A 144,179-nucleotide genomic window follows, 5' to 3' on the forward strand; every position below is an offset into this window, starting at 1 on the left:
GTTATACAAGTGAGAGGTGAAAAATAAAAATAAAAATAAAACTTAAGAACAAAAAACGTGTTAGAACTGTGAATAATGCTGAGTGTAAATTTAAAATAAAATAAAATAAAAATGAATTAAAAATAAAACGTCTAAGGACTTTAAGTTAATTTAGTAAAACGAATCTAAGATCCAGCTTATGTGGGGATTCATTGTTTACATAATAAACTCTTGGCTAGAAATAAAGCCAACTATAGAGAGGTGTAGTGATAACTAAGTGTTTAAGTGTGATATTCTGAGTTTTTAAATTTAACTTAGAAAAAATTAGTTACTAAAAAGTCACCTTACGGTGCTCCACAGTGGAGGGATGTGTTACTACCAATTTATTGAGTGAAACCATTGAAGTGATTGGGTGTGAGTAGAGGTTAAAATCTTGATTATAATTATTATATCACATTGATTATGAAGAATCATACATGTTCAAGGTAAGATATGTTGAAAATGTTATCTCTCAGATATTGTATTGTTGTTTGATCCCTATATTAATTTTTTATTTTTTTATTTTTTATATTTTGTTATTCCAGATAGACATGATAGTTGTTGTTATCATTAAGTCCATGAGGTTTGACACTATTCAATAGATGTATCCATCTGCACTCCATTTTAAGTAGTATTTGCTCTAGGTTACCTCCTCTAATGCCTAGAGTCGCTTTTTGTAATACTGAAAATTTAAGCAAGGAATCATTGCTATCATGTTTGTGATAAAAGTGCCTAGCTACACTTGTTATTTGTTTGTTTTTCTCCATGTCCTTATAAGCGTTTTTAATATTCCTGCTATGTTCCAATATCCTTGTCCTCACAGCTTACATGGACACTGAAGGACATATATAACACCTGTCGTGGTGCAGGAGAAGTGGTCAGCTAGTATATGCTTATTATCATATTTGTCTACAATGTCCTTGATTTTCAGTACCTTGGAACATGTACTGCATGTCCCACATGGGAACATGCCTTTTGATTGACTTGCTCTTTTAGGCATGTGGATATAGTGACTTTTAACCAGTGTGTCTTTTAGGTTTTTAGGTCTTTTATATCCTATTGAAACTTTGTCCCCGATCTGTGTTGCTAGTAGGGGATCATTCTTTAAGATATGCCAATGATCATTTATTATCGTTGTTATCTGTTTTATTTGGGGGTTGTAAGTCGTAATCAGTCTTGGTTTATTGTCCTGTTTTTTCTGACGTGGTTGTAAAAGCCTTTGTCTGTTTTGCTGTAATGCCTCAGTTTTAGCTTTTTTTATGGACCTTTTACTATAGCCTCTTTCTTGTAGCCTGTTACACCTGCATAACCGAGCTTATCCCTTGATGCAATATTATGTGCACAATCATACTGAACTTAATTAATATCAGTCAGAGTTGCTAAGTTAACGCAATAATCAAGTGTTGGTGATACAATATAGAGACTGCCATATAGGTAAGCCTCCAGACCTCCCAGTCTCCACAGAAATTTTATTACAAGTGTATACATTGGTATTAGCTCACTGTATACTGGTTATATAACTGGACATCGATGTTCACAGTGCCTTAAAGCCTATTTATCTATAAAAACCATTAAGTTTAAGTATAATAGGTATACCATATATAAATACCCACTTGGGAAAATCTCTAGGACTGGCCAGATATTAGGCCACACAGTCCTTAGATAGATAAATACACAGATACACCTATAATATAAACTCGGTCTTAAAACTGGTTTACCTAGTACTCTATATCAGTGATATCATACAAGCTAAGTATCATATAATCAACAGAGAGTGTGCTTTTAACTCTCTCCAGGGTAGCATACACGCACAATTTATGCTGTCTTTTTTATAAATAAAACTAATAAAGGTTATATTTTAATTTAATGACACAAATTCTTTCTCAACCACAAGTTCCAGTAATCTACCGAATTAATTACTACAATCCATTGTTCACAGTGCAACATAAGCATTTCTTTAAGACTATCAGGTTTATTTAGCCTGTATAGTCTATTCTTGTTAATTGAGTATTTCATATGCTTATGCACTGCTCCTTAAGGCCTAGATTTAGAGTTCGGCGGTAGCCGTCAAAACCAGCGTTAGAGGCTCCTAACGCTGGTTTTGGGCGCCCGCTGGTATTTGGAGTCAGTGATTAAAGGGTCTAACGCTCACTTTTCAGCCGCGACTTTTCCATACCGCAGATCCCCCTACGCCATTTGCGTAGCCTATCTTTTCAATGGGATCTTTCTAACGCTGGTATTTAGAGTCGTTTCTGCAGTGAGCGTTAGAGCTCTAACGACAAGATTCCAGCCGCCTGAAAATAGCAGGAGTTAAGAGCTTTCTGGCTAACGCCGGTTTATAAAGCTCTTAACTACTGTACCCTAAAGTACACTAACACCCATAAACTACCTATGTACCCCTAAACCGAGGTCCCCCCACATCGCCGCCACTCGATTAAAATGTTTAACCCCTAATCTGCCGACCGCCACCTACGTTATACTTATGTACCCCTAATCTGCTGCCCCTAACACCGCCGACCCCTGTATTATATCTATTAACCCCTAACTTGCCCCCCACAACGTCGCCGCAAGCTACTTAAAATAATTAACCCCTAATCTTCCGACCGCAACTCGCCGCCACCTACGTTATCCCTATGTACCCCTAATCTGCTACCCCTAACATCGCCGACCCCTATGTTATATTTATTAACCCCTAATCTGCCCCCCACAACGTCGCCGACACCTACCTACACTTATTAACCCCTAATCTGCCGAGCGGACCTGAGCGCTACTATAATAAAGTTATTAACCCCTAATCCGCCTCACTAACCCTATCATAAATAGTATTAACCCCTAATCTGCCCTCCCTAACATCGCCGACACCTACCTTCAATTATTAACCCCTAATCTGCCGACCGGAGCTCACCGCTATTCTAATAAATGTATTAACCCCTAAAGCTAAGTCTAACCCTAACACTAACACCCCCCTAAGTTAAATATAATTTTTATCTAACGAAATAAATTAACTCTTATTAAATAAATAATTCCTATTTAAAGCTAAATACTTACCTGTAAAATACATCCTAATATAGCTACAATATAAATTATAATTATATTATAGCTATTTTAGGATTAATATTTATTTTACAGGCAACTTTGTAATTATTTTAACCAGGTACAATAGCTATTAAATAGTTAAGAACTATTTAATAGTTACCTAGTTAAAATAATTACAAATTTACCTGTAAAATAAATCCTAACCTAAGATATAATTAAACCTAACACTACCCTATCAATAAAATAATTAAATAAACTACCTACAATTACCTACAATTAACCTAACACTACACTATCAATAAATTAATTAAACACAATTGCTACAAATAAATAAAATTAAATAAACTATCTAAAGTACAAAAAATAAAAAAGAACTAAGTTACAGAAAATAATAAAATATTTACAAACATAAGAAAAATATTACAACAATTTTAAACTAATTACACCTACTCTAAGCCCCCTAATAAAATAACAAAGCCCCCCAAAATAAAAAATTCCCTACCCTATTCTAAAATACAAATATTACAAGCTCTTTTACCTTACCAGCCCTGAACAGGGCCCTTTGCGGGGCATGCCCCAAGAATTTCAGCTCTTTTGCCTGTAAAAAAAAACATACAATACCCCCCCCCCAACATTACAACCCACCACCCACATACCCCTAATCTAACCCAAACCCCCCTTAAATAAACCTAACACTACCCCCCTGATGATCTTCCTACCTTGTCTTCACCATGCCAGGTTCACCGATCCGTCCTGGCTCCAAGATCTTCATCCAACCCAAGCGGGGGCTAGACATCCACTGAAGAAGTCCAGAAGAGGGTCCAAAGTCTTCCTCCTATCCGGCAAGAAGAGGACATCCGGACCGGCAAACATCTTCTCCAAGCGGCATCTTCTATCTTCTTCCATCCGATGACGACCGGCTCCATCTTGAAGACCTCCAGCGCGGATCCATCCTCTTCTTCCGACGACTAGACGACGAATGACGGTTCCTTTAAGGGACGTCATCCAAGATGGCGTCCCTCGAATTCCGATTGGCTGATAGGATTCTATCAGCCAATCGGAATTAAGGTAGGAATTTTCTGATTGGCTGATGGAATCAGCCAATCAGAATATAGTTCAATCCGATTGGCTGATCCAATCAGCCAATCAGATTGAGCTCGCATTCTATTGGCTGTTCCGATCAGCCAATAGAATGCGAGCTCAATCTGATTGGCTGATTGGATCAGCCAATCGGATTGAACTATATTCTGATTGGCTGATTCCATCAGCCAATCAGAAAATTCCTACCTTAATTCCGATTGGCTGATAGAATCCTATCAGCCAATCGGAATTCGAGGGACGCCATCTTGGATGACGTCCCTTAAAGGAACCGTCATTCGTCGTCTAGTCGTCGGAAGAAGAGGATGGATCCGCGCTGGAGGTCTTCAAGATGGAGCCGGTCGTCATCGGATGGAAGAAGATAGAAGATGCCGCTTGGAGAAGATGTTTGCCGGTCCGGATGTCCTCTTCTTGCCGGATAGGAGGAAGACTTTGGACCCTCTTCTGGACTTCTTCAGTGGATGTCTAGCCCCCGCTTGGGTTGGATGAAGATCTTGGAGCCAGGACGGATCGGTGAACCTGGCATGGTGAAGACAAGGTAGGAAGATCATCAGGGGGGTAGTGTTAGGTTTATTTAAGGGGGGTTTGGGTTAGATTAGGGGTATGTGGGTGGTGGGTTGTAATGTTGGGGGGGGGGTATTGTATGTTTTTTTTTACAGGCAAAAGAGCTGAAATTCTTGGGGCATGCCCCGCAAAGGGCCCTGTTCAGGGCTGGTAAGGTAAAAGAGCTTGTAATATTTGTATTTTAGAATAGGGTAGGGAATTTTTTATTTTGGGGGGCTTTGTTATTTTATTAGGGGGCTTAGAGTAGGTGTAATTAGTTTAAAATTGTTGTAATATTTTTCTTATGTTTGTAAATATTTTATTATTTTCTGTAACTTAGTTCTTTTTTATTTTTTGTACTTTAGATAGTTTATTTAATTTTATTTATTTGTAGCAATTGTGTTTAATTAATTTATTGATAGTGTAGTGTTAGGTTAATTGTAGGTAATTGTAGGTAGTTTATTTAATTATTTTATTGATAGGGTAGTGTTAGGTTTAATTATATCTTAGGTTAGGATTTATTTTACAGGTAAATTTGTAATTATTTTAACTAGGTAACTATTAAATAGTTCTTAACTATTTAATAGCTATTGTACCTGGTTAAAATAATTACAAAGTTGCCTGTAAAATAAATATTAATCCTAAAATAGCTATAATATAATTATAATTTATATTGTAGCTATATTAGGATGTATTTTACAGGTAAGTATTTAGCTTTAAATAGGAATTATTTATTTAATAAGAGTTAATTTATTTCGTTAGATAAAAATTATATTTAACTTAGGGGGGTGTTAGTGTTAGGGTTAGACTTAGCTTTAGGGGTTAATACATTTATTAGAATAGCGGTGAGCTCCGGTCGGCAGATTAGGGGTTAATAATTGAATGTAGGTGTCGGCGATGTTAGGGAGGGCAGATTAGGGGTTAATACTATTTATGATAGGGTTAGTGAGGCGGATTAGGGGTTAATAACTTTATTATAGTAGCGCTCAGGTCCGCTCGGCAGATTAGGGGTTAATAAGTGTAGGTAGGTGTCGGCGACGTTGTGGGGGGCAGATTAGGGGTTAATAAATATAACATAGGGGTCGGCGATGTTAGGGCAGCAGATTAGGGGTACATAGGGATAACGTAGGTGGCGGCGGTTTACGGAGCGGCAGATTAGGGGTTAAAAGTGTAATGCAGGGGTCAGCGATAGCGGGGGCGGCAGATTAGGGGTTAATAAGTGTAAGGTTAGGGGTGTTTAGACTCGGGGTACATGTTAGAGTGTTAGGTGCAGACGTAGGAAGTGTTTCCCCATAGGAAACAATGGGGCTGCGTTAGGAGCTGAACGCTGCTTTTTTGCAGGTGTTAGGTTTTTTTTCAGCTCAAACAGCCCCATTGTTTCCTATGGGAGAATCGTGCACGAGCACGTTTTTGATGCCGGCCGCGTCCGTAAGCAACTCTGGTATCGAGAGTTGCATTTGCGGTAAAAATGCTCTACGCTCCTTTTTTGGAGCCTAACGCAGCATTTGTTTGAACTCTCGATACCAGAGTTAAATTTATGGTGCGGCCAGAAAAAAACCCGCGGAGCGTTAACAGCCCTTTTACCGCCGAACTCTAAATCTAGGCCTAAGTGTTTAGGCATAACTCTCACAATTGCATTATTTCAAGCAAAAATTAAAGATACGAAACAAAACACTTAGGCAGACAATTCAAGTATAAAAAATAGGTTCAAAATCTTTTCCTACATAATTGTACTTTTACCTAGTGTGAATACTAGGTTTTTTAAAGAACCTTTTACTGAGAACTACCACAATGAGTCTACAAAATGATTTATTACTAAGACAACAAAAAAGATTGCAAGATCTAAACTCAATTTTTAATACATCAAATGAACCACCTCAAAATGTAGGGGAGGATCAGATCAATGATCTACTTTGCCAGTCACATAAGACATTATACAAACACACAAAGAGATGGTGGAACTTACACTTTTTTCAAAAGTACTTACAAGACAAAATGATCCCTAGAGGATTACGTATCAAAATGTTCCCTGGGTTTGATCTTAAAAAACAAGAACACATAGAAAGATGGGAAAAGGCTTTGACAACCTGCTCATTCACATTAATGCAGATATTAATCGAAGCAGACGAAGATGAAATAACTTCTTTAGAAACAGAAATAAAAACTTACAATGACAATCTAAAGAACTTTGAAAACTTAGAAAAATTCACTAATTTATATACTCAATATCAATCAGAGTTGGATAAACTTGAAAATGAACTCATTCAAACAAAAAAACAGAAATATCAAAGAGACCAGACTGACTATTTAAATAAAAGGGTGTATAAGTGGCAGAAAAGGTACAACACCCGCTCACGAAATAATAATCAGTATCAAAATTCAACACAGCAGCATGACAGTGAAACTGATATTTCAGACTCAGATACTTCCATAGAAAGCATTAACAGTGAAATGAGTATCCAACCCAGAGTATATACCAGGTTACAAACACAGGCCTTAACACCTAATGACCCATCAGCTCCCTCTACATCTACTAGTGCGTCCTCTTTTTTAGGCATAACAACGGGCAGGCAGCGCACTATACCGGGCAGCAATCAGGTGCAAGAATCGAGGCCCAACAAGCGCAAGCCAGCAACCATTCCTCAAAGAGAGACAAGAAGGAGACAGCCAAGCCCATTCTCCAAGATCAGGATGGGAACTTAAAAATTGTGAATCTAACTAGCCATGCTCTAGACCAAACCCACATCTCTGTTCTGTCCAAAGGTCTTAGTTTTTGTCCAACAAACAAACTAAATAAATTTGAAGTTGTCAAAGATATAAATCTGTACACTAGAAAGCTACTTTTGAAAAAACTATATGCCAAGAAAGAACTCGGAGATGATTGGACTATGACAGATCAACTAGCCTTACAAGATCTACAAGACTTGCTCAATGATAACTCAGATAACACATCCCCAGAAACTGACTGGAGACAAAAAATCAGAAATAAATCTAAATATGTTCCTCCCAGCCATTTATCACCTCAGATCCAAGTATTCAATGAAATTGTATGCGAAAAAATAGAAAAACTACCTGATTTCAAAATAAGATCTAATCTTACCAAACAAGAACAAAAAGCATTAAAAGAAATCCACACATGGCATGATACCATCATTAAGCCATCTGATAAGGGGGGCAACATAGTCCTATGGGACAAGAATATGTACATTGAGGAAGCTACTAAACAACTTGACAACAAACATTGCTATAAGAAATTATTCGGCAATCCCACAGCTATGTACAGTGAAAAGTACTGTAAAATCATAGACAAGGCATATAAGGATAAAATTATCAACAGTACGGAAAAACAATTCTTATCACAGCAACACCCTACCACAGCCACATTCTATATGATTCCAAAGATACATAAGGACATCCAGAAACCTCCAGGCCGGCCTATAGTGTCAGGCAACGGAAGTCTAACTGAAAAACCGAGTCAATACATAGACCAACGACTCAGAGAATATCTATACACACTACCATCGTATGTTAAGGACACTATGGAGGTGCTGCAAAAACTGGATAACATGACACTATCCCCTAACTCGTTCATTATAACGGCAGATGTGGAATCATTGTATACCAACATAAAACACCATCTGGGTGAACAGGCAATTTCTTACTATTTGAGTACAAATGTGAATGATAATCAAGATCATAATCAATTCATCAAAGACCTATTACATTTTGTACTTCATCATAACTATTTTACATTTAAAGATCGTTTCTATTTACAAACACAGGGTACCGCAATGGGTACTGCCTGTGCACCCACGTACGCAAATTTGTTCTTAGGTTGGTGGGAGAACTTAACGGTATTCACTGGAGACAATGATAGATTTGTGCAGTACATTCCTTGTTGGATTCGGTATATAGATGATATACTGTTCATCTGGGAAGGCCCCGAACCAATACTATGTGAGTTCATGGAAGTCTTGAACAACAATATATTGAACATCAAACTCACATACGAGTATAGTCAGCAATCAGTTAACTTCTTAGATCTACAAATACAAGTAGACCAAGAAGGAAGGGTGAGCACAAACATATACAGAAAACAAACAGCAACCAATACCCTACTGTATCATACCAGTGCCCATGCCCCCTGTACTCTCAAGGCCATCCCTAAAGGGGAATTCACAAGGCTGAGGAGGAATTGTTCTGATTTGAGTACATTCAGGCAAGAAGCCTCTAAATTATCTAACAGGCTACAAGAAAGAGGCTATAGTAAAAGGTCCATAAAAAAAGCTAAAACTGAGGCATTACAGCAAAACAGACAAAGGCTTTTACAACCACGTCAGAAAAAACAGGACAATAAACCAAGACTGATTACGACTTACAACCCCCAAATAAAACAGATAACAACGATAATAAATGATCATTGGCATATCTTAAAGAATGATCCCCTACTAGCAACACAGATCGGGGACAAAGTTTCAATAGGATATAAAAGACCTAAAAACCTAAAAGACACACTGGTTAAAAGTCACTATATCCACATGCCTAAAAGAGCAAGTCAATCAAAAGGCATGTTCCCATGTGGGACATGCAGTACATGTTCCAAGGTACTGAAAATCAAGGACATTGTAGACAAATATGATAATAAGCATATACTAGCTGACCACTTCTCCTGCACCACAACAGGTGTTATATATGTCCTTCAGTGTCCATGTAAGCTGTTCTATGTCGGAATGACGACACGACAGGTGAGGACAAGGATATTGGAACATAGCAGGAATATTAAAAACGCTTATAAGGACATGGAGAAAAACAAACAAATAACAAGTGTAGCTAGGCACTTTTATCACAAACATGATAGCAATGATTCCTTGCTTAAATTTTCAGTATTACAAAAAGCGACTCTAGGCATTAGAGGAGGTAACCTAGAGCAAATACTACTTAAAATGGAGTGCAGATGGATACATCTATTGAATAGTGTCAAACCTCATGGACTTAATGATAACAACAACTATCATGTCTATCTGGAATAACAAAATATAAAAAATAAAAAAATAAAAAATTAATATAGGGATCAAACAACAATACAATATCTGAGAGATAACATTTTCAACATATCTTACCTTGAACATGTATGATTCTTCATAATCAATGTGATATAATAATTATAATCAAGATTTTAACCTCTACTCACACCCAATCACTTCAATGGTTTCACTCAATAAATTGGTAGTAACACATCCCTCCACTGTGGAGCACCGTAAGGTGACTTTTTAGTAACTAATTTTTTCTAAGTTAAATTTAAAAACTCAGAATATCACACTTAAACACTTAGTTATCACTACACCTCTCTATAGTTGGCTTTATTTCTAGCCAAGAGTTTATTATGTAAACAATGAATCCCCACATAAGCTGGATCTTAGATTCGTTTTACTAAATTAACTTAAAGTCCTTAGACGTTTTATTTTTAATTCATTTTTATTTTATTTTATTTTAAATTTACACTCAGCATTATTCACAGTTCTAACACGTTTTTTGTTCTTAAGTTTTATTTTTATTTTTATTTTTCACCTCTCACTTGTATAACATAGTAGTACTTAACAAAAGTACTACGAACATTTCAAATCTTGATAACTATCTAGAAACACATACATTAATTGTGAAACATCCTAACAAACAGTTCCGCTTTTTCACTATGATAAACTATAAGAACATAGACCTAAATAAAGATAAATGTAATTCAAGACAAAGTGAACAAGGCAGCGTTAAACACTGTTGTATTCACTTTCCAAAATAATATACTGTTTTTGTTATCCAGTAACCATGGCGGTTACACATCGTCTCCATAGCAACCTCCGTGACAGAACTAACTCTATGATTGACACAAGCTCCACTAATAGGAACAGGAATCCCTGACCAATTAGACATCTGAGGCGGGACATTAGAATACTATATACTTCCGGAAGTGTGCCGGCCCGGGTAACCCCTCTGAGGATGCGTTAGTGAAACGCTGCGTCAGGGGTCCTCGCTATTTTTTAACTGCCTCTCTTGTTGTAATAATTAGAACAAATATCTTAGCTTAAAAAAAACTTTTCTTAATTAGTACTTGGTAACCTGTGGCTTTTCACAGGCTTAAGCTGCAGCTATTACTATTTATCCCAGTATATAAAAATGGGTAACCGCTGCACTTGCATAACATAATACGATAACGAGTGGGTAATACAATATCTGGGGGATTGAGTTCTAAAGATAATTTTGTCTATACAATATCGTACACTACCATAGAAGGAAAACAACTGACAGGGGTCATCACTAAGTTAATACAAATTTAGACACATAGTGTCATACTATTAAAAGCTGTAATTTAGTAACGCTGTAATACTACTGTAGTCAAAATTGAGTGACAGAAAAAACAAGTCTGTTTTTCACAGGCTTAAGCAGCTGCTATTACTATGTACCATAGCGTTTAAAAAAATGGTTAACCGCTGCACCTGCATAACCGAGCTTATCCCTTGATGCAATATTATGTGCACAATCATACTGAACTTAATTAATATCAGTCAGAGTTGCTAAGTTAACGCAATAATCAAGTGTTGGTGATACAATATAGAGACTGCCATATAGGTAAGCCTCCAGACCTCCCAGTCTCCACAGAAATTTTATTACAAGTGTATACATTGGTATTAGCTCACTGTATACTGGTTATATAACTGGACATCGATGTTCACAGTGCCTTAAAGCCTATTTATCTATAAAAACCATTAAGTTTAAGTATAATAGGTATACCATATATAAATACCCACTTGGGAAAATCTCTAGGACTGGCCAGATATTAGGCCACACAGTCCTTAGATAGATAAATACACAGATACACCTATAATATAAACTCGGTCTTAAAACTGGTTTACCTAGTACTCTATATCAGTGATATCATACAAGCTAAGTATCATATAATCAACAGAGAGTGTGCTTTTAACTCTCTCCAGGGTAGCATACACGCACAATTTATGCTGTCTTTTTTATAAATAAAACTAATAAAGGTTATATTTTAATTTAATGACACAAATTCTTTCTCAACCACAAGTTCCAGTAATCTACCGAATTAATTACTACAATCCATTGTTCACAGTGCAACATAAGCATTTCTTTAAGACTATCAGGTTTATTTAGCCTGTATAGTCTATTCTTGTTAATTGAGTATTTCATATGCTTATGCACTGCTCCTTAAGTGTTTAGGCATAACTCTCACAATTGCATTATTTCAAGCAAAAATTAAAGATACGAAACAAAACACTTAGGCAGACAATTCAAGTATAAAAAATAGGTTCAAAATCTTTTCCTACAGCAACTAGTAAGTCTGACACACTCAGTACCCCTCTCTAGATTCAGAGAGGAGTTATGTGCAACAACAGATCTTTTAAGCACTTTAATAGGGAATCAGTTTTGTGAAGAGAAACAAACACACTCAATAAACTATGCTTTTTTTTCTTTTTCAGTCACAACTGTTTCTATATTAACCTATGGGATTATAATATAAATTTCAGATACATCTATTAATATATTTAAAACCTTTGAAAATATAACTAACATGAATAGTTTGATATTTAAACTGTGTGAATGTATTAGAGTGCATAATACACAATCATAGACAAATTAGCTATTTAATTCCCTACCGCACTCTTTTGCCAGCACTTAACGATCCCTCCACTTAGTCTGATTCCCTCCTGTCCTAATGAGTCACTGAATCACTGATTCCAAGATGAGTTACAGGCAGCTCTTCCAGTTCCAGGTAAAATCACAAGCTTTTACTGAGTGAGTCACACACAGCACAGATGCAGCTCAGGATTAGTATAAACTGTAGTGTGTGCTGTGTGTGACTCAAATGTCATTTTCAGTAAAAATCCAATAAAAACAGATATCCATTTAACATTAAAAAAGGTTCAAAATAACCATACACATTACTTTATATAAAACTTTCTTCACTGTCGGCATTTAACATTGCACAAGCATTTCTGGTGAAATGCTTGTGCAATACCACCAACCGCTTACTGTGGACGATCGGTTGCTAGCAGGGGCTGCCAATCATCCGCTGCTTAATAAATGGACCCTAAAGACTCATACAAGCTCTTTGCTGAGTGAGACACACACAGATCATATTACAAGTTATGAGCTGAGCTGATTTGAAAGCTGTATCATAAGCTCCTCCTTTATTTACAAGGCAGTGTCTTTTACACAGTACAGGCCATGAATTGAATCAGAATCACTTTTATCATTTGATTCACTCAAATCGCTGCAGTGAGTCGAGTCAGTGACTCACTAGCCAAGCCTACCGCCGAATATCAAGCATGTTTCCTACTAAGATGAGCACACTCGTGTACCTCCTCGGAACACCAGGGAATGGCTAGTGTGTCCTGGGCCCCCTGCACCTACACAGTACCATGCTGGGAGCCACCGTTTCACCAGGGAATGTAGTCCTGCTTCCCTGGCATCAGGTAAGAGGCAGGGAGAGGGGAATAAAATAAAATAAAAACCCACAAAACTGCCCCTATCCCACAAATTCACATACACACACTCCATTAAACACACTGCATCTACTACACTCACACACACACTGCATCCACTACACATACTGTATCCAGTATCACACTGTATACACTACACACACACTGCGTCAACTACACACACTGCATCCACTACACACACTGTATCCTCTACACACACTGTATCCACTACACACACTGTATCCACTACACACACACTGCATCCACTACACACACTGTATCCACTACACACACTGTATCCACTACACACACACACTGCATCCACTACACACACTGTATCCACTACACACACACTGCATCCACTACACACACTGTATCCACTAAACACACTGTATCCACTACACACACACTGCATCCACTACACCCACTGCATCCACTACACACACACTGCATCCACTACACACACTGTATCCACTACACACACACTGCATCCACTACACACACTGTATCCACTACAGACACTGTATCCACTACACACACACTGCATTCACTACACACACTGCATCCACTACACACACTGTATCCACTACACACACTGCATCCACTACACACATTGGGGCTAATTTATCAAGTGTCTGGTGGACATAATCCGCTGCAGTGTATCATGTCCGCCAGACAGCATACGCTGTCGGCATTTATCATTGCACAAGCAGTTCTGGTGAACTGCTTGTGCAATGCCGCCCCCTGCAGATTTGCGGCCACTAGCAGGGGGTGTCACTCAACCCTATTTTATGAGATTGGGAGGATTGATGTCCGCCACCTCAGAGGAGGCATACGAGTTAAGTAGCAGCGGTCTTAAGACCGCTGAATCTTAACTCGTGTTTCCGGCAAGCCTGAAGGCTCCCACAGAAACAGAGGTATACGGCCCCATTCGGTCAAGATAAATCGGCCCCATTGCATCCACTTCATACACACCGACTACACATACACACTGCATCCACTACACACACACTGCATCCACTACATACACACTGCCTCAACTACACACACATACTGTATCCAATACACACACACACAGCATCCACTACACACACACACACTGTATCCACTACATACACACACACACAGCATCCACTACACACACACACACACACTGAATCCACTACACAAACACTGCATCCACTACATACACACACTCACTGCATCCACTACATACACACTGCCTCCACTACACACACACACACACAAACTGTATCCACTACATACACACACACACAGCATCCACTACACACACACACACACACACTGCATCCACTACACACACACACTGCATCCACTACACACACTGTATCCACTACACACACACTGCATCCACTACACACACTGTATCCACTACAGACACTGTATCCACTACACACACACTGCATCCACTACACACACTGCATCCACTACACACACTGTATCCACTACACACACTGCATCCACTACACACATTGGGGCTAATTTATCAAGTGTCTGGTGGACATAATCCGCTGCAGTGTATCATGTCCGCCAGACAGCATACGCTGTCGGCATTTATCATTGCACAAGCAGTTCTGGTGAACTGCTTGTGCAATGCCGCCCCCTGCAGATTTGCGGCCACTAGCAGGGGGTGTCACTCAACCCTATTTTATGAGATTGGGAGGATTGATGTCCGCCACCTCAGAGGAGGCATACGAGTTAAGTAGCAGTGGTCTTAAGACCGCTGCTTCTTAACTCGTGTTTCCGGCAAGCCTGAAGGATCCCACAGAAACAGAGGTATACGGCCCCATTCGGTCAAGATAAATCGGCCCCATTGCATCCACTTCATACACACCGACTACACATACACACTGCATCCACTACACACACACTGCATCCACTACATACACACTGCCTCAACTACACACACACACTGTATCCAATACACACACACACAGCATCCACTACACACACACACACACACACACACTGTATCCACTACATACACACACACACAGCATCCACTACACACACACACACACACACACTGAATCCACTACACAAACACTGCATCCACTACATACACACACTCACTGCATCCACTACATACACACTGCCTCCACTACACACACACACACAAACTGTATCCACTACATACACACACACACAGCATCCACTACACACACACACACACTGCATCCACTACACACACACACTGCATCCACTACACACACACTGCATCCACTACATACACACACTCACTGCATCCACTACATACACACTGCTTCCACTACACACACCCACACTGCATCCACTACACCCACACACACACAAACTGTATCCACTACATACACACACACACACAGCATCCACTACCCTCACAAACTCTGCATCCACTACGCCCTCACACTGCATTCACTACCCCACAAACTCTGCATCCACTGCCCCCACAAACTCTGCATCCACTACACACACACACACAATATCCACCACGCACTGCATACATTACACAGACACTCTATCCACTACACACAATGCATCTACTACACACACACACACACATACACTCCGTCCACTACACACACTGCATCCACTACACACACACTGCATCCACTACATACAAACTGCCTCAACTACACACACACACTGTATCCAATACACACACACACAGCATCCACTACACACACACACACACACACACTGTATCCACTACATACACACACACACAGCATCCACTACACACACATACACACACTGCATCCACTACACAAACACTGCATCCACTAAATACACACACACAGCATCCACTACACACACACACACACACACTGCATCCACTACACACATACACTGCATCCACTACACACACACTGCATTCACTACATACACACACTCACTGCATCCACTACATACACACTGCTTCAACTACACACACCCACACTGCATCCACTACACCCACACACACGCAAACTGTATCCACTACATACACACACACACACAGCATCCACTATCCTCACAAACTCTGCATCCACTACGCCCTCACACTGCATTCACTACCCCACAAACTCTGCATCCACTGCCCCCACAAACTCTGCATCCACTACACACACACACACAATATCCACCACGCACTGCATACATTACACAGACACTCTATCCACTACACACAATGCATCTACTATACACACACACACATACACTCCGTCCACTACACACACTGCATCCACTACACACACACTGCATCTACTACACACACACTTCATCCACTACACACACTGCATTCACTACAAACACACACACACACACTTCATCCACTACACGCACTGCATCCACTACACACACACACACACACACACTCTATCCACTACACACACTGCATCCACTACACACACACACACTTCATCCACTACACACACTGCATCCACTGCACACACACACTGCATCCACTACACACACACACACAAACACTTCATCCACTACACACACTGCATCCACTACAAACACACACACACAGTGTCAAACACTGCATCTACTACCCCCACGCACTGTAGTTAAAAATGAAAAAAAGTAATTTTCAATTTGTATTCTGTTTTCAGCCAAGGGCATCCTGCATTTTCAGTTTCGGTCCAGAATTTTAATTTCGGTGCATCCCTAAAAAAAAATAGATTGGAATAAGGGACAGTTTATATTGCCACATTATACATGGAGACAATATGAAACTTTCAGTAATGGTTTCAGCTATATTTAGCTGATGAGCACAACGTATGATTATATTTAGAGTAATAGACGTAAGAAAAAAAAAAAGAGTATTTGTTTATTCATAATGGAAATATACCAAAGATGTTTGAATGCGAGTTAAGGAGATTTTAAAATAAACACATGAGCGTAGCTGCATGCATACATATAACACCGGTGTGTTGTACTTGTTGATGTTAAATAAACAACAATTTATACAAAATATAAGATTCAAACCTTGGTGGTAGCTGGCCATATGTTTAAAATATTTCCAACACTATATCTATATTGATCCCTTGAAGATGATATTAGGAATAAAATATTGTACACTCACTCGTTTTAATACAGGAAGCATGCCAGAAGTTACGGCATTAAGGATGGATGTTCCCTACGAGACAATATACTGGGAAATAGTGAGGTTAGTCCTTATATCTACAGATACACTGGTTATACACATTTATTAGTTAACACTATTCGAATGAAACAGACTAGGAATACTGTCATGATAAATGCAACATGTGTGAAATTGAAGAATGTTAACTTAGGGCAATGCCATACAAAAGGCCCTTTTAAGGGCTATTGGTAGTTTATTGTAGGCTAGGGGGCTTTTTATTTTACCTAAAGGGCTGTCAGATTAGGTGTAACCAATTGACAATTTATGTTTTTGTAATTAATTGAAGATGTTTGATCATTGGCTGTGCTCTAAAGGGGAACGGATTTGTATATGCTATTTTAATGAGCTTATTCACAATAACCTAGATTAAGAGTTTTGTGTTGCAACTTTTAATGCTGAAAAAATGGGAATTTACAGCATAAAAACAGTAACACCGTTATTGGGAGTTGTGTCGTTATCTCTATACCGCAAGCATTTAAGCCTGTAATGCAACGTCAATCCCACACTCAAAAAATGTCATTTTTGCGTCGGATTTCCATAGCACTGGTATTACAGGTTGTGCGGTGAGGCTAAAATGCTTGCATTACAGCCTACACCAACACGATCCATACTGCCATCTGAGAGCAGTAGTTATGAGTTTTGCGACACAGAAAAGTTTCACAAAACTCATAACTGTTACAAAGTGTTACAAAGTACACTAACACCCATAAACTACCAATTAACCCCTAAACTTCCACCCTCCCACATCGCAAACACTATATTAAACCTATTAACCCCTAATCTGTCACCCACCCACATCGCCAACACTATTCAAATATATTAACCCCTATTCACCTGCATCCTAACATCGCCGCCACTATAAAAAAGTTATTAACCCCTATTACGGCGCTCCCCTACTTTGCCACCACTAACTAAAGTTATTAACCCCTAAACCTCTGACCTCCCACATCTCTTCCACTAAATAAGCCTATTAACCACTAAACTCCCGGCCCCCCACATCGCAAAACACTAAATTAAACTATCAACCCCTAAACCTAACACCCGCCTAACTTTTAATTAAAATTACAATATAACTATCTAATCAGCCAATAGGATTTCAGTAGCTCTCATCCTATTGGCTGTTTTGAACAGCAAATAGGGTTTTTAATTTGGGGGGTTGGTTGGGTGGTGAGTTTTACTGTTGGGGGGACTTTGTATATTTTCTAGGTAAAAGAGCTGTTTAACTTAGGGCAATGCCATACAAAAGGCCCTTTTAAGGGCTATTAGTAGTTTATTGTAGGCTAGGGCGTGTTTTTATTTTTGGGGGGCTTTTTATTTTATCTAAAGGGCTATCAGATTAGGTGTAATTGTTTTTATTTTTGATAATTTCGTTTATTTTTTGTAATCTTATTGTTTTTTTATTTTTCATGATTTTAGTGTTAATTATTTTTGGGAAACTTACGGCTAGATTTAGAGTTCTGCGGCCAAAGGGGTGCGTTAGCTACGCGTGCTTTTTTTCCCCCGCACCTTTTAAATACCGCTGGTATTTAGAGTTCACAGAATGGCTGCGTTAGGCTCCAAAAAAGAGAGCGTAGAGCATATTTACCGCCACTGCAACTCTCGATACCAGCGCTGCTTACGGACGCGGCCGGCTTCAAAAACGTGCTTGTGCACGATTCCCCCATAGAAAACAATGGGGCAGTTTGAGCTGAAAAAAACCCTAACATCTGCAAAAAAGCAGCGTTAAGCTCCTAACGCAGCCCCATTGTTTCCTATGGGGAAACACTTCCTAAGTCTGCACCTAACACCCTAACATGTACCCCGAGTCTAAACATCCCTAACCTTACACTTATTAACCCCTAATCTGCCGCCCCCGCTATCGCTGACCCCTGCATATTATTATTAACCCCTAATCTGCCGCTCCGTACACCGCCGCAACCTACATTATAGCTATGTACCCCTAATCTGCTGCCCCTAAAACCGCCGACCCCTATAATATTATATTTATTAACCCCTAATCTGCCGCCCCCGCTATCGCTGACCCCTGCATATTATTATTAACCCCTAATCTGCCGCTCCGTACACCGCCGCAACCTACATTATACCTATGTACCCCTAATCTGCTGCCCCTAACACCGCCGACCCCTATATTATATTTATTAACCCCTAATCTGCCGCCCCCAATGTCGCCTCCACCTACCTACAATAATTAACCCCTAATATGCCGACCGGATCTCACCGCTACTCTAATAAATGTATTAACCCCTAAAGCTAAGTCTAACCCTAACACTAACACCCCCCTAAGTTAAATATAATTTAAATCTAACTAAATAAATTAACTCTTATTAAATAAATTATTCCTGTTTAAAGCTAAATACTTACCTGTAAAATAAACCCTAATATAGCTACAATATAAATTATAATTATATTGTAGCTATTTTAGGATTAATATTTATTTTACAGGCAACTTTGTAATTATTTTAACCAGGTACAATAGCTATTAAATAGTTAATAACTATTTAATAGCTACCTAGTTAAAATAATTACAAAATTACCTGTAAAATAAATCCTAACCTATGTTACAATTAAACCTAACACTACACGATCAATAAATTAATTAAATAAAATACCTACAATTATCTACAATTAAACCTAACACTACACTATCAATAAATTAATTAAATACAATATCTACAAATAAATACAATGAAATAAACTAACTAAAGTACAAAAAATAAAAAAGAACTAAGTTACAAAAAATAAAAAAATATTTACAAACATTAGAAAAATATTACAACAATTTTAAACTAATTACACCTACTCTAAGCCCCCTAATAAAATAACAAAGACCCCCAAAATAAAAAAATGCCCTACCCTATTCTAAAATTAAAATAGAAAAGCTCTTTTACCTTACCAGCCCTGAAAAGGGCCCCTTGCGGGGCATGCCCCAAAGAATTCAGCTCTTTTGCCTGTAAAAAAAACCCATACAATCCCCCCCCCAACATTACAACCCACCACCCACATACCCCAATCTAACCCAAACCCCCCTTAACACTAAGCCCCTGAAGATCTCCCTACCTTGTCTTCACCACGCCGGGTTCACCGATCGATCCAGAAGAGCCTCCGATGTCTTGATCCAAGCCCAAGCGGGGGGCTGAAGATGTCCATGATCCGGCTGAAGTCTTCATCCAAGCGGAAGCTGAAGAGGTCCATGATCCGACTGAAGTCTTCTATCAAGCGGCATCTTCAATCTTCTTTCTTCCGGATCCATGTAGTTCATCCCGCCCGACGTGGAACATCCATCTTCACTGACGACTTCCCGATGAATGACGGTTCCTTTAAGGGACGTCATCCAAGATGGCGTCCCTCGAATTCCGATTGGTTGATAGGATTCTATCAGCCAATCGGAATTAAGGTAGGAAAATTCTGATTGGCTGATGGAATCAGCCAATCAGATTCAAGTTCAATCCGATTGGCTGATCCGATCAGCCAATCAGATTGAGCTTGCATTCTATTGGCTCAATGCTGATTGAGGGTGAAACGCGCGTAGCGTGAAGAGCATGCTTCTGTGAAGTTTGGAGGCGTGGGACGCTAACTTTGGATGATTTTGGCCTGCCTGTCGGGGCACAAGTTTGGAGTGGATTGCATAGCGGCAATTTCTGGAGATGGAGGGGCAGCTCTAACCGCATATCCTGGAGAGGATTACCCACATTGCATACCCTGGAGAGGATTATCTATATTGCGGTGTAGGCTGTTCAGCCTTGAAATACCCGGTCTCATCTGTTTTTGCTCTGTTTATACAAGAGACGCTGTGCTGGATTTCCATACTTTTGTTACAGGCTTGTATATGCTTTATTTACATGCAATGCTTTCACACTTGCTACCTCGACTTATGGACAATTCTACATAAGCTCTTGCAATATACTTTTCACTATTGACTGTGCTCACTAATATTTTTGGCTGGCTGTGCTTTAGATCATGCTAAGACATCTGCTTATTTTTGTTGATATTTCTCTAAACCTAGAGACTTTGCACTAATATATGTTACTGCTTTGCCATTTAAGCTAGACTTTTGTCTAGGTTGCATTCTAACTGGTTATCTGTGAACACAATGTGCAGTTATTTGTGCTTATAACAATTTTTCTGCTTAGATTCTCAGCGCTGAGTTAATGTTATATTACCCATATATACCGGTGTATTATGTATGGCCATTATCTCCCTAGTTTTTTAGGATTACTCATTACCGTGGTGAATTAACCTATATTGTATTTGAGTATTTGATTCAATGTTTGTTTATTTCTGAATAAATTGTATTTCTTTGATTCAGATCCAGTGGCTCATTGTGGCTTTTTTACACAGCTTCTCAACTATTTATTAGAGGTGTATTAATAGTTTGGTACTGGATTAACCCACCTTTATTATTTCTTATTTATATAATACTATTTTTGTGGGTTCTGTGCACTGGTTTACCTGCCCGTATACTAATGTGTCAGGTAATCCATAACTATACACTTAATATCCTCTTTTGAGCGGGTACTTCTATATCATCAGCTATTAAATAGTTATTAACTATTTAATAGCTATTGTACCTGGTTAAAATAATTACAAAGTTGCCTGTAAAATAAATATTAATCCTAAAATAGCTACAATATAATTATAATTTATATTGTAGCTATATTAGGGTTTATTTTACAGGTAAGTATTTAGCTTTAAATAGGAATAATTTATTTAATAAGAGTTAATTTATTTCGTTAGATTTAAATTATATTTAACTTAGGGGGGTGTTAGTGTTAGGGTTAGACTTAGCTTTAGGGGTTAATACATTTATTAGAGTAGCGGTGAGATCCGGTCGGCAGATTAGGGGTTAATTATTGTAGGTAGGTGGAGGCGACATTGGGGGCGGCAGATTAGGGGTTAATAAATATAATATAGGGGTCGGCGGTGTTAGGGCCAGCAGATTAGGGGTACATAGGGATAATGTAGGTTGCGGCGGTGTACGGAGCGGAAGATTAGGGGTTAATAATAATATGCAGGGGTCAGCGATAGCGGGGGCGGCAGATTAGGGGTTAATAAATATAATATAGGGGTCGGCGGTGTTAGGGGCAGTGGATTAGGGGTACATAGGGATAACGTAGGTGGCGGCGGTGTGCGGTCGGCAGATTAGGGGTTAAAATATTTTAATAGAGTGGCAGCGATGTGGGGGGTCTCGGTTTAGGGGTACATAGGTAGTTTATGGGTGTTAGTGTACTTTAGAGCACAGTAGTTAAGAGCTTTATGAACCAGCGTTAGCCCAGAAAGCTCTTAACTACTGACTTTTTTCTGCGGCTGGAGTCTTGTCGTTAGATTTCTAACGCTCACTTCAGCCGAGACTCTAAATACCAGTGTTAGAAAGATCCCATTGAAAAGATAGGATACGCAAATGGCGCAGGGGGATCTGTGGTATGGAAAAGTTGCGGCTGGAAAGTGAGCGTTAGACCCTTTCCAGACTGACTCCAAATACCAGCGGGCGGCCAAAACCAGCGTTAGGAGCCTCTAACGCTGGTTTTGATGGCTACCGCCAACTCTAAATCTAGCCGATTGATTTTTAAAAAATTTCGTTGGATTTGTTTTTTTTTTAGTTGTAATTTAGATTTAAATTTTTTTTTTTAAATTTGTAATTTAGATATTTTAATTGATAGTATTTTTTATTTTATTAGATTAGTTATGTTAGATTAATTTATAGTTTAATGTTAGGTTTATATTTATTTCACAGGTAAGTTTTTATTTATTTAAATATAGTTATATTGTAATTTTAATTTAAACCTAGGGGGTTGTTAGGTTTAGGGGTTAATAGTTAAATTTAGTGTTTTGTGATGTGGGGGGCTGGCAGTTTAGGGGTTAATAGGTTTATTTTGTGGCGGAGATGTGGGAGGCCAGAGGTTTAGGGGTTATTAATTTTATTATAGTGGTCGGCAATGTCGGGGAGCGACAGATTAGGGGTTAATAGCTTTTATTAGTGTTGGCAATGTTGGGGATGGCAGATTAGGGGTTAATAACTTTATTTATATGTCACGATGTTGCGGGTGGCGGATTAGTGGTGTTTAGACTTGGGGTTAATGTTAGGGTGTTAGGTTTAAACGTAACTTTTTCCCCCCTATAGACATCAATGGGGTTGCATTACGGAAGTTTTTCATTCTGCGATCGCAGATGTTAGGTTTTTTTTCTAACACTCTCTCTCCATTGATGTCTATGGGGGAAAGCTTACACAAGCAAGCCGCCCTTGGATTTTGTGCGTTATGGAGCTTAACCCCACCATATCACATGCACAAGGAGGCTTTTAAGTAACTCGTAATGGCAGCGTTATGGAGGGTGAAAGAAACCAACTTTTGTTTCCTGTATAGCGCAAAACTCATAATCTAGGGGCTCCATGTACTAAGCCGTCAATTCATCCGTCATTTTAGTCGCGGCTAAACTCGCCGTTACTCGCCGCGGGCGAAATGGTGTCCGCTGTAGCTATGTACTAATAATCCCACAACAAATAGACACCTCTAGCCCGCCGCGAGCAGTGGCGGAATATTGATAAATTTGACGCCTCGCTCGCCGCGAATAAGCTGATGTACTTAACTTTCAGTTCAATTGTCTGGCCAATTGTTAACACGTGACATGTAAGGTGTCATGAACGTCATAGTAGAAGCGGGAATAGAATTTTGCTCCTATAAATGGACAAGTTTTCTAAACAACTTTATTATTGTTCCAAAATTTTTGGAGAGTAATTACAGAGCGCTCGTTTTTGAGATCTTTATTTACTATTTCGATATGGCTTCATCTGGATCTGAAACCGCTTCAAAATCCAAGAATCCTCACTTTTCTCATCAGCAAAACGTCGTTTTGATTGATATGATTATTGACTCTTATGATTATTTGTTTGGATGTCGTGTCAAACAGACAAATTTTTCTAGAAGGAAGCAGATCTGGCAAAGGATCAGCGACGCTGTTAGTGCCCAGGGTCCAGGAAAAAAGGATGTCGATCAGCTGAAGAAGCGTTACAACGACATTAAACGCTTCGCCAAAGCTAAATTGGCCAGAGAGAAAAATTCGGCACGTGCTACCGGAGGTGGACCAGCATATGTGGCAGACCTCAATGACTATGAGCAGAAGCTTGTTCAGCGTCTGGGACCGGAGATCATCACTGGCATAACGGATGATTGTGACAGTGATTTAAGAGGTAAATGTACAACATAGTTGACGTAAATGTTCTTTTTAAAGTTATGATAGGTTATTGTCTCCAATATATATTTCTTTAAAATAACATTATCTGACTTCTTACGCTTCAGTATCCTATATGCCATCTAGGCCCCAAATACTGTAATCATTTATGTCGCATATATGTATAAGGGATTGTACAAGCCATTTAGGCCCCAAATACTGTAATAATTTATCTCGCATATATGTATAAGGGATTGTACAAGCCATTTAGGCCCGAAATACTGTAATAATTTATCTCGCATATATGTATAAGGGATTGTACAAGCCATTTAGGCCCCAAATACTGTAATCATTTATGTCTCATATATGTATAAGGGATTGTACAATAATAGTATTGTTATACTGCCTTTTTTTTAATGGTCTAACGGAACTAAAGATTTGTAGATTATTACTATAGTGATCCCTAAAGATAACACCCATGTGTTTATTTTCAAACCAGTATTGCATAGAAACCTTAAAGAGATAATGACAATAGAAATAATGTAATTTGAAACTATTAAAATAATATTGTATGTCCGACATTAATCATGAGACTAACCCCAGATCACATGCCTTCTTAAATTTCTGATCTATTGACTTCCATGTTGCGTTATTTCACTATAGAATATTATTGTTAGCATCTTTCAAAATTGTTCTCCGCTTTATAAACATACATTTTTCAGATATAGCTATGCACATAGTTGACGCAGTCACATGAACCATCTATGTGCATCAACCAATGATCATTTACTGTGCCTGTATAGATTTGCTTTTCCTCAAAGTATAAAAATCCAATGAATGCAAAAACATAATACATTTAAATATTTTTAAAAATGCATTTTCTTATGCAATTTGTAAAGGTAATTATTTTTTTTCATGTCCCTTTAAAGGGCCACTAAACCCAAAATCTTTTATTAATGATTCGGATAGAGAATTGAAATTTAAACAACATATTACTTCAATTTTCTAGATATTCTTAGTTGAAGAAAAATAAATACACATGTTGAGCCAATCACACGAGGCTTCTTTGTGCATCAATCAAATGCTTTTCAACAAAGAATATCTATAGAATAAAACAAATTAGATAATATAAGTAAATTATAAAGATGTTTATAACTGCATTCTCTTTCCAAATCATAAAAAAAGGTGGTTGGCATGTCCCTTTAATGATTGAGCCTGCATTCACTGCTGTAATTATTATTATTAACAGTTTTAACTTTCAGTTTCAAATATAAATAAAAATAAACCTAATTTTTTTTTTATTTTTTTTTTTTTTTAAGCAATGCCAACAACAGCAGAGCCTGTGAGGAGTAACGAGGTGCCCACTTGTTCTACTTCTTCTTCTGCGGTTTCGAGACCACCCGGTGCAGCTGTTTCAAGACCTTCGGACAGTTTTACACATGGACAATTTATACGCTCATCATCTAATGTTACACACACAACTTCCTCGGCGGACACACTTCCGGATCTAAGGACCAGCACTCCACAAACTGGTGTTGGTAGAGCAACTGGTAAGTACTTTACAAATGAATAATTTCAATGTTGTGTGTTTTATCTCTTTTATCTCTCAATTTTTTTTTTGTAATTTTTTTTTTAAATGTCAAATGTCATTATTGACATATTCTATTTCGAGATCTTGTACATATTTTTTTAAATGAGGATTCTTGTAGAGCATGCATGCTATTTTAATCAACTTTCAAATTTTTTTAAAATTTATCATTATTTTCTTTTTGAGAATTGATCATAGTATTACATAAGAAAGCTGATAGAAATTCCATGCAATATATCTTATTCTCAAAAAGATTATTTTTGCTTCAGTGTCCAGTTAATTGCAAAATACATTTCCATTAATAATTTCGAATATATCGTTACATTGACAAAAAAGCATTTTATTTATTTATTTTTATGTTATTTATTTTTTTATAGGTGATTTGGGACGTCTTTTCCAGAGATTGACTGGACATTCATCTCCATTATTTGATGGTATGTATCACATATGTATATATATATGTAATATAACTTAAATTGGTGTATGACGGTTGTATCTGCTCTCTCCTTCTATTCTATTTCTGCAAGTGTTTTTATAACATTTTATTTTTATTTACTAACAATTTGTTATGTCTTGATCTAGAAGAAGAAAACTCATCAAGGGAGATCACTATCAATCTCATGCCGATGGTGGAAAATCCCATTCAAGATGAACCACCAGGAGGGCATGATGGAAGTGAGACTCCGGATATTCTTGAAGATTTGGGAGATGCGCAACCGGATGAAATTCACACACCAGAAAACATTGAGGAACCTGTTGAAACACAGGCACCACCAATTGAACTGCAAACAGGTGGTGTAAATATTGACAATACACCGGCAGAAGGACAATTTGGCGATGTTGCATTGAGGGAAATGTTGACACTGGCAAGGCAATACAGAGAGGACCACAGAGAAATGCTGAATATTATTAACACTAATATTGAACGCTGGGCTGCTCTGTCAGAAAAAAATGTGGAAATCGAAAGGCAAAGGAATGAGATAGAGATGCAGAAATTACATCTGCAAAGAGAGATGTTCCAGTGGCAGAGGCAGATGGATGAAGAGAAAAACCATCAAATTAACAGAGCTTTGAGCATCAGCGAAAGGACATTACAATCTCTGTTGGCTATTGTCAGTGAAAGGGAGGCGACAACAGACCCAAAGAGGCAACGTCTGGAGTGAACATTTTTTATTATCTAGTCACTGTTAATTTTTTTACTCTGTATATTGTGTACAAAGTTATTGTTTGTGTATTTTTAAGGGACACTGTACTCAAATTTTTTCTTTTGTGATTCAGATAGACCATGCAAATTTGATCATAGGAGTACATTTGAAAGTTGCTTAAAATTGCATGCTCTATCTGAATCACAAAAGATAAAATTTGGATACAGTGTCCCTTTAAGTTTAAAATGTTAGTCACTGTTAATTTTTTTACTCTGTATATTGTGTACAAAGTTATTGTTTGTGTATTTTTAAGGGACACTGTACTCAAATTTTTTCTTTTGTGATTCAGATAGAGCATGCAAATTTGATCATAGGAGTACATTTGAAAGTTGCTTAAAATTGCATGCTCGATCTGAATCACAAAAGATAAAATTTGGATACAGTGTCCCTTTAAGTTTAAAATGTTAGTCACTGTTAATTTTTTTACTCTGTATATTGTGTACAAAGTTATTGTTTGTGTATTTTTAAGGGACACTGTACTCAAATTTTTTCTTTTGTGATTCAGATAGAGCATGCAAATTTGATCATAGGAGTACATTTGAAAGTTGCTTAAAATTGCATGCTCGATCTGAATCACAAAAGATAAAATTTGGATACAGTGTCCCTTTAAGTTTAAAATGTTATTATTTAATAAAGACAAATTTTTTTAAGGCCAAAAAAAAAGTTTATTTACATAAATTCAAACTCACTTTTGATTCTTCAACACAAAACTTTTTCTCAGTTATTAATCATGACAAAACAAAAAATGAAATCAAATTACATATTTACGGTATAAAAAATCTACTTGCTCCATTAACATTGCCAAAGTTGCCCTAATTTTAGAAATTTTTTGTTTGACATGATCTTCTAGACAACTCTGAGTACTTTTGTCTGCAGTCTCAATAGTTGATGTTGAAGATAAATCTGTAGAAAAATAAATGAAAAGCAAAATTTAATTCAATTGTCATATACATATTCAATGTATGATAGGGTTTTTCATCACAAATATTACCTCCTGATGTGCTGTTATCTACGTTATCTACTATATTAGCTTCTACACTTATGTCCACTCCTTTAAAGCTTTCATCTGAGCCAACTCCTATTTGAAATATACAATATATGTATTAGTTAAAACTTGTATTTTCTTAGATTTAAGATTACTGAGTATGAAACATACCTTTATCTACCATCATTGTTGGTAAAACTTCTATCCTTGGTTGAGTATCATCTGAAGTTAATGCTTCAAATATTGTCACACTATCTGGATTTTGAAATTCTTCCATTTCCATACTAGTTTCCATTTCTTCCATGGTAATATCTATGAACGAAATTACAAAGATAGAAAACTATTAAATCAAAAACCTTGTATATATTATTTAAAACAATAATAATAATAATCATTACAAGTGACATAGAAACCAATTTCTAAGTTTCATGATTCAGATAGTGCATGCAATTTAAATAAACTTTATATTTTACTTCATTCATTTTGTATCTTTATTTGAAAAGCAAGAATCTAAGTTTAGATGCCAGCCCATTTTTGGTGAACCAACTGTGTTGTACTTGATAATTGGACAGAACCAATCAAAGAGTGCTGTCCATGGTGCTCAACCAAAAATTGGCTGGCTCCTTAGCTTAGATGCCCTCTTTTTCAAATAAAAATAGAAAGTAAATGAGGAAAAAAATGATAATAGAAGTAAATTAGCAACTTGATTAATATTGCATGCTAAAACTTTTTAAGCCAAAACCTAAAATATATGATTTAAAATTTAAATAATAAGTCATTACCTGTCTGTGTCTCTTTATGACAAATTGCATATGGATTTGGAGATAATTCGATATCCAATAGTGTTATTGGCAAAGGTGGAGAAAGAGCTTCACTTCTGGGTGTTTGCACCAACATTGACCTTAAGTAGCGTGGTGGGTGTGCACACTTCATTCTCCTACTTCTCATATCTATAAACATATATATAAGAAAAAAATTTAATAAAAAAAATTGAAATAATTATGCTGCATGCTTACTTTTCTAACATGTTTCAATGTTATATAGTAATATATTTATATTTTATTCTACTATCTCAGTTCTGCATGTTTCAATGTTATATACTAATATAGTTATATTTTACTCTACTAACTCATTTTTGTATGCTAAGTTTTCTAACCTTTTAAGTGTATATAGTTATATAGTTAAATTTTAATCTACTAACTCAGTTCTGCATGCTAACTTTTGTAACTTTTTGCAATTGTATATACTAATATAGTCAAAGTAACAGTCAGGAAATATTATTTTCCTGGATTCGTCAATGATGACGCAGTTCAAAAATAAACCCTTTTTTTATATTATTAAAAATTATTTCATATATAATTTTGAAACTTACATGTCCTTATCAATCTTCGAATCGATTTATAGTACTTCGGTTCTCTTCTCTTCAAATCACTATATTTTCTAAGACACTGTCGTCTTGTTCTTTTAATTTTTGAAATACGATGCATTCTTCTCAGCATCTCGTATATAATTTTGTCTCGGCATTCCTGTCTCACTCCCCTCACACCACCAATCCGTTTAGGGAAATATTTATCCATGGCATAAACTAATATCACCAATTCTCCAGCACCAAAAGGTTCAGGACGCGACATGTTTGACGATGACGTGATTAATCGTTATGTCAATCATTAGCGCATTGATCCAGATATGTATCCCCGAAAAATAGAGAAAAATATAATGTATATGTAGATTAATGTATTTTATGAAGGTTTGTAAATATCGATGTTTATAGTTATTACAAATGATATTTGTTTCATATACATTTTCTTTGTTTCAGATGTGTTGATATGTATTAAAATTTACTTTGTTTTACAATTGTTATTTTGTTTCTAAACATTTTCTTTGTTTCAGATGTGTATGTATTAACATTTATACTTTGGTTTACAATAGTTATTGTTTCTAAACATTTTTTTATTTGTTTCAGATGTGTTTTTATGTATTAAAATTTAATTTGGTTTACAATTTTTATTTTGTTTCTAAACATTTAATTTTTTTAAGATGTGTTTATATGTATTAAAATGTTGTTTGGTTTACAATTGTTATTTTGTTTCTAAACATTTTCTTTGTTTCATATGTGTTTATATGTATTAGAATTTATTTTGGTTTACAATTGTTATTTGGTTTCTAAACATTTCCTTTTTTTTCAGATGTGTTTATATGTATAACAAGTTACTTTGGTTTACAATTGTTAATATATAATGTTTAAAGATTATAATTTTGTAATAAAATAATTTATTTTGCCATTATTTTCTATATGCCACTATTCTTTTAACAAATCTTGAATGCAAAAATATATTATAAAGGTTAAGAAAATAAGTGCTAAGAGTAAGCCCTTAAGGTATTTATTTGAATATGGGAAAACCTAGTAGCTGTTAAAAATAGAGGTTAGAATAAAACAAATAAAATTAGCAAGTCTTTTTTAACTCAAAAATCCAATCTGATAACATAAAGCACTGTTGAATATACTGTCGCTTGTTACAGCTACAATTCAATGACACAATACAATGAATTAGCATCAGCTATGGAGGGATTACATTACAATAATCACATATGTAAAAGAGTGAGAGCAGCTGTAGACACTAGTGTGATGTCACAAAGACAATGTATTACCTATAATATATTGTCTGTAATAACTTTGATCATAAACTTTATTTATTTGAAACCTTTGATAATTGAAGAGCAACAACTGTTATGTATTTAACTGTTTATCATGAGTGATTTTTAATAACCTTAACTCTTAAAAAAAAATGGAGACAAGTTAATAAAGAAAGTTTTTTATTGATCAACTGAAACTTTAATCCTCAAACACAAAATATTGTTCTGAAACCATGTCCCTTGTTGCATTTCCACGCCTATTAGCTTGTTCGACACATATTTCTTCTGGTAAATCATCAGTATCTATTGGATCTTCATCTTCTAATGGACAGCCTCTTTTAATTGCAATATTGTGCAGTATGCAGCAAACCAATATAATTTTGGCAACTTTCTCTGGTGCATACTGCATAGCACCACCAGAACGATCAAGACATCGAAACCGCATTTTCAAAAGACCGAAAGTCCTCTCAATAATCCCCCTGGTAGATCGGTGAGCTTCATTGAAACGTACTTGACTTCTGGTCTGTGGGTTGTTATAGGGAGTCAACAGCCATTCTGTACATGAGTACCCTCCATCTCCTAATAGAAGATATAATAAATATAAATATTAATATAAGAATAATTATAAAGATTCCGAACTATACAATACAATTAAACTATACAGATTACAGTCGACAAATTGGGCGCAATTTTGGTACATTGAAATGAGAGACATATTAGACGCCAGTTATGCTTACCTAGAAGCCATCCGTCAGGCATATTTCCCTCCTCGAACTTCCGGTATAACCCAGTCTGCCTTAAAATGTAAGAATCATGACAGGATCCAGGAAAGTTAGAACGGACACTGATAATCCTCATGTGGGGGTCACAGACCATCTGGACATTCAAGGAATGGAAATGCTTTCGATTCCTATAGATCTCCTCACGAGCTTGAAGTGGTCTTACAGCAACATGGGTACAGTCTATGGCACCTAGGACATTGGGCATCCCAGCCATCCTATAGAAATTTGACTTGATAGATTGCCATTCTTCAGGGGTAGATGGCAAACAAACATATCGATGAAAAATAACCATCATAGCCCCTATTACTTTGGATAAGTGGCGTGAAAAAGCAGATTGACTCATTCCAATAATGACGCTAGAAACTGCCTGAAAGGAGCCTGTTGCAAAAAAATGCAATGCCGCTAATAGTTTGAGAAGTCCCGGAATAGCTTGTGAACGAGCAGTCATCGGCTCCAAATGATCTTCAATCTCTCGATACAGGTGTAATATCGATTCACGATCAAGCCGGAATCTTTGTATGATCTCTCGGTCAGAAAGGCCGTGCAAACCAACCCGTGGAAGGAATACACGGGGGACTCGAACTCTCCTTCTTCTAACCAATCGATTAGCTACATTTCCAGTATTCTGTCTTCTAGCCCGGATTCGCATCAAACGGAGAATAAACAAAAACAGAATTCTCTCCATAGCTGCTGAAATGAACAATGTAAGTACAATGCTGATATTACTGCCTTTTATATATGTCTAGACTGGCGTCTAGAGTGACTTTCCTATTGTTTTGTACCTTGCCCGCCACCTAAAAGGTGGCGAGGCAAAAATAACGAGGTGGGAGCGGAAATTGACGCGAGCGGACAAATAGATTTTTTAGTACATTCGTTTTTGGCGAGTTGGTGGTCAAATGTGTCTAATTACAGTAAAAAATGGAGAGGTAGCGAGGTATGGCGGATAAGTACGCTCGCAATTTTAAAGATGCGAGTTTTTACATAATTGACGGCTTTGTACATATCAGTTTGCGAGTTTGGGCGCGAGATTTGTTGCGGGTAGCTCGCTGACTGCTTAGTACATGGAGCCCTAGGTGTTTGTTTGGCTGCGTCTGAGAAGGGGGTGAAGGTCCCGAAGCATCACATTAAACTTTTGGAGTGATTTTCAAATCCAGTAACTGCAATTAACATTTCAGAAGGTTTGTGGGAGTGCACTACTAATTGAATTTCTATATATATAGCCATGCTCTCTGATCTTCAGGTACTTGCACACTTGAGGATTTTGCTCAAACCAGAACTTTTATTTTCAGATTGCAATATGAACCCAAGAAAAGGAGCGCTATAGATTTAACTTGAGTGGTGTTAGTGCTCAATAGCGCTAATCTTTTTGCACTCCATTAAATCTAGGTCATAATCACTAAAATTGGGCAAGTGACATCTCTTTTGAAAGTATCAAGAGGTTATCATTTTGTTACACATTTTGAAAAGTTACATTAAACATATTTAAATATTATAGAGCAACACAGTTGCTGCAAACATGTAAAGATCTTGTTTAGTATTGTGCATGGTAATCCCAAAAACACTGCACTGCTTCTGCCACAGGGTGTGAGAATACCTGCCCTCCAAGATGTTTGCACTTAATATGAGGATGCAGAGCTTCACCAATCTGCACCTTTAATGGGTTAAACAGGAGAATGGCTATGAAGAGAGCAGCAGACACATAAGAAACTATTATTTTAATGTCCCTTTAAATGTTAGCATTAATGATGTCTTAATATTTTATCAGTTCATTAGTTTTATTGTGATTAAAATCTATTATAATTTAGATTATTATTAGTGATATTAAAGTGAGTTTAGTAGCACATGAGATCATGCATGTTTATTAATATTTATTCAAATGAACATAATTTGCTGCTGAAGGTTAATTTTTAGCATTAAACCATTATGTTCATAATGACATCATAAAAAGGTTATTTTTATATCCTTGTAACTAGGGAGAATTGTAAACAAGACAACCTTGTCATGCACAATATCTTTTTAAAACAATGCTCACACAATATATTGTTTTTAAAATAGAGATACACTGGGACCGCTGTATCCATGGGGGATAGGTTTCAAGCCTTCCAGTGGATGCCTGGAAATGCAAATGGTTGCAAACACTATATAATGTACATGCTGTGCATACCTATGATACAGTTTAATTTATAAATCAGGCACAATAAGACATTAATAACAATAACTAATAATAAAACAGAACAATTTTAATTATAAATGTATGGACCGCTCTCAACTGTGGATAAGTAAAACCGGCATAACTGAAAAAATGGATAGGGGGATTTTACTGTGCTGGATATAAGCACTATTCACTATTCATAAGCAATATATATATACAGTAAATAGGAACCGGATCCAACGGACGGTCTGAATACCATTGAAAAAGGCTTGTGGTAGAGCCGAAACGTCTGGTTTCTCTTTGTCATATTAAATCGGATTGCTGATAAAATTCCTGTGTGCCGGCTGTTCTTGGATCTTGTTGCCCAAAGGAGACCGTCCGTTGGATCCGGTTCCTATTTACTGTATGTATGTTTGGGCTGAGCACCAGGTGGCTGTGAAGATAAAGTGTGTGCCGTATCCTCCTGCTGATATATATATATATATATATATATATATATATATATATATATATATATATATAAATAGTATATATATATATATATATATATACAGTATATATATATATATATATATATATATATATATATATATATATATATATATATATTAAACAGAACATTTTCTCCTGAGTAATGAACAATGTTATTTCAAGTATTTCTTAATGTACCTTCGTCTTGGCTTAGTGCACCTTTGGGTTAAGGTTCCAGAGAAAGCCAGAACAAGCTTTTGTTGTATGCCCATAGAAGTATAAAAGAAAGGGAGTTAATATGGCCACGCTATCTGACCCCAGGTACTAGAGCAGTTGAGGCCTCTGCTTAAGAGATATCTTTTTATTTTCAAATTGCAATATGAGCCCAAGAATAAGAGCGCTATTGATTTTGCTTGAGTGATGTTAGGGCTCAATAGCTCTAATATTTTTGCACTCCACTTATAATCTAGTCAATAATCACTAAAATTGGGCAAGTAATATCTCTTTTAAAAGGATCAATAGGTTAACTTTTTTTACACGGTTTAAAAGTTACATGAAATATATTTTAAATAATATAGAGCAACACATTTGTTGCAAAAATGTAAAGATCTTGCTTTGTATTGCACATGCTAACCCCAAAAACACCTTGGCTAACAAAATATGATAAAAGGCACTAACAACTATCCCTACAGCCCAGTGCAGAATATACTACTCCTCCCTAGTAGTATCTATACAACAAGAATATCAAAAAAGGAATTGAACAGGCGCTACAAAAAGCTAGGGAATGGAGGGGAATACAATGTATCAATAATCTAAAATAACGGAATAATACACCAAAATAGGTTAAAAGATAACAAGAAATCCTTTTATTATAGCCACAGTATTCTCTCTCGTATCACAATCACTACACTGCCCTGCTTCTGCCACAGGGTGTAAGAATACCTACCCTCCAATATGATGTGGAGCTTCACAAGACTGCACCTTTAAGGGGTTAAAAAGGAGAATGGCTATGAAGAGAGCTGCAGACACAGGAAGGAAAACAATAAAATTGTGATTAGTAACCATGCTCTTGTAGCTGTGCCCATTATTTTAATGTTCCTTTAACTGTCAGCTCTAATGATATTATTATTTCATTAGTTATGACCATAAAATTGTTTTGCTCAGTATTTTATTTTGATTGAAATCTATTATAATTTAGATTATTATTAGTGACATTGAAGTGAGTTCAGTAGCCCATGAGATCATGCTTGTTTATTAATATGTATTCTAATGAACATCATTTACTGCTGAAGGTTAATTTTAAGAATTAAACCATTATGTCCATTATGGAATATATCATAAAAAGGTTATTTTTATATCCTTGTAACTAGGGAGAATTGTAAACAAGTCATTTATTGATATATAATAAAGAGAACAATATGTTAAGACAATGGGCTCCCTGAATGAAGCAGCATAACCTGCATCTGAAGTCCTCTGGGGTGGCAAAGAGAAATCCCCCCAAACTCGCTCGCTCGATGTGATTGACAGGTCCTTCTCTCATGCGGTTGGTCGCACGAGAGAAGGGGCAGGCATTACAAACTCATCGGAGTGTGTAATGATGCATACGGGCCAGCAAACGAACAGATCTGCTGCCCATATACAGTGAAGGCGTGCGGACAACTTCTCAAGTTGAGAAGCTTGTCTGCACGCTGCTTAATACATGAGGCGATGTCATTTATTACATACAATTGATGCCAAAGTTATGAGAATAATGTAAAAACAAAATAAATGGTTATTGCTGAATATGGATTGAGCAAGCTTATAAAGGAGGAATGTTACAAAGCAGGGATATTAAACTTTACTTAAAAAAAGATAAGTACACATTACTACAGCAAGGTTTTAAATGCATAAACAAAAGCTTTTTCCCCCCAAAAAAAGAAATGCTAAAAGTTCAAATCAATACATTTTAGCAACATTTTCTGTTAGGAAAAACATTTTTCTAGAGCTGTGTACGAAGTAGTTTCACAGTGTGATTGGCGCTTTCTCATCCGCCATCATTTTGCTTCCACCCTTTTTCTTCACTCTCCTTATCCTTGTGTTTTCTTAAAGGACCAGTAAATACATCAGATTTAGATAATGAACAAATGCGTGATAAAAAGACATTGCAATAACACTTGGGGGTAGATTTATCTATAGTTGAGAGGACATGATTCGCTGTAGTGAATCATGTCCACTTGACCTCGCTAAAGCATACACTGTTGACATTTACCATTGCACAAGCATTTCTAGTTAAATGCTTGTGCAATGTCACCCCCTGCTCAATCGCGGTCGCTAGCAGGGGATGTCATGATTTCAGTCCACCACCTAAAAGTTGGCAGAGAAGTAAAGGAGCAGCAGTCTTACGACTGCTTCTTAACTTCCGTTTCAGGTGAGCCAGAACCAATGGGCAAAGAATGCAGTATCCACTGCATAATAAGTCTACCACTTAGGGGCATATTTAAGAAGGTGAGAGCGGACATGATCCGATATTGCGGATTATGTCCGCCGCACATCGATAAATGCTGACAGCATACGCTCTCTGTATTTATCATTGCACCAGCAGTTCTGGTGAAGTGCTGGTGCAATACCGCCCCCTGCAGATTCGTGGGCAATTGGCCGCTAGCAGGGGGTGTCAATCAACCCGATCATATTGGATCAGGTTGATTTTCAGCGATGCCTGTCCGCCGCCTCAGAGCAAGTGGACAGGCTATGGAGCAAGCCTGAAGGCTCGTCAGAAACACAGGGCATCAAGCTCCATATGGAGCTTGATAAATAGGCCCCAAAGTCTAAACTTCAAAGAAATAATAGATATTTTTCAGACAAATTTCAGTAATGTCCATGAGGCCTGTTTATCAAGCCTTCAACCACAAATACGCTGGAATTCCGCAGTGTAATTGTGGCGAGCCTGATTCGCCCTATTTATCAAAGCCTACAGACCGGCAAAAGTTGAAATCTGTGACGTAACATACGATCCGCCGGTCTCAGTCCGACACAGATGCTTACGTCATTAAAGATGTTCTGAATACAAATTTGGCACTATCTGACAACTTTGGCAAGTTATCAAATTTCTAACAGGTACGCTTGCCACTATTCCGGCCTTGTGTACTTGGTTTTCAATCCACCCCCCTGGAGGCCGCGGATGCCATAGGAATCAATGGGAGTCTGAAAGCAGTGAAAGCTTATGTTCGAAAAATGTTAACATGGACTAAATAATAGATAGATTACATGTGTGGTATTGCAGGATAGTGAATGTACAATGGTATATGTCCGGTTTGTGTGCAGATGATGAAATGTCTGGGTGGCAATGAGACCACTACACGTAGTACATCCCAGACATTGGTATGATCCTCGGATATTCGCTCTTGCTGTTGTCATTTAGCTCCGCTTAAGATCAGTTTTAACCAGCATGTCCCGTAAGTTGGTCCCCCATCTATAGGCCACCATAGGTACAAGGTTCTATGCAAAAGGAAAATTTAGGATCTGATTTTACCACAGGTCAGTGTGCCCTCAAATCTTTCCTGTATCAGTGGTGTTGGGCGCAAAGGTAGTGGCCATGATCAATTTCTTCCCTTCAGAAGTCTGACTTTTATTCTCAATAAGCACTTCTTGGGTAAGTGATGAAACCTCTTCTAGGGTGGTGTTCACTACTTGTGGTCTGTATCGTCTCTGTAGGATTTTTTCTTTGACTCCTTGCAACTGGGAGACCCCTGTGGCAGTATTTGTTTGAGTTGTTTTTCATCATTCTAATCATCTGTGATTTCATTATACCTTTGATGAGTGCTGGAGGGTGACAACTATCTGCCCCAAGTATGTAATTTATGTCTGTGGGTTTGCTATATAATGTGGTACCCAGTATTTGATCTTGAATAAAAATATTAAGATCCAAAAAATTAATTTCCTTAATATTTGAAGAGATTTTGAGCCTGACTGTGGTATCCATGTTGTTTAATGTGTTGAACCATTCTAGTAGCTTATGCTGACCCCCACACCAAACCAAGAAAACATCATCAATATATCTTGCATAGAAGATAATCGATGAGTGGTCTTTATTCCAGAGGTGCTCATTCTCAAATTGAGACATAAAAATGTTAGCATAGGTAGGGCCATGTTCGACCCCATCACTGTGCCCACCACATGAAAATAGAATTTTTATTCAAATCGAAAGTATTTTTTGCGCAAACAGAATTCCATAAGGGTCAGCATAAATTCAACTGGTGGTCCATTATAGTGAGTCCCCAATGTGAGATGCTCCTTTACTGCCAACAGTCCAGTAGTGTTGGGAATGATAGTATACAGAATGTTAACGTCCAGAGTGGCTACAATGTCCCCAGTCTCTATCCTGACTCCCTTTAGTTGTCTGATAAGGTCATTAGTGTCAGAGATGTAGGATCTGATATTTCTCACAGTGGGTTGTAACAGTATGTCTATATATTGTGCTACAGGCTGTGCCAGTGATTGCACCATTGAAACAATGGGGCATCCCGGGGGATTATTAAGTGTCTTGTGAATTTTCAGTATAGTATATAACATTGGGATCCTGGGATATTGTGTCAGGCAGAATTTATAAATCTGTTCTATAATGTGACCCTGTTCAAACCCGAATCTCATGATACTGTCGAGTTCCTTGTTGATAGATGTAGTGGGGTCAGTAGGTAATTCCCTGTATGTGCTACTGTCAGCAAGTTGCTGCATGATGTCATTTCTATAGTCAGTATAATTGAGTAAAACAATCGCTCCTCCCTTGTCAGCTGTTCTAATGACTATAGATTTGTCATCCTGCAGAGACTTGATGGCCTCCTTCTCAGTCCTATCAAGATTGTGTTTCCAGGCCTTGTTGCCTCTCAAAATCAAGGTCCTGTGTAACTAATCTGATGAAGGTCTTAGTAATGGGTCTTTCTAATGGGACTGCTATTTTGAGGCTCAAAAGTGCTAGGTTTCTTGGACTTGCAGTCAAGGGGTTGCTGATCAGTACAAGTATCAGAATACTGAAAAAAATCTTTGATTTTCATAATTCTATTCAATTTATAGATATCAAGCTTAAGATACAGTTCAGAGGTGTTATTACTAGGTACAAATGACAGCCCTCTGTTCAAAACCTGTCGCTCGGCTGAGGTTAAGATATGTGTACTAAGATTGAATACTATTTGCTCTGCCTGCCTCGTTGGGAGGGTCTGTATCTGCTTCCGCGCCCTCCTGATATGTGTTCTATTGTGCCTCCTCCTCTGGATCTCGTGGTTACGTCTAAAAAATGACTAGGGGTGGATTGTCCTCTATGTGTGAGCCGGAAGCCTTGTGATGCTTGTATTGTAAAGTCAGGAGTAGAGGATTGAGGGGTCATGAAGAGATTTTTCTCCATATCAAATGATTCTGCCCTACTGGTGTCTACCGTATTAAGGAGCACCCTCCTAGTTCTATGCTGCCTCCTACTGCAACCTTCCTGAGTATTAGTAAGCCACCTATAAACCTTTCCCTGTGCATAGTCAGAATTGACTGCTTCTAATTTCATGTTTTTGAATATAATGAGGTCACTTTTATATTTTTCTATCTGTTGGTTTAATTTTAATAACCAATTTTCTTGTTGGTCACTTATCAGGGTATTATTATGTGTTTGTTCGAAAGTTTGAATTTCAATCCTAACCTTAGATATAATAGTTGTAACCTCCTCCACCACTAATAATACAAGGTCTAGAGAGCATTTATTTAAGATATGACACCATTTATTCCTTAACTCAGGGCTTTCCCTACCTATGGTGGGTATGTTCTTTAGTCTAAAGCCCCTTGGTATATGGCTAATCCTAAATATTCAGCCAAATAGCTCCCATGCAATGATAAATCAATTTCCAGTGTTTTAAGTTTTAACAAAGTGTAGTACAGATTCACAGGGGTCTCACCAATTGTTCTGCTGATAGGATCAAAGAGGATTCTGGCAGTGTCATCACGTGTATAGGAAACAGTCCCAATCTGGGCTTCCTTGGCTTGTAAGTCTGGATCCTCAAAATTGCTTGATTCAGCCACCATTTGTACTGTTTGCTCAATAGGTATATTAGTCTCAGGATCCATGTTATTAGATTGTAGACACTCAGTGTACTGTGTATTTTAGAGAAACTTTATTTTTGAGGTTTGTGTTTTAATATTTTTTTTTTTGGGGGGGGGGGCAGTTTTAAATGTTTGTGTTAAAAAAACCTTTTGTATTTTGGTAGCGAATGCAAGTTAAAGTTATTTCAAATAAAAATATGTAAAATGTTTTCTGCTGGTGATTTAATTTATCCACTCTTTAGTAATATTAGCTAACCTTATAGCCACATTATTAAATGACAACTTAACTTAGTCAATATTTGAAGCAGTTTTGGCCCAATACACATTTTAAATAATTTTGAATAGGGTCATTATTCTAATGTGCTGCTTAGTTGGTTCTACGTTCCTCTTGAGAAGAAGCTAATTACAACAAAATGTGTAGAAGTTAAACTAAATGTATCTGTTTCTTATTTTCTTCATCTTTTTAGTGAGAGAGTTCTGTTCTTTTAGGTTTCCCCTTGAGGCTCCAAAATTACAGTAAGCTTATATAAATGTTCCCATAATGCTCCAGGTCTAATGAACTTTTTAATTTAAGCAGCCAACGTGTCAACTGTCTTTTTTTATATTTTTAATGAGCAAAACATTCTATTCTATTATTGCTCTTAATGTGGATAACACTTAATGTAAGTAAAACAGTATTTCATTTCAAACAATAATTGCGCATAAACCGTACAAAAAAAAAAAGAAGTTAGAAAATGCCTATTATTGTCTTCAATGGTGCCACTGTCAGTTCTTCTTATTATTATGACAAACGAGACTGTGTTTAATAACCACCAAGTCCCCTTTGAAAAAATTAACACAGACACTTGAATCATTGTGTTTCTCCTAGATAGAATGATAAAGCATTCAATCCATTAGTTTTTATTGAAGCAAATGATTAAACTTACAAATGAGTAATGTGGCAAGCAAGGAGAAGCTTGTGATTCATTTTCATTGACATAAATTGAGATACCTGAGAATCAGCTAAGTGGTTTACCAACTGTTAAGTATGACGATAATGCTTCTATTAATGCCATATTTTAAAGTTAAATATTAATCACTTTTAACGCTTACAATATTTACTTTATCAAAGGAAAAAGTGATTCATTTCAAACAAATACATCATTGATAAATTATTAAAACAATTCAGAATATATAAACCCAATGACAATATTTCACAGATCAATGGATGTAATCTTAAGCTTGATAAAAAGTAAAAATTAGTGGCATCTAATATGTTAAAAAAAATTGTCTCCTCTAAACCTTCTATGAAATAATAACTTGTTTTCCAGGATTAACAATCTTCAATTGTACTAGTCCTAATAGACAATAGGATACAAACCAATTAGTGTAACCGGCAGTCATGTGAAATGATCAGTATTTATTAAAGATATAAAAAAATAGAAGGCTGCTTAAAACACAGTACTGCCAGCAGCATAATAGCAATAATTCTAGAAGAGTGGATTTTTCATATGGCTGTTTCCTGCAGCGCTACCTTCACAAACAAAATTAAAGAATCTTAGGATAGCAAGCTCAAATTACAATGCTGCCATATAAACAAGAGCATTCTTAGACACAGTCACACAAGTTAACCCTTTCCTACTGGTCTTATTTGTCTACATCAGAACAAAGTTACGATGTAAACAAATAAGTAAAAATTAAAATCACGGCGATCATTCATGCGATCACAGGAATTCAATGATGGGATTTTGTCAGGGGGGAGTGCCTATGACGTTAGGCACCCCATCCAGCCCGCGATCCTATTCAGGAAGCGCCTTTGGCTTCAGTACAGCCAAACAGCTAGGAAGTTCCATGCTATTCTAGCGGCGCTAAAGCCCAGCTCAGTTAGGATGGCATGGAACGTCCTAACAGCGGGAAGGGGTTAGAGGGACACTCAAGTCAAAATAAAATTTTATTATTCAGATAGTTTATTCAATTTTAAACAACTTTCTAATTTTCTTCCATGAACAGAATCTGCACAGTCTTTTTATATTTACAATTGTTGAGTCACCAGCTCCTACTGAGCATGTGCAACAATTCACAGAATATACGTATATGCAGTTGTGATTGGCTGATGGCTGTCACATGATACAGAAAGAGTAGAAAACGATATAACTTTAAAATATGTAAGAAAAATATCTACTACTCATTTGAAATTGAGACTAACTGCTATTGCATTGTCTTGTTAGCATGCATTTGTTGATTATGCAAATCTACCGTATTTACTGGTCCTTTAAAGGGACACTGTACCCAATTTTTTTCTTTTGTGATTCAGATAGAGCATGACATTTTAAGCACCTTTCTAATTTACTCCTATTTTCAAATGTTCTTCATTCTCTTGGTATCTTTATTTGAAATGCAAGAAAGTAAGTTTAGATGCCGGCCCATTTTTGGTGATCAACCTGGGTTGTTCTTGCTAATTGGTGGATAAACTCATCCACCAATAAAAAAAGTGGTGTCCAGAGATCTGAATAAAAAAAAAGGTTAGATGTCTTCTTTTTAAAATAAAGATAGCAAGAGAACGAAGAAAAATTTATAATAGGAATAAATTAGAAAGTGGCTTAAAATTGCATGCTCTATCTGAATCATGAAAGAAAAAAATTCAGTATCCCTTTAAGGTAGCAGAAGTTAGCAGTGCAAAACAATTGTGTAACAGCTTGGTGACATGCACCTTTGCTAGACTGCCTTTGAATCTTCTTTATTTCAATTAGTTTAAGCTGCTGATCTGCTTTACGGTCAACTGATTCTAAAAAACAGGACACACAGGCTATAAACTAGGGGGTCGATCCTATAAAAATCGTCGCCCGCAAAAGCTGGCGACGCCAATATTTGCGCGGGTTTGGTATCCTATATACGGCGTAACCTAGAAGTTACGCGTGTATATTTCTGCCGTCGCCCGTAGTTTTTTGGGCCATAGGCAGGTATACCAAACCCGCGCAGTTTGGTATCCAATATACAGCGTAAGGACTTACGTGGCGAAAATGGAGAAATCTTACTCCATTTTCACCTCGCCACAAAAAGCAGCCGTAAGAAGCCTTACGCTGACTATTGGAGCCCCATAACTCTCTAAACTAGCTGCTAAATAAACCTAACACCTAACGCATGCACAATGTCTATCTACCTGTCAACCGCGATCCCCCGCTGCAATCCCTAATAAAGTATTTAACCCCTAAACCGCCGCCATCTACATAAACTAACCCCCTACTGTGAGCCCCTAAAACCGCCGCCATCTACCTGATCTATCCCCTAATCTGACCCCTTACACCGCCGCCAGCTATATTAATATTATTAACCCCTAATCTAATATCCATAAAGTAATAAACTCTATTACCAGCCCTTAAAAGGGCCTTTTGCGGGGCTTTGCCCCAAAGTTAACAGCTCTTTTGCCCTATAACCTGCCCTCCCTACACCGCCGCACCTATATTAATGGTATTAACCCCTAATATAAGCCCCTTACACCGCCACCATCTATATTAAAATTATTAACCCCTAATTTAATCTACCTACCCCGCCGCCAGCTATATTATCTATATTAACCCTAAGTATATTATAGTTAATATAGTTATTACATTATATATATTAACTATTAGCCCTAATTATATTAGGGTTAATATAGTTAATATAGTTACTATAGTATTTATATTAACTATATTAACTCTATCTAACCCTAACACCCCTAACTAAATTCTTATTAAATAAATCTAATTTATATTATAAACTAAAATATTCCTATTTAAATCTAAATACTTACCTATAAAATAAACCCTAAGATAGCTACAATATAATTAATAATTACATTGTAGCTATGTTAGGTTTATAGTTATTTTACAGGTAAATTGTTAATTATTTTAACTAGGTATAATAGCTATTAAATAGTTATTACCTATTTAATAGCTACCTAGTTAAAATACTTACCCAATTACCTGTAAAATAAATCCTAACCTAAGTTACAAATACACCTACACTATCAATAAATTAAATAAACTACAAATATCTATCTAAAAATACAATTAAATAAACTAAACTAAATTACAAAAAACAAACACTAAATTACAAAAAATAAAAAAAAGATTACAAGATTTTTAAGCTAATTACACCTATTCTAAGCCCCCTAATAAAATAATAAACCCCCAAAATAAAAAAATTTCCTACCCTATTCTAAATTAAAAATAGTTCAAAGCTCTTTTACCTTACCAGCCCTTAAAAGGGCCTTTTGTGGGGGCATGCCCCAAAGAAAACTGCTCTTTTGCCTGAAAAAAAAACACAATACCACCCCCCAACATTACAACCCACCACCCACATACCCCTAATCTAACCCAAACCCCCCTTAAATAAACCTAACACTACCCCCCTGAAGATCTCCCTACCTTGTATTCACCCCGCCGGGCAGAACTCATCATCCAAACCAATCAGCCAATCGGATTGAACTAGAATCCTATCAGCCAATCGGAATTCGACGGACGCCATCTCGGATGACGTCATTTAAAGGTACCTCATTCGTCGTTCAGTCGTCGGCCGGGATGGATGCTCCGCGTTGGAGGAGCGAAGAATGAAGATTGAAGATGCCGCTTGATGGAAGATGCTGCCCGATGGAAGAAGACTTTGCTGCCGCTTGGAGAAAGACATCGCAGGATGGAAGAAGACTTTGCTGCCGCTTGGAGAAAGACATCGCCCGGATCGGATGAGGAGTTCTGCCCGGCGGGGCGAATACAAGGTAGGGAGATCTTCAGGGGGTAGTGTTAGGTTTATTTAAGGGGGGTTTGGGTTGGATTAGGGATATGTGGGTGGTGGGTTGTAATGTTGGGGGGTGGTATTGTGTTTTTTTTTCAGGCAAAAGAGCAGTTTTCTTTGGGGCATGCCCCCACAAAAGGCCCTTTTAAGGGCTGGTAAGATAAAAGAGCTTTGAACTATTTTTAATTTAGAATAGGGTAGGGAATTTTTTTTATTTTGGGGGTTTATTATTTTATTAGGGGGCTTAGAATAGGTGTAATTAGCTTAAAAATCTTGTAATCTTTTTTTATTTTTTGTAATTTAGTGTTTTGTTTTTTTTTGTAATTTAGTTTAGTTTATTTAATTGTATTTTTAGATAGATATTTGTAGTTTATTTAATTTATTGATAGTGTAGGTGTATTTGTAACTTAGGTTAGGATTTATTTTACAGGTAATTGGGTAATTATTTTAACTAGGTAGCTATTAAATAGGTAATAACTATTTAATAGCTATTATACCTAGTTAAAATAATTAACAATTTACCTGTAAAATAAATATAAACCCTAACATAGCTACAGTGTAATTATTAATTATATTGTAGCTATCTTAGGGTTTATTTTATAGGTAAGTATTTAGATTTAAATAGGAATATTTTAATTAATAATATTAATATTAGATTTATTTTAATAAGAGTTTAGTTAGGATGTTAGAGTTAGATAGGGTTATTATACTTAATATATATATATATATATAATATAATAACGATATTAACTATATTAACCCTAATATAATTAGGGTTAATATAGTTAATATAGCTGGTGGCGGTGTAGGGGGATTAGATTAGGGGTTAAAACATTTATTATAGGTGGCCGCGGTGTAGGGGGATGTAGATTGTAGGCAAAAGAGCAGTTTACTTTGTGACAAAGCCCCGCCAAAAGCCCTTTTAAGGGCTGGCAAAAGAGCTGAATTCTTTGGGGCATGCCCCGCAAAAAAGCCCTTTTAAGGGCTGGCAAAAGAGCTGTTACTTTGGGGCAATGCCACGCAAAAAGCCCTTTTCAGGGCTATTTGTAGGGTTAGACTTAGGTTTAGTGGTAGGGATAGTTTAGTATTTTAGGGGTTAAATAATTTAATATAGATGGCGGCGGGGTAGGGGGATTAGGTTAGGGGTTAATAATTTTAAAATAGATAGCGGCGGGGTAGGGGCTCACTTTAGGGGGTAGGTAAGATAGATGGCGGCAGTGTTAGGAGCTCACTTTAGGGGGTTATAGATTTAATATAGCTGGCGGCGGTTTAGGGGTTAATAACTTTATTAGGTAGCAGCGGGCTCCGGGAGCGGCGGTTTTAGGGGTTAATATTTTATTGTTAGGATAGTGAGGGGGGATAGTGGATAGAGGTGGGATAGGAATTAGACGTGTCGGGCTATGTTAGGGAGGCGTGTTAGACAGTGCGGGTGATTTAGACTTTAGTCAGGTTTTGTAGGCGCCGGCAGTTTATAACGTGCCGTAAGTCACTGGCGACACCAGAAATTTGAACTTGCGCAGATTTCTGGACATCGCTGGTTTATCTGACTTACGGCACGTTAGCATCTGACGGCGCCGTATATGGGATAGCTCGAGTTGCAAGCTGAAACTGTGGGCGACGCGGGTTCCCTCGCTTGCGCCGCAAACTACGATCTATATCGGATTGCGCCCTGTGGCTGCAGGGCATAGCTCTAGTTAGAGTCTCTGGTACATCATCTGATTGGCTGTCCTGTCCACCTGATTCAAACTATAAAAAGGCTTACTTAAGGGGGACAATGGTAAGGTATCAAGCACCTGAGGGGGTGAAGAAACAAAAAGTTTAGAAAAGCTACCGGTTAGAATGTGTAATTTCTCTCTGCAATATATTAAATACATTGCAGAAAAAACAGGTTCACTGTCCCTTTGCTTGGATAAACTTAGTTCATAAAATTTTAGAAAATTAAAGAATAATAAAGAGATGGCCAGATATATCCTTTTCTCTGTCTAGATTCTTTTTACAGAGACGTATTGTTTTAATTATGCTCAAATAAAGGCAAGGGGTTAAATGTTATGGGAGATGGGAAAAAGATTTAATAAGCTAAAAAATACAAGGTTGATTTTTAGTTGCTGATTTATCAATATCATTAAAACCAATTATTTCATTTTTACTTCTTTCACTTCTAAGCTATTTCTCACCCTAATTTCTAGTATACAAAAAACAACTGTTCTATTTACATGGTAAATGCCAATCGCATGCAATTATTTTTTAAATCTGAGCTTTAAGTGGCAAACAACTCAAAAAAGCTCTTTGATGGAGAAAGCAGCTAATAGATTGTACATTGCAACTTTACCTAAAAGTAGCCCTTTGCCACTAACATTTTTAGGAAATAAATGACAAATATATACTCAGTTGTTAAGGTATTTATCTTAACCCCTTAACGACCGACGACGTATGCCATACGTCCTCAAAAAAAAAGCACTTAACGACCGAGGACGTATGGCATACGTCGTCGGTTTAACAGAGCACTGGAAGCGATCGGAATCGCTTCCAGCTGCTCTAACAGTATTGCAGGCTTGCCTTGAGGTCTAGGCATCCTGCAATACTGTTCCCGAGTGCCGGGACCGGATTGATCACTCCCCCACGAGTGATCACTTCCGGTTTCGCTCCACGTGGAGCCCGGCAGTGTTTCAGAGCATCGGAAGCGATCGGACACGCTTCCGATGCTCTGATTGTGTGCTAAGTGCCTCGGTGGGTCGAGGCACTTAGTTAGTTATAAAATAAAAGTAATAATAAATAAAAAAAAAAACGTATATTAAAAAAAAAGCCCTAAATAGCCCCCTCCCCCTTCACTAGGCATCCAAGATGGCGATGCCCAGTGCATCATGGGGCCTCTGGGGGTGTCCCTAGCCTGCCTCATCATAGGGGCAAGCTAGGGTCACCCAATCTGAGCCTCCCACCCTAAAAAAAAAATAATAATAAAATACCCCATTTGTCTGATCATGTCAATATTTGTAAATATTGACTATGATCAGTGTGGATCTCCCTCCCTCTCCTCACTTGCCATTTTGTTGGAGAGAGAGAGAGACCTGTATTTAGCAGAGAGAGAGATTTATTTCTTTTATTTGTTAAAAAATATAGAACCAAAGGCTCTTTTCAGAGCCATTAACCCCTAGCTTGCCAGTGATCACTATATATCACTGGCAGTAACATAGGTGCACTTTTTTTTTGCTGCATTTTGCTGTCTGTGCATTTTTTTAGGGGTTAATTTTGTTGTTATAATTTTTTAAAAACCCAAAGGCTCTTTTCAGAAACATTTAGTTAATTTAATTTTCAGAGCCATTAACCCCTAGCTTGCCAGTGATCACTATATATCACTGGCAGTAGCATAGGTGCACTTTTTTTTTGCTGCATTTTGCTGTCTGTGCATTTTTTTAGGGGTTAATTTTGTTGTTGTAATTTTTTAAAAACCCAAAGGCTCTTTTCAGAAACATTTAGTTAATTTAATTTAATTTTCAGAGCCATTAACCCCTAGCTTGCCAGTGATCGCTATAAATCACTGGCAGTTGCATAGCTGTACTTTTTTGCTGTCTGTGCATTTTTTTTAGGGGTTAATTTTGTTGTTGTAATTTTTTAAAAACCCAAAGGCTCTTTTCAGAAACATTTAGTTAATTTAATTTAATTTTCAGAGCCATTAACCCCTAGCTTGCCAGTGATCGCTATAAATCACTGGCAGTTGCATAGCTGTACTTTTTTGCTGTCTGTGCATTTTTTTAGGGGTTAATTTTGTTGTTGTAATTTTTTAAAAACCCAAAGGCTCTTTTCAGAAACATTTAGTTAATTTAATTTAATTTTCAGAGCCATTAACCCCTAGCTTGCCAGTGATCGCTATAAATCACTGGCAGTAGCATAGCTGTACTTTTTTGCTAGTTAATTTAGTTAATTAATTTAGTTAATTTAATTTAATTTTCAGAGCCATTAACCCCTAGCTTGCCAGTGATCGCTATAAATCACTGGCAGTTGCATAGCTGTACTTTTTTGCTGTCTGTTCATTTTTTTAGGGGTTAATTTTGTTGTTGTAATTTTTTAAAAACCCAAAGGCTCTTTTCAGAAACATTTAGTTAATTTAATTTAATTTTCAGAGCCATTAACCTCTAGCTTGCCAGTGATCGCTATAAATCACTGGCAGTAGCATAGCTGTACATTTTTGCTAGTTAATTTAGTTAATTAATTTAGTTAATTTAATTTTTTTTAGTAATTGTTTTCTGTGACAGATACAAAAATGTCACAGAAAAGATATAGTGCTGAGGAGGCGTATGCCATCCTTGCGTCAGAGTCAGATGCCTCTATTTCTGACTCAGACCCCAATTTTGACCCTGCCATGTGCTCAGATACATCACTAGATGCAGTCTCAACTGATAGTGATGTATCTGTGGCTGCTAGCCCCCCTGCCAGCCCCCCTGCTAGCCCCCCTGCCAGAAGGAGGCGTGTTGCTGCCATTGCTGCTGAAGAGTGGGTAACGCCTCATCTCCAGAGGCCAGATATCCCACCCTTCACAGCAAATGCTGGCATAAATATAGATGTGGCAGGTTTTAGCCCCCAGCAGTTTCTGGAAGTGTTTCTGGGTGATGATATATTGGGGAACATTGTCGCCCAAACTAATTTATATGCCCATCAGTTCCGTGCTGCAAAGCCTGGAACATATTTGGCAAAGCAGCAATGGGCCCCCATCAATGTGCCAGAATTCAAAAAATTCTGGGCATTGACTATGCTGATGGGCATCATAAAGAAACCCTCCATTCGCTCCTACTGGAGTACTAGCCCCATCTGCTCTACCCCCATTTTCTCCCAGACTATGTCGAGGAAGAGGTATGAAATGATTCTGCATTTCATGCACTTCAGCGACAACAGCCTGTGCCCCCCTAGGGAGCATCCCCAATTTGACAGGCTGTATAAAATCCGCCCCCTGATAACCCACTTTTCTGCCAGGTTTGCAGAGGCTTATACACCTGGAAGGAATATATGCGTTGATGAATCCCTAATGAAGTATAAGGGAAGGCTGGGATTCAAGCAGTATATTCCTTCCAAACGCTCCAGATATGGGGTAAAGGTGTATAAGCTCTGTGACAGCGAGACTGGGTATACTCAGGCCTTCCGGGTGTATGAGGGAAAGGATAGCCACCTTGACCCTCCAGGTTGCCCAGAACATATGGGAACCACTGGCAAGATTGTCTGGGACCTGATATTACCCCTAATGAACAAAGGGTATCACTTGTACTTAGACAATTTTTATACAAGTGTCCTTTTGTTCAAGCTACTGTATTGCTTTGATACAGTAGCTTGCGGTACAATTAAAAAGAACCGCGCAGGTTTCCCAGGACAGCTTGTACGCACCCGGCTACGAAGGGGGGAGACCTCAGCTCTGCGCCAAGAGGAGCTGTTGGCACTGAAGTACAGAGACAAGAAGGATGTATACCTTCTTACCACCATCCACACAGAGAGGACGGTGGCGGTTTCTGTACGTGGCAGAGCTGAGATCATAAGGAAGCCAGTGTGCATCAAGTCTTATAACCGGCATATGGGTGGGGTTGATCTGGCTGATCAGCTGCTGCAGCCCTACCTAATTATGCGGAAGGCAAGGGCCTGGTACAAAAAGGTTGCAATTTACCTAATGCAGATTGCAACCCACAACGCTTTTTTGTTGTTCAAAAAAGCAAACCCCAGAGTTAAAAAGACTTTTTTACAGTTTCAGCTCCAGATTATTACGGGGATTTTGTACCATGATGCACCTGCTCCCCGGGCGGTGATGGGAGAGAGCAGAGTTGGGGCTACCCATTTTATTTTTAAAATCCCCCCTACTGCCACAAAGCAGAAACCACAAAAAAAATGCAGAGTCTGTACCAAGAGGGGGAAGAGAAGGGACACCATATATTACTGTCCTGATTGCCCTGGACAGCCTGCACTCTGCATTGGGGACTGCTTCAAGCGGTACCATACAATGGTCAATTTTTAAAAAAATAAATACATTTGCTGTTACATATATATATATATATATTTTGGTTATGTTTACAGTTAGATGTTTTTTTGTTTTTTTTACTTTTACTGTGCCAGATTTTTACATTTCACTACTCTATTTTTTTCTAAAATTGGGCCTGTTTTTTTTTAACCAAAACCCCTGTCAAACCTATGCATGGGGGACATAGGTGTTCTCAGGGTGCCTTGCAGAAAACAACCTGAAGTATATTTTTGTAATAACTTACAACAGTCTCTCCTAAATTATAGTCAAAAAGCAATGTGTCTGTAAAAATGAAAATTGAAAAATTACCACCATACACTTTTTCCAATTTTTTGGGCTAAAACGGTTGCTTCAAAGGCATCAAAGCACACCATATACAATACCTTGGGGTGTCAACATTTAAAAAATATACACTTTGAATGCAATAAATAAAAGTGGGGTATGCGATAGTTCCCAAACTAAAGATAGGCCTATCAGAAGAAATACTCTCATTTTTAATAACTAAAATCACAAGTCATAAAATTGTAACATAACCTTCCCAAAATCCTGGCAAACCTATGCATGGGGGGCATAGGTGTACTCAGGGTGCCTTGCAGAAAACAACCTGAAGTATTCTTTTGCAATAACTTACAACAATCTCTCCTAAATCATAGTCAAAAAGCAATGTGTCTGTAAAAATGAAAATTGAAAAATTACCACCATATACTTTCTCCAATTTTTTGGGCTAAAACGGTTGCTTCAAAGGCATCAAAGCACACCATATACAATACCTTGGGGTGTCAACATTTAAAAAATATACACTTTGAATGCAATAAATAAAAGTGGGGTATGCGATAGGCCCCAAACTAAAGATAGGCCTATCAGAAGAAATACTCTCATTTTTAATAACTAAAATCACAAGTCATAAAATTGTAACATAACCTTCCCAAAATCCTGGCAAACCTATGCATGGGGGGCATAGGTGTACTCAGGGTGCCTTGCAGAAAACAACCTGAAGTAATTCTTTTGCAATAACTTACAACAATCTCTCCTAAATCATAGTCAAAAAGCAATGTGTCTGTAAAAATGAAAATTGAAAAATTACCACCATATACTTTCTCCAATTTTTTGGGCTAAAACGGTTGCTTCAAAGGCATCAAAGCACACCATATACAATACCTTGGGGTGTCAACATTTAAAACATATACACTTTGAATGCAATAAATAAAAGTGGGGTATGTGATAGGCCCCAAACTAAAGATAGGCCTATCAGAAGAAATACTCTCATTTTTAATAACTAAAATCATGTAACATAACCTTCCCAAAATCCTGGCAAACCTATGCATGGGGGGCATAGGTGTACTCAGGGTGCCTTGCAGAAAACAACCTGAAGTATTCTTTTGCAATAACTTACAACAGTCTCTCCTAAATCATAGTAAAAAAGCAATGTGTCTGTAACAATGAAAATTGAAAAATTACCACCATATACTTTCTCCAATTTTTTGGGCTAAAACGGTTGCATCAAAGTCATCAAACCACTCCATGTATAATACCTTGGGGGGTCAACTTTTTAAAAATAATCACATTTATGGAAAACAAATAAATTGGGGTATGTTAAAAGACCCCCAAAAAAGACAATAGGCAAAGAAAATATGTTAAATGTGAAAAAAAATCACAAACACATGTCAGACATTTGGCATTGCACCGCCCAAACAAGCCACCAAACCTATGCATAGGTGGTATCACTGAACTCAGGAGATGTTGGTGACCACATATTGATGTCTTCTTTGGTAGTAACACATAACAGGAGCTGTGAATCCATGTCTAAATACAATGTATGTGAAAAATAACACAAAGAAATGAATGCCCAATAGTTTGACAAAGACTAGTGGTTGAATTAGTGTATGGAAAGTGTTAAAACACCTGCATTTGAAATACCCTAGGATGTCTACTTTTCAAAAATATATGGTTTTATGGGGTAAATTACATTGGCCGGCTTCAGAAATGTCTTAAATAGAACATGGGTGCATGGGATGTGAAAAGGGGAAGTGTAAAAAATGGAATGCGCTTCCTAAAAATAAGGCCTTCTAGCCCCCAGAGAACCCGACACACCTATACATGGGTGGTATCACTGTACTCAGGAGATGTTGTTGAACACATATTGAGGTGTTTTTTGGCAGTAACACATAACAGGAACTGAGAATCCATGCCTAAAGTACAATGTGTGTGAAAAATAACACAAAATAATGACTACCCAAAAGTTTGACAAAGACTGGTGGTTGAATTAGTGCATGGAAAGTGTTAAAATACAAGCATTTGAAATACCCTAGGGTGTCTACTTTTCAAAAATATATGGTTTGATGGGGGTAAATTCCATTGACCAGCTTCAGAAATGTCCCAAATAGGACATGGGTGCATGATGACCGATGTGAAAATTCCAAGTTGAAAAACTGGAATGCGCTTCCTAAAATTAAGGCCTTTTAGCCCCCAGAGAACCCGACACACCTATACATGGGTGGTATCACTGTACTCAGGAGATGTTGTTGAACACATATTGAGGTTTTTTTTGGTAGTAACACATAACAGGAACTGAGAATCCATGCCTAAAGTACAATGTGTGTGAAAAATAACACAAAATAATGACTACCCAAAAGTTTGACAAAGACTGGTGGTTGAATTAGTGCATGGAAAGTGTTAAAGTACAAGCATTTAAAATACCCTAGGGTGTCTACTTTTCAAAAATATATGGTTTGATGGGGGTAAATTCCATTGACCAGCTTCAGAAATGTCCCAAATAGGACATGGGTGCATGATGACCGATGTGAAAATTCCAAGTTGAAAAACTGGAATGCGCTTCCTAAAATTAAGGCCTTTTAGCCCCCAGAGAAACCGACACACCTATACATGGGTGGTATCACTGTACTCAGGAGATGTTGTTGAACACATATTGAGGTTTTTTTGGTAGTAACACATAACAGGAACTGAGAATCCATGCCTAAAGTACAATGTGTGTGAAAAATAACACAAAATAATGACTTCCCAAAAGTTTGACAAAGACTGGTGGTTGAATTAGTGCATGGAAAGTGTTAAAATACAAGCATTTGAAATACCCTAGGGTGTCTACTTTTCAAAAATATATGGTTTGATGGGGGTAAATTCCATTGACCAGCTTCAGAAATGTCCCAAATAGGACATGGGTGCATGATGACCGATGTGAAAATTCCAAGTTGAAAAACTGGAATGCGCTTCCTAAAATTAAGGCCTTTTAGCCCCCAGAGAACCCGACACACCTATACATGGGTGGTATCACTGTACTCAGGAGATGTTGTTGAACACATATTGAGGTTTTTTTTGGTAGTAACACATAACAGGAACTGAGAATCCATGCCTAAAGTACAATGTGTGTGAAAAATAACACAAAATAATGACTACCCAAAAGTTTGACAAAGACTGGTGGTTGAATTAGTGCATGGAAAGTGTCAAAATACAAGCATTTGAAATACCCTAGGGTGTCTACTTTTCAAAAATATATGGTTTGATGGGGGTAAATTCCATTGACCAGCTTCAGAAATGTCCCAAATAGGACATGGGTGCATGATGACCGATGTGAAAATTCCAAGTTGAAAAACTGGAATGCGCTTCCTAAAATTAAGGCCTTTTAGCCCCCAGAGAACCCAACACACCTATACATGGGTGGTATCACTGTACTCAGGAGATGATGTTGAACACATATTGAGGTTTTTTTTGGTAGTAACACATAACAGGAACTGAGAATCCATGCCTAAAGTACAATGTGTTTGAAAAATAACACAAAATAATGACTACCCAAAAGTTTGACAAAGACTGGTGGTTGAATTAGTGCATGGAAAGTGTTAAAATACAAGCATTTGAAATACCCTAGGGTGTCTACTTTTCAAAAATATATGGTTTGATGGGGGTAAATTCCATTGACCAGCTTCAGAAATGTCCCAAATAGGACATGGGTGCATGATGACCGATGTGAAAATTCCAAGTTGAAAAACTGGAATGCGCTTCCTAAAATTAAGGCCTTTTAGCCCCCAGAGAACCCGACACACCTATACATGGGTGGTATCACTGTACTCAGGAGATGTTGTTGAACACATATTGAGGTTTTTTTTGGTAGTAACACATAACAGGAACTGAGAATCCATGCCTAAAGTACAATGTGTGTGAAAAATAACACAAAATAATGACTACCCAAAAGTTTGACAAAGACTGGTGGTTGAATTAGTGCATGGAAAGTGTTAAAATACAAGCATTTGAAATACCCTAGGGTGTCTACTTTTCAAAAATATATGGTTTGATGGGGGTAAATTCCATTGACCAGCTTCAGAAATGTCCCAAATAGGACATGGGTGCATGATGACCGATGTGAAAATTCCAAGTTGAAAAACTGGAATGCGCTTCCTAAAATTAAGGCCTTTTAGCCCCCAGAGAACCCGACACACCTATACATGGGTGGTATCACTGTACTCAGGAGATGTTGTTGAACACATATTGAGGTTTTTTTTGGTAGTAACACATAACAGGAACTGAGAATCCATGCCTAAAGTACAATGTGTTTGAAAAATAACACAAAATAATGACTACCCAAAAGTTTGACAAAGACTGGTGGTTGAATTAGTGCATGGAAAGTGTTAAAATACAAGCATTTGAAATACCCTAGGGTGTCTACTTTTCAAAAATATATGGTTTGATGGGGGTAAATTCCATTGACCAGCTTCAGAAATGTCCCAAATAGGACATGGGTGCATGATGACCGATGTGAAAATTCCAAGTTGAAAAACTGGAATGCGCTTCCTAAAATTAAGGCCTTTTAGCCCCCAGAGAACCCGACACACCTATACATGGGTGGTATCACTGTACTCAGGAGATGTTGTTGAACACATATTGAGGTTTTTTTTTGGTAGTAACACATAACAGGAACTGAGAATCCATGCCTAAAGTACAATGTGTGTGAAAAATAACACAAAATAATGACTACCCAAAAGTTTGACAAAGACTGGTGGTTGAATTAGTGCATGGAAAGTGTTAAAATACAAGCATTTGAAATACCCTAGGGTGTCTACTTTTCAAAAATATATGGTTTGATGGGGGTAAATTCCATTGAACAGCTTCAGAAATGTCCCAAATAGGACATGGGTGCATGATGACCGATGTGAAAATTCCAAGTTGAAAAACTGGAATGCGCTTCCTAAAATTAAGGCCTTTTAGCCCCCAGAGAACCCGACACACCTATACATGGGTGGTATCACTGTACTCAGGAGATGTTGTTGAACACATATTGAGGGTTTTTTTGGTAGTAACACATAACAGGAACTGAGAATCCATGCCTAAAGTACAATGTGTTTGAAAAATAACACAAAATAATGACTACCCAAAAGTTTGACAAAGACTGGTGGTTGAATTAGTGCATGGAAAGTGTTAAAATACAAGCATTTGAAATACCCTAGGGTGTCTACTTTTCAAAAATATATGGTTTGATGGGGGTAAATTCCATTGACCAGCTTCAGAAATGTCCCAAAAAGTACATGGGTGCATGATGACCGATGTGAAAATTCCAAGTTGAAAAACTGGAATGCGCTTCAAAAAATTAAGGCCTTTTAGCCCCCCGAGAACCCGACACACCTATACATGGGTGGTATCACTGTACTCAGGAGATGTTGTTAAACACATATTGAGGTTTTTTTTGGTAGTAACACATAACAGGAACTGAGAATCCATGCCTAAAGTACAATGTGTGTGAAAAATAACACAAAATAATGACTACCCAAAAGTTTGACAAAGACTGGTGGTTGAATTAGTGCATGGAAAGTGTTAAAATACAAGCATTTGAAATACCCTAGGGTGTCTACTTTTCAAAAATATATGGTTTGATGGGGGTAAATTCCATTGACCAGCTTCAGAAATGTCCCAAATAGGACATGGGTGCATGATGACCGATGTGAAAATTCCAAGTTGAAAAACTGGAATGCACTCCCTAAAAATAAGAGCTTTTAGCCCCCCGAGAACCCGACACACCTATACATGGGTGGTATCACTGTACCCAGGAGATGCTGCTGAAGACATATGAGGGTGTTATTTGGCAGTAACCCTTAATATTATCAGTAAATGTATTCTTAAATTGCTATTTTGTCAAAAAATCTAATTATTTTTTTTTCCCCCCCAAACTTTGGCATAGATTGGTGGTAAAATGGTTGCATGAAAAAAGTCAAAATACCCCAAGTTTAATACCTTAGGTTGTCTTCTTTTAAAAAATATATACATTTGAAGGGTTATTCAGGGATTCATGACAGATATTGGTGTTACAATGTAACTATCGCCAATTTTGAAAAAACATGGTTTTGAAATAGCAAAGTGCTACTTGTACTTATTGCCCTATAACTTGCAAAAAAAGCAAAGAACATGTAAACATTGGGTATTTATAAACTCAGGACAAAATTTAGAAACTGTTTAGCATTGGTATTTTATGGTGGTTGTAGATGTGTAAGAAATTTTGGGGCTCAAAGTTAGAAAAAGTGCATTTTTTTTTCATTTTTTCCTCATATTTTATATTTTTTTTTATAGTAAATTATAAGATATGATGAAAATAATCATATCTTTAGAAAGTCCATTTAATAGCGAGAAAAACAGTATATAATATGTGTGGGTACAGTAAATGAGTAAGAGGAAAATTACAGTTAAACACAAACATTGCAGAAATGCAAAAATAGCCTTGGTCCCAGATGGTCAACAAATTGAAAAGTGGTCTGGTCACTAAGGGGTTAATCTAGTGGTCAGTCCAAATATTCTCAAAAATGTATTCTCAATGTGACAACTAGAGGGCATCATCTCCAAATAAATATCAAACGTCATGCATACATGTGTCTATTCTCCATAATTCCATATTTTTTATTTTCCTTTTGATATCATAAATTTACCACAAGTTTCAGAGAGACTTGCAAAGAGAATTGAGGGGTTTTTTTCTCCTCTTTTTTTATTTCAGCTCTAGGCAAGTAATGTATCTTATTTAGAGATCCAAAATGTTTCTCTTGCTTTAATAAAATCTTGTTAGCTGTTAAGGATCATGAATAAAGCTTTGGGGTCCATTTATCATTCACTTGTGCTATGTCAATCGCGTGTGAGTAGGGGCTGTCAGTCATCTCTATTGGAATAGATCTGTATTATTTAATTCTGAGGTGGCTTAGAGGTAATGGGGTAGATTTATCCTATGTCGAGTGGACACGATTTGCTGTAGCGGCATTGCACAAGCATTTCTTGTGAAATGCTTGTGCAATGTCGCCCCCTGCACATTCACGGCCACAAGCAGGGGGTGTCAATCATCCCGATTGGATCAGATTGGGATGATTGCAGTCCGCCACCTAAAAGGTGGAGGACAAGTTAAGGAGCAGCAGTCTTTCGACCGCTGCTACTTTACTTAGGTTTCAGACAGACCTGAAACCTCAGGCGTAGAAAGCAGCATCCACTGCTTGATAAATCTAACCCTAAGTATCTGCGGTCTTAACACTGCAGCTACTTAACTAGCATTTCAGGCAGCTTGCTTAAAGGTATCAAGAGGGACTGTCCGTAGTAAGAATGGATAAATACACTCAAAGAAATGAAGTGATCTTCACTGGGTAAGGATCCTTATCAGAAACAGCCAATAAACAGTTCAGTGCTTATATAAAAGTAACACACTAAACCCTGGAGCTATGCTATATCTACTTACACAACCAGTAGATGCACAGGGAGAAAGGGACCACAAGACATAAATTTTCTTTGCATTCGTCTGTGGCGTCTTCAGCGTTGCTCTCCAGCATGGGTCCGTTACACCTGTCGCAGTCTGATGATGTCACGCAGGAAAATCCCTTACCCGGACTCTTGAAGATGAGGAAGGCAGGCCGAATTCAATGCCTGGTAGGTAAATCCACAATTAAGAAAAGGGAATCCGGTCTTGTAAAAATTAACTTTTATTGTAGAAACTTTAAAACTGAGATGCACACAGCAAGGATCAAAACATACAGGCGCAGCACTATCCAATTTACGAGTTTCGGCTTTAAGCCGTAATCATAGTTATACTAGATTATCTCTCATACACCTTTAAAAAATAAGTAAAACCACTCTATTGGTGAAAGCATGCTTATGCTCCATATTATAGGTTAGTCAATTAAACTAGCAACAGCCAATATGATGTTCCCAAATAAGCAGCACTGAAATATTTAACAGGTAAAAACATAGTTACCACTACAGAGATACAATTTCAGAGCAAGTATGTACAGTCATAAACCACTTGAACAATGGGGATTATGTGAAACCAATGTGAATATATATACATATTAACAAAATGTATTGACAAATATGCTAAATGCATATTGAGGTTCACAAAATTCTAAGCAATTGGCATGATAATTTATTAGTATGAAATGCAGGATACAAATGCATTTTCCTATATAAGATATAATTGCAAGATCTTAGATCTATTCCCAGAAATGTATAATATCATAACGCGAGTTTAGACCTTCAGGGACTCTAGTCCTTAAAGGGCCATAATACCCAAATCTTTAAACACTTGAAGGTGATGCAGCATAGCTGTAAAAAGCTGACTAGAAAATATCACCTGAACATCTCTATGTAAAAAAGAAAGATATTTTACCTCAAAAGCTTCTCAGTAGCCACATCCCAATGTAAAGGACTTTTAAGCAACATCTCAGTATGTCTGTCCCGGGACAGCTGAAGGGATGAGCCTCGTGCACTCTCATGTTATTTCCCTATTCAGTGTAAGGAAGTTTACAATGAAATCTCATGAGAGTTAATCCAAATCTCATGAGATCACAGTAAAAGAGTTCATGACCTAAGCACTGCTGATGCTGATTGGCTGCTGTTCATTTCTTCATTTTTTATTTTTTTTTTACCTTCAGCTGGGCTGCAGCTGAGTATAACTTTTACATAGAGATGCTCAGGTGATATTTTCCTGTCAGCTTTTTACAGTTATACTGCATCAGTTTCAAGTGATTTAGCATATGAGTATTATGTCCCTTTAAGTGAAAGATCCAATAAATCTTTCTCTTGGCTAGTATTTGACATAGGTCCCCTCCTCGTTTAGGCTTAAACACCCTTTCAATAACATTCCAACTAAAGGTATTTAGACTGCCATGATGGACATTGGTAAAGTGTTGGACAACGGGTGTGGAAGAACATCCAGTCATAAGGGTCCAAATATGACCCTTTATTGATTGGTTAAACATGAACTTAAACATGAACCAAGTTTGTATGAGAGTACAGCTCCACAAAAATCAACTATCTACACTTGACCCTAACAGGTTCAACTGAGGGTAGGATTAAATCTAAGGTATACAGAAAACCCATTTCGGGTAATTCCCTGCTCCACGCCTCAAACTGTCACCCTAGACACACCTCCTATGCAGTGGCCAAGGGTGAATTCACTCAGCTAAAGAGAAACTGTACTGGAAATTCTGACTATAAGTATGAAGCAGATCTCTTAGTAGTATCCTTCTAGGGATATTAATATGGCCAGAAGAGCAGTGGAAATGGAATCCAAGAGAGAGACTCTTATCCAATACTTATAAATGCAAAGAGAATAGAAACTTTAATGGGGTCACCTTTGTCACTGAGTTCAGTGCACAATACACTGATATAACCAAAATTGTTTGCAAATATTTTCCCATATTTGACGCAACACTTTTCGCACCAATTATAATGCAAACTCCTGAATAACCCACACACTAGTGAATTTTTCCACCACTTTTGATTGGAATATGCATAATCACATGATTTATGACATCAGCTAATCTGATTCAAATACACATTATAAACTATCACTAACGAATCAAATTGCTCGATAATTGTGTCATTGATCACTCATCAGAACTTGGAAGTGCCATTTGTTACAATGTGTATTATACTTTGAAAGTATGTATATGTGAAATTAGTATTAAAGATAAATATTGATGCTGACATTAGGACACACAGTGTAATATTTTAGACAAGGATTTTAAAATTCGAATTGATGTTTTATTCGATATAATCTTAAAATGATAGCTCAAAGGGATAGCCCACCTAATGTTAAACTGTCATGATTCAGATACAGCAGAAATTAAAATCACATCTTTACTGTCATGCTATTTTCAGTGTATTTCTACCTTCTCTTGAATTTCTTTTTCAGTAAGAAATTGTATTTTTGGGTACCAGTGATATATGGTTTATTTTTCATCTAATTTCATATTATACACAAGTGTATGTTCTCTATGTATGGCGTCCATATATACGTACAAATATCCTAGTGTAATGTTGGATCTTATATTTTAACATTGGCTCTTAATGGTTATTCACCTTTGCCTTTGTTTATTATGTTTAAATATTTCATAGTATATTATGGCCATACTCCCTTATAAGTATATCGTCATATAAATCATATATTGACTCTATCATTTGCACACATGTATATATTTATTTTTCAATATGGGAGTGAGAACATACACATGTGTATATATGTATACATGTGTATATGAGTATATGCATGTGTACATTTTTTACATGTATTTCTTCTTTGGTCGTCATACACAAGTATGTGTATTATTATTATCATTTTTCATATGTACATATATATATATATTTTCATGTGGTCTTTCATTTCATTCAATTCAATATCAATTGTGCTCTATCTTGTAATACACATTTATCTATCATGTTCTAGAGTTTTATGCAACACAATTAACAATTGTTTGTTGTTCACATCTATCAACTTTTTATAATTAATTTTACTATGTATGTATTGACTGGAATCCTAAATTTATCTAAATTTATCTATCTAATTTACTATAGCACAGGGAGTATCATTGTGTTTAATTTAAAATGTGGTCTCAGGTACACTCTGACACGTCATTTTACAGGTGTGTTTTGATTAAATTGGTTTTATCCAATAGGGGTGAAGTACACCCTTTTTAAGTTTCACATGCAAGCTTATACCTTTATCAGTAGTGAGTACGGCGCCAGCCGAAACGCGTATGCTGTTTTTTCTCTCAGTGTACCTTGTACCTCCATGAACTTTTACATGTTGAACGAATAAAAGCTAAGTTTTATACAGCGGCTGCTTCCAGTTTCTTCTTGGATTCCATTTCGTCTGTCCCCTTGAAGCAGCGCTACTTCCACAGTGATTTCCGCTATTGTTTGGCTGTGTTGGGACCTCTCTGGATACAGAAAGGATTGCATTGGCTGACGAGTGACAAGCTTCCAACTGACAAGCCTCCATTTTTGCCAGCAGTCCATTGGATCACAGGGTGAGAGTGGAACATCCGGTTCTCGCGGTGTGAGCGGAGAAGCCGGAGCAGCACACGGATGCAGCGTTCCATACGGACCACCTGTGTTTAAAGTTTGGTTTTCTTTGCTGAGCAGTACAATGGAGAGGGAGCTGATTGACTGCACACACGGACCGGCACATTTGCTAAACTCAGGCCAGAGTTGTAGCTTTGGATAAGTACCAAATACAGAGGCATTTGCCCTTCCATATGGTCTATTATGTATGTGCATTTGTGAACGCTCCAAGTCAGTTGCAGTACCCATTGTTCTAATTGAGACTTACTTCACCTCATTTTGTTGTGTTTGTTCCCAACCGCCTATTTTCTCATATATATATATACATATGTTTCATATGTTTCATAGCTATCACTAATTTAACCCCTTCTATACCTGGCATCTTTTCTGGTTTTGCATGTCATGTTATATGCCAGCCCATTTTATAACACCTGTGAAGGGGTGTTTTTTTAAAAATAGATTGCAATCAGGAGGGGTTAAACAGGTGCAGAGAGAAACCTGGCCCAGCTCTTAAAGGGTCAGGAAACCCCAAAATATTCTTTCATGATTTGGATAGAACATACAATTTTAAACAACTTTCTAGTTTACTTCTCTTTGCTTCATTATCTTGTTATCCTTTGCTGAAGGAACAGCATTGCACTACTGGCAGCTAGCTGAACACATCTAGTTAGCCAATCACAAGAGACAAATGTGTGCAGGCACCAACTAGCAGCTAGCTCCCACTAGTGCAACCTAAATTTTTACTTTCCTATCCCTTTAAAACATCCATAGATTGCAAATAAATACATATGATACTCTGATTACATGTTATATTTGCAATTATTCCTGCTCAGAATAATAATAAATTTACAATATATATGTATAGTGGTATAAATAAACACAGAGATATGACAGACAACATTGTTTAGAACAAAAAAGGAACTTCGGGACATGTAAATATGTTTGCAAAATATTTCTGACATAGCACACACACATATATATATATATATATATATATATATATATATATATATTATATATATATATATATATATATATATATATATATATGTGGGTGTATATACATACTAAAATATGTATGTCCAATATTAAAAAGAATTCTAATAATTCACTCTCCACTTTGCACCAAATATGTCGCTACTTGCTATATTCGCAATAAGTCATGCTCAGAAAAAGAATACATTTACACTATATACAATTATGTGCTAAAGAGAAATGTGCTTGTTCATGGACAGTAATGAAATGGTATAAATAAAGTTGGGAAAAACCCGAATAGCCGCAACATCGATGACTGTTAGTTAACACTAGTACGATGCTCTTCGCACCGTACTTTAAACACGTGTTTTTGACGGCTTTTTTGATAAATAAGAAGATTGTATTCAGATCCGCGGCTGCAATGTTTGGCGATGTTTAACGAGTGTATTGATGCCAGTGAATGCAACATAGTTGAAGCTTTGATAAATATCCCCCTATGTCTTTACCTGTTAAATATTTCAGTGCTGCTTATTTAGGAACATCATATTGGCTGTTACTAGTTTAATTGACTAACCTATAATAGGGAGCATACGCTGTAGGCATGGCATGCTTTCACCAATAGAGTGGTTTTACTTTTTGTAAAGGTGTGTGAGAGATTATCTAGTATGGCTATGATTACAGCTTAAAGCCGAAACGCGTAAGCCGGATAGTATGTTTTGATCCTTGCTGTTTTAATTTTTACAAGACCGAATTTCCTTTTCTTCATTGTGAGCTTGCTTAAAGGGACATAAAACAGGTTGAGATCTATGCATATCCTAAAAGGGTTAATTAATTAAAAATTGCATAAAAGATTGTTTAAATATTGCTGGCAATTTTTTTAAAATATACTAATATAATAGTATATATTATATAATATAATTCAAAAATAAGCAAAATTAATTACATAGCTAAGATGCCTGGGGCAGCCAACACCCCCCCCCCCCCTTATCAGTGTTTAGACACAGGCATTGTATTTCAATTAGTTCACATATTCTAGGCATGCTCCAGCAGATAATCCCTATTCACTTTTGTATCCTACCAAAAGCAACCATAGATATAGGTACAACCATAAAAGGAATTGTGTGGGGGGAATTAGAGCTTTGCCATTTAGAAACTAAAAAGAAAGGATTAATGGAGAGGCACTGCAGTATAAATTTGCAGATAAAGTAATTAAAGCACATATTATTATATTTTGTCTCTATCCCAACTTGTTTTATGTCCCTTTAAGCCTGAAATGTGGAGGCTCGGAAACTGCATCATCAGCTTAATAGATGGGATCTTTATGTTTTCTCACACATGCAACACCATTGTGTTTTGTCTGTACACACACCAGACTTATTTAAACTTTAATGCTCTATCTCATCCCATCTCATTCTCTTCAGCAAGCCATTTGTTTGCACCATAATGCTAGAGTTGTTTAAAGGGACACTAAACCCCAAAATTTTCTTTCATGAATCAAGTAGAGAATACAATTTTAAATGACATTCCAATTTACTTCTATTATCTAATTTGTTTCATTCTTTAGATATCCTTTATTTAAGAAATAACAATATACATGGGTGAACCAATCACACAAGACATCTATGTGCAGCCACCAATCAGCAGCTACTGAGCATATCTAGATATGCTTTTCAGCAAATAATATAAAGAAAATGAAGCAAATTGGATAATAGAAGTAAATGAGAAAGTTGTTTAAAATTGTATGCTCTTTCTAAATCCTGAAAGAAAATTTTTGGGTTTCATGTCCCTTTAATGACTGGAATTTTGGTTTTAACAGTGTAAAAATAAATAAGGAGAAAATAATATTTTGGACTGTAAAAACAGATAGATTGTTTTATCTCTGTGTATGGTTGTAAAACAACAAGACATTTGTGTATCTATCTCATATAACTGATATATCTAATGCAAGATTTGTAATATTTTACTCACACAGAAATATTTTTCTCTATAATGTGAGATTATAAACTTGCATTTGCTGTAAACAGTAACTATGCTGGGAAGCAAGGTACAAAGGATTTACATTATAGGTTACTCAATAAACAAGTTGAGCATGACACAATCTCCATGCTAGTTTGGCATGAAATATGCATATAGGTTAAGCAGGCTACTTTATGATCCTTAGAGGGTAGACATTTATCTATAATTCTCACAGAGACTTTGTTAATTTAACTACATTTATGAGCCTTTTGGAGAAATATAAAATAAATATACTAACGCAATAAAAAGATCTAAGAATAAAAAAAAATGGAAATATTAATTGTAGCCAGACTTTTGAAACTCATGTATCCAGCACTGCAATGTGTAATACAACATATGGTTGTAATTACGATAACAAGTAGCGTATTGCTAAAATGTCGTATAATTTTAAGTATCAAGAGGGGGGAAAGAAACACACTTCTGTAAAAAGGTAATCAACAAAGCAATACTGGAAGTATCTAGCAACAGATTCTGCAGTGCTAATATCTTACAATGAGGTGTAGGTAATAGGGGCTTGGCCAGCTACTATTACATTTTTAAGCAAATGTATAATTGCAGATCCATGAAAGCATTGTTTATATTTGCAGCGGGTCCAGCTTAACAATTAAGTCACTTAAGTGGTTAATTCTTGTTGTAGGCTGGGCTTAGTGTCCCTAAAAATCTCGGCCGCTGACAGTGGGGTAACAAAAAAATATCAAGAAGTGTTATTTATAGCAATATGAAGATGGTAGTAGTAACAAAGTGGCTAAATTAACTAAGCATACAATCTAGCTCTTATATATCTAAACGTAAGTTAAAACATATGTTATGTGCCTGTATTTTAAAAAGAGGAAAGCCCTGTTATAGCAATATCTCTATGGGGATAGAGCTTAGGCAGTCATATATTGAGACCTTCCAGACAAAGCTGTCAAGGTATGGTGTGGAGGGACTAGATGAAGTCAATATTTAGACAATGTGGTGGGTGTATACGGTAGCTGTACCAAACAAGGGATCTACTATGAAATAAAGCTCGAAGGATCGGGGAGTGAATAGGGTATTAACAATCAGTATGATCTTGAAAATATTGAAAATATTAGCAGATCATCCGATTCCAGCTCCAAATTTTCATTGAGAGATGTAAACCCCATGGGATATGTTCTGTTTCATTAAAGTCAGATCTAGGCTAAGAAAAGCGGTAAGTCCACTGCGTACTGGAGCTGCGGCTATAGTGAACATTGTCTGGAAATCTGGTCCACAGGCCCCAGAGTGTCCATTATCTCTTGAGCTGCTAGCATAAAACCAGTAAGTCTGAACAATTATCGCTGTAAGGATCTTAGGTATCGCCATGTGCTCTATAGCATCTGATGGATCTGTGTGTCTGTGAGCCACCCCTTGTCCAGAGATGTCGCGGCTAGTGTTTTCTCTGCGCTGCATAAGATGAGCCTCAGTGCATTGGTAGTCTCATGAAACAGGCACGGTAAGAGTTGTGAGATGCATTGGTCTTGGGGTTCCCTTGCATTAGAGGTGGGCTAGCCGCTGAGCAATCATCTGATGTTTAGAGCAGAATTGCTCCAGTGTTATATCCTGGCGACTGGAAGTCCATTCTGTAGTGATTACATGGTGAAGATAATGGAAATGCTCGTCCAGCAGCGCTTCGACTCTTTTAAGCTGAATTTCTATTTCTGTCACCATTTACGTGTCATATAGTAGGGACAAACATCAGGGTGGTCTAAATAGGCTTGGAGGTATCTTCTGTGTTTTTCCAGGGTCCTAGGTTTTTTATAAACTTTCTCTTCTCCATAGACTTAAATGGGGAAAGTGAAAATGCGATAGACATTTCGCAACCGCAGGTGTCTAACATTTGTTCTCCATTAATCTCTATGGGGGAATACATGCACAAGCACACCAAGTCAGAACTTGGTTTGTGTGCGGTATGAGACTTACCGCACCATACCGCATGACAAAAGACATTTTTATGGTTACTTGTAATGGTGGCGCTATGGAAATTGCGGTACAGCCACATTTTTAGAGGTATTAACGCAACAGCTATGCTGCACAAATTGTAATCTTGCTGTATGTGAGGATTAACAATTTAGCTTGTAATCTCTTATGAAAAAACATTTTTTTTTATCTTTTCTATTCTTATATATTCAATACAGTGCAAACCCCTATAAATATATTTTTATCCAAAACAAACCTCCAATAGAAAGAAGGAGGCCCTCAGTAAGAAGCACAATACATACACTGGGGCCTATCTATCAAGCTCCGAATGGAGCAGTTATGAAGCAGTGGTCACAAAGACCGCTGCTCCATAACCTGTCTGCCTGCTCTGAGCAGGCAGACAGACATCGCCGGAAATCAACCCGATCGAGTACAGGGGGCGGCGTTGTGAGCTGCTGGTGCAATGCTGAATACGGCGGCGAGGTCTGGCGGCCCTGATCCGCACTGTCGGATCAGGTCTGCCAGACTATGATAAATAGAGGCCACTGAGTAAAAGACCGGGATATTAGCCTTTCATGAAAAAAATCTCTTAAACACTTTATTAGTGTTCAATTATACTTAGTGAGATACCAATTTTTTTTATTTTTAAAATATAATCGTCCATAGATATGGGATGCATGCATGTTTGCCACAAGGTATTTAAATATACTTTTAAGGACTGACAACACCCAAGCTGATACAAGACTCCAAACATGTGAAGGGTAATGTCTAGACGGGAGAAATACTTCCTCACTTCCTACATCAATTATCATTAATGCTGTAACAAGGGTTTATACAAAGTTTCCAGAAAGGGTTTCCAATTATCCTTTGCCACAAATCACTGTTCCTCCACAGAAGCCTTAGTTACCTTTAATCCATACGACAATAAAGTTACCATAAAGTATACACTTTGAAGCAACCATTGCACCTTATATTGCAGAGATGCCAGTAATTTTAGCGTTCATTAAACATGCACCTCAAAGATGCTTGTCGGGCGATACCCAATATATATATATATATATATATATATATATATACACTGTATATATATATATATATATATATATATATATATATATATATATATATATATGTCTATATATCATTTACACTGAAGGCCCTCTCACTTTAAATTTTAAATACCAGGGTCCCAGCAAGAATATTTCAGGCAGGCACTATCTGGATTTTAATATAATCACACCTTTATTGTGACATTTTGGAGTTAAAGGGACATTCCAGTCAAAATTGGAACCCACATGGACACATTTCAGTTTTGAAAAGAAGCATTTCTGTAATATACATATATTAGCAAAAATCCTTCTAATAAAAGCTATAGCTGTTTCAAAGTATATTTAAGTATGCATTGTGCACCAGCATTTTAAACGCAACACTTGCTCATAGAGCCTAAGGTGTTTGTACCATCTGGTAATGACTCAATTTGTGCTCTGAGCAGTTGCAATATTTAAAATGCTGGTACACTGAGAATATCTAGCTATGCTTTACATGCACATGCAGAGAAAAATGTTAACACTGAAATAATGATAGCTAGGCACGTTTTTTAAAATACATATATATTGCAAATATGTTTCTATTTAAAGATGTAGTTCATCTATGTTCATTTAAATTTTGATCGGAATGTCCCTTTAAACACCTCTGGACATCTGCGGAAGGGGTGTTTAACTCCAAAATGTCATAATAAAGGTGTAATTATATTAAAATCAAGAGAGTGCCTGTCTGGACTTTAAATATATATATATATATATATATATATATATATATATATATATATATATATATATATATATATATATATACAAAATAACATTTTCTTCTTTGTGAAGAACATTGGAATGTAAAATATTCATAACTCACTATGGGATTAGCGCAGTTGGTCTAACACAGTATCGGCTTAAAGTGTGATTGATAATTGTTAGGTTCTGTTTTTTTAACAGTGCTCCCCATAGTAGTCTATGGGGAGAAGAAGTTAGCGTGGTATCCAAAGTCCTGAAGTTAGAATACATCAAACTTTTACTTGTGCTCTAACTTTTTACTTTCAACTTGTAATACACACGCTAACCCAGCCGCAATACATTGTTTTATATATTTTGGTCTAGATTATAATTTCAGAGCAAGCATCACAAGTAGAGAAAACACGATCATGAGGAAGCATTATTTTTGATACCAGGTGTTAAAGAAAAAATGGTGCAAGCTTGGGATAACTAATGCTTAATATACTTTCAGTGACAAGTGCCAAGTGGAAACTCACACTCGTATTAACAAGTTTATAGCTTACCATTGTACTCAAGAGACCACATAAATGTCACAAATGCAAGCCAAAGTGAAAAGCTCTGGTAAGTCATTGTGACTGCTCATACAGGGCTTCATAAACCACAAAACTGGCCTCTTAGGTTTCATTTTCACATTGTATGTCTCAAGTTTCTCCTGTGTCCTTTCCTTTTTCTTTTTGGTAAACAAAGTTTTATTTGTTTTACATGGTATTGTTTTATATGAAGATTTGCTGAAATAAATAATTTGTTACTATTAGATTATATCCTGATAATGGTATATTGCTGCATTTAAAGGGACACTGAACCCAATTTGTTTCTTTTGTGATTCAGATAGAGCATGCAATTTTAAGCAACTTTCTAATTTACTCCTATTATCAATTTCTCTTCATTCTCTTGCTATCTTTATTTGAAAAAGAAGGCATCTAAGCTATTTTTTGGTTCAGATCTCTGGACAGCACTTGTTTATTGGTGGGTGAATGTATATACCAATCACCAAGAACAACCCAGGTTGTACACCAAACTTACATTCTTGCATTTCAAATAAAGATACCAACAGAATGAAGAACATTTGATAATAGGAGTAAATTAGAAAGTTGCATAAAATTGCATACTCTGGGGCCTATTTAACAAATGTCTGTCCGACATGATCCGCCAATCGGACAGACATCGCTGAATGCGGAGAGCAATACGCTCTCTGCATTCAGCATTGCATCAGCAGCTCTTGTGAACTGCTATTGCAACACCGCCCCCTGCAGATTTGCGGCCAATCGACCGCTAGCAGCAGATGTCAATCAACCCGATCATATTGGATCGGGTTGATTTCACACGATCTCTGTCCGTGGCCTAAGAGCAGGCGGACAGGTTATGCAGCAGCGGTCTGAAGGCTCGTCAGAAACACGGCCCTTCAAACTCCATACGGAGATTGATATATGGGCCCCTAGATCTGAATCAGGAAAGAAAAAAATTGGGTTCAGTGTCCCTTTAACAAACCACAAACTCTTTTTCTCTTGACATTACTCACTTTAACAAACAAAGAATTTCTGTTTTATTTGTTGTACCATTGGAAGTGAGTCATTTTCTCCTGGTGTGCACTAAATGGACAATCAGTTACACACTTGCCTCTGTGTTTGATAAAAGTAGATTATGATAATAAATCAGTTTAAACAACACTGGGTATTACATCCCCTATAAAAACCTTTTAAGTCACTGTGTCAACTAACCTTTACAATATTTACTACTTATATTCACATGGATTCATGTACTTTTGTGTGCTTCCATGGAAAAAAGATAATGAGAAGTTTAAAGTCAACTGAAATTACATGCTGTGAAATGAATAGTTGGAAAAGACAATAGAGAAATTCTAGTGAAAACAATACTGGTACTCTGTAGTCATAGAATATTTTATTTTGCAATATACATTAAAGGGACTGTAAACAATGTTCAATAAAAATTATGCTTTTCAAAATTATAATATATTGTGTTATTTATTAATGTTATGCAGAGCAAAAGCGCAGTGTAAGCGTTAAAAATATTTATTTTATTTTTATTTTCATTTTTTTTGTTATATACTTACTGTCATTGCCCCTGCAGCCAACAGCCGATCGAACGTCCATCTTCTCCTATCTTGACGCGTTCTCTCTTGACGTGCACATGCGCACTGCAATCCTGCTTCTTCCCTATTCACAGAATTGCAATGCTTCGTCGTGCATTGCGATTCTGTGTTTCTGATAGAGCGGTGAGTCACTCCTACAGATGAACGAGCAAGTGTAATATATTTCTAATTAAAATGCAATATCACACTATAATGGTTTGAATATTCAAAAATCGATTTCACCCTCAATCATCTTTGCATCAATCTTTTAAAAGAAATATACAACACAGATCATAACTCCTATTTCAAACACTTTGCATAGATTGATCTATATATAGGTAGATAGTGTGATATATATATATATATATATATATATATACATATACCTGTATATATATATATATATATATATATATATATATATATATGTGATATATATCTATATGTTTGAGATATATACACTGCTCAAAAAAATAAAGGGAACACTAAAATAACACATCCTAGATCTGAATGAATTAAATATTCTAATGAAATACTTTGTTCTTTACATAGTTGAATATGCTGACAACAAAATCACACAAAAATTAAAAAATGGAAATCAAATTTTTCAACCCATGGAGGTCTGGATTTGGAGTCACACTTAAAATTAAAGTGGAAAAACACACTACAGGCTGATACAACTTTGATGTAATGTCCTTAAAACAAGTCAAAATGAGGCTCAGTAGTGTGTGTGTGGCCTCCACTTGCCTGTGTGACCTCCCTACAATGCCTGTGCATGCTCCTGATGAGGTGGCGGATGGTCTCCTGAGGGATCTCCTCCCAGACCTGGACTAAAGCATCTGCCAACTCCTGGACAGTCTGTGGTGCAACGTAAAGTTGGTGGATGGAGTGAGACATGATGTCCCAGATGTGCTCAATTGGATTCAGGTCTGGGGAATGGACGGGCCAGTCCATAGCATCAATGCCTTCGTCTTGCAGGAACTGCTGACATACTCCAGCCACATGAGGTCTAGCATTGTCTTGCATTAGGAGGAACCCAGGGCCAACTGCACCAGCATATGGTCTCACAAGGGGTCTGAGGATCTCATCTCGGTACCTAATGGCAGTCAGGCTACCTCTGGCGAGCACATGGAGGGCTGTGCGGCCCCCCAAAGAAATGCCACCCCACACCATTACTGACCCACTGCCAAACCGGTCATGCTGGAGGATGTTGCAGGCAGCAGAATGTTCTCCACAGCGTTTCCAGACTCTGTCACGTCTGTCACATGTGCTCAGTGTGAACCTGCTTTCATCTGTGAAGAGCACAAGGCGGCAGTGGCGAATTTGCCAATCTTGGTGTTCTCTGGCAAATGCCAAACGTCCTGCACGGTGTTGGGCTGTAAGCACAACCCCCACCTGTGGACGTCGTGCCCTCATACCATCCTCATGGAGTCTGTTTATGACCGTTTGAGTAGACACATGCACATTTGTGGCCTGCTGGAGGTAATTTTGCAGGGCTCTGGCAGTGCTCCTCCTGTTCTTCCTTGCACAAAGGCGGAGGTAGCGGTCCTGCTTCTGTGTTGTTGCCCTCCTACGGCTTCCTCCACGTCTCCTGATGTACTGGCCTGTCTCCTGGTAGTGCCTCCATGCTCTGGACACTACGCTTACAGACACAGCAAACCTTCTTGCCACAGCTCGCATTGATGTGCCATCCTGGATGAGCTGCACTACCTGAGCCACTTGTGTGGGTTGTAGACTCCGTCTCATGCTACCACTAGAGTGAAAGCACCGCCAGCATTCAAAAGTTACCAAAACATCAGCCAGAAAGCATAGGAACTGAGAAGTGGTCTGTGGTCACCACCTGCAGAACCACTCCTTTATTGGGGGTGTCTTGCTAATTGCCTATAATTTCCACCTGTTGTCTATCCCATTTGCACAACAGCATGTGAAATTGATTGTCACTCAGTGTTGCTTCCTAAGTGGACAGTTTGATTTCACAGAAGTGTGATTGACTTGGAGTTACATTGTGTTGTTTAAGTGTTCCCTTTATTTTTTTGAGCAGTGTATATATATATATAAATATGTTATATATATATTTATATATGTATATATATATATATATATATATATATATATATATCTTATATATCTATGTACTTATATTATATATTTATATATATATTTGATCACAATTTAATAAAAGAACCAAAAAATATGTAAAATATATATATATATATATATATTTTTTTTTTTAAAATAAACAAATATCTATATTGATCTCTAAATATCTATATAAATTTATATAAACATTAAAATATTTACTTATATATACATATAAATATATTACATATGTATATAAATAAATATATATATATATATATACATATATAGCTATATAGATTTATGTTTATAAAGAGAAAATAATTGATTACTCTAACATTAAAAATATAAATCATGATATATTAAATAATAGTATAATAATACAATGTTTTAAAGAAAAAATAAAATTAAAAGCTTTATATTTTATTTGTGTAAAAAATATATTGTGCCTTAAAACATTAAACTTACCAATTAAAAGATTTAATTTTTAATTGCTCGTTATAGTCTAAGGTCGGTAACTGATTGGGAGTCTTCACAATCGATATGCAATAAATTAATGTAATATAAGCAGTAAATCGCAATGTGCTTTGCATCGCGATCCAATTATTATATAGTGAAGCAGAGTGGTGGTAATGTGGATGCGCAGACTAACTCAGGGTAATGAATGGACGTATGAAGTCTAGAGTGTGACGTAACTACCCTGCAGCACTGACTATGAAAAAAATTACTCAGACTGCATGGGCGGAGGAAGAAAAAAAGGTAAAGATAAAAATTAGTTTTTAATTGCTTCCGTAGCGCTTACACTATGCACAATAAAATGTTTATAATACACATATAATAGAATGACATATAATTAGAGTGTATGCAGTGGTATTATTTACAGTCCCTTTAAGTTAAAAGACTTTTATAATGGCAGGGAAATAGAGAGAGAAGGCGGTCTTGCTGATAAAAAGTTCCTTTATTGCAACATCAAGGTTATAAAATCCATGCAGATTCAAAGTGCAGAAAGAGGGTGAAAGCACTAGATGGTTGACATGTTTCAGACACGGTTATTATTACGGCCCACGGCCGAAACATGTCAACCATCTAGTGCTTTCACCCTCTTTCTGCACTTTGAATCTGCATGGATTTTTTAACCTTGATGTTGCAATAAAGGAACTTTTTATCAGCAAGACCGCCTTCTCTCTCTATTTTCCTGTGACTATTACCAGCCATTTGGTACTTGCTGTATCTCTCTTGCTGTGAGTATCTACACCTGCACCGGGTGAAGAAACCTCCACCCCTCCTCCCATGCTGACACGCTGACACACCTACACCTCCTTACAGCTCATTGCCGCACACTGATTTCAAGACAGAAGCTAACACAGAAGGGCAGATTGTGCTGGGCAATTTCTCAGCCCCGTAAGGCATACGGATACCTGGATACTCTGCTTCCTCTGACGGCTAACAAGAGCTGCATGATAGGAGGAGTGAAAAGTTGTTCCTGCCTTTGGATTACTTAGGGGTGAGTAGGCTCTGATAAGACCCGAATACTAAATAAGTGTATGTGCAGGTTTAAAAAGGTACTCACTTTGTTTTGTCGATCTCCATTGTGTATACTGTGGGATATTTCATCTCTTTGTTTTCGTCCCTACTTTTATAATGGAACATAAGATTGTAAAATACACTCAGCCAGATTACGAGTTTTGCGTTATGAGTATAATGCTGCTTTATACCTACCGCTGCTATTACAGGTCTTGTAGGTATAGGTGTACTGCACACATTTTTGGCCGTCACGCAACGTCAGTACCGCACTTTTAAAAAGTCTTTTTTCAATGGGACTTCTGTACCGCTGGTATTATGAGTTTGCCTGGCAGGCCAAAAAGTGAGCGGTACAGCCTATAACTACAAGATTCATACCGTCATCTGAAAGTCAGGAGTTATGAGTTTTACGTTACAAAGCTGTACCATAAAACTCATAACCAAACTGCTACAAAGTACACTAACACCCATAAACTACCTATTAACCCCTAAACCGAGGCTCTCCCACATCGCAAATAATAAAATAAAATTATTAACCCCTAATCTGCTGCTCCGGACATCGCGGCCACTTAAAAAATGTATTAACCCCTATTCAGCCGCTCTCCCCGACATCGTCAGCGCTATAATAAAATTATTAACCCCTAAACCACCGCCCTCCTGCATCACAAACACTATTTAAATATTATTAACCCCTAATCTGCCATCTGCCCACTCCACCGCTATAATAAACATATTAACCCCTAAACCTAACCCTAACGTAACCCTAACGTAACCCTAACCCTTTATAATTAAAATAAATCTAAATAAAACCTACTATTAATAACTAAATAATACCTATTTAAAACTAAATACTTACCTGTAAAATAAACCCTAAGCTAGCTACAATATAACTAATAGTTACATTGTAGACATCTTAGGGCTAGATTACGAGTTTTGTGTTATGAGGGGTGCGGTGCTAACTTGCACGTTATTGTCACCACTCACCTACAGCGCTGGTATTACAGGTTTTCCTAAACCCGGCGTTAACAGGCAAGAAGTTGGCGTAGAGCAAAATTGGGCTCCATACCGAACTCCAATACCAGCGCTGCTTAAGTCAGTGGTGAGCTGATTGTACGTGCTCGTGCACGATTTCCCCATAGACATCAATGCTGAGAGCCGGCTGAAAAAAAGCCTAACACCTGAAATAAAGCAGCGTTAAGATCCGTAACGCAGCCCTATTGATTCATATGGGGAAACAAAAGTTATGTTTACACCTAACACCCTAACATGAACCCCGAGTCTAAACACCCCTAATCTTACACTTATTAACCCCTAATCTGCCACCCCCGACATCGCTGACACCTACCTACACTTATTAACCCCTAATCTGCCACCCCCAATGTTGCCGCCACTATAATAAACATATTAACCCCTAAACCGCCACACTCCCACATCGCAAACACTAGTGAAATATTATTAACCCTTAACCTGCCGCCCCTAACATCGCCGCCACCTACCTACATTTATTAACCCCTAATCTGCAACCCCCAACTTCGCCACCACTATAACTAGATTTATTAAGCCCTAAACCTAAATCTAATCCTAACACCCCCTAACTTAAATATAATTAAAATAAATCTAAATAAAACCTACTATTAATAACTAAATAATTCATATTTAAAACTAAATACTTACCTGTAAAATAAACCCTAAGATAGCTACAATATAACTAATAGTTACATTTTATCTAGCTTAGGTTTTATTTTTATTTTACAGGCAAGTTTGTATTTATTTTAACTAGGTAGAATAGTTACTAAATAGTTATTAACTATTTACTAACTACCTAGTTAAAATAAATACAACGTTACCTGTAAAATAAAACCTAACCTGGCTTACACTAACACCTAACATTATACTACAATTAAATCAATTAAATTAATTAAATACAATTACCTAAATTACAAAAAAAACCACTACATTACACAAAATAAAAAACAAATGATCAGATATTTAAACCAATTACACCTAATCTAATAGCCCTATCAAAATAAAAAAAGCTCCCCCCCCCCAAAAAAAAACCACCCTAGCCTAAAATAAACTACCAATAGCCCTTAAAAGGGCCTTTTGCGGGGCATTGCCCCAAAGAAATCAGTTTTTTTACCTGTAAAAAAAAATGCAAACAACCCCCCCAACAGTAAAACCCACCACCCACACAACCAAACCCCAAATAAAATCCTAACTGAAAAAACATAAGCTCCCCACTGCCCTGAAAAGGGCATTTGGATGGGCATTGCCCTTAAAAGGGCATTTAGCTCTATTGTGGCCCAAACCCTAACCTAAAAATTAAACCCACCCAATAAACCCTTAAAAAAACCTAACACTAACCCCTGACGATCCACTTACAATTTTGAAGAGCCGACATCCATCCTCAACGAAGCCAGGAGAAGTCCTCAATGAAGCGGCAAGAAGTCCTCAACGAAGCCGGGAGAAGTCTTCATCCAAGCCGGCAGAAGTGGTCCTCCAGACGGGCAGAAGTCTTCATCCAGACGGCATCTTCTATCTTCATCCATCCGGCGAGGAGCGGGTCCATCTTCAAGACATCCGGTGCAGAGCATCCTCTTCAAATGAAGTCTTCTTCCCGAACGAATGTTTATTTAAGTGAAGTCATCCAAGATGGCGTCCCTTGAATTCCGATTGGCTGATAGAATTCTATCAGCCAATCGGAATTAAAAGTGAACAAATCCTATTGGCTGATGCAATCAGCCAATAGGATTGAGCTTCAATCCTATTGGCTTATGCAATCAGCCAATAGGATTGAGCTTGCATTCTATTGGCTGATTGGAACAGCCAATAGGATGAAAGCTCAATCCTATTGGCTGATTGCAACACCAAATAGGATTTTTCCCCCTTAATTCCTATTGGCTGATAGAATTCTGTCAGTCAATCGGAATATAAGGGACGCCATCTTGGATGATGTCATTTAAAGGGAAACCTCATTCTTTGAAAACCATCGGAAGAAGAGGATGCTCCGCGCCGGATGTCTTGAAGATGGACCCGCTCCACGCTGGATGGATGAAGATAGAAGAAGCCGTCTGGATGAAGACTTCTGCCTGTCTGGAGGACCACTTCTGCCGGCTTGGATGAAGACTTCTCCCGGCTTCGTTGAGGACTTCTTGCCGCTTCGTTGAGGACTTCTGGCTTTGTTGAGGATGGATGTCGGCTGTAAAAACTGTAAGTGGATCATCGGTGGTTAGTGTTAGGTTTTATAAGGGTTTATTGGGTGGGTTTTATTTTTAGCTTAGGATAGGATTTTGGGCAATGTAAAAGAGCTAAATGTGGGTGGTGGGTTTTTTACTGTTGAGCGGTTGTTTTTTTTTTTTTTTTTACAGGTAAAAGAGCTGATTTCTTTGGGGCAATGCCCCACAAAAGTCCCTTTTAAAGGCCATTGGCAATTTAATTTATTTAATTTTATTGTAATCTTAGGTGTTAGTGTAACTCAGGTAAGGTTTTATTTTACAGGTAACTTTGTATTTATTTTAACTAGGTAGCTAGTAAATAGTTAATAACTATTTACTAACTAGTCTACCTAGTTAAAATAAATACAAACTTAGCTGTGAAATAAAAATAAAACCTAAGATAGCTACAATGTAACTATTAGTTATATTGTAGCTAGCTTAGGGTTTATTTTACAGGTAAGTTTGTATTTAGTTTTAAATAGGAATTAGTTAGTTATTATAGTAGGTTTTATTTTGATTTATTTTAATTATATTTAAGTTAGGGGGTGTTAGGGTTAGGATTAGATTTAGGGTTACATTAGGGGTTAATATATTTATTTAGTGTTAGTGATGTGGGAGGCCAGAGGTTTAGGGGTTAATAACTTTAGTATAGTGGCTGTGGCGAAATTTGGGTCGGCAGATTAGGGGTTAGTAAGTGTAATGAAGGTGTCAGCGATGTCGGGGACGGCAGATTAGGGGTTAATAAGTGTAATGTAGGTGCCGGCGATGTTAGGGGCAGCAGATTAGGGGTGTTTGACTCGGTGTTTAAGTTAGGGTGTTAAACATACATTTTTTTCCCCATAGACAGCAATGGGGCTGTGTTACGGAGCTTTACACTCCGCAATTGCAGGTGTTTGGCTTTTTTTTGGCTGGCTCTCCCCATTGATGTCTATGGGGAAATCGTGCATGAGCACGTCAAAACACTGCTTGTATTTGGGTGAAGCATGGAGCTCAACGCAGCCATATCGCCCGCACAAGCCGTTTTTTTTGCAAACCTGTAATAGCAGCGCTATTACAGGTGAGTGGTGGAAATAACTTGCAAGTAATTAGCGAGCCAGCCATAACGCAAAACTCCTAATCTGGCTGTTTGTTTAACTATATGTAGTGTAATATTCAGCATTTATTTTGCTTGCTTTTGCTTTAAATTTCACCCACAGTCTCTAGGGAGACATAAAAGCAAATTATTTAACCTATATGTCCTTTAAAATGCTGCAAATTGTCTAAAGCAGCATACTAGTGAACAGTTGCTAACAGCAGTGCATTTTACGGACCACTAAATACAGTAGAATTAAATAACTGATACATACATAATAAAAATACAATGAAATAGCACTCACTTTGAATTTAAAATGTGCAGTCAAATATTTTCTGGTAAATTTTAGAGTTAATCCAATTTTCCCTCCCCCATGTATCATGTGACAGCCATTATTGGAAGCAGGATTTGAAAGCAATAACATCCACACAGGAACTGGAATCAAGAGAAGTATCCCCTCTAGGACATAAAACAGGATTGCCCACTTGGGCCAAAGACAGGAGTGCACACTCTAAGGCAGAGACTGGAATGCCCACTTGAGGACAAGGGGCATATTTATCAAGCTCCGTACAGAGCTTAAAGCCCCTTGTTTCCGGCAAGCCTTCAGACTCGCTGGAAAAAGAAGTTTTGAAGCAGCGGTCTAAAGACTACTGCTCCATAACTTGCCTGTCTGCTCTGAAGCGGCGGACAGAAATCAACCAGATCGAATACAATCGGGTTGATTGACACCCCCTGCTGACGGCCAATTAATCGCAAATCTGCAGGGGCGGCATTGCACCAGCAGTTCACAAGAACTGCTGGTGCAATGATAAATGCAGACAGCGTATGCTGTCGGCATTTTATCGATGTGCAGCGATGTGCAGCAGACATGATACGCTACTTTGTATCATGTCTACTTGCACATTGATAAATATACCCCCAAGACTGGAGTGCCAACTTGAAGTTGAGACAAATTTGGGTTCAGTGTCCCTTTAACAAACCACAAACTCTTTTTCTCTTGATATTACTCATTTTTACAAACAAAGAATTTCTATTTTATTCGTTGTACCATTGGAAGTGAGTCATTTTCTCCTGGTGTGCAATAAATGGACAATCAGTTACACACTTGCCTCTGTGTTTGTTAAAAGTAGATTATGATAATAAATCAGTTTAAACAACACTGGGTATTACATCCCCTATAAAAACCTTTTAAGTCACTGTGTCAACTAACCTTTACAATATTTACTACTTATATTCACATGGATTCATGTACTTTTGTGTGCTTCCATGGAAAAAAGATAATGAGAAGTTTAAAGTCAACTGAAATTACATGCTGTGAAATGAATAGTTGGAAAGGATAATAGAGAAATTCTAGTGAAAACAATACTGGTACTCTGTAGTCATAAAATATTTTATTTTGCAATATACATTAAGTTAAAAGATTGTAAAATACAATGTTTAATTATATGTAGTGTAATATTCAGCTTTTATTTTGCTTGCTTTTGCTTTAAATTTCACACACACTCTCTAGGGCGGCATAAAAGCAAATTATTTAACCTATATGTCCTTTAAAATGCTGCAAATTGTCTAAAGCAGCATACTAGTGAACAGTTGCTAACAGCATTGCATTTTAAGGACCACTAAATACAGTAGAATTGAATAACTGATAAATACATTATAACAAGACAATGAAATAGCACTCACTTTGAATTTAAAATGTGCAGTAAAAACATTTCTGGTAAATTTTAAAGTTAATCCAATTTTCTCTCCCCCATGTATCATGTGACAGCCATTAACCAATCACAAAATGCATATACTTATATACTGTACACTTTTGCACATGCTCAGTAGGAGCTGGGGTCCCAGAAAGTTTGCATAAGAGGATGTGCATGTTTTGATAATGGGAAGTAAGTTGAAAAGGTTTTCTTTTGTGTGTTTTTTTAATTGCGTTCTCTATAAGAATCATGAAGCTTTAATTTTTAGTGGCCATATTTTTTGCTAAATAACCTAAAAAATGTCATGGGCAGACCTCACAGAATTATCTTGTTAAAATGTCTGAACCAGGAATTTCCTGCAAGTTGTGAGCTTTCCTCCCTAGAAAGTAATGAAGCTCACTAAATTATCATAAGGGAAACTGAATGCAGTGTCATGCTTATGGGAGTGGGTTAAGAGGTTAAATATGGTGATATATGAGGTGGTGTCATATTTAAGGCCGTCTTTTGCGCTTAAAGGGGCCAGAGGAATTACCCCCTGATGGTAGACAAAGCAGGTTTTATTGCACAGGATTTGAAAGCAATAACATCCACACAGGCTCGCTGGAAACAGAAGTTATGAAGCAGCGGTCTAAAGACCACTGCTCCATAACTTGTCCGCCTGCTCTGAAGCTGCGGACAGAAACCAACCCGATCAAATACGATCAGGTTGATTGACACCCCCTGTTAGCACCCGATTAACTACAAATCTGCAGGGGGCGTCATTGCACCAGCAGTTCACAAGAACTGCTGGTGCAATGATAAATGTGGACAGTGTATGCTGTCGGCATTTATCGATGTGCAGCAGACATGATACGCTACTTTGTATCATGTCCACTCGCACATTGATAAATATACCCCCAAGACTGGAGTGCCCACTTGAGGCAGAAACTGGTGTGCCCACTTGAAGTTGAGACTGGACAGCCCACTTGAGGCCAAGACAGGAGTGCCCACTTGAGGCCAAGACACAAGTGCCCACTCGAGGCTGTGACTGGACAGGATAAAGAAGGTAGGCAGACACCCTCTGCAGAGCTTGGATACAGTAGATAGATACTAGTACATGGCAGATACCCTCTGCAGAACTTGGGTACTGAAGCTGGAAACTGGTTTTACTTACATGCTTCCCTGGAGGACGGGGTGCTAAAATAGGATACCAGTGCTTAGTAGGTGTCCTCTGTAGGACTTGGTGCTGAAGAAGGAAACTAGTGCTTGACAGGTGTCCTTTACAGGACTTGAGTTCAGGAGCAGGATACCAGAGCTACAGTATAGTGACGCAGGATAACAGGTAGCTGAGACAGGTAGGTAAGGAGATTTTAGTCAGAAGTCTAGCTGAGGTCAGTTACCAGAAAGCAGTCTGATTATTCATCAAACACTGGAGTATCTGTAAGAGTATTTAGAAATCAAAACAAGTTCAGAGTACCAGATAAGCATTCCTATCCTTCATAGTACACTGGGAAGATCCAAAAGAGAGGTCAGGAGACAAGCCAGATACAGGAACCAGGAGAAATGCCAAACTACAGGAATTCAGGTTCAGAACAGAGGCAGAAATAAAGCTGGTAAACCACAATGTCAGGGCAGGAAGTGGTCTGTGAGGCTGCATTATATAGCAGTGCTGTTTGGGAAACTATCTGTAGCTGGCAAACAGGTAGAGTCAGAGAGCTAGCCAGCCTGAGCCAGAGCCCTCCAGTGGCACAGAGACAGAGCAACAGGCTGAAAGACTATTGGCAGCAGAGGTCTCAGGTTAAATCCTGGGCATGGCTGTGACAGACAACAAGCACCCAGCAAAGATTGTAACAGTTTTTTAAAGCACATACAAATCAAATAATGCTGTTTTCGGCATAGTTTACTTTGCATTCATTTCTAGTTTCACAAACTGGGAATAAAAAGCAGCCCTGGAAAATATGGAGACCATGCACACACACCATTTTTCTCACAGCAGAATACTCGGATTCTCTGTCCCCCAATATTTTTTTTTAAGAATTATATTATTTTAGTTTGTATTAAATAAACGTGCCAGATTGTTCTTATATGTACCCTACAATCAAATTGCGTCCACTAATCACCCATTTAAATTGTAGCTTCCAGTCCCAGATGCTGCAGCTCACCAGTAAATCTCCTGGTATCCTGGTAGGCCAATCTGGACTTGCACAAATGTCTTTTTCGATCCAGTGCAATATTTAGGAGCAAGACATAATTTTTGGAGCCAGACAGTGGTATTTGTATATAGATATATGAAGAATAACCCACAAAATTAGGAGCCTGGGTTATACGAGTTTTACCATTTACATTGAATATTATTAAACCCTAATCTGCCGTCCCTAACATCGCTAATACCTAACTACATTTATTAACCCCTAATCTTTCGCCCCCAACGTCGCAGCCACTATAATAAAGTTATTAACCCCTAAACCTAAGTCTAACCCTAACACCCCCTAACTTAAATATAATTTAAATAAATCTAAATAAAATTACTACAATTAACTAAATTATTCCTATTTAAAACTAAATACTTACCTGTAAAATAAACGCTAAGCTAGCTACAATAAAACTAATAGTTACATTGTATCTAGCTTAGGGTTTATTTTTATTTTACAAGCAAGTTGTATTTATTTAACTAGGTAGAATAGTTACTAAATAGTTATTAACTATTTAATAACTACCTAGCTAAAATAAATACAAATTAACCTGTAAAATAAAACCTAACCTAAGTTACAATAACACCTAACACTACACTATAATTAAATCAATTCCCTAAATTAAATACAATTAAATAAATTAAATTAAATTAGCTAAACCACAAAAAAAACCCACTAAATTACAGAAAATAAAAAACAAATTACAGATCTTTAAACTAATTACACCTAATCTAATAGCCCTATCAAAATAAAAAAGCCCCCACAAAATTAAAAAAAACCCTAGCCTAAACTAAACTACCAATAGCCCTTAAAAGGGCCTTTTGCTGGGCATTGTCCCAAAGAAATCAGATCTTTTACCTGTAAAAAATACAAACACCCCCCCAACAGTAAAACCCACCACTTACACAACCAACCCCCCAAATAAAATACTAACTAAAAAAAAAACTAACTAAGTTCCCCATTGCCCTGAAAAGGGCATTTGGATGGGCATTGCCCTTAAAAGGGCATTTAGGTCTATTGCGGCCCAAAGTCCCTAATCTAAAAAATAACCCACCCAATACACCCTTAAAAAAATCCTAACACTAATACCCGAAGATTCACTTGCCGGGAGAAGTCTTCATCCAAGCAGCAAGATGTCCTCAATGAAGCCGGCAGAAGTGGTCCTCCAGACGGGCAGAAGTGGTCCTCCAGACGGGCAGAAGTCTTCATCCAGACGGCATCTTCTATCTTCATCCTTCCGGCGCGGAGCGGGTCCATCTTCAAGACATCCGACACAGAACATCCTTTTCAAATGACGTCTTCTAATGAATATCACTTTAAGTGACGTCATCCAAGATGGCGTCCCTTAGATTCCAATAGGATTTTTTCTTCCTTAATTCCGATTGGCTGATAGAATTCTATCAGCCAATCGGAATTAAGGTAGAAAAAAGCCTATTGGCTGATGAAATCAGCCAATATGATTGAACTTCAATCCTATTGGCTAATCCAATCAGCCAATAGGATTGAGCTTGCATTCTATTTGCTGATGGGAACAGCCAAAAGAATGCCAGCTCAATCCTATTGGCTGATTGCATCAGCCAATAGGATTTTTTCTACCTTAATTCCGATTGGCTGATAGAATTCTATCAGCCAATCGGAATCTAAGGGACGCCATCTTGGATGTCTATGGGGAAATCATGCACAAGCACGTATAACCAGCTCACCGCTGACTTAAGCAGCGCTGCTATCGAAGTGCGGTATAGAGCACAATTTTGTTCTACGCTCACTTCTTGCTTGTTAACGCCAGGTTTGTAAAAACTGTAATACCAGCGCTGCATGTAAGTGAGCGGTGATAAAAAAAACTGCTTGTTAGCACTGCACAGCAACTAACGCAAAACTCGTAATCTGGCCGATAGTGTTTTTACAAGTTTTTAAGAGTAATACTATTTCAATTCCTACAACATACATCCAATGCGCTTTTGAAATTCTTATTGTGCACTGTAGTAAATGTATTTATCTTGCCATCACATAGACAAATGTAGGTTACACTCACAGTGTAAAATTGTACTTTAGATCATCCCGCCACGGACTTCATAGCACTGACAGATCTTTTTGATTATCTCACCTGAGCTGAGAGCTTCAGACTATTGGGACCTAATGAAGATAAGATAAACTATGAAATATAAAAAATTAACTTTATTGTCCTTTTTTTTTTAAATTAGCTTTATTGATAGTAATATAGATATTTCACATATATTGGAGACACAGCTCCATTTTAGTACAGTTGAGTTGTAATGATATATTTTATGCTATTTCGATTTTTCTAAATAACATATAAATTAACAATGAACAGTAGAAAAATAAAAAATAAAAACAAAAAACAAGTAATACATATGGGTGTGAGATATCTCTGACAATGTGATTAGTGTTTTTCCCCATGTTTGTTTGTCTTAGCATTTACTTAATTTATTAGGTACTGATCAAGCTTTGGGGCATATTTATCAAGCTCCTGAAGGCTCATCAGAAACAGCAGTTATGAAGCAGCGGTCTAAAGACAGCTGCTCCATAACTTGTCTGCCTGCTCTGAGGCGGCGGACAGAAATCAACCCTATCGAATACGATCGGGTTGATTGACACCCGCATTTGCAGGGGGTGGCATTGCACCAGTAGTTCACAAGAAATAAATAAATGCTGACAGCGGCAGACATGATACGCTACTTCGTATCATGTCCACTCGCACATTGATAAATAGGCCCCTATATGTGTAAAAATCACTCGATTCAGCAGCCCCATATTTGTGATTTGTTTTAGTTACTTTTGAGGTATGACTCCCATGTCATCAGCATCTCTGCGTAAACATCCATTCTATCATGTTTGAAATAATACATTCCTCTAATAATAACAATTCTGATACTGTTTGTATCCACATCTTTTCTGTGGGTGGGTCCTTGGATTTCCAAATGTTAGCTATTAAAAATTTGATACTGTTGGTCATTAAAAAAAAATATTTTAGGAATGGCTTATATTTTATTTTAGGGGTTTGTCTAATAACCATATAAGGGGGTCTAGAGGGATCTGAATTTCTAGGATATCTTCAATTTCTGAGATTATGGATCTCCAAAGGTTTTGTTTGGATGTGCACCACCCCCACATATGAGCCATATCCCTACCGACGTGACCTCAGCACCAGCATTTGTTTTTTGCCCCTTTAAATAGAGGGTGAAGCTTTCGAGGAGTATAATACCATCTATGTAGAATTTTTAAGTTGATTTTGAGCGCTGATGATGATATGGAAGTTTTAAGTGAGTAATGGATTATTACTGAAGATATTTGTGGAGTTATAATAATTCCAAGGTCTGATTCCCATCTTTCAAAATATGGCATTGTATAACCTAGAAAAGGGGTGCTTAGTATTTTGTATAGAAGAGATAGAGTGTGTCTTATTGGGGCTTCTCTTACGCATAAATGCTCAAATTTTGTTAGCGGTCTGGTCATGTTTCTGTTTTGGTGGTGTGTTATTTTAAAGTCGTGTGTTTGTCTATAGGTAAACCAGTGTTTTTAAAGCATGTGAATCCCTGTTGTATAAGAGTTTCCTGGGATTTTATTTGTTCTTATTCTATAACCCAGAATATTGGAATATCAGACAATGAGGTTTAGTTCTCCATTGTGTATTAACGAGGTAAGTGGAGAGGGTTTAGACGTAAGGTATGGGAAATGGAATGTGGCTTTATCCTATGTTTTATAAGTTTTTGATATGATCTGGTTGGTATTATGTATTTGAGGGTTTGGTTTAGTCAATGACCAACAGGGCCTAGTCATGTTAGTAGATTGGGATATGTGGTGTTCTAATGATACCTATCTTTTATGTTTTTTGTGAATGTTTCAGTCTATTATGCGTTGCAGGAATATGGCATATCTATAGTTAGCCAGGTCTGGTAAACCCAGCCCTCCTTGTGTTTTGGGTGCTGACATAATTTTTTTTATTAATTCTAGGGTGTTTTTTGATCCATGTAAAGTCACTAAATGTTTTCTGTAGAGATGGAATATATTTATCTGGTAAGGGTATTGTTAGTGTTTGTAGGATGTATAGAATCCTTGGAAAAATATTCATTTTTATTAAAATTATACATCCTAACCAAGATAATTGTTTGTTTGTGATCTTTGATGATATCTTCCTTTATGCTGCTATAATTGAGTTGGACTAAGTTTTCAATGGATGTGATTAAGTGAATACCTAGATGTTTGAGGGAGTTAGGGTTCCATTTAAAGGATGTAAGTTTTTGTGCCAGTTCTACTTTAGGTGTTGGTAGGGTGATATTTAAAATTTCGGATATGGATGTGTTGATGAGGAACTTTGAATAAAGGTTAAACGTTTGAAATTCTTGGGTCAATATAGGAAGAGAGATCTTTCGGTTAGTTACTGTAAATAAAATATCATCGAATAGAGATATGGTATAGTTTTGTTCTCCGATCTGTATGCCAGAGATGTCTGGGTGTGATCTAATTCTCTCAATAACACACGTGAAGAGTAGGGGAGAAAGTGGGCAACCTTGTTTATAACCATTCTTTATCTGAAATGGCTCAGATAGGACCCCCTTTTTTGAGAATTTTGGCATTCGGTTGGGAATATAAGGATGTTATGCCGCGGGATATGATGTCATTGCTTCTGAAGTGAGTTCAAGAAAGTCCCAAGCAACACGTTCAAAGGCCTTTTCCGTATCTGTTGATAGGATAATTAGTGGTATCTTATTTTTTTGTGCTTGAAAAATTATGTTCAAGGCCCTGACAGTGATGTCTTTTGCCTCTCGTCCTGGTATGAATCCCACTTGATCTAAGTTGATTAATTCTGGTTAGACAGTGTTTATTCGGTTTGCAAGCATTTTAGAAAATATTTAGTAATGATGTGGGACGATAATTTGAAGTCATGTCTGGTGACTTGTTTGGTTTACAAAGTACAGTTATATGGGCTTCTAGAGCTTGTTTCGAGAGGGTGTGTTTTGTCAATACTGTTGAAGTATGATAGCATGTGGGTTGCTAATTGTTCTATATGTATTTTGTAGTATTTGTATGTTAGTCCGTCAGGGCCCGGTGATTTATGAGATGGGAGATCTTTTATTGCTTTTTGGAGGTCTTCGAGGGAGAATGGCTCATCTAAGTTTTCTTTTTAGGATTGGTTTAATTTGGGTATATTTAGTTTCGAGAGGTAGTCTTTAATATTTTGAATTCTGTTTCTGCTGTAATATCACTCATCAGTGTTGATTTGCTGGGGTTGTAAAAGCTATGGTAATATTTTTAGGAATGTTTCTGCTATATTATGGGAAGAGTGTTGTGATTTTCTTTTGTTATCTTTAACATGTAGGATATAGGAGGATTTAGAATTTTTTTTTAATGTATCATGCCATTGATCTCCCTGGTTTGTTTTGTTCTATGCATGTTTGTTGTTTGAGAAACAAGTATTGCCTAGTATGTACCTTGTTTAAAGTAGCTGCTAAATGGAAACATTTAGCTTAGAGGAGTTGTAGGGTGTCTTCATTCTTGGGGTCCTGTTTATGTGTATTTTCAAGTTGTGTTATTTCTGTTATGAAATAAGTGATACCTTCTCTCTTTAATTTATTAATATGGGCTTTTTGAGGTATTAGTGTTCCTCATATTACACTTGTGTGTGCTTCCCAATTATTTTGAGGGGTAGTGTCTTTTTGGTGATTATGTTGAAAGAAATCTATTATATTTTCTTTTAGTTTTGGTTGGAGCTCAGGATTTGTCAGTAAGTTTTCGTCAAGTCTCCATATAAAGTTTCTGAGTGGTTTAGAAGGCCATGTAAAGGTGCATTTAACTCCTGCATGGTCTGACCAAGTGACTGGGGTTATAACTGCAGATCTGAATAGGCTCATGCTAGTGATGTCTGAGAAAATGGAATCTATTCTTGTGTATACTTTATGTGGGAAAGAATAGAAGGTATAGTCTTTAGATACTGGATGTAAAGTTCTCCACACATCAAGGCATGGGATTCCTTTGAGTATATGGTTAGTTTTAGTAATATAGGCAGAGGGAGTGGATGTTTTATTTGTGGAACAGTCTAATTCTGGGTTCAGGGTTAAGTTCCGGTCACCCCTAGTATTAGTGTACCTTTTTGGTGTTCTAATATGATATTTGCAACATGTTTGAGGAACATGTGTTGTTTAGTAGCTGGTGCATATATGGAAACTATAGTGATTGGTCGACCGTATAGAAGGTCTGAGAGAAGAGGGTATCTCCCTTCTTTGTCTTTAATTGTTGTGATCTTATAAAAAGGGATATTTGCTTTAATAATGATTTCCACTCCCTGGATTTTTTTATTTGGGTTTGAGGCATAGAATGTTTTACCGTATTTATAGTGGAATGTTTTAGGTTCCCTGCCTTTAAGAAAGTGTGTTTCTTGTATTAGAACTATATCACCTGCTTGGCGTTTGAAATCTGCTATAGCTGTAGTCCTTTTTCTAGGGGAATTGAGGCCTTTGGCATTGATGGTAATGATGTTCAAAAGGTTGTCATTGGTGTGGTTGTTTGTTTGTGAGGTCATCAATGAGTTGTTGTGAGTATATTATTATTTTGTTTAAGAGTGGTTATAGTCTGATGTCTGGTTGGGTAATGGTTAAACACATAGTCTGACAGAAATATAATAAACTGATAATAAAAACTTTAACATGTAAAAAAAAATGTAAAACTTACAAACAGAAAAAATAGTAACAATTCTAAAATAAGTTGAAATCATGCGCTCCTCCCCATTACCTTTCCTGTGCTGCTTTTTCCTAAATAAGGAAAGGGACTAAGACTCGGCCATCAAGTTAGTATTCTACAAGTTCACAATAATGATTTAGTGACCTTGTCTATTGCCCCCCTCATTGTATATGCATCAAGAGACTGAAGAGTCAAGGCATAGTGGTGTGCCTACCTGTAATAAGGAAATGATGCAGATACAAAGAAGCCTGAAAGGTAAAAACAAAGCAGGTGCTTACATTGAAAAGTAGTCTTTACAAAAAGTACTTATCTGAAAGTCTAGGAGACTGTGGCCTGGTTGGTGATATTTATCTTCATCACTTTGGGGGTGGATTTGATGAAGAGTTAGATGGCTTGTCACTTTTTACCTCTAGTTACTACTGTCAAGGATGATGTTTGGTTTGTTGTTGAGGGGCCGTTGGGGATGGGAGCTTCGTCTTCATCTGTGAGAGTACCTTGTGGATTAAAGGAAAGTCCCAGACTCAAGTTTTTTAAATGGTAGTGAGGTCTGAAATATCTTTTTATATTTTCCCATCTTGTGAAATGAACAGTCTGAAAGAGAAACCTAATCTGTATTTAACTTTATGTTCTTGTAGTTTCGAGGTGATGAACCTCAGAGATTTCCTCTTTTCTATGGTTGTGGGACTTAGATCTTGGTAAATTTGCAGATCTTTATTCATAAATTGAAGGGGATGCATAGATCTTGCTGCATTTCATATTGATTCTCTGTCCTTAAAGTGAAGTAGTTTAACTATGACATCCCTGGGTGGGGATGTTGGTTTCGGGAGTGGTATTAAAGCCCTGTGAAGTCTATCTATTGCAATGCCAAGTCTGTGAATGTCACAGAATTGGTGATGGTATTAAACAGTTTGGTACCCATGTGTGCTTTTAATGGATTTGGATTCCTAATAAATTTGTGACTTTTATTCTGCTTTAAGTGGCGTTTTTCTGGACTTATTTTTCTTTATATTACTGAGGAGGGAAAGGAGCCTTCCTGTCTTATTATCGCCCTGCAGCCGTGGGTTAAGGACTTTGTCCTGGGGAAAGTGGAGCTACGGAGGAATACTGAGTTGCGAGGAGAGTCATCGACAGCTGGTTGAGGATTGCAGCACCCGGAAGCGAAGATCAAACAAGCTGTGCAACCTCGGGGAGGTGCAGAGCACCATTTGGAGGAACACTTGGATCGGTCACCAGATGAACCGGAGTGAAAGGGGTAGGAGTGGTTTGATGCCACAGTCCTCCACCGGTCGGATGGCATATAGCTTCAGAGAGTGGTGAGTCTTATGCTGTCATTTACTTTGCTTGCCGCAACTAGTATCCATTTAACCTCCGGAGGAGGAGTTACCCCCAGTGACTCCAATACATACATTTGCTTATCATTCCCTGCACCTATACCATTTTATTGGAGAACTTTGTGCTTTTGTCTTTAAACAGTTGTATAAGATAAGGGTGGAGGTTTTCTGTTGTAATATCTTCAGGTATGCCTCTTATTCTCAAATTGTTCCTCCTCCCCTATTCTCAAGATCTTCAAATTTCTCTTGCAAAGAGCATATCATGGATGCATGTTGTGATAGTCCAGATTCAGCTGTAGAGTTTAGTGCAGAGATATAATCTTGGATGGTTTCCAGCTGGTCTGTGATGTCTCTTTCTCTATTGTGGCTTGTATTAGAGATAATTGTTGTTGCATGGTTATGTTCTCTTGAAGTTGATGAGGGGCTTGTGTATCTTCCTGAGGTGTGTCTGGTGACCTAGATTTATTCAATTCTTGTGGACTGAAAAATGAGGTTACTGAGGAAGTGTTGACAGAGAATTTTCCATTTTTGTCATTTTTAGTGAATTTCTTAAAAGCCATTGTGAGGTTCTGATGTTAGCATATTTAGTGTTGTAATGAGGGGAACACTGATATATGTTTGCTTGCTTAGTTGAACAAACAGCGTTCTGTTATGAAGACTTGAAATTGACTCCTGAGTTACAATTTATGTAACGTTAGCTATTACAAAGAAAAGATATGGATTAATTTCCAAATAATTAGGAAAGATTGTCCAGAGTTCAGGTACTGACCAATGCTAATTAAGGCTTTATCCACTGCTTATCTCAGAACTTCTACTTTGTTTATATCTCTTATTCAGAGGTGTTTTCAAGTCTCTGTTTGTATTAAACAAGTGTCCCCGTTTGTAAAATTGGCCTCACGCTGACTGCAACTTATTTTATGACTTCCTTTATGTGCATTATGGAGGTAGGCTTATATCTTGTTATATAGTCATCTCTAGTTAAGAGCTTCACATTTGTATGGTTTTCCAACTTTTCTGTGTCCCCTACTCGGTTCTTAAGTTAAGGCGTAGTAAAAGTGCGGGACCCCCATTACTGGCATGTATGCATATTTATTAAGAGTCTGTTTTACCTTGTTAGGAGATTGAGCTCTCCTTTGTAGTATCTGTCTCTACTTAGGCTCGTTATGCTTGATTGCCATGTTAACAACGTTTATCTGGTGGAGAGCCGATTTTTAGAAGGCTGTAGGTGCGAGTAGGCCACATTGCTCAGTTCAGTGCATATCTCGCCAGTTGCAGCTAATGGATCGTGTGGTGCTTCGGATATTAGCGTCCGGTTTTTTAAAGTTGCCCCTCAGGTTCCAGGCATGTTGAGCTATCGGTATGTTAGCTTTTTAAGGCACTATAATCCCTTTTAGTTAGGCATTGGGGAAAAGTTGCCCGGAGCTTCAGCACTGTGCGCCCATGTCCTTGCACGGCCAGACCAAAAACTTTATTGTCCTTTTATTATTATTATTAGGTATTTGTAGAGCGCCAACAGGTTCTGCATTGCTATGAACATGGGTGGTATAAAAAACAATTACAGGGATCAAATGGGGAGAGAGGGTCCTGCCGAGAGTTGCACTGTTGTAGTCGGCTCTTTTGAAGGTGAACTACAAACAGCTGGGCTCATAGGTTTACATGCTATGAGGTTTTAGGGGATAGTAGTGGAGATAGGAAGGTTAGTGTAGGTTGTAAATGTCCCTGAATAGTAAAGTCTTCAAGGAGCATTTGAAGCTTTTAAAACTAGGGGAGATTCTAGTGGAGCGAGGCAGAGAGTTCCATAAGATGGGAGCCAGTCTTGAGAGATCTTGTAGACGGGAATGTGAGGAGGTAACAAGAGAGGAGGAGAGTAGGAGATCATGAGTTGAGTGAAGGGGATGGGAGGGAGAGTATCTGGAGACAAGGTCTGAGATGTAGGGGGGAGCAGTGCAATTGAGGGCTTTGTGTGTCAGAGTGAGAATTTTGTGTTTAATCCTGGAGGCAAGAGGAAGCCAGTGAAGGGATTGGCAGAGAGGTGCGGTAGATGAAGAGCGACGTGCATGGAAGATGAGCCTGGCAGAGGCTTTTAACACTTAAAGCCCCATCTGGAGAGTGCCAGTGTGCTGTCCATCAGTCAAGTGCCATAATTACAAGCAGATTTTTTTTTTAATAACTTTTCAACTTTTACATTTCTACTACATTTACTACTATGTTTATTATGAGGGAAAGATAGATTGAAAACTTTGAGCAGACAGGATATTTTTCCAGATTTTTAGGGTAAAAGCACAAATATTGTTAGGCTTCAAACCAGAATTTGACATAACTATTATGAATAAATCAGTTTTCTTTGATAGTCTACCTTATAGCATAATAAATACCAATTTGTTCAGCCTTTTTTATAACAATACTAAAATATCATTTATTTGGTGACATGTGATCTTTAAATGTATATTTTTTTAGAAATTTTTTTTTTCTATTACTAAATGTCCACACTCAAAAACAATCAGCTAGATTACGAGTTGTGCGTTAAGGTAAAAAAGCAGCGTTAACAGGTCATAACCCTGCTTTTTTACGCCCTCTGCTATTACGAGTCTTGCAGGTATAGGTGTACCGCACACTTGTTTGACCTTACCACAAACCGACATACGTAAACATTGTAAACCCTTTTTTCTATGGGACTTCCATAGCGCTGGTGAGGGAGGCCAAAAAGTGAGCGGTACACCCTCTACCGCCAAGATTCCTAAAGATTAAAGTCAGTAGTTATGAGTTATACACTACAACGCCTTAGGATAAAACTCATAACTAAAGTGCTAAAAAGTACGCTAACACTCATAAACTACCTATTAACCCCTAAACCGAGGCCCTCCTGCATTGCAAACACGATAATAAAATTTGTAACCTCTAATCTGCCGCTCCGGACATCACCACACCTATAATAAACATATTAAACCCTAAACCGCCACACTCCCGCCTCGCAAACACTAGTTAAATATTAATAACCCCTAATCTGCTGCCCCCAACATCGCCGCCACCTACATTATACTAATTAACCCCTAATCTTCCACTCCAGACATCGCTGCAACCTACATTATATTTATTAACCCCTAATCTGCTGCCCCCAACATCGCCACCACCTACCTACATTTATTAACCCCTAATCTGCCGTCCCCAATGTCGCCGCCACTATTCTAAATTTATTAACCCCTAAACCTAAGTCTAACCCTAACACCCCCTAACTTAAATATAATTTTAATAAATCTAAATAAAATTACTATAATTAACTAAATTATTCCTATTTAAAACTAAATACTTACCTATAAAATAAACACTAAGCTAGCTACAATATAACTAATAGTTACATTGTAGCTAGCTTAGGTTTTATTTTTATTTTACAGGCCAGTTTGTATTTATTTTAACTAGGTAGAATAGTTACTAAATATTTATTAACTATTTAATAACTACCTAGCTAAAATAAATACAAATTTACCTGTAAAATAAAACCTAACCTATGTTACAATAACACCTAACACTACACTACAATTAAATAAATTACCTAAATTAAATACAATTAAATAAATTAAATTAAATTAAATTAGCTAAATCACATAAAAAAACCCCACCAAATTACAGATCTTTAAACTAATTACACCTAATCTAAGAGCCCTATCAAAATAAAAAAGCCCACCCAAACTAAAAAAAACCCTAGCCTAAACTAAACTTCCAATAGCCCTTAAAAAGGCCTTTTGTGGGGCATTTCCCCAAAGAGATCAGCTCTTTTACCTGTAAAAAAAAAAATACAAACAACACCCCAACAGTAAATCCCATCACCCACACAACCAACCCCCCAAATAAAAGCCTAACTAAAAAACCTAAGCTCCCCATTGCCCTGAAAAGGTTATTTGTATGGGCATTGCCCTTAAAAGGGCATTTAGCTCTATTGCTGCCCAAAGCCCTAACCTAAAAAATAAACCCACCCAATACACCCTTAAAAATCCTAAAACTAACCCCCGAAGATTCCCTTACCGGGAGAAGTCTTCATCCAAGCGGCAAGATGTCCTCAATGAAGCCGGCAGAAGTGGTCCTCCAGATGGGCAGAAGTCTTCATCCAGACGGCATCTTCTATCTTCATCCTTCCGATGCGGAGCGGCTCCATCTTCAAGAAATCCGGCGCGGAGTATCCTCTCCAAACGACGTCTTCTTTGGAATAAATATCTCTTTAAGTGACATCATCCAAGATTGCGTCCCTTAGATTCCGATTGGCTGATAGAATTCTATCAGCCAATCGGAATTAAGGTAGAAAAAAAATCCTATTGTCTTATGCAATTAGCCAATAGGATTGAAGTTCAATCCTATTGGCTGATCCAATCAGTCAATAGGATTGAGCTGGCATTCTATTGGCTGATTGGAACAGCCAATAGAATGCCAGCTCAATCCTATTAGCTCAAATCCTAACACATTTCACATTAATGCTTCTTTTGAAGCTTGGACTTATATAAACATTATGTGGTATGATGGTCTTCATATAGCATTATATGTGTAATGCTCATGGGATATTCCACTATCAGACCAAACTTGGCCAGTAGCCTTCTTATTCGGGTGTCAAGCTGGAATGATAGGAAATATCCCAGAGCAGAGAAAGTTCATGAAATGAGGTAAGGAGTACTCACACTATGCAGGGTAGTCTTTGGTGGCAGCAGGTAGGAGTCAGCGGTTAGGTAGTTCAAGGGTAAACCACTTGAAGGAATGGAAACAGACAGTATAGTCTTTGACTGCAACAGGCAGGGAATCAGAGTTAGGCAGTTCAAGGGTAAACCACTTGAAGGACTGGAAATAGACAGGATAGTCTCTGACAGCAATTGGTAAGGAATCCAGCGGTAAGGCAATTCAAGCGCGGGTAAATCAATAGAATGGTCAGGCAGGCAGAGTTTGGCAAAAGAAAGGCAATCCAATATTTTAGGGTTAAGGCAAGCAGAGAAGTCAAAACAAGCAGAGTTCGTCAACAGTAAAGCAGTCCATCCATTCAGGGGTTAAGGCAAGCAGAGGAGTCAAAACAGGCAGAGTTAATCAACGGTAAAGCAATCCAGCAATGCAGAGTTTAAGGCAAGCAGTGTAGTCAAACAGGCAGAGTTCAGCAACAGTGAATCAATACAGCAATACAGCATACAGATATACAGCACCCAGGAGCACAAGAAGTAACACCTATACTTGGGCACAGGTGAGAGAGACATAGGCCTTTACATAGGGAAGACAGGGCGGGTGGTGATGATGTCATCACCATGCTGCAGTTACACTCCCATATCCCTAGCAACAGGAGAAGTGCCTGTGTCCATGGCAATGGCCACAGCAGAGCAGAAGAGCAGCGTGACAATGTGTATACATACACCATTTTGGGTTAAAGAGTTAATCAGATTTTTTCAATAAAGATTTTTTATTTTTAAATTTTGCTGGGTAATGATGAAGACTTTGCTATTTTGTGTTTATATTTTGCTTAAAAAAACTTAAAAGTGCAAAAAGAAAATGTTCTAATATGTTAGAGCATTTTATAATTGCACTACTGCTTGCACATAACTATTAGTTGAAATCCTGCAAAGTCAGCTCAAGATCAGCTAAAAACATCAGGTGAGCCAAAGATAAGAGGCATATGTAAGTAGCCACCAATAACCATCTAAGTCCCAGTAGCACATTGTAGCCACTGAGCCTACCTAGTCATACTTTCCAAAAACGGACACCAAGAGTACAAAACAATTGGAAAAAGTTTATAAAGTCTATAAATGGCAGACACTCCCCTTCGCCTTCCTTTGCATATGAAAAGACCCTTTACACAAACAGAAGCAAGCTGGAGTAGGTATACATCGGTATTCTCCTAAAACTTTGGAGCTTGGTTAGGAGTCTAAGAATCAGAGCAATGCTATTTAAAAATAAGGAAAACTATCCATTTAAAAAAAAAAACTTTATGGGCTATATAAATAAATTTTCTACAAAACATTTATGCAAAGAAAAAAAAATGAGTGTATAATATACCTTTAAGTTGCTTGTTCCATCTGAATCATGAAAGTTTACTTAGTTTAAAAAAAAAAACATATTACCTAAATAGTTTCTATTGATTTCATGTAAAGCTTTTGTTAGATCATGTAATAATAAATAATAAATGACTAGATTACGAGTTTTGAGAGCTATTGGGAAATTAACGAACGCAACAAAAGTGGCGTTATTTAATCCCCTATAGCGCTGCCATTACAAGTTTTAAAAAAACAGGCTTGTGCGGGCGATATGGGGTTTTTAAGCTCCATACCACACAAAAAACAAGCGCTGATTTGACATGCTCGTGCACGCTTTCCTCATAGACATTAATGGGGAGAGCGGGTCAGAAAAAAAGTCTAACACCTGCGATCTCGGAAAGAAAAGCTCCGTAACGCAGCCCTGTTGATGTCTATGGGGAAAAAGAAAATACGGTTTAAACCTAACACCCTAACATAAACCCAGAGTCAAAACACCCCTAATCTGCAACCCCCGACATCGCCGACCCCTGCCTACAGTTATTAACCCCTAATCTGCCGCTCCCAATATCTCCACCACCTAAATAAAGGTATTAACCCCTAATCTGCTGCACACGATATTGCCGCCACTATACTAAAGTTATTAACCCCTATTACCCTGCACCCCAACATCGCCCACACTATAATAAATCTATTGACCCCTATTCTGCTGCTCCCCAACATTGCTGCAATTAAATAAAGCTATTAACCCCTAAACCTCTGGCCTCCCACATCACTACCACTAAATAAACCTATTAACCCCTAAACTGCCAGCTCCCCTCATTGCAACAACCTAAATTCAAATATTAACCACTAAACCTAACCCTAACGTAACCCTAACCCTAACACCCCCTAACTTTAACATAATTAAAATAGAGCTAAATTAAACTTACAAATTATTAACTAAAAAAACCTATTAACCCCTAGACCGCCAGCCCCCCACATCGCAACAACCTAAATCAAACTATATTAACCCCTAACACCCCCTAACTATAAAATAATTAAAATATAGCTAAATTAAACTTAAGTTACGATTATTAACTAAATAATACCTATTTAAAACTAAATACTTACCTGTGAAATAAAACCTAATATAGCTACAATATAACTAATAGTTATATTGTAGCTAGCTTAGGTTTTATTTTTATTTCACAGGTAAGTTTGTACTTATTTTAACTAGGTAGACTAGTTAGTAAATAGCTATTAACTATTTAACTACCTAGTTAAAATAAATACAAAATTACCTGTGAAATAAAACCTAAGCTACCTTATGCTAAAACTTAAAATTACGAAAAATAAAAAACCTAGCATTACAAAAAACAACAATGGAATTATCCAAAAAATAAAGATTATTCCTATTCTAATACCCTTTAAGAAAAACAACCCACCCCAAAATAAAAAAGCCAAATCTAAAATAAACTACCAAGGGCCCTTAAAAGGGCCTTTTGCAGGGCATTGCCCTAAGTTAAACAGCTCTTTTGCTACAAAAAACAAACACCCCCTAACAGTATACAAACCCCCACCACCCAAACTACCAAGGGCCCTTAAAAGGGCCTTTTGGGGAGTCCTTAACCAGTATACAAACCCCCACCCCCCCCAACCCACAAAATACAAAACTATCTATAAAACCTAAGCTACATATTGCCCTTAAAAGGGTATTTAGCTCTTTTACTGCCCAAATCCTAATCTAACAATAAAACCCACCCAAAAAACCCTAAAAAAAAAAAACTAACACTAACCCCAAGACGATCCACTTACAAATTTTGAAGTCCTGCTTGAACGATCTTCATCCCAGCGGAGAAGTCTTCATTCAGGCGGCCTCTTCAATCTTCATCCCAGCGGAGAAATCTTCATCCAGATGGTCTCTTCAAACTTCATCCCGGCGGAGAAGTTCTCATCCAAGCCACGAGAAGTCTTCATCAAGACGGCCTCTTCAATCTTCATCCAGGTGGGATCTTCTATCTTGATTCCGGCGGCGCGGAGCGGGTCCATCTTGAAGACATCCAGCGCGGAGCATCCTCTTCATATAGTCGCCGCCGTATACTAAATCTTCAATGCAAGGTATGCGATTCAAAATGGCGAATTAGAGCTGCTTAAATCATTTTGGCTGATTTGAACAGCCAATAGAATTTTAGCAGCTCTCGTTCTATTGGATGATTCAAATCATTTAGCCAACAGGAATGCAAGGGACACCATTTTGAATTGCATACCTTGCATTGAAGATTTAGTATACAGCGGCAACCATATGAAGAGTATGCTCCGCGCCGGATGTCTTCAGGAAGGACCCGCTCCGCGCTGTCGGGATCAAGATAGAAGATGCCGCCTGGATGAAGATTGAAGAGGCCACCTGGATGAAGACTTCTCGCCGCTTGGATGAGGACTTCTCCGACGGGATGAAGATTGAAGAGGCTGTCTGGATGAAGACTTCTTTGCCGGAATGAAGATCGTTCAAGCGGGACTTCAAAAACTGTAAGTGGATCGTCTTGGGGTTAGTGTTAGGTTTTTTTTAGGGGTTTTTGGGTGGGTTTTATTTTTAGATTAGGGTTTGGGCATTAAATTAGCTAAATGCCCTTTTAAGGACAATGCCCATACAAATACCCTTTTCAGGGCAATGGGTAGCTTAAGTTTTTATTAGAGTTAGGTTTTTTTATTTTGGGGGGTTGGTTGGGTAGTGGGTTTTACTGTTGGGGAGTCTTTGTATTTTTTTTTACAAGTAAAAGAGCTATTATCTTTGGGGCAGTGCCCCACAAAAAGCCCTTTTAAGGGCCATTGGTAGTTTATTGTATGCTAGGGTTTTTTATTTTGGGTGGGCTTTTTTATTTTGATAGGGCTATTAGATTAGGTGTAATTCTTTTTTATTTATTTTTTAATTTTGTTTGTTATTTTCCATAATTTAGTGTTTGTTATTCTTTGTAATTTAGTCTTTTTTATTTATTTTATTTAGATAAAAGCTACCTTATGCTAAAACCTAAAATTACGAAAAATAAAAAACCTACAATTACAAAAAATAAAAAACCTAGCATTACAAAAAACAACAATGAAATTATCCAAAAAATAAAGATTATTCCTATTCTAATACCCTTTAAGAAAAACAACCCACCCCAAAATAAAAAAGCCAAATCTAAAATAAACTACCAAGGTCCCTTAAAAGGGCCTTTTGCAGGGCATTGCCCTAAGTTAAACAGCTCTTTTGCTACAAAAAACAAACACCCCCTAACAGTATACAAACCCCCACCACCCAAACTACCAAGGGCCCTTAAAAGGGCCTTTTGGGGAGTCCTTAAACAGTATACAAACCCCCACCCCCCCCAACCCACAAAATAAAAAAGTACTGTTGGGGAGTCTTTGTATTTTTTTTACAAGTAAAAGAGCTATTATCTTTGGGGCAGTGCCCCACAAAAAGCCCTTTTAAGGGCCATTGGTAGTTTATTGTATGCTAGGGTTTTTTATTTTGGGTGGGCTTTTTTATTTTGATAGGGCTATTAGATTAGGTGTAATTCTTTTTTATTTTGGATAATTTTGTTTGTTATTTTCCATAATTTAGTGTTTGTTATTCTTTGTAATTTAGTCTTTTTTATTTATTTTATTTAGATACTTTGTAATTTCTAGAGTAGTGTGTTACAAACTGCTATTTGTAACTGGCATTTAAATGGAAAATTGCCCTGCTTCCCTGGATTGTGGAGAAGCCTATTTGCCAGCCTCCTTCCTCATGACTATGGCCCCTGGAAGATTGTGCCCCTGAAAACGTATTAACTTTTATTGGGTGTGTATGGCCCTTTAAGAACCGTCTGGGGACATATTGTGACTTTGGTGAACAATGCCAGAGTGTTCCACAGAAATGGAGCACTGTTACAAAAGCATTAGTTTTCATTGTGTACCATTAAGTGCTATGTGACAGACCCTTCGGTCAGAACTGAAAGAGTTAACTTTGTTCAGCTTCAAGAAGCTATTTTCTAAATACAAGTTTGCTGGCATCAGCTCTAATTAAGTTTAGTGATAAACATTCCCATTGTCTAATCACCTCCAGCTACGGTCCAACTTCCAGCCAGCCTGGAGGCAACCGTAACATTTGGCAGCAGCGGTGGGTTGGCATCCTAGCGCAAGGAGCAGCACCCCAACAGCACTGGTATCGTATGAGAGTTATTGAGGGCAACGCTAGCCACTGTGCAGCGTCCCTACCTACAGCAGCATGGAGCTGACAAGACACTGGTCAGAACCCTGTGAAGAGCACCTCAACCTGATCCGTCGCTATGAGGACGCTGATTTCATTCTAGAGGTAAAGAGGCGGCTAGTCCGATATGGTCCAGACCCTGCGCAGGAGGTAGTCAGTTGAATCATCTGGGAATTGGATACTGAGAACGAAGCGGCACGAGCCTTTGAGCGCCAACTCTGGAGTTTGGGGGTATGGACACCTGGTCTCCAGCGAGAAAGTGAGTTACAGGGAGCGGAGAGCAACGACCTCCCTCCCCAGCGGCAGCCTGAGTTACAGGGAGAGGAGAGCAGCGACCTCCCTCCCCAGCAGCAGTATACCGTGCAGAGGGAAGAGACAACCGGTCTCCTTCCCCAACCCCAACCAGAGATACCCGAGGCAGCAGGCCTCATAGACTGGTCCTGAGAGGACCCCCAGCAGGCAGGTGGAGATGGGACCGCAGTCTCTCTACCGGCCCTACAGGGATGCTGGGCAGGCGGTCCAGATCCCCAGCGACAGACCCAGCTACGCGGTGGTTCATAGAGTCTGCATTACTTATGGTGGCTACGCAGTTGTTATGGTGTCTACGGTGCTGATGATCCTTTGGTGAGCGCTAGGAGCATCCTTTTCTACGGTCCAACTTCCAGCCAGTCTGGAGGCAACCGTAACATAGTGTTAGGAATTTTTAATGTGTAGTTTAGTTTTCTTTAATTGGTAGTTAGTTTAATTTTAGTTTAATAGTTATATTAGTTTAATTGCTAGTTTAAACTTAGTTTTTTTTATTTTGACAGGTAAGTTTTAATTTAATTTCAGAAATTGTAATTTTAATATAATGTTAGGAGGGCATTAGGTTTAGGGGTTACTAGTTTAAATTAGTTTATTGCGATGTGGGGAGGTTCCGGTTTAGGGGTTAATAGTTTAATCTAGTATATTTTGTTGTTGGGTGCTTGCGGTTTAGGGGTTAATCGGTTTATTATATTGGCAGCGGTGTAGGGTTTAATATCTTTAGTATAGTGGTGGCGATGTGGGCTGACGGCAGATTAGGGGTTAATAATATTTAAATAGTGTTTGCGATGCGGGAGGGTGATGGTTTAGGGGTTAATAACTTTAGTATAGTGGTGACAATGTCGTGGAGTGGCGGAATAGGGGTTAATTAAATTTTTAGTGGCGGCGATGTCGGGAGCAGCAGATTAGGGGTTAATAAATTTATTATAGTGTTTGCGATGCGGTAGGGCCTCGGTTTAGGGGCTAATAGGTAGTTTATGGGTGTTAGTGTACTATTTAACACATTAGTTTTGATTATTATGTTACAGCTTTGTAGCGTAAAACTCATAACTACTGACTTTAGATGGCGTTACGGATCTTTTCGTTTTAGGCTGTTAAGCTTGCTTTTTAGCGTCCCCGCAAAACTCGTATTACCAGCACTATGGGAATCCCATTTTTACGAGTCCGGTACTGATGTTGCGTTACAGGCTAAAAGGCTTGCGGTACACCTATACCAACAAGACTTGAAATGGCTGTTGTGCTGTTTTATTGCTGAAAATTCTATATTTTCAGCGTTAAAAGACGAACGCACAAACTTGTAATCTAGCTGAAAGAAACTCAAACTAAGAGCAAATGCTACATTGTTAGATAAAAAAAAAGCATTAAAGAAAAAAAAAAGAATATACTTCTCTTCTACTGAGATGGGTTCATGATATTTATCTTTTGGTTTCACAGCTATTTTATTTTCTAGTCTCCTTATAAATTCAGCCTCCCATAACCCCTTGATATCATTTTAATTATGAGTAATACTAAGCTAGAAGGCATTTCTTCATATGTAAAACCAAAAGAACAAAAGTAATGGCTCCCACATGACACATTAAACAACGCCATCATAAACTACAATGAAGACTTTTACAAAGACAAAAATTTACTTTTGAGATATATGTTTTGTACTTTTAAAGTTGTTTAAGTATTTTCTATATTTAATAGCAAAAAAAAATTAAAAATGTACGTTAATGCCTAGAGTTTAAGATCCTAATCAAATGTTAAAAAGTAAGGAAATTCACAACTTTAACTGCTCCCACTCCCTGGGTGCTTTGCATGACATCATTAATGACATAACTGGATACATCATACATGATACTGTTGATAACATTATCCATGACATCACTGGTGACAACACCCATAACATCATCAACAGCATCAGTAGTGAAATAACCTATGTCATCATCCAACAGATCAGATAAATATTTTTTGGAATGGAATTTCCTTGCTTTTGAACATTTAATTAAGAACTTAACCTTTAGGCATTAATGTCATTTTTTTGCCAATTAATTGTCAAGGTTTCACCCTGCTTTGTTTGCTATTTGCTGCTGGCTGCAATTTTACTCTCCTCTCTCACTGAATCTGCTGCAGAGTGTGTAACGCTGCTCACTCACCTAGACGTCCTCTTATGACCAAACTTGTGAACATCATCAGTTATGATGTCATCACTTATTATTTAAAGGGCCTCTGTTCAGTATGCTTTTGTACTTGCGTTTGCTCAGACTTCTTTGTGAGTTCCTGTTCTCCAGTTCCTGTGTATTACCTGGTTTGGCTGACGTTCCTTCTGGTTCCTGATCCCTGGCTTGTTCCTGATTCTGCTGTTCTCTTTGTTCCTGACTCCGGCTCCTCTGACTACTTGCTTTGACTCCTGATCCGGCTCATCTAACTACCAGCTCTGGTTTTGACTCCTGGCTTGTAGTTTTGCTTTTGGATTCTTTATTATTTTTTTGTTATTATTAATAAAGGTGTGATTTTTTTTTTTTGCATTTTACATCTCAGTCTGATTCCTGGTATCCTGACATTATGCAAGGGCCATAAATCCTGACAGTGCTAATAATCCACATTTATCCACCATAATTTCCAGGATGGATGAACAGGATCACTGTTTGGATCAATTTGCACTAGCCCTGCAAACCTTTTTGACTCGCACTGCACATTTGGATCAGAGTGTCCAACAAGTTATGGCTGCTCCTGTTTCCGCTGCTGTGCCTAGTCCTACCAGGAGCATGTCCGGTTCTGCCCTTCTACCTCAGTGATATGGAGGCGATCCTAATCAGTGCAGAGGGTTTTTGAACCAGGTGGGCATTTACTTAGAGATGTTACCTCAGGTGTTTCCCTCTGACAGAGCTATGGTGGGATTTATCATCTCTTTACTCTCTCACATGGCTCTTGCTTTGGCTAATCCCTAGTGGGAGACTAATAAACCAGTGATTTCTAATTACACTGAATATGTGGCCTTTAAATTCCGTCCGCTTGCAGCAGATGTAGGTTGGAACAATAAAGCCCTTGTTGCAGCCTTCTTTCATGGGCTCTCTGATGCGATTAAAGATGAACTTGCTGCCAGAGATTTACCAGAGGATCTCAAGGCTTTGGTTAATTTTTTCATCCTAATTGACATCAGGCTCAGTAAAAAGCCCTCTTTTAAGGAGCGCTTACAGAAGCCTCCTGTCCAGCTGTCTCCTATGTTTTTGATCACACCTATGCTTCCCTCTCCTCACAAGCCTCCTGGTCTTAAGTCACGAGGTACTGCTGAGCAGATGCAATTGGGTATCACGCGTCTCTCCATGGTGGAGAGGGCCTTTAGGAGGAGGGAGGGGCTCTGCCTCTATTGCGGGTTACAGGGTCACCTTTTACAGTCTTGTCCTACATGGCCGGGAAACGCCCACACCTCAGGTCCTGTCGGGGGCAGACCTTGGGTGGTTTATCCTTGTGTCAGGAACCGCTAAAGGAGAAACCTTTGGTCATGGTTGTCCTTTCCTAGGTGGAATCCTCCTTAATCACGCAGGGTATAAACTCTCCGTATTTTCCACTTGTTCAGGGTTATCCCTTCCCTTCAAAAGCACAATCCCAGTCTCAACTGGCGTAGGTCCAAAATTTTGTCATGGTCTCCGATATGTATTTCCACTTGTCTTTGGAAACCAGTCAAAATCATGTGCACTTCTTTGGTATCTCAATAACCAGAGGAGTACCGAGAAATACTAGATGTTTTTGACAAGAGGCATGCCAGTACGTTGCCTCCTCACCGGTCTTACGATTGTGCCATAGACCTTCAACCCGGAGCCATTCCTCCTCGAGACCGGATTTACCCTCTGTCTGTTGTGGAGAATTGTGCTATGGAGGAGTATGTTGCCGATGCTCTGTTGAGGAGGATCATCTGCAAACCCTGCTCTCCTGCAGGGGCTGACTTCTGCTTTGTGAAGAAAAAAGGGTGGAGAGTTAAGACCATGCATCGATTATAGGGGTCTTAATCGTCTTACCATTAAGAATGCTTACCCTATTCCGCTCATTACGGACCTTTTTGACTGCCTCAAGGGAGCTACGGTCTTTTCTAAACTTGATTTGAGAGGAGCATACAATCTCGTTAGGATCAAGGAGGGCCACAAATGGAAAACGGCATTTAACACTAGGAGCGGGCATTATGAATATCTTGTAATGCCCTTTGACCTATGTAATGCTCCTGCTGTTTTCCAGAAATGTATTAATGATGTCCTATGAGATATGTTGCAACAGTGTGTTGTGGTGTACTTAGACAACATCCTCATACACTCATCCACACTTGAGGCTCATCGTTCTGATATCACATGGGTACTTCAGAGACTACGTGAGAACGGCCTGTTTTGTACATTTGAGAAATGAGAGTTCCATCAGAGTCAAGTAATCTTCCTAGGTTATGTAATCTCTGTTGCAGAGTTCTCCATATATCATGACAAGTTGTCTGCAGTTCTGCAGTGGCCTCACCCAGTTGGTCTTCTGTCTATTCAAGGATTTTTTATTTTTTGAGTTTGTTAAAAACTTTTCTTCCTTTGGTCAAACCTATCAAAGACATGACCCGTAAAGAGAATGATCCACTTAATTGGTCACCTACTGCCATTAAAGCTATTGAGAATCCTGCCTTTCAGTCTCGAGGTCGATGCTTCTAAGACTGGAGTAGGAGCCCTCTTGTCTCAACGCCCTACGCCTGATGGTTCCTTGAATCCGTGCGGTTTCTTCTCTAAGAAATTGTCCCCAGCGGAGAGCAATTATGAAATTGGCGACAGGGAATTACTGGCCATAATTTTGGCACTCAAGGAATGGAGGCACCTTCTTGAGGGTACTAGCGTACCACTGCTCATTCTTACTGACCTCAGGAATTTGACTTATCTATCCTAAGCAAAACGTTTGTCACCCCGACAGGCCAGATGAGCACTATTTTTGTCTCGGTTTAACTATGTGGTCTCCTACCTACCTGGTAGTAAGAATGTTAGGGCTGGTGCCCTCTCTCAACAATTTTTAACTTTGTCCAAGGAGGAGTCTGTACCTATTCCAGTTATACCTCCTGACCATATTTTGGCCATCATACATACTAATTTGACTTCTCCCTTGGGGGTGGAGATCCTGGCTGCACAAACCAATGCACCTCCTGAGAAACCTAGTGGTAAGTGCTTTGTACCTGAGAATCTTCAAACTAAACTATTGCACAATTACCACTATGCTAAAGTTGCAGGTCACCTGGGCAAGAACCAAATGATTTTGTCTGTCACTCAACAATTCTGGTGGCCAGGTCTTCGTTCTGATGTTGCTGCGTATGTTGCCTCCTGCTCAGTCTGTGCACATAATAAGACTCCTTGACGTCTTCATGTGGGTATTCTCCAACATATTGCTAATGGTGAGTGTCCTTGGACAAATCTTTACATGACTTAATTGTCAAACTCCCTGTTTCCAATGGCAATACTGTTATCCTAATGGTGGTTAACCGTTTTTCTAAAATGTCACATTGCATTCCCTTGAAGAAGCTGACTACCGCTCAGGGGCTTGCTTCAATTTTTGCCCGGGAGGTCTTCCGTTTACATGGGTTACCCAAGGAGACAGTCTTGGACCGGGGTAGTCAGTTTGTCTCCAGATTTCGGCGCTCCTTTTGTGCTCAAATGGGGATCCAGCTTTCCTTCTCCTCTGCATATAAACCTCAATCCAAAGAGGCTACAGAAAGGTCTTATCAAGCTCTGGAACAGTTCATCCATTGCTATTTCTCAGATCACCACAATAACTGGTCTGAACTGTTACCTTGGGCAGAGTTCACTCGTAAAAGTGCTATTAACGCTTCCTCCCAGTTATCCCCGTTCATGAATATGAGGTCAGCAGCATTATTGACTCTCATATGTCCTGGGGTCATGTACTGTCAGGGTTTCACCATGCTTTGTTTGCTATTTGCTGCTGGCTGCCATGTTACTCACCTTTCTCACTGAATCTACTGCAGAGTGTGTAACACTGTTCCCTCACCTAGGAGCCCTCTTATGGCTAATCTGGTGAACATTGTCAGTGTGAGACAGGTTGCAGTCCCAGAATTATGATGTCATCACTTATTATTTTAAGGGCCTCTGTTCAGTATGCTTCTTCCCTTGTGTTTGCTCAGACTTCTTTGTGAGTTCCTGTGTTCCAATTCCTGTGTATTACCTGGCTTGGCTGACATAGCTTCTGGTTCCCGATCCCTGGCTTGTTCCTGATTCTGCTGTTCTATGTTCCTGACTCAGGTTCCTCTGACTACTCGCTTTGTCTCCTGACCCAGCTCATCTGACTACCAGCTCTGGTTTTGACTCCTGGCTTGTCGTTTTGCTTTTGGACTATTTATTATTTTTTGTTATTAATAAAGATGTGATTGATTTTGCATTTCATGTTTCAGTCTGATTCCTGGTACCCTGACATTAATTTCTTTTTTTTTCTTAAAATTTTCTTGAATTTTTGAATTCACACACATATGCACAATGCATATTTTTATACTTAAAGAAAATATACAGAGAGATAAAAATGACTAAAAGAGGATTAAGATCAAACAGCAATTAGTAAGTATTTAAATCCATAATTATCAAATCTATCTTAAATACTACACACATCCTTTAAAATAATTAATATCTATAATTCTGAAATAATTGATTCAAGGCTACCACCATTGCATATATATATATATATATATATATATATATATATATATATATATATATATATAATTCCAAAAAGAAGCAGGCACTCTCCGTTTGAACTTCAAAATAATTTTACTTAGTGACGTTTCGGGGTTTCACCCCCGTCCTCAGACTTACAACAATAGTGTATAAACACAGTGATATACTTATACCCCCCTAACACCAATTATGCCATCAATATATCAATAATATAATAAATCAATAAACAAGCGTTTGCAAATACAGTCACCTATGTTTCATCGTGATCAGGCTCGCAGCGGTGCACACCCGGCGCTTCCATTACATCATCTGCATGGAGACAGCGCTCTCTAGTGAATCACACCCCCGCAAGCCGCCAACCACCTACCTCTGCCAACCACAGCAAAAGAACGTCATCAGCAGACGTTTGTACGTAGCTGGAGGCTTAATTCCCAGTGATCGTTTAGGCAACTATGTGATCCTATGTGAAAAAGTGAACATTAAAAACATTATCAAAACAGCATTTTGTACATAATTTAAAAATATCATTTCTCCATTAGAACTATTTCTACTCATAGTATTATATTAGGATGTCGCTTATATACAAATACTTCCAAATATACATCGCTGTCTAACATAAACTCAATGTTACCCCTGCATTCTGCTATTCTATGCTCCATACTATAGTACACTAAATTGGAAATAAACACATAAGTAAAGTAGTGATGGCACATATTGTAACACTATAGGAAGAAATTATTGAATAACATTTCTAGAAGACCCTTATAGAAAGATATTTCAGAAAAGTACACTTCCAGAAAAAACACTGCCAATCTAGCTTAACGTTCAGGCCCTTAGGGGTCAGGGTGTCCAATTCATATGTCCATCTGGACTCCTTCTGTAGTAGCAAATTACCCCTGTCACCACCTCTTCTCAGTGCAGGGACATGATCAATTAGGGTATATCTTAAATCACAGACATTATGCCCGCTCTCCAAGAAGTGGCGGGCAACTGGTTGATCCGATTCACCCTTCTTAATTGCCCTTCTGATTGAGCTTTTATGATTTGCCATACGTATTCGTAGGTTATCATTAGTTTTACCCACGTAAAATAAACTACATGGGCAATGCAGCAGGTAGACCACATGAGTGGTAGTACAAGTCATCCTGTGTCTGTGTGTATACCTTTTTCTGCTTCTTGGGTGATGGAAAAATTTTCCGGTTATTAGCCCGTTACAGGTGGTGCAGCCACTACATCTATAGCATCCTGGCTTGACATCCTCCAACCATGTCCTATTAGCGTAGCAGTGAACCGGGTCTGTGAGCTGTAGGATATCTTTCAAGGATTTTCCTCTTCGGTACCCAATCCTAGGTTCACCCATCCCTTTAAAAGGGAGGCTATCCTCTAGACGTAGAATTTTCCAATTCTGTTTTAGAATGGTGTTAAGGCCATTCTTGTCAGCTGCATATGTGGTCACCAGGGTCATCTTATCTTGTTCCACCATCTGTCGCTCAGGGACATTCTCAGAGTATACTTCACTGATGTGTTTTTCCAATAGTTCCTTACGATAACCTCTCCTCAAGAAGCGCTCCTTCATCTCATCTGTTTGCCTTGCTGCCCGTTCTTCTTCGGTGTTATTCCTTTTAACCCTTACAAATTGGGATTTCGGTAACGCCTTCTTCAGTGCCGGGGGATGACAGCTGGTTGCCTCTAGAAGAGAATTTTTGTCAGTGGCTTTTCGGAACAAAGTGGTTCCTAGACCATCATCAGTTTTGAAAATCCTTAAGTCAAGGAATTCTATTTCCTCCTGGTTCCAGTTCATTTTGAACTTGAGTGTTCTGTGCTCAGTGTTTAGTTCATTAAACCAGCTGAGTAGATCCTGTTCGTCTCCAGACCAGATCACTATGAGATCATCAATAAATCTCTTAAAGTAAAGGATCTCCCTCCTCTTAAAACACTCAGTCCCATGGTCTTCAAATTCTGCCATAAATAGGTTTGCATAAGATGGGGCCACATTGGACCCCATCGCTGTTCCCATCAGCTGTTGGTAGTGTTGCTGTTCAAATCTGAAATAGTTCTTTTTTAGACAGGTCTCAAGAAGGTCAAGGATGAACTCCACCGGGGGTCCTATATAGGGACTTCTCAAAAGTTGTTTTCTTATAGCCGACAAACCCTCTTCATGGGGGATCACTGTGTACAAGCTAGTGACATCCATTGTCACTAGCCATTCACCTCCCTTCAACCTGATCTTCACAAGGGAATCAATAACATCCTTTGAATCCTTGATGTAGGTCCTCATGCCATGCACGTATGGTTGCAGCAAACTGTCTACATAGATGGCCAGTGGTTGCAATAGCGAGTCAACCGCCGAGACAATCGGCCTCCCCGGCGGTCTCTCCAGGCTCTTGTGTACCTTAGGGAGTGTGTAGAAGATTGGGATTTTTGGGTAATCCTTGATTAGGTATCCCAATGTATCCTGTGAGATGATGCCATCCTCAAAAGCCTCCTTAGGTAATCATCAATCTCCTTTTTAAACTTATCTGTGGGATCCCTAGGAAGCCTAGAATATACAGCCACATCATCCAATTGTGTCAGGATTTCATCCCTATAATAGGCATAGTCGAGTAAAACAATAGCACCACCCTTGTCCGCCTTCCTTATTACTATAGTTTTATCCTTGGATAGTGCTTTAAGAGAGTCCCTTTCAGCCTTAGTAAGATTGAACCTTTTCTGTTGTCATTGATCTTGAACAGATTCTTGCATCTCCTTTTCCAGCACTTTGCAGAAGGTTTGGATACTAGTGTTGTTACTCCTAGGATCAAAGGTGCTCTTGTTTCTAAACTCCACCACCTGTTCGGTACTATTATGGCCAAAATGTTCCTTAAGTTTCAACATTCTCTGGAATCTTTGTGTTACGGTTGCCTCCAGGCTGGCTGGAAGTTGGACCGTAGAAAAGGATGCTCCTAGCGCTCACCAAAGAATCATCAGCACCATAGTCAGCAATCCCTGTAGTGATATTAGCTGAAGCTGTCCCCTACAAACATGAGTCAAAGCTGCAAGTTAGAGGGACAGAAAAATAGGTCTGATGTGCTGGAGCACACAGCCTCCTTTTTATTGAGGTTACATGCAAACAGGACACTCTCAGGGGGAGGCATAAAATCCCCCATCACACATTTGATATTAGATAGAGAGACACTCCCTTTGACAGGCCACAACATTTACTTCAGCAGATAACATTACACACAATAAAACAATGCAGTCCACCTTATCAATACTAGTCTGATTAGACAATGGGAAAGTTGATCACTAAACCTAATTAGAGCTAATCCCAGCAGACTTGTATTTAGAATAGGTTTCTTGAAGTTGAACAAAATTTAACTCTTAATGGCACACAATGAAACTGAACCAAGTGGGAGAAAGCCAGGGACAAGTCATTTCACAGGTCTGGGGACATAGTCTTAAAGGGGGCATTGTTCACCAAAGTCACAATATGTCCCCAGACGGTTCCCAAAGGGCCACACACACCCAACAAAAGTTAATAGGTTTTCAGGGGCACAATCTTCCAGGGGCCATAGTCATGTGGAAGGAGGCTGGCAAATAGGCTTCTCCAAAATCCAGGGAAGCAGGGCAATTTTCCATTTAAAGGGCCAGTTACAAACAGCAGTTTGTAACATATCTCCCCTTTTGGAGGGAGACTAACCAGGCACCTGACCTTCTGCCGGTCAGTGCCTAAGTTAGTCTCGCAACCCACCCACAAATAATCGTTAGCAGCAAAGTAGCCCCCCCACAATACGTAGTACTGGCCTGTAAGTTCCAGGTTGTAGGATGAAAGTGTAGCATCCTCGGCCTTCCTGGCGCAGCTGGGCAAATAGCTGATGGTACTTGGGGGGCAGAGGCCAGCGGCACTCTGCCCTGGTGCCAGCGCTTCTGCTGGGGTGAGGGGTTTGCAGGCCAGTCCTGTAACAAGGACAAGGTCTGTAGGGCAGAGGCCAGCAGCGCTCTGTCCTGATGCCAGCTCTTCTGCTGGGGGAATTGGGGCATAGTCCTGCCCGGTGGCAAAGGGAACGTGGGGGTCAGTGGGGGTTAACATCTCCACTGTTAACCCTGGGCCCAAGTTAGGAGTTAGCTGGGGAGGGGGAGATTGGCTTACCTCCTCCTCCTGATACTCCGGCGGCCGTTGGGAAGGGAGGTCGATGCTCTCCGCTTCCTGTGGAACATGCTGCGGCTGGGGAGAGAGACCGGTTGTCTCCTCTCCCTGGAAGGCACACTCCGGCTGGGGAGGGAGGTCGATGCTCTCCCCTCCCTGTAGCTGGGTCTGTCGCTGGGGATCTGGGCCGCCTGCCCAGCATCCCTGTAGGGCCAGTAGAGAGACTGCGGTCCCATCTCCACCTGCCTGCTGGGGGTCCTCCCAGGACCAGTCTATGAGGCCTGCTGCCTCTGGTATCTCTGGTTGGGGTTGGGGAAGGAGACCGGTTGTCTCTTCCCTCTGCACAGTATACTGCCGCTGGGGAGGGAGGTCGCTGCTCTCCTCTCCCTTACATACTTCCAGCCGCTGGGGAATGGAGTCTGGGCTCACAATTCCCTGCATATTCCTCTGCTGCTGGGGGACAGGACCAACTGTCTCTGCCCCCTGTAACTCAGCCTGCCGCTGGGGAATGGAGTCTGGGCTCCCAATTCCCTGCAATTCACTCTGCTGCTGGGGGACAGGACCAACTGTCTCTGCCCCCTGTAACTCATTTTCTCGCTGGAGAGCAGGTGTCCATACCCCCAAACTCCACAGTTGGCGCTCAAAGGCTCGTGCTGCTTCGTTCTCAGTAGCCAATTCCCGGATGAGGCGACTGACTACCTGCTGCGCAGGGTCTGGACCATATCGGACTAGCCGCCTCTTTACCTCTGGAACGAAATCCGCGCCCTCATAGCGACGGATCAGGTTGAGGTGCTCTTCACAGGGTTCTGACCAGTATCTTGTCAGCTCCATGCTGCTGTAGGTAGGGACGCTGCGCAGTGGCTAGCGTTGCCCTCAATAACTTTCCTACGATACCAGTGCTGTTGTGGTGCTGCTCCTTGCGCTAGGACGCCAATCCCACCGCTGCCGCCAAATGTTACGGTTGCCTCCAGGCTGGCTGGAAGTTGGACCGTAGAAAAGGATGCTCCTAGCGCTCACCAAAGAATCATCAGCACCATAGTCAGCAATCCCTGTAGTGATATTAGCTGAAGCTGTCCCCTACAAACATGAGTCAAAGCTGCAAGTTAGAGGGACAGAAAAATAGGTCTGATGTGCTGGAGCACACAGCCTCCTTTTTATTGAGGTTACATGCAAACAGGACACTCTCAGGGGGAGGCATAAAATCCCCCATCACACATTTGATATTAGATAGAGAGACACTCCCTTTGACAGGCCACAACATTTACTTCAGCAGATAACATTACACACAATAAAACAATGCAGTCCACCTTATCAATACTAGTCTGATTAGACAATGGGAAAGTTGATCACTAAACCTAATTAGAGCTAATCCCAGCAGACTTGTATTTAGAATAGGTTTCTTGAAGTTGAACAAAATTTAACTCTTAATGGCACACAATGAAACTGAACCAAGTGGGAGAAAGCCAGGGACAAGTCATTTCACAGGTCTGGGGACATAGTCTTAAAGGGGGCATTGTTCACCAAAGTCACAATATGTCCCCAGACGGTTCCCAAAGGGCCACACACACCCAACAAAAGTTAATAGGTTTTCAGGGGCACAATCTTCCAGGGGCCATAGTCATGTGGAAGGAGGCTGGCAAATAGGCTTCTCCAAAATCCAGGGAAGCAGGGCAATTTTCCATTTAAAGGGCCAGTTACAAACAGCAGTTTGTAACACTTTGTAAATCAATATGCAGGTCAAAATAATCCGTAAACCCCGTTGGTACAAAGGACAGTCCCCTCTTCAGGGGTCTCAGGTCAGTTTCCGATAATGTTCTTTGGCTTAGGTTGATAACTATGTTATCCTCCTCTAGTACCTCCGGCGTGGTGGTCTTCCTCTTGTTTTGCCCCCTCCTCGGGTGGGGGCGTCCCCTCCGGCGTTTTTTGACCTCGTAGTCACCCCTTCTTCTTGATATTGTGGTCCAGTCTGTGATCCTCCTACAACCACATCCTCAGAGTCAGTCCCTGAGCCAGAACTATCGACTGTGGTGAGGTTAGCTGGTCTTCTGGCCCTGAATCTCCTGGGCCTAAATTCACGTATACGCTGTCTTTCTTCTGGTTTTAGGGTCCATTTGTATACTTTGCGTTCACGATAATCTTCCTGTACTGCCTCAAATTTTCTATTTTTGAATGCAGTGAGTTCCTTCTGGTACTGGGTCAGCTGAGTCTGTAACTTAGTTGTCCAGTCTTCCTCCCCCCTCTGTACCAGTGTGTCATTATTAACAGCCATATAGGTTTCAATTTCTATCTTCAGTTGTGACATCAGATTCCTTACCTCCTGTATAACTAATAGTATCAGGTCTAAGGCACATTTGTTTAGAATGTTACACCACCTTTCACAGAAATTAGGGTTGTTTCGTCCCAGTGTGGGCACATTTTTCACACAAAATCCTCTGGGTATAAACCCTTTGCGGTAATATTCAGAAAGGTATTTGCCATGTAGCTCCAAATCCTTCTCCCTTTTTTTGAGTTTTAAAAGATGGGAAATTATATGCTCAACCGGTCTTTCTGTTGGGCCTGTGGTCAGAGTCTCAAATAGTATATCCTGGGCATCCTCCTCCGTGTATTGAAACACTTTAGCTCCTCTTATAGCCCCGCTATCTGATGCTTCAGCAGCAGCACTGGCCTGTACTAATTGCACCGGTTGAGACATGTTAGGAAAGTACTGAGTAATATCGGAGTATAATAAACTCAAACTTATACTTGGGTGCTTAATAACAAAATAATAGAACAAATCCAGAGGTAAAAGCACTCTCAATCACAGTCCGGGGTGCACAGCAAAATAGTACACAATTCCAAAAAGAAGCAGGCACTCTCCGTTTGAACTTCAAAATAATTTTACTTAGTGACGTTTCGGGGTTTCACCCCCGTCCTCAGACTTACAACAATAGTGTATAAACACAGTGATATACTTATACCCCCCTAACACCAATTATGCCATCAATATATCAATAATATAATAAATCAATAAACAAGCGTTTGCAAATACAGTCACCTATGTTTCATCGTGATCAGGCTCACAGCGGTGCACACCCGGCGCTTCCATTACGTCATCTGCATGGAGACAGCGCTCTCTAGTGAATCACACCCCCGCAAGCCGCCAACCACCTACCTCTGCCAACCACAGCAAAAGAACGTCATCAGCAGACGTTTGTACGTAGCTGGAGGCTTAATTCCCAGTGATCGTTTAGGCAACTATGTGATCCTATGTGAAAAAGTGAACATTAAAAACATTATCAAAACAGCATTTTGTACATAATTTAAAAATATAATTTCTCCATTAGAACTATTTCTACTCATAGTATTATATTAGGATGTCGCTTATATACAAATACTTCCAAATATACATCGCTGTCTAACATAAACTCAATGTTACCCCTGCATTCTGCTATTCTATGCTCCATACTATAGTACACTAAATTGGAAATAAACACATAAGTAAAGTAGTGATGGCACATATTGTAACACTATAGGAAGAAATTATTGAAGGAGGAGGCTAAAGGAGGCTTTTGAGGATGGCATCATCACACAGGATACATTGGGATACCTAATCAAGGATTACCCAAAAATCCCAATCTTCTACACACTCCCTAAGGTACACAAGAGCCTGGAGAGACCGCCGGGGAGGCCGATTGTCTCGGCGGTTGACTCGCTATTGCAACCACTGGCCATCTATGTAGACAGTTTGCTGCAACCATACGTGCATGGCATGAGGACCTACATCAAGGATTCAAAGGATGTTATTGATTCCCTTGTGAAGATCAGGTTGAAGGGAGGTGAATGGCTAGTGACCCTGGATGTCACTAGCTTATATACAGTGATCCCCCATGAAGAGGGTTTGTCGGCTATAAGAAAACAACTTTTGAGAAGTCCCTATATAGGACCCCCGGTGGAGTTCATCCTTGACCTTCTTGAGACCTGTCTAAAAAAGAACTATTTCAGATTTGAACAGCAACACTACCAACAGCTGATGGGAACAATGTGGCCCCATCTTATGCAAACCTATTTATGGCAGAATTTGAAGACCATGGGACCGAGTGTTTTAAGAGGAGGGAGATCCTTTACTTTAAGAGATTTATTGATGATCTCATAGTGATCTGGTCTGGAGACGAACAGGATCTACTCAGCTGGTTTAATGAACTAAACACTGAGCACAGAACACTCAAGTTCAAAATGAACTGGAACCAGGAGGAAATAGAATTCCTTGACTTAAGGATTTTCAAAACTGATGATGGTCTAGGAACCACTTTGTTCCGAAAAGCCACTGACAAAAATTCTCTTCTAGAGGCAACCAGCTGTCATCCCCCGGCACTGAAGAAGGCGTTACCGAAATCCCAATTTGTAAGGGTTAAAAGGAATAACACCAAAGAAGAACGGGCAGCAAGGCAAACAGATGAGATGAAGGAGCGCTTCTTGAGGAGAGGTTATCGTAAGGAACTATTGGAAAAACACATCAGTGAAGTATACTCTGAGAATGTCCCTGAGCGACAGATGGTGGAACAAGATAACATGACCCTGGTGACCACATATGCGGCTGACAAGAATGGCCTTAACACCATTCTAAAACAGAATTGGAAAATTCTACGTCTAGAGGATAGCCTCCCTTTTAAAGGGATGGGTGAACCTAGGATTGGGTACCGAAGAGGAAAATCCTTGAAAGATATCCTACAGCTCACAGACCCGGTTCACTGCTACGCTAATAGGACATGGTTGGAGGATGTCAAGCCAGGATGCTATAGATGTAGTGGCTGCACCACCTGTAACGGGCTAATAACCGGAAAATTTTTCCATCACCCAAGAAGCAGAAAAAGGTATACACACAGACACAGGATGACTTGTACTACCACTCATGTGGTCTACCTGCTGCATTGCCCATGTAGTTTATTTTACGTGGGTAAAACTAATGATAACCTACGAATACGTATGGCAAATCATAAAAGCTCAATCAGAAGGGCAATTAAGAAGGGTGAATCGGATCAACCAGTTGCCCGCCACTTCTTGGAGAGCGGGCATAATGTCTGTGATTTAAGATATACCCTAATTGATCATGTCCCTGCACTGAGAAGAGGTGGTGACAGGGGTAATTTGCTACTACAGAAGGAGTCCAGATGGACATATGAATTGGACACCCTGACCCCTAAGGGCCTGAACGTTAAGCTAGATTGGCAGTGTTTTTTCTGAAAGTGTACTTTTCTGAAATATCTTTCTATAAGGGTCTTCTAGAAATGTTATTCAATAATTTCTTCCTATAGTGTTACAATATGTGCCATCACTACTTTACTTATGTGTTTATTTCCAATTTAGTGTACTATAGTATGGAGCATAGAATAGCAGAATGCAGGGGTAACATTGAGTTTATGTTAGACAGCGATGTATATTTGGAAGTATTTGTATATAAGCGACATCCTAATATAATACTATGAGTAGAAATAGTTCTAATGGAGAAATTATATTTTTAAATTATGTACAAAATGCTGTTTTGATAATGTTTTTAATGTTCACTTTTTCACATAGGATCACATAGTTGCCTAAATGATCACTGGGAATTAAGCCTCCAGCTACGTACAAACGTCTGCTGATGACGTTCTTTTGCTGTGGTTGGCAGAGGTAGGTGGTTGGCGGCTTGCGGGGGTGTGATTCACTAGAGAGCGCTGTCTCCATGCAGATGACGTAATGGAAGCGCCGGGTGTGCACCGCTGTGAGCCTGATCACGATGAAACATAGGTGACTGTATTTGCAAACGCTTGTTTATTGATTTATTATATTATTGATATATTGATGGCATAATTGGTGTTAGGGGGGTATAAGTATATCACTGTGTTTATACACTATTGTTGTAAGTCTGAGGACGGGGGTGAAACCCCGAAACGTCACTAAGTAAAATTATTTTGAAGTTCAAACGGAGAGTGCCTGCTTCTTTTTGGAATTGTGTACTATTTTGCTGTGCACCCCGGACTGTGATTGAGAGTGCTTTTACCTCTGGATTTGGTATATATATATATATATATATATATATATATATATATATATATATATATATATATATATAATCCAACGTAGAGGCCAGCACACACCTATTAATGTATTCAACTGCCAGAGTGCATTTCAAAACACATGTATTCAAAATTTGAAGAAAGGGGTTATTATAGAAAACAACTATGTCTAGTCCTAGATGAATGTATAGATCTCTCACAAGAACAAGCCCTAGCCAAAAAAGAGACGAAAGAGCAGGCTACTAGAATGGTGTTTTCTACCACCTTCACACCGGCTACAATGGATTTTCCCAAAATACTAAGGGAACATTGGGACATTGTAAGAATGGACACATTACCTTTTGGAAAATATGAAGCCCCAATGATTGGATACAGACGATACGGTCTTTGAAAGACTTGCTACTACGCCATGACTATAGACCAAGCTATGTCCAGAAGACATGGTTGGGGACTAGTAGAAATGGCTGTTACAGGTGTAGTGGGTTCACCACCAGTGGGGGACTAACCCAAAGTAAATTCTTTAATCATCCTCTTAGGAATAAGAGATATGAAATAAGATCTAGGGTCACTTGTACTACAAAATATATAGTTTACATGTTGCATTGCCCTTGTGGAAAGTTTTACATTGGAAAAACCCAAGATGACTTGAGAACCAGGATGGCTAAGCACCGGTCTGCTATCCGAGCTGCTATTAATTCTGGCAGTTAGGAGCAACCAGTCAAGATATTTTGTACACCATAGAGACACAGTTTCAGATTTACGCTATATCATTATAGATCATGTACCACCCCTACAGAGGGTAGGTGATGGGGTATACTACTCCTGCAGAGGGAAAGTAAATGGATGTACACTTCAATTTGCATGCTGTGTATGCACTGTCTTAGTTGTTTGGGTTTTACTTTCATTTGGCCTTCATGGATTGCCTTAGCACCCCTCGTACATGCGCAGTTGCATGGATGGACGCCGCAGCATTCAATCTGTGTTGGCAGAGCTGGAAGTCACTTGGGTGATATGAGGATATAAGGGGGTAAGTTTTGTATCATTTTGTCTAGGTCTGATGAAGGGGTAAGACCCGAAAATGTTTTCTTGACCCACTAATAAAGGTGGATAAAATGTACAAGTCCGGTGAATGTGTTCATATCTTTGCAACTAATATATAATATCAAATTAAAAGTGCAATAAAAAAGAAAATAAAAAGCCACCCGGTCTCATTATGTTCTCATCCTTGAAGACCAGATAAGTGCATTTTAAAGCACTATAACCAGCTCTCTGCATTGTTAATCTCCTGGGGACAGACAGGGCAGCCATCAGTGGGTGAAATGGGTGACTGGTTTCTGGTGCCTGGTGGGTCAGGGGGGTTAAACACATAGTTAAGTAACACTCTGGCACGGCAGAGCGGTCATCCAGTTGGCCATCATAGTAAAAAAAAAAAGCTGCTGCATTGCTATGCATTTAACGTGTGCTGCTTATGCTGCTGAAAGAACAGCACAAAAATCTACTCATGTGACACCTCATGTGTGACACAAATAAAATTATTAAATTATTATGCTCCCCTCATCTCTGACCCTAATAATCCCAGTATCCCCCTGTGATCCATGTTTATTCAATCCTCACCACCCTAACCCTGTAACCCATACACCCTACCCCTGAAAACTTCACTTGTCCTCTCCTGTAATCCTAAAACCCCACTGCCTATGTAACCCTCCTCTACCCCTCAGCCCCTGCCCTTAGTGCTAACCCTCCTGCCCCTGTAACAACCCTGCTCCTACACCCCTCACTCCCTACCCAGTATCCCTCACATTCACTTACACTTAACCTCTTGCCCCTATGATCCTTACTCTCCTGCCCCTATAACTTTATTTCGTCTACCATCTACCCATGTTACCATCACCCTAACACTGTAATATTCATCTTCCCTTATCATTTTCCTTTCCTGTCCAGGTAACCTCCAGCCTCTGTCTCTAAAACTCTTAAAGTCTCTCTCCTGCTCCTGTAGCTTTCACCAGGGAGCAACAGCTGTGCTAATGGTGTCATTAAGTCAGGAATAAGAAGAAAGTCAGTCAGGAATACAATGTAAATACTTGATTTAGAGTTGCTAACTAAAAACAGCAGATGTACGTTGCTTTGATGACTTGTTTATTTTTATGAAGCTGCTGGTTTGCAAGTATTGCTCTGTGCAATATACACTTTTGTGTGAGACCAGACTTTGCTAAAGGGAAATAACAGTGCTGTACATTAGATGCACGCACCTCCTGCTCAGAGGAAGGCACTCAGCCCTGCACTGATCTGATTAATTATAAATGATGCACAAAACCCACATTTTTTTTTCTTTCATGATTCAGATAGAGCATGCAATTTTAAGCAACTTTCTAATTTACTCTTATTATCAATTGTTCTTCGTTCTCTTGGTATCTTTATTTGAAAAGCAAGAATGTAAGCCTAGGAGCCGGCCCATTTTTGGTTCAGCACCTGGGTAGCGCTTGCTGATTGGTGGCTAAATCAGCAATTGCTACCCAGGTTCTGAACCAAAAATGGGCCGGCTGATTAGCTTACATTGCCGATTTTTCAAATAAAGATTTCAAAAGATCGAGTAAATTAGAAAGTTGCTTAAAATTGCATTCTCTATCTGAACCATAAAAGACAAAAATTGGGGTATTGTGTTCCTTTAATATTTTAAATAAACGTACACAAAATAAAATAAAAGTAATAAATATAATATCACATAACTAGAAATGCACATTAAAACATTTCTTTCTCTTTACTAACCTTCTCCAGCAACTCATTTGCCGAAGACAAAGTTCACATAAAAAAATTCTGTAATCCAAAGTGTTGAACTGATTTTTGCTGTGATACTTTAGTGAAATCTATATCACTAAACTTTTTAAAATGAGAAAATATCCTAAACTTACTTTTCTGTAGACTTTCCTCATTATTCAGCTGTTTAATCGTCTAAGCTGCGCAAAAGAGTATCAGCTACGATATGAAAAATGGCCAAAGCAAAGAAAATGTCACAGTGGTAGACTTATTATTTTAGGCTTTAAAAAAGGGAAAGTTTGCTTTTAAGTGAATTCAATAAAAGAGGTGCTACAGTGGAAGAAGAGAGACTCAAAACATAGAGCATGGGGCAAAGCCTGGTGAAGCCAGGGGCGCGATTACATATGCGGTGTCGCCCATAAAAGCCGGTGTCGCCGGTTTTTAGTTGGGTATTGCTATCACATAAACGGCGCCGCATATAAATGTGGCACGTATATTTCACCTGTCGCCCGCAGATTTTACTCAAATAAACTAACATAGAACCGTGTTGCTAATTGGTATCACATATTCAGCGCAAGGACTTATGCAGCGAAAATTGAGAAATCTTACTGCATTTTCACCTCGCCACACATAGGCAGGCGCAGCAAGCCTTGTGCTGATTAAAAAAGCACCAAAACTCCCTGAAAGCTCTAACTAATACCTAACGCATGCGCAATATCTACCTGTCGATTGCCATCTCCCCCACCGCAATAACTATTAAAATATATTAATCCCTAATTCGCCAACCCCAACATCACAAACTACCTAATAAAGTTATTAACCCCTAATCTGCCATCCCCCACATCGCGATCTACCTAATAAAAGTATTAACCCCTAAATCCGCCAATCCCAAAATCGCAAGTTACCTAATAAATCTATTAACCCCTAATCTGCCATCCCCCACATCACAAAGTTTCTAATTAACATATTAACCCCTAATCCGCCAACCCCCCACAACGCAATAAAGCTAGTTACACTATTAACCCCTAAACTGCAAATTCCCCACAACGCAAATAACTAATTTAATTACTAAGCCCCCTAACCTAACACCCCCTAAATTAACCCCAATTACCTAAAATTAAAAAAATACTACATTACAATTAAAATAAAAAACCTAACATTACTTTAAAAAAAAAAAACTAAGTTTAAATTAATTTAAAATTACAAAAAATAAAAAAGTCTAACATTACAGAAAATAATAAACCAAATTATCAAAAATAAAAAAAAATTAAAACACCCTCTTATCTAAACTAAACTACCAATAGCCCTTAAAAGGGCCTTTTGTAGGGCATTGCCCTAAGTTAAACAGTTAAGGGTTATAGGTAGTTTAGTTTAGACTAATGTAATGTTAGACTTTTTTATTTTTTTTAATTTTAGATTAATTTAAACTTAGTTTTTTTTTTTTTTTTTTTAAAGTAATGTTAGGTTTTTTATTTTAATTGTAATGTAGTATTTTTTTAATTTTAGGTAATTGGGGTTAATTTAGGGGGTGTTAGGTTAGGGGGCTTAGTAATTAAATTAGTTATTTGCGTTGCGTGGAATTTGCAGTTTAGGGGTTAATAGTGTAACTAGCTTTATTGCGTTGTGGGGGGTTGGCGGATTAGGGGTTAATATGTTAATTAGAAACTTTGTGATTTTTATTTTTAAAGTAATGTTAGGTTTTTTATTTTAATTGTAATTTAGTATGTTTTAATTATAGGTAATTTGGGTTTAGTGGGTGTTAAGTTAGGGGGCATAGTAATGAAATTATTTATTTGCGTTGGGGGCTGGCGGTTTAGGAGTTAATAGATTATTTAGGTTTATTGCGATGTGGGTTTTGGCGGTTTAGGGTTTAATGGCTTAAGTAGATACTTTGTGATGTGGGGGGATGGCGGATTAGGGATTAATAGATTTATTAGGTAGTTTGCGATGTTGGGGTTGGTGAATTTAGGGGTTAATACTTTTATTAGGTATATTGCGATGTGGGTGAATGGTGGATTGGGGTTAACAGTTAGGTAGATCGAGCTGTGGGTGAATGGCGGGTTGGGGGTTTATTAATTTATTAGGTATATTGCGATGTGGGGGGTTTGTGGATATAGTGGTTTTGATGTGTCAGGTTTATTTTTGGGAGGCGGGTTACACTTTTACGTTTGATTTAACTTTTTTTTTCTTATGCGCCAGTAGTTTCTAAACTTTCGTAAGTCATTAGCGACTCCAGAAAAGTGTATTTACACACAATTCAGGACATCGCTTGTTTATCTGACTTACGGCAGTTTATAAACTGCCGGCACCGTATATGTGATTCCCCGATGTGCCAGGTGACTTTACAGCCGATGCGGGTTTCAGCAGTTACAGTGAAGCCTGCACCGCATATGTAATCTCACCCGAGATGTCTAGCAGACTATACTCTTTTAAAATATGAGGAAAAACGGAATATCCACAAAACTTGTATACAGGGTCCCAAATATACAAGGCAACAATATCAAAAAGCACACCGTCAAAAAATAAAAAATTCAAAATTTATTCCAGAGCTTTAAAACTTACATTGTTCAGAGGACTTAAACAGAGGAGTGTAGGAATACTTGGGAACATTACCTACGGCATCTGATGCATTTCAAGCCGTTGTGGTGCTTTCTCAAAAGCACCACAATAGCGTGAAATGCGGCGTGAAATGCATGAGATGATGTAGGTCGTGTTCCCAAGTGTTCCTACACTCCTCTGTTTAAGTCCTCTGAACTATGTAAGTTTTAAAGCTCTGGCATAAATTTTGAATTTTTATTTTTTGACGGTGTGCTTTTTGATATTGTTGCCTTGTATATTTGGGACCCTGCATACAAGTTTTGTGGATATTCCGTTTTTCCTCATATTATACACAAGCTGCGGCTGGCTTACGTAAGTGGCTGGCAAAACACCAGCCACTTTATCCCAAGCAAAGCAGGCCAACTTAATGTTTGTTCTATAGGAGCCTCAAATCCGTATTTGTGTTTATACTCTTTTAAAACATAACATAAGAATTTGACTTCAGACTAAGGGCTTGATACAAAAAAAAAGTCACTGGTCTGTGCATGCTTTTTGACACCAACACTCTCAGGGGCAGCCTTCATGGGAATATTATGCCTAATACCAAATAAAATACACTGTTTTTAGTGAACTGTACCATAAATTCTCTGTAATTTTAGTATTTATTGGTTTTCACTTAAAGGGACACTGTACCCAAAAAATGTCTTTCATGATTCAGATAGAGCATGCAATTTTTTTTATTTTTTATATTTCTTTATTTATATCTAACAAAGTAATCTGGCAGGTGACAATACAGAAAAACAAACAAAAAAAAATGTAACAAGATACAATAAAGCTTATAGCCCATACCCTGGACATAGCCATTATACAAATCATCTTCATGTTAACAATTCTCAGCTCTAACTTCTGATTACATATTTCTAGAACTATACCAATATATCTAATCATAACTAAACGACAGCCAGAAAGTAGAGAAAACTATTCTGTATTTACAATCTATACCTTGTTGGATTTTTAATGATTTTTTTGTAAATGAAACCAAGCAAAACAGACATATATCACAAAAACTAAGGGAGAAAAAAAAAAAAAAAAAAAACCCCAATACCAGAACACGACAAGACAATAGTTAACAACACACCACAAGCAAATGACCAAAAACCACAAAAAAAAAGTCACGTAGGGGATATATCAAACATTCAATTTCAGTAGTGGAAAATATTTTAATAAATGCTGACCATTTGGAGAAGAATCTAGTGATATCCTCATGATTATCAGTCTTATATTGTTCAAGAATACATTGCTTCTTTAAACAATTTTTAATTTCTGAAATGCTGGGGACCGAACGCATTTTCCATTTTTTAAAAATAAGATATCTGACCGCCAGTATAGTTATATTGATCAGTTTAGTATTTAGCTGCTTATCTTCTGACTTAGGATAAAGAAAGACTACATTTATATCTAACAAATTTAACGAGGAAAACTTTAAAATTTTGCAAAGCCAAAATTGAACTCTGAGCCAAACGTTCCTGATTTTTGGGCAGGTCCATAACATGTGCAGAAGGCCCGCAGAGAAAAGCAAACATTTCGGACAAGTAATAAAATTTGTTTTCCCACATCTAGTACCCTTTTCTGGTGTAAACTATGTCATATAAAGCAGCTTCACATGGGATTCTCTCCATGTAGCCGATAGGGTTATCCGAGCCACCTCCTGAATTGAGCAAAGGGGTAAATTAGAATCTATTTCTTTAAACAATAGTGCAGCCCATTTAACAACAATTTTGTCCAGATTGATTGTACCTCTATCCGATACCAGAGTCGTATAGCATGGAGAGATCGACAAAATTCCATTCTTAACAAAAATAAGCCACTTTTCCAATTGCCCCAGAGACCAGTTCCAGCCATAGTCATTGACTAATTTCATAACGTAGTGTCTGGCTTGAAGATAGGCAAAAAATCTCTATGTGGGAGATTAAATTCTGATTTAAGCGCGTCAAAAGATTTGATACAACATTTTTCTAGATCAAGCAATTGGAAGGCTTTACCAAGCCCTAGGTTGTGCCATTTTAAAAAAATTGCTGATGGCATACCAGCCTGGAATTGTGGATTCCCTAGAAGTGGTAAGAATCTTGATACACGATATTCTATGCCTAACAGCTTGCAGACCTTTTTCCAAGCCAAAACTAAATTATATATTGCTTTATATCTTTTAATTTGAGATGGGATATATAAGGGATCCATATGAATAAGCGCCACCGATGAAAGCGGATGCAAAATACTAATCTCCAGATCGTTATTTGTCACATAGTTATGAACATATAACCAATCTGCTATGATACGTGTCAAAAAAGCATAGTTATATGCTCTTAAATCAGGTAAAGCCAAACCTCCAGCATCTATTGGTAAGGAAAATTTCGCAAATGAAATTCTGAGTTTCCTTTCCTGCCATAGAAACAACCGCAATTGTGTATTAAACAAAGTAAGATCCGTCTTTTTTAAGAACAAAGGGATATTCTGAAGGACGTAAAGTATTTTAGGCAGCAAAATCATCTTATACGCTGCTATACGTCCAGATAACGAGAGGGGTAAATTCTGCCAAATTTTAAGAGCTAACCTAACTTTATTTAATACAGGCAGGATATTAAAGGAATACCAGGTATCAGGGTTTCTTGAAATATTTATACCCAGATATTTGAATGAATCCTTCACTACAGAAAAGGGTACATTTGTAGGAGAGTTACCTGTCTGTCGGATCCAAAGAAGTTCAGATTTGCTTATGTTCACTTTATATCCTGAAAAAGAACCAAACTGTTGTATAATTGTCAAAAGAGTTTCTAGATTCCTGCGTATATTGGCTAAGTAAAGAAGAATATCATCCGCATACAAAGATATTTTTAACTCCCGCCCGGCGACCACAATGCCCTCAAGCCTCTGTCTTATCATTATAGCAAGAGGTTCAATAGCAATATTAAAGAGGAGCGGGGAGAGGGGACACCCCTGCCTGGTCCCCCTTTGTAAAGTTATCTCTAAGGATAACTGGCTGTTAACTATCAGCCTGGTAGAGGCCGTATGATAAAGCTTTTCAATAAAATCCGAGAACTTACCTTTCAGCCCAAACTGTTCTAGAGAAAATAAAAGATGATCATGATGGACTGAGTCAAAAGCCTTTTCGGCATCTATGGCTAGTACTGTTAAGTCAACATTGCTTCCTTCCCTAACTTGATCAGGGACCATTGTATTAGAAAAAAAATCCAGAGTGAGCAGGAGTTCCCTTATCTTGGCCGCGGAGTTCCTATTTTTCATAAACCCAGCCTGGTTTAAATTAATAATGGACGGCAGAAGGGACTGCAATCGCCGTGCAAGAATTGTAGCTATAAGTTTATAGTCCGTGTTCATCAGGGCAATCAGTCTATAAGATTCTATCATTTTTGCATCTTTTCCTTTTTTCAAAATCAGAGACGTAAATGACGCTGTAAAGCTAGCTGTGGGTTCATTCCCATCTATATATATGTGGTTAAAAAGTGAAGTTAGATAGGGTGTTATGGTAGCAGCTACTGTTTTGTAGAACTCATTAGGTATTGCATCCGGGCCTGGTGCTTTGTTGGATGACAAGTTGTTAATAGCCTTAGCACCTTCTGCCTCATTGATAGGGGACTCGAGTTCCTTCATTAAAGCTGAAGATAGAGATGGAAATGTGATTTCTGACCAAAACTTCTGGCGCTCCACAACATTGGATGGTTTGCCCGAGTATATAAATTTATAATAGTCGTAAACAATTTGAACCAGATCCTGTGGGGCGCTAACCGTTTGACCATGTCTATAAAGTGCATCAATTAATTGAGAACCTAGGTCCTGCTTAACTAGTCCAGCTAACAGTTTTCCCGACTTGTTCCCGTACCTATATAATTTTGCTGAGAGCCGAACATCATTTTGGGTGGATTTATATGTTAAAAATGAATCTCTTGCCTCTAAGGCATTAATATATTTTACCCATTTTTGTGGCGTCTTTCCCAATAGATATGAATTATAGGCATTTATAACTTCCCGGAGAAGTTCACTCTCCCGTTTTTTTAAATTCTTAGTACGCCTAATATTATAGGCAAGAATTTCCCCTCTCATCACTGCTTTAGCCGTTTCCCAAAACAGGGAAAGCCTATTTATGGCTTCAACATTGAACCGAGCAAAGTCCGCAAGCTTAACTTCCAGAAAATTTTTAAACTTAGGATCGGAAGACAAGAACCTAGGATAAGAAAAACGATTGTTCATATGTGAGGGAGAACCCGGATAAAGTTCAAAACATATTGGAGCATGGTCAGAAACCACAATAGGCAAAATTTGGGCCAGTACCTTTTGACTGCATAGTCCTTCATCCACCAAAAATAAGTCAATCCGTGACAAAGATTTATGCGCTTTTGAAAGGCACGTAAAATCGCGGGTATCCGGATTTTGGAGCCTCCAGATATCCCTTACTCTCAGATTGGAAAAAATCCTAGAGAACAGTTTTGCCTCAAGATTATCTTTTTTAGTTTTTTTTAGAAGACACTTGCTGCCTCATTCTATCTATTGGGTATTGTGGCGCCATATTAAAATCGCCCGCTAATATCAGGAGACCCTCTGCACACGCCATGAGCCTGGCTTGTAGTACATCCCAAAATATCATATCAAAAACGTTTGGAGCATAAACGTTACATAACGTATACAAAACATTAGCAATCTTAATTTTCAAAATAATGTATCTCCCCTCTTCATCTGACTGGCTCTGAAGTATCTCATAATTAAAATTCTTCCCCAGGAGTATAGCAACTCCACCTTTGCGGTTACAGCTGGCAGAAAAAAACCCTCCCTAACCCAAGAGGATTTAAGCTTAAGGACTTCCTGCGTCTTCAGATGAGTTTCTTGTAGAAAAGCAATAGAAGTGCCTATTTTCCTAAGATACGAAATTATCGTTTTTCTCTTAATAGGAGATGTAAGACCTCCTATGTTCCAAGAAGTAAATTTAATCCCATTCATTTTACCAACTTTCTAAATTCGATATAAGGGATGGTGGTGAGGGAAAAAAAAAAATACCCCAGACACAAAAGACAATACAAAGAACATAAACCAGACGACTAGAGACCCTAAATCGTCTGTTTCCCTAACCTGAAGGGAGTCCATCATAATAATAGAACAATGATCTAATCTTAACTCTTCCAAGACTAGACAATTAACTCATACCCTATCTATGTGGTTGTGCAATTTTTAATAAAAAAAGCTTCTGCAAAAGTGGCAGTATCAAAAAAATATAAAGTATCAAAAAAATATAAAGTGGAGTAAATTAGAAAGTTGCTTAAAATTGCATGCTCTATCTGAATCACTAAAGAAAATTTTTGGGTACAGTGTCCCTTTAATAAGTGTTTTGAGTATTTTGGACAAAACTCACCTCCTTTTAACTGACAAGAAAAAAACAGAACTGTAATGTGAAAATGTTTACTGAATTACGCAGGGATTTCAGAGAAAATTTCATATACCCCCATGGAAAACTCATGTTCAGCCTATTTTAAGAAAAAAAACAACAATTATGCTCTGTATATTGTAAATATAACTACAAATTTCATTGCACATCCAATCTACTTAAATTACGATTTATTGCTGTTCATAGTTAAGCGATTTATTCCTGTGTAATTTACATACAAATTATAAGTTTTTGATAAAACAGTATTATTGGTGAGCAATTTTTGCTGCACCTTAATACATTTTTTCCTGCATATTTGTGTGTGAATGGTTCAATTATTTGTTTTGTATGATTTTTAAATTACAAATGTAATTGTGCACTTTGATAACAGATGCATCCCCTCCCCTTGCGAAAATGCAGTATATGAATCTTAGCAAAACACCCTGTTTTCAGGGTAAAAAAGTGTCTTTTTATAATTCCACCAGGGGAATAAAAGGGCTGATAAGCATTATTATAGAATTTCAACAGTCCAGAGAACTTTTAAGAATCAAGCCCTAACTGATAGAAAAATTTGTTGCCATCAAGAAAAATAATCCTAAAGAAAAGAAAATCAGTCATATATTATCACATATTTTAGATATACTTTATGTAATATATACATCATATCTATCTACCTATCTATCTATCTGAATGTCTGTCTGTTTGTATGTGTGTGTGTGCGTATTATTGCCTTTGGCCTGATTAGTGAATGAGGTTTGCGACTTGTATGAATTGATTGAATAAACTCAGAGCAACTATACACTAAGAATTGTAACAATACGGCTGTATTCTTGGTCTATGGTTTAACTAAGCTAGTTGCAGCCTGATGCTGCTAGTCAATGGATGCAAGTGGATTAACAATGTATGTTTCTACAATCCTCAGGATGATACATAATCAGTTCACTGGCTTGTATATTGGCTGCACATATTAATATTTAATGATTGCAGAACACATGCTCACTTTGACAGCAAGCGGCACAATAATTCTCTATAGTGTACTAAAAAGAACGGTGTTTGTAAAAAAATTAAAGTCTCTGCAAACAATTGGATAGGTAAATTAACATAAACCAAGATTACAAGTTGTGCGGTAAACCCGTTGCGTACACATCACACAAAATGGGGACGTATCAATATTTCCATACCGCCAGCATTACAAGTCACTATAAAATGTTATTTTGTTGTGCGTTATAGTGCTGTAAGCCACATACCACACAAAATCCAAGTTCTGACTTGACATGCTTGTATTCCCCCTTAGAGATCAATGGAGAAAAAATGTTGAAAAAAAATACCTGCGATTGAGAAATCGCTACCGCATTTCCTCATTCCCCATTGAAGTCTATGGAGAAAAGAAAGTTTGGCAAAAACCTAACAGCCTAACATAAACCCCTAGTCTAATAACCCCTAAACCGCTGTCCCCCCACATTGCCAACACTAAATAAAGCTATTAACCTCTAAACCACCATCCCCCCACATCAGCAACACTAAATAAAGCTATTAACCTCTTAAACGTCACCCCCACATTGCTAACACTAAATAAGGCGATTAACCTATAAACCGCCGCCCCCCACATCGCCAACACTAAATAAAGCTATTTACCTATAAACCGCCGTCCCCCGACATCGCCAACACTAAATAAAGCTATTAACCTCTAAACCGCCGCCTCCTACATTGTCAACACTTAATAAAATTATTAACCTCTAAACTGCCATCCCCCAACATCGAAACTACTAAAATAAACATATAAACCCCTAAACCGCCATCCCCCCACAACGCTACTACTAAAATAAACTTATTAAGCTCTAAACCGCCATCCCCCCACATCGCGATTACCTAAAATAAACTATTAACCCCTAAACCTAACACCCCCTAACTTTAAATTAAAGTTACAATATACTACAGTAACTATATTTAAATAAATAAAAACTTAACTGTGAAAAAAATTAAAACTTAAGCTTAAACTACAAAAAAAACTAACATTACAGAAAATAATAAAAATCTAAATACACAAAATAAAAAAATCGAACATTACAGAAAAAAAAATACCTTCTGTAACATTACATTAAAAATAAAAAAGCTAACATTACAAAAATAAAAAATTAGCTAAGATTACAAAAAATAAAAAAGCTAGCATTACTGAAAATAACAAACGAAATTATCCAAAATAAAAAAGTTATTTCTAATCTAATACCCCTTAAAAAAAACACCCCAAAATAAATTAAAATAAACTAATCTAACAATAAATTACCAATAGCTACACAATAAGTCTGACACATTGAGCTGTGCACCACTGGTTGATACATAATTAGTTTACTGTTTAGTATAATGGCTGTACATATTAATTTTGATGATTGCAGAACACATACTCACTTTGACAGCATTGTGGTTTAATAATTCTCTATAGTGTACTAAAAAGAATAGTGTTTGGTCTCTGCAAACAATTGTTCAGGTCCGAGACAACATCATACTTCCAAGGTACATACTATATCAACACCTTTGAGCACTGATATTAATAAGGGCTCCATTTATCATTCATATTCTCCTATATTTTCTCCTAAAAATTGGGCAAGTTCGACTGTAAAATTCTCTTACTCTGTTCTCACTCTCCTTGGAGAACATGTTCTCCAAAAAAAGGGTTAAATTAGATCTTTTTAGTCGTATTTCATATAGTTCTCCTCATAATTCTCCTAGTTACACATTTATCATTTATATTCTCCTGTGGAGGACTGAAAGTTCTCCTGCAAGTTCCTGCATTAAAGTTCTCCATAGCTACAGTGGAGAACAGCATTAGAAATCTATTCTCTACCAGTTGTAGAAGCAGTTATACAAAAAAAGGGCTCTACAAGGTGCAAAAATTACCTATAACAAAGCACAATAATAATGGTTATTGGAGCACAATAATAATTTATGATGGAGTGAAAAAAATATGTATAATGGAGCGCCAAAATAATATCTATTGGGCCATAAAAATAAGATATATAAAAAGCGCTAACATTTATTTATTTATAAAATATTTTACCAGGAAGGATACATTGAGATTTCTCTCGTTTTCAAGTATGTCCTGGTAAAATTGAAGCACAAAGACAATGAAAATTTAGATCTATTTTATTACTTGACAGTTTGCTGAAGAGGGGCGTTAACAAAGCTACTAGGAAGGCTGTATAAAGATTTCTATTGGTTTGTATATGATTGACATGGAGAATAGTTGCTTATTTTTAGTGATAAATAAGGAGAAGATACTAATCCGACTGGAGAAATTTATCTTTATTTCTCCTCATCTCTCCTCAGCTCTCCTATGGAGAAAAAACTACTTTTTTATGATAAATACAGGCGCACATGTGCGCCTCTCCTAAGGAGAGCTGTGGAGAACTGAAAAAGAGAAAGGAGAATTCCCCAAATGATTGATAAATGAAGCACAAAATATATCTTTTATATTTATCATATTATGTATCATATTAATGTTACCTTCATGAGTCCCAGTGCCTAACAAATCTGTAACATGTGATAGGAATAGTAAGCATCTGTTTATTTCAAGTTAAAAATTAAACATATACATATGGAAGCAACTTTCAAATATCTATTAATCTTTCATATGCCTCCCCTGTCATGAATATGACATATGAATATTGTTTCATTTATTATTCCTGTAACATCAATTACAAATTAGAGCACTACAGACGTCTAAAGTCAAACTGTTGTTTTCCAGAAGGCTACCTGTAGTAAGATAGAGGGCAATTGAAGCAGTTGAGTGTAAAAGTCTGTGTTTTTTCTCTGTGTTCTGAGAGAGAATGTGTCTGAAATCAAGCTGAAGGAGAGAGCAAAAGTGTGTTAAATGAGTTGGAGGGTACATTTATGGACATTTTAAAGCTAAGGGTCAATCATGCAGAAACCAAAAAAAAAAGACATAAAAAAACACCAAAATATTACAGAGATAAGACTGAGACATGCAAGGGGTGAAATAAAACCATAAACAAATAGACAGATAAATGGACAAGAGCTGCTTAAACTAACTTAACATAATGGCAGACAAAGTTGATAAAATGTGCAATGAGCTAGAGGTATGCAAATTATGACTAGCACAGCCTGTAATATATACATATAAAATAGAAACAAAACAAAAGGAATTATCACTAAATATACAAACACATACAATAAAACAACTTAGTAGGTAAAATATAATGAAGCTGTTTTCCAGAAGGCTACCTGTAGTAAGTTAGAGGGCAATTGAAGTAGTTGAGTGTAAAAGTCTGTGTATTTTCTCTGCGTACTGAGAAAGGATGTGTTTGAAATCAAGCTAAGTTAGAGGGCAATTGAAGCAGTTGAGTGTAAAAGTCTGTGTATTTTCTCTGAGTACTGAGAAAGGATGTGTTTGAAATCAAGCTGTAGTAAGTTAGAGGGCAATTGAAGCAGTTGAGTGTAAAAGTCTGTGTATTTTCTCTGAGTTCTGAGAAAGGATGTGTTTGAAATCAAGCTGTAGTAAGTTAGAGGGCAATTGAAGCAGTTGAGTGTAAAGGTCTGTGTATTTTCTCTGAGTTCTGAGAAAGGATGTGTTTGAAATCAAGCTGTGGTAAGTTAGAGGTCAATTGAAGCAGTTGAGTGTAAAAGTCTATGTATTTTCTCTGAGTTCTGAGAAAGGATATGTTTGAAATCAAGCCGTAGTAAGTAAGAGGGCAATTGAAGCAGTTGAGTGTAAAAGTCTGTGTATTTTCTCTGAGTTCTGAGAAACGATGTGTTTGAAATCAAGCTGTAGTAAGTTAGAGGGCAATTGAAGCAGTTGAGTGTAAAAGTCTGTGTTTTTTCTCTGAGTTCTGAGAAAGGATTGTGCGAGCAGACATGATCTGATATTGCGGATCATGTCCGCTGCACATCGATAAATGCCGACAGCATACGCTCTCAGCATTTATCATTGCAGCAGCAGTTCTTGTAAACTGCTGGTGCAATGCCTACCCCTGCAGATTTGCGGCCAAGTGTTGTCAATCAACCCGATCATATTTATTTGTGTTGATTTCTGACCGTCTCCTCAGAGCAGGCAGACAGGTTATGGAGCAGCGGTCTTTAGACCGCTGCTTCATAACTTCTGTTTCCGGCGAGCATGAAGGCTGGCAGGGAACATGGGGCATCAAGCTCCATACGGTGCTTGATAAATATGCCCCTAGGTGCTATTGCATTGTCTTGTTATATTGCATTTGTTGATTATGCAAATCTACTGTGTTGACTGGTCCTTTAATGAGTTTCCAGTGACCTATTATACCAGCTGGAGAGTATAAAAAGAAGGGGAAAATGCTCCTTTAGGTTTTCTATAGGAATAGCTGTTTATGCAAGTTGAAACCCCAACTCATTTAAATAGATTGAGCTTTTATGGAGAGCCGACACCCATATTTTATCTTTATATATTCAATGGCCTCTTTATCTTACCTCTGTTTAAACAAAAGGCAGTTATGGTGTTTGTTGTGATATTATAATATATAATGCTTTCTTCCTGGTTTGTGCTCTGACTTGTAAATGTATATAATTGTTGCGAAGAAGCAGGGGCGGGGACAGTGTTGTTGGAATGAGGAAGCAGGAAATAAAGTGTGTAGTTAGTTGCTGTATAAATGGACTCTGTGTCAGATATATTTCTAAACCACCTGGATTTACAAACACTACATTTTGGCGACGAGGATTATGTTTGAACCCTATTGCTTTGTCTCAGCAAACAGTGAGTAACCTGCTGCAACACACACAAGAATGGCTGCATGTAATGAATACAACTTCCCTGTGTTTGATTCTGATGCAGAACTAAGCTCAGTAGGCCCAAGATGGCTAAAATGGATTCAGAGATTTGAAAATTATCTTATTGCTTTGGATGTTACTGATTCAAACAGAAAAAAGGCTTTACTGCTTCATTTAGCTGGAGAAAAAGTGTATGACATTTATGATACCTTGTCTGCAACCACTGACTCATACAATGATGTTAAAGATAAACTGACAACATATTTTCTCCCTAAAAAGAACACTCAGTATGAAATATACACATTCAGACAGGCAACACAACAGGGTGATGAACCTTTAGATGCATTTCAAACCAGGTTACGTTTACTAGCAAAGAATTGTGAGTTTTCTAATGTTGAAAATGAGATTAAAGCACAGATAATACAAAGCTGCACTTCTTCAAAACTTAGGAAATATGCACTGAGACAATCTGAACTATCTTTAAAAGATTTGCTTGATTATGGCAGAACATTAGAAATTGCTGACAGGCAAGCTGCAAGCATAGAAAATAGATCTACTGAAGATCAGTTTATTACAAATAGAGTTCAAAAAGACAGTTCAACAGTACAGCCCACAAGAAAGAAAGAGACCTCGTGTGTTATGCAGGAACTGTGGGGGTTTCTATCCACATAATGGGACTTGTCCTGCAAGGAATAAGCAATGCAGGGCATGTGGGAAATTTAATCACTTTGCAAAGAAATGTAGAACAAAACTGTATCAAATACCTCAATCACATACTGAGCCACATACATCAGAACAGTGGAAAGTAAATCTAGTCAGATCTCCTGATCAAAAAGGACAATATTCAAACAATGATGACAAATATGTATTTGTAGTAAACAACATGTGTAACCTAACTCAGCCACAAGTTGATGTACTCATTAATGACACTAAAATCACTGCATTGATTGATTAAGGATCTGCTGTCAATTTAGTGGGTGAACAAACATTTCACATGTTAAAACCACAACCACAGTTATTACAGAGTAAAATAAATATATATGCATATGGATCAACTAAACCCCTTAATGTCATTGGTAAATTTACAGCCACATGTGCATTTAAACACAACAAAACAGCAACTATGTTTTATGTTGTAAAGGGTCAAAATTCTTCTCTTCTGAGTTTTGAAACTTCATCCAGTTTGGGACTTATAAAGCTTATGAATGCAATTTCACCTACAAAGGACACAGGATCTGTAGCAGATCGGTTAGTACAGCAGTATTCCCATTTGTTTAATGGCATTGGTAAATTGAAAGATTTTCAAGTACAGCTGCATATTAATCCACATATAAAACCTGTAATACAACCACCAGAAGAATTACATTTCATCTAAGGCACAAGGTTGATGCTGAACTCAGGAACCTTGAAACACAAGGAATAATCGAAAGAGTGCAGGGGCCAACTCCATGGGTCTCCCAATAGTATCAATGCCAAAACCCAAACACCCAAATAGTGTAAGAATTTGCATAAACATGAGGCAAGCCAACACTGCCATTATCAGGGAGCGCCACGTTACTCCAACATTAGATGATATAATTCATGATCTCAACCAGGCAAAAGTTTTCTCCAAACTTGATTTAAAATCAGGCTATCATCAACTGGAATTGGATCCAACAAGTAGATATATAACTACATTCTCAACACACACAGGATTGTGGAGATACAAGCGCCTAAGTTTTGGTGTTTCTTCTGCTGCTGAAGTATTTCAAAATGCAATACAGCAAACATTATCTGGAATTCCAGGAGTTAAAAACTTCAGCAATGATATCATTGTGTTTGGAGCTACTCAAGAGGACCATGATAAAAATCTCACAGCAGTTTTTGAGCGACTTCATGAGAAAGGACTTACCTTAAATTGTAGTAAGTGTGAATTTAACAAAACTAAACTAGAATTTTATGAATTTGTTTTTTCAGCTGAAGGCATATCAGCAGACCCAAAGAAAGTGGAAGCAATTCAGAATGCAAATCCTCCAATAGACGCCAGTGAAGTCAGAAGTTTCCTAGGGATGGTAAACTACTGTTCTCGATTTATCCCTATTTTCTCTACTATTGCCACACCTTTAAGAGAGTTAACAAAGAAAAGTGTGCCATGGCGTTGGACTGAAACTGAACAACAAGCTTTTCAACAACTGAAAGAGAGTTTGACTAGTGACAAGACAATGTCCTATTTTAACCCTCAACGGCAAACTATTCTTTTAGTAGATGCTAGCCCTGTTGGTTTAGGTGCTATTCTGGCGCAGAGAGACAAAGACAAGCATTATATAATTGCTTATGGTAGCCGTTCTTTAAATGATGTGGAAAAACGTTATGCTCAAACAGAACGTGAAGCTCTGGCAATAGTTTGGAGTTGTGAATACTTTCATTTATATTTATATGGTTGTCCATTCACACTGATCACAGATCATAAGCCTTTACAGTTGATCTGGAATAATCCAAAATCCAAACCGCCCGCTAGAATAGAAAGATGGGGTTTAAGACTACAACCATATAATTTTACTGTGGTTTACAAATCTGGAAAAGAGAACCCAGCAGACTATATGTCTCGACATCCTATATCAACAGACTCATTCACAAGTTCACCAAGTTCCATGGATGCAGAGGAATATATCAATTTTGTTACTAATCATGCTATACCTAAATCATTGAGTTTAGAAGAAATACAACAAGCAACATTAGCTGATCCTATACTGCAAAAACTTGCTGTATTAGTTCGGAATGGAAAATGGTACACAGCTGATTCTGACAAAATACATGGAAAACAGTTGAAGTCATTTGCAAGATTTAGCAAAGAACTCTCAGTGAATAATGACAACAGTATTATCTTGCGAGGTAATCGACTAGTTATTCCGACATGTTTACAACAGCAAGTATTATCCTTAGCACATGAAGGTCACCAAGGAATAGTTAAAATGAAAAGTTTTTTTGCGAGAAAAAGTGTGGTTTCCATCAATAGATCAACAAGCAGAAAAGTTGGTGAGAAATTGTATTGTGTGTCAAGCCACAACTCCAGGAGCTCACAAAGAACCTTTAAAAATGTCTGCATTGCCTGAAGCACCATGGTGTAATGTGAGTATAGATTTTTATGGTCCATTACCTACTAGAGATTATTTGATGGTGGTTATAGACGAAAATTCAAGATACCCGGTAGTAGAAGTTATCAGCTCAACATCTTCAGTCACTGTTATTCCGGTTTTAGACAAAGTTTTCTCTTTATTGGGAATTCCTAGAATTGTTAAAACAGATAACGGTCCCCCATTTAACAGTACTCAGTTTAATAAATTTGCTTCATATCTTGGATTTAAACATAGGCGCATTACTCCTTTTTGGCCACAAGCTAATGCAGAAGCTGAAAGATTCATGCGTTCTATGGGGAAATTTCTAAGGGCAACTACAGCGCAAGGTAGAACATGGAAACAAAATGTATACTCTTTTCTGAGAGACTATCGATCAACTCCCCATTGTACTACTGGCAGATCACCTGCAGAGCTGTTATTCAATCGCAAACTTCGAATCAAAATTCCGGATATAAATGATTCGCTAACAGAGACACTTAACAAGGACTTAATACAAAAAGACATTCATGCCAAAGCCAAGATGAAAGCTTATGCGGATAAATATTATCATACCAAATCTGCTCCTTTTGCTGTTGGAGACAGAGTCCTGTGTAGGCAAGATAGACAACACAAGTTGGATACTTTATATGATGTCATCCCATATACAGTTACAAGAATTCAAGGATCAATGATCACTGCAGTAAGAAATGGACATACAATTACTCGGAACTCTTCTTTCTTCAAGAAACTACACAAAGAACAGGACACTGAAGTATCTGATGCAGAAGATGATGATTCTGATATACCCAAATTATTTCAAGAACATGATGATAATATGAATAACTCAGAGAGCAGTGAGGGGGAAGAAAACATAGCATATGATCAGTCCTTAGATACTAATCGAAAATACCCTCTCAGAGAAAACAGAAGACCTCCTGAATACCTTAAAAACTATGAAAAATAATGTGTTTTCATGTAATGTATTATGTCATCATGCAACTCTTTTATGTGAAATATAGTTGGTCTTATTTCTAGATATTAAGCATAGTATATATATAGTTATATTTATGTTTAGTTTAATTGTTATGTTTCTAATCTAAAGTAAGGGAGAGATATGGTGTTTGTTGTGATATTATAATATATAATGCTTTCTTCCTGGTTTGTGCTCTGACTTGTAAATGTATATAATTGTTGCAAAGAAGCAGGGGCGGGGACAGTGTTGTTGGAGTGAGGAAGCAGGAAATAAAGTGTGTAGTTAGTTGCTGTATAAATGGACTCTGTGTCAGATATATTTCTAAACCACCTGGATTTACAAACACTACACCAGTATTCAGAGGTAGCAATTGAAAATGAAAATTTGTATACCTATCTCACTAACCCCCCACTGGGAGTGTAATTTCTTTGGCAGATTTGTGTTTACATGGCTTTTCTATAACCAATACTTAAATGCTGAAATGATCAGCAAATTACAAAATAAAGGTAAATAAGCTATTTGTAAGAAATGTCTTATACTACAGCAGGTAAAAGAGATCACTAGGGATAAGTTAAAGGAGATAAAATGTTACAGTAGACTGTCCCTTTAAATAAATACATTTAAAGAATAAATGTTGTCAACATTACATGCTCAAAAATGTCACCACATAAAGTAATTTGTTATATGGAATACACTAAATAGCAAAGTGCTACTTGTACTTATTGCCCTATAACTTGCTAAAAAAGCAAAGAACATTTAAACATTGGGTATTTCTAAACTCAGGACAAAATTTAGAAACTATTTAGCATTGGAATTTTTTGGTGGTTGTAGATGCGTATGAGATTTTGGGGGTCAAAGTTATAAAACGTGTCAGGTTTTTTTAATTTTTTCATCATATTTTATTTAAAAAATTATAGTAAATTATATGATATGATGAAAATAATGGTAACTTTAGAAAGTCCATTTAATGGCAAAAAAATGGTATATAATATGTGTGGGTACAGTAAATGAGTAAGGAGAAATTACAGCTAAACACAAACACCGCAGAAATGTAAAAACAGCCCTGGTCCTTAATGGTAAGAAAATTGAAAAATGGTCTGGTCACTAAGGGGTTAATTTTAGCTTGAGTGTACCTTTAACTTTCTAAATGCTGCTAACTCAGTCGTTTTATCTTGAAAACCCTTTATCTAGCAGATCATTTATCATTTTGGCCTGTTTGAGTTTCAAACAGAGGACTCGTTTTTTTCCATTAAACAGAATGGATATTAAACTTTCATTATGTAACTTAATTTGCTCTAACAGCATGGGGAATGAAGACAGGTATTACAGCAACAGTGGCCACTGACAGGGAGGTTAGTGTGTGTGATATAAGCAGGCTGACTAGACATAACATTAGCCAGCCCACAGGCAGACTGATCAAGAACATTGGTTACATCAGGGTAAGAGTGGGCTGGGGAAACTGAACCAATGATATCAACCATAAGTTTTTTTAAAAAGTGGAAGTGTCATAATCGCATATATTTTTTTCCCTTCCCCTTCAATTCTGTAATCGTAGAACCTAATGAAATCCCTTATGGTGACTGTAGTGGACTTTCTTCATGACATTGGTTTATTTTGATTTTGCTATGGGGAATAGCTGAATTTGCAATAGATGAAAAAGACAAAGGTAAGTAATTGCATAATAACAAGCGTGCCAAATTAAAAATGTCAATTGCAAGTATTAAAAATACATTAAGTGTAATAAAAGCCATTAAAAGTAAAGTATTTCATTAATAGAATGCTAGATTTATCTTTAAGCAAGAACCTAAAAAATAGTCTGCACTTTTTTGTGTTTAAGTAGAAGCTTACAATTGGCATTTACTTTTTTTTACCATTGTCTTTTAAGAATTAAGCTGTATTATATATTATTTATTTTGGCACTTTATCACTTGGTCAGCTTCCTCTCCTAATGTAGGTTTCAGTTATGCAAGCCAAATCCATTATTTATTTTGTATCTCATGCCACACCCTATCACACTTGGCCAAAAAGCTGCTGATATACAGTCCGTTCTTAAATGATTCACTTTTAATCACATCTTCCATTACTTTGACATCTTAATTTTTTTACAAAGGCATTTAACCTTAACTATTTATACACATATTAAAAATGTGTTGTCAAAAATAATCCTTCTTGGCGCAACATTGTTTAAATTAAAAATAAATTAAAAAATGCGTCACAGGGTTGTTCTTCAATCACAGTTTAATTGCGCAGTTCACAGCAATGAGGCGTGCTCTTGCGTTAGATAAAGCTGATGGCAAGAAGGGGGGTTTGGGGATGTCAACAAAAGACTTTGTGGACTATCAAAATAATGAATTATCTTTATTTTTTAGAAAGTGGGATATCATTGAAGCAACAAATTTTGCACATGCTGCACAATTTTAGTAAAAAATATATATTGTTTGCTGTCCCTTTAATAATTGCTGATATGTACTTTGCATAGATAGAAGAAATAATATTAATATAAAAAAATTGTTTTATTTTTTTTAAAACCTAACAATGTTTTACCAATTATTGTCCCTCATTTCAATCCTTTAGGGTTTTGGTGTGAAGCGCTTGGCAGGGCTTTTACCAGTTTTGAGGTTTGAAGCCATTACGGTTCTTTAGACCGCTTTGTGATAACCTACTTGATCCAAATTTTGAAATCTATTCTTGCTGCAATAATACATTATATACTTTGAGGGCCAGATTACAAGTGGCATGCTAATTTTTTACTTTGAGGGTCAGATTACAAGTGGCGTGCTAATATTTTTTTATTGCATGCTAACTGCACTCAAAGTATAAAATAATCGCTGCCGCATTAGCATGCATATTACAAGTTGAAAGTAAAAAATTACCGCACAAGCAAAACATAGAGGCACGCTAACTTCAGCACTTCAGATATCATGACCATACTAAGGCATTCTCTCCATAGACTAAGTCACGCTAACCTAACAATACGTTAGACCAACTGCGCTAAACCTGCAGTTAGAAATACTTTGAATTCCTATGCTCTTCACAAAGAAGTAAATGTTTTTTTTAGTTTTATATATATATATATATATATATATATATATATATATATATATATGTATATATACAGTATATATATATATATATATATATATGTGTTTTTTTTAACATTAATTAAAGAGAGAAACGGAAAGGGGGAAGCTATCCCTAATTTTTCCAAAGCAAGGAAATTCAGCACTCTTTAAATTTTAATAAGGGCTTCTTTTATTAACATCATGTTTAAATGGACAGTCAACACCATAATCTTTGTTGTTTTAAAAGATAGATAATCCCTTTATTACCCATGGCCCAGTTTTGCATAACCAACACAGTTATAATAATACACCTTTTACCTCTGTAATTACCTTGTATCTAAGACTCTGCAGACTGCCCCGTAATTTCAGTTCTTTTGACAGACTTGCATTTTAGCCAATCAGTGCTCACTCCTTGGTAAATTCACGTGCATGAGCTCAATGTTATCTATAGGAAACACATGAACTAACACCCTCTAGTGGTGAAAAACTGTCAAAATGCATTAAGATTAGAGGCGGCCTTCAAGGTCTAATAAATTAGCACATGAACCTCCTAAATTTAGCTTTCAACTAAGAATACCAAGACAACAAAGCAAAATTAGTGATAAAAGTAAATTATAAAGTTGTTTAAAATTACATGCCCTATTTGAATCATGAAAGTTTTTTTTTACTTGGCTGTCCCTTTAAAGTTAACCTCTTGATACAAAGAAACACCTGCGCGAAAGTTACATCCAAATTATTTAAAGGGACATGAAACCCAAATTTTTTCTTTCATGATTTAGACAGAGCATACAATTATAAACAACTTTCTAATTTACTTCTATTCTCTATTTTGCTTCATTCTCTTGATATTCTTTGCTGAAAAGCATATCTAGATATGCTTAGTAGCTGCTGATTGGTAACTGCACATAGATGCCTCCTCTGATTGGTTCACTGTGTGCATCGCTATTTCTTCATTAAAGTATATCTAAAGAATGAAGCAAATTAGGTAATAGAAGTAAATTGGAATGTTGTTTAAAATTATTTTCTCTACCTTAATCATGAAAGAAAATGTTTGGGTATAGTGTCCCTTTAAGTCGTAAACATCTTAATCAACTGTATACAACCTACATTTCTAATGCCCCTGTACGTATCAAAATGCAAATACATAGCAAAAATAATTGTATAAACACTTACGCCTAGATTTAGAGTTTGGCGGTAGCCGTCAAAACAAGCGTTAGAGGCTCCTAACGCTGGTTTTTACCGCCCGCTGGTATTTGGAGTCAGTCAGGAAAGGGTCTAACGCTCACTTTGCAGCCGCTACTTTTCCATACCGCAGATCCCCCTATGCCAATTGCGTATCCTATCTTTTCAATGGGATCTTTCTAACGCTGGTATTTAGAGTTGTGGCTGAAGTGAGCGTTAGAACTCTAACGACAAAACTCCAGCCTCAGAAAAAAAACAGGAGTTAAGAGCTTTTTGGGCTAACGCCGGTTCATAAAGCTCTTAACTACTGTGCTCTAAAGTACACTAACACCCATAAACTACCTATATACCACTAAACCGAGGCCCCCCCACATCGCCGCCACTCGATTTAATTTTTTTAACCCCTAATCTGCCGACGGCACACCACCGCCACCTACGTTATACTTATGTACCCTTAATCTGCTGCCCCTAACACCGCCGACCCCTATATTATATTTATTAACCCCTAATTTGCCCCCCACAACGTCGCCGACACCTACCTACACTTATTAACCCCTAATCTGCCGACCGGACCTCGCCACTACTATAATAAAGTTATTAACCCCTAATCCGCCTCACTCCCGCCTCAATAACCCTATAATAAATAGTATTAACCCCTAATCTGCCCTCCCTAACCTCACCGACATCTAACTTCAAGTATTAACCCCAAATCTGCCGACCGGACCTCACTGCTACTATAAAAATTGTATTAACCCCAAAAGCTAAGTCTAACCCTAACACTAACACCCCCCTAAGTTAAATAAAATTTAAATCTAACTAAATAAATTAACTCTTATTAAATAAATTATTCCTATTTAAAGCTAAATACTTACCTGTAAAATAAACCCTAATATAGCTACAATATAAATTATAATTATATTGTAGCTATTTTAGGATTAATATTTATTTTACAGGCAACTTTGTAATTATTTTAACCAGGTACAATAGCTATTAAATAGTTAATAGCTATTTAATGGCTACCTAGTTAAAATAATTACAAAAT

This window comes from Bombina bombina, chromosome 2, assembly GCF_027579735.1.
Source record: "Bombina bombina isolate aBomBom1 chromosome 2, aBomBom1.pri, whole genome shotgun sequence".
NCBI lineage: Eukaryota > Metazoa > Chordata > Amphibia > Anura > Bombinatoridae > Bombina > Bombina bombina.